Source organism: Tursiops truncatus, chromosome 19 (genome assembly GCF_011762595.2).
Source record: "Tursiops truncatus isolate mTurTru1 chromosome 19, mTurTru1.mat.Y, whole genome shotgun sequence".
Taxonomy (NCBI): Eukaryota; Metazoa; Chordata; class Mammalia; order Artiodactyla; family Delphinidae; genus Tursiops; species Tursiops truncatus.
Window position 1 is genome coordinate 39,792,393 of NC_047052.1, and position 144,179 is coordinate 39,936,571.

The following is a 144,179-nucleotide window of genomic DNA, read 5'->3' on the forward strand; positions in this document are numbered from 1 at the left end:
ACCCCTAACTCTTCCCATGAGAGGCTCTTCAGGTGCCTGGAGTAGATCTGCTCATATTCTGGATAACTGGATCAATGGAGACGCCAAATGAGGTAGCCAGACCAGACAGTAGATTGGAAGGAGCCAAAGTCAAGCCAATAACGCCTGAATCCTCCCTTGCCTGGGTCTGTGTGGAGGTCACCTTGACTTCCAAGTACTCAGACCCCAGTAACCCGCACCCTAGGCCCTCTCTTTTGGGACCAATGCCAATAGGAACATTTAGAGAAATGGAGGCACAGACCACATGCCTCCTGTAAGATCCCCGAGCAGGATGCTTGCAGAGCACCCACCGCCCTTTGTCTACCACGGTGATGAATGGTTGTTGACACGACTAAACAAAGGTATTATTAGTAGATTACATCTGAGAAGTTGGACCCGTGCAGAAAGAGGCCAACAAGAGCCCTGGGCCTCACTCGACTCCCAATCACTCCACAAAAGCCTAAACCACCAGGTCAGGGATAAAAGTGAATAAATGTTTCTAAATTCTTATCTTAAACACACTTAAGCTTAAAGCTATTTAACTGGGGCTTTAAAAGCATGTGAGCCTTGTGGAGCCCAGCTACCTGCCTCATTCTCTCGCTCTTATTTTTGCTTTTATCCTTTTAGTCTTGAAGAAGCCTAATTAGAAGCTTGAACAGGGCTCTCTCTCCCTGCCCTTAAATCAGTAATTGGCTTCAGTGCAGAGACTGTCAGGAAATTAACACATCACAACATGACAGCTGTTAATTTTTTCTCCTTATTTGTCATATGAATCACCGCTGATTTGCCGGAGTGCATAACAAATTAGTGGGCTGTAATCAGCGGTCTCTCTTCTGTGAGCTGCACCTTCTCTTTTTTTTTTTTCTTTTTTTCCCCCTCTCTCTCTTCTTCTCTCTCTCCCTAAAGTCCATTACTTCACTGCCTCAGCAGAGACGACGGTTCCTAAGTGTGTCATTGTCAATAAATCAGAATAAGCAAATGCTAAAAGCGCAAGAAGCTCTTTAAACTTTGATGAAGGCTTTTAGTTACATTTTTAAACTTACACTCATAGCTGGAATCTTTTTTTTTTTTTTTTTCATATTGTCACTCCCTGGTAGTGATAGACTGTCAGGTTTCCAGTCATTCCCTCATCCAGTGTGCCAGGGAAGGTGGAACTCCAAGTGTCATCAGCGCAAGTTCTGGCTGATGGAAGCGGGTGGAGGAGGTGTTAGGGAAGGTGGGGGCTGTGGGGGGGGGGAGTATTAGAGATTCCAACAGGGTCAGACCAGAAGTGCTTTCTCTCTGAGTGAGGGGTTAGGGGGAGAGAGGAAACGGGAGGAAGGGGAGGTGAGCAGACAGAGCAGGAGGAAGAGAAATCGGTTCTGGGACCTCACTATCCCCCACTATTCTAACTTGACTCATGGTCCACTGTGGATCAGACACCTGAGAAAGGGTGTGAGTCTTTGTGAAATGCCTTTGTAGTGTCAGCCGGGACCACCGAGAAGAGTCATGGGATCTGGGACTTTATTCTTCGTTCAGCACATTTGGTGGGTCTTACACCTAATATTTATGGCCTCCAGGAAAAAGGGGAGATAGGAAGGGTGATAGCTATGAGGTGGCTACAATGTGGGATTCTGCTGCAGGCTCTGATATTTGGCAAACAGATCTGTGTTCTTTGCATCTACACTGTGGATGTGGAAGGGAGAAGAGCTTCTTCCTTCTTGGTCTGGACCTTTCTGGACGGAAGAGTGCTGGTCTTTCCAACCTGAGTCCATCAGGGAGTTAGTGGGAGCTTCACAGGGTTGGGGGGTTTGGGGGGGCTCAGCCTCTCGGGGCTCTACCAGCATGTTCTCTTGGATATTGTAGACTGATGTCGAGCCTGAGATCAGAGGATTTTAGGGATGAATTTCTCCTTTTCTTTCTTCTTTCATCCACACATCCATCCATCTATCCATCCATCCATCCAGTGTCCTTTGCATGGGACATCAGGATATGAGCCCAGCATGTGAACAAGTGGAACAGAGGGAGGGAGTAGAAGATGGGTCTATCTCAAGATAGAACACAGGGAGGAAAATCACTGCCTTAGATAAATAAAATCATTAGACTCAGACCCCCTTCTGCTATCCCAGGATGCCTTCTTGGGTGGGATGTGGCAGAAGAGTGGAAGGGCCTTTCTCCCTCAGCCGTCACCATCAGCAGATGGGTTATTCTGTCTACCATATTGGTCTTACTTACCCTTTTCCCAGAAATTAGTCTAATGACTTTCTTGTGGTGAATTCAAATTTGACCACTTGAAAATTGGCTTTAGTTCAGTTTATCAAACACTTTTCCAGGACTATCAGGCACCAGACTCTAGTTTAAGAACAAGGAATTCAACAAATTAGGGTCTATGACCTTAGAAAATCTGCACTTTTTTGCAAAACAGTAGTAATTTTAAAAACTTCTTTTTTTAAAGAATCTCAACACTTGGGGCTTGGAATACATGTCCCACCCATTGTTCTTTCCCTCTCCTGAGAGCTGAGGTGCCCTATCATAGGAGGCACAAAACTGCAGCACAAGCATCAACCATCAGAGCTGATGAGGTCATGAGGTCTGGCTGTGTGAAAGTCATTGAAATCTTTCAGAAATAAAACAATTGTCCTTTTTTCCCCCTTTTTACTGGTGATAATTTATATTCATTCAACATGTTTAAATACAGTTTAATATGCTACATCTTATAAAAATCTCTACTGAGAAAGTTTCACTCTAAGGTCATTTTATAAGCTCAAAGAAAATACCGATTTTACAATTACTCTGTCAAATCCTAATTTAAGAAAAAAAAATCATTTCTCCATTATCTGATGTGGAACGAGTTTCCTGGTAGAGACCTGGATTAACAGTAGGGAAGCAGCAGCTTCCCTGAAGCAGCAGTTGTGGGAGTTTGGTGATACCGTGACAAACCAGGCCCACCATGGGGGTGGAGCTCCTGGCTGGTCTAAGGAAGGCCCACAAGAGTAGGACCCATGGGCACTGTGCTCCACAGGTTGGATGCCTCCGGAAATGATGGAGTCTGATCCAGTAAGTTCTTCCAACACTTAGTGAGGATCCAATGAAGCAAAGAATCCCACTGCTGCTGACTGGCTCTCAAGCACTCCCTTCCCCAGCTCATGGGTACTTTGGGCACAAGCTGATGTCACTACCCCTCCATCCCTACTACCCCGACCTGCAGTCATCTAGCCTTCAGGTTCTCCCATTCCCATGTCTTGTCCCATGTCTTGTGTTCCTCTCCTTCCCAAATTGCTAGATGGAAGTCCTGTTCCTTGATAAAGAAAACTCCTTAAATCTCCCTACTATCTTCAATGTCCTCATTCTGCTATAATTGATGTTGTGGTCTTAGTGATGTACTCTAGGGACAAGCTTCCCCTGCAGTCCTCTATGGTGGCAGCTGTTCCTTCTCCCAGGCTCCGTGTACATCAGGATCAGTTGGGAACCTTCCTTCAGTTGGGATAGAAGGAAGAATTTTTCCTTCTATCCCTGAAGATAAACATCGTCTGCCTGTGCTACCCTTCACCTCTTGTAATCCCCGGCATTTACCAATCTCCCAGCTACTCTTCTCACTCATTCTCATTCATCAGACACCATGAGAACTGGGTCAGCAACTTCCCCTACCCCCAACCCACTGTCATCAGTAAAGGTGACCTTAGCCTTAACATGTATGACTCATCACCCATCACTGATGCCTCACAGATGCCTGATTCACCTGCTAATTTCCAAGCATCTGCATCCACTCTACATTAGCCATCTAGGTGACTGGTCACCCCCAGGTGGTCTATATCTTCCTCTAGAAACTATGACTCTCAAGTCAAACACTAGAAGCATCACATTCTCATTCCCAAGGTCCTGTCTTAGCTCTCTTGAATATTTCCTCATTTTACACATTTTCTTCTACTTTACTGGGATTTCTGGGCCCTGGATGTCAATACTATCTTCCTTCCTAGTAATGCCATCTGCCTTTGATTCTTCATGTGGTCTCTATGTGCGTTTGTTTCAAACATTGTGATGTGAAATTCTTCCATATCACTATTCTTTTCATTGTCCATGCTCCATCCTGGCAAAATCCCAGTCCTGAATCAATCCATTTTCCTCCCTTCTTTATACCCACTCTGAATTAACAAGCAGCGCTGGAGAAAAACCATACTCTTCTGTAAATTGGAAGCCCTACAAGCACAAAATCTCTGGGCTCAGCTGAGCCTTCTGTACTCTGTACCACTCCTCTGAGTTTTCCCACCCTGCTTTCTCTCCAGAATAAGAAATCATCCCAAGTGATTATTTCAAAACTTCTCTATGGGGTTTTCCATCTATTACCCTCCATCTTTCTCTCCCACCACAGTGGAAAATACTTCACTCCTTGTATGGGAGGTTGACCATCCCGCTTTGCCTCTGCTCCACATTTCTTCCACGTCTGCTCTCCAAGTGCTGTGGCTTGATGGATTCACTGCTTTCTCTCCTATATTTTCAACACCTTCCACTGTCTTTTCTTTCTGTTCCTTCCATGTAACAATGAAACATACTTAAATCTCTCCCAACTTAATAATTTTTTTTCTTACAGCCCTAAACAGCTTCTTACCCTCACAACAAGCCAAGTTTCTGAAAGAGTGGTCTACACTCGCTGTCTCCACTCCCCCAGCAATTGTTAGCAAACCAAACTTGGGTCCACTTGCCTGTGCTCATTTAAGACAATCTATTGACACCAGATTGTGGTGAAGGAAAGTACAGTGTTTGTTGCAGGGTGCCAAGCCAGGAGAACAGGCAGCTTATGCTCAGAAGACCCGAACTCCCCAGTGGCTTTCAGGGAAGGGCTTTTAAAGGCAGTGTGTGGGAGGGGACTGTAGGGTGTGTGATCAGCTCGTGCACAATTGGCTGGCATCAAGGTAAAGTTTCAAGCATCATCAACCTTTTGGTTTCAACCAGTCTAGGGTCTAGTGCTTGCAGTCAGCAGGTTTCACCTGGTGGGGGTCGGCTTCCTATAAAAACAACTCAGGCCTTTATCTATATGGTTCAGGGAACTGGGAGTTTTGTGACTCGGGTACGTGGCAGACTTATAGGGTAAATTGTTACCAGTTTCCCAGCCCAACAGCTCTTTTTCGCTTCTACATCTTCACGTTTCCTAGTCATTAACACTTGAGTCAACCTTTTGAGACTCAGGGGATGCCTGGGAGACTAAAGCAAAAGCCTTTTAGTTCAAGGGATGGGGACTCAGGGGCTTGTATACAGTTTCACGATTAACTCATCCCACAGTTTGGAGGTTGCTCCTTCCATCTCATGGAAACTTGTCTCACCAAGAATGCCAGTGTGCTTGGAGACAAGGATGATTTTCAGTTCTTGGTTAACCTGATTCTTCTGCAAGCATGAGGGCATAACTACTTCATAAAATTTGACTTCCCAACTTGGATCTTTGCTACATTTCTGGCCATCCCTTTCTGGGATCCTCAGTAGATTTACTTCTCATGATCTTTGTATTCTATGTAATTTCCTTTTTCTCTCTTTTCATTTTACACACTCTGTGGGCAAACTCTATGTCTCTTCTGGCTTCAGATATGACTTCCAATCTAAATTTTCTCAACATCTAATCTTGGATATCTCACAAGTACCTTCAAGGTTAATCTGCTACCTCTTTTTCCCCATCCTCATCTGCCTTGGATTCTTTGTCTAGAGATCAACGACCAGAGACCATCCTAGATTCTTTCCCCCACAGTACAGCCATTGTCTACTCAATCACTGAATTGTGTCCATTCCCATGACTGTCCTTTCTCGCCATTACCACTGCCATGACCCAGGTCCCCACCACCATTTTCTTTCACTTGATAAATTCAACAGTTTCCATATTGCCAGCCTCTAAAACATCCAGTGTATCTTCTAGCCTGCAGCCAGGGTCATCTTTCTCAGTGCAAATTTGACCTCGCAGCTTGCATGTTTAGTCCTCACTACAGAGTCTCTTTATCTTTAACATGTTTTCAAAGACCTTCATGATGGGACTCACTTGCCTCCCTAGGGGGTGTCATCATTTGCCACCCAGACAATGTATTATAGTCCAGAAACACTGAACTCACTCAGTTTCCTGAAAGTACTAAATTTTATTTTTTTCCCCAATCTCATACCCTAGAGACTGGGACCTGCGTTCCTTTCTCATGCTAGAACAGCGAGACATAGCAGCTCATGTCACATGGCCTTGTTGGGGTGTCTGTTGCCACACCAGACCCTGCTTCCAGGTAGACAGTACACTGTGTCAGGGCAGAAACCATGTGCTTATTGCTGAAGCCAATCTCAAGCACAGTGCCTCACACGGGGAGGGTCTCTGCACATGTTCCTCAAATGCCTTAGTGTTCAATGTCTACAGTGACATTGGTCCTGGGTGGACCTCTCCATTTCATGAAAGCCAGTCTATATCTTGGACTCCATAGTTTGGAGTTAAATTTATTCCCTGAGCATCTTTCAATTTTGATCAAATTTTCCAAGACAGCTGGTTCAGTGGAAGGATCTCTATATTCCCAACTAACAAATTCTAAGTACCTAGGGTTATTTCTCTCTGCATGAAGCTAACCAGCTGGTGATTCCCATCTCTGAGCAGATGTCTGGCCCCATGTAGACCCCACGGGGCCGTGCCCAGGGCTACACACCTCACACAGTTCTGAACCCACTCTGTCGTTCTGGGGAAGCCCTCTCAGTAAGGATTCTTTTCAGTTCAGCTATTCCAGAAATCTTAGAGTTCACAGACGGAAAGACTGAGAAATGATTTGCAGACTGGAGCAAAGTGAGCCGAGGCTGAGAGGAAGGAGAAAGAAGGTCAGTTTGGGGGCAGTATCAAAAGTCAGTCTGCACTGTTAGGGCAAAAAGAAAGAGAGGCACACAAACCCAAACAAGACAAAAATGCTTATCAGCTGGGCCAAGCCGGCCCAGACCACCCACTTTGCCGAATTCACCGGATCACTGGAGATTCACCCCACTGGGGTCCTATACTTCCTTGTGCTCCCCAGGGGCAGGCAGGGCAACTTGGTGGAAGAGGAGAGACCAGCCCAGATCAGAAGGACCCTTCCAGAACCACTCAGCCAGGGGTTTCGAAGCAAACCCAGCTAGAGGTCGGGAGTGGGTGAGCTCCCTGCCTGCTGCCTCTGGTTCCCCTTTGAGAGAGCAGCACAGTTTGGTCCTTTTACCCTAATGAGTCTCAAATGGAAATTGGGGTAGATCAGTAACTAGGGGGAAGGGCCGCATTCTTTGAAAAGGCGTATTCAGAGTATATTATGCTGTGATAATGAAAAACAAACTATTGCTTTCCTATTAAACTTTAGAAAAAGTTAAGTCCAATTAAAACATCTGACCTCCTCGGGAGGCACGGAGATGGAGTCCTCATTAGCCCCTGAAGCGACTCTGAGGGCAGGCGAAGGAGGGACAGGGAAATTTCACTTTGTTTACTGACTTTTCTGTCTCTCTCTGCAGAACGGAAGGGTAGAGACCTGCACATTTTGTTCATCACTGTGTCCCCAACACCTGGACCTGGGCCTGACTCACAGAAGATATTTGTTGAATGAACTGATGAATGAGAGAAAGAAAGAAAGAAAGAAAGAAAGAAAGAAAGAAAGAAAGAAAGAAAGAAAGAAAGAAAGAAAGAAGGAAGGAAGGAAGGAAGGAAGGAAGGAAGGAAGGAAGGAAGGAAGAAAGAAAGAAAATCAACCCTCCAGGGACAGGAACGGTGATTGGAGTGGCTTGTCTGACACAGGGTAGATGGACACTGAATATTTGTTGTGTATTGTTTATCAAAACAGAGCTTAAGTGAAAAGAAAAACAAGACCTTTTAAAGGAAGTTTTTCTAGAGGAGACAAGAGGCATGGCTAACAAGCAATGCACCTGGCAGGACAGAAGAAAACTTCCATGGGAATATATTCACACCCCAGGGTTAAGTCCAAGCAATTCAGTGTGGGCCTGAAGGGAGGCTGTGGATGAAGTTTGGGAATGGGCTTTGGGGCCCAACAGTAGTATAAGGGTCTCAAGAAAGATGTATAGGACAGAGGTATCATCCAGGGCAGGTGGTCCAGGCACCTCAGCCCCTCACCTCTCAGTCAAACTTGGGTTGGGCAGGGAAGTCACACTGAGGAAGCACAGAATTTGGTCAGATGGTCACTGGGGAGAGCCCCTGGGGAAAGGGGAAAGGGCATTCTCTTTGGAGTCCAATCAGTGAGTGGTCCAACTGGAGGGCAGAGATTCCTTGATACTCCCCTGACACCCAGAGACCTGCAAGGGCCCTCAGAGGAGGAGGGTGTGATCCATGAGGAAGCCACTCACCCCAGGCAGGCCAAGGCTTCAGAAAGAGACACCAGCGAAACAGAGGGAGGCCCTAGCTGGGGGACATCCACACCATAAACATCACAGTGGCTGCAGTCCTGGGACTCCTGGAGGAATGGAAGCCACAAGAGATTAGAGTTCATGACAGAAAAGGAAAATGTGGGGACTCTCCAGGGATGTCTGGTCTTTACCATTGTCAGGGTCACCCAATCCAGGCAGGCACCTTCTCCAGGCTGCTGTGGAGGTGGGCAGCACATGGGTGCTCACAAGCGGGGAGCAGGCCAGAAGCAGCCCAGGGTCATGTCCAAGTCTGGACCTTGCACTAAGTGAGATTCCCCCTTAGTTGCTTTCTCAGAGCTCTATCCCAACTTCTGGGGAAAATTTAGAGCAACAACTGTAGCCTCTACTACCACATTAGTGATTAAACTCAATAGCTGGCTTAGTCTTGTTTAGGGGGAAAATGATTCTAACTGGATGAACATTGGACCATGGAGTCCACGATTAGGACACCAGGGACTATTGCTGGGTCCCTGGGCTCTCCCTCCACAAGCAGATGCCCTGAGTGGTAGTCATTAGGGCTAGTGATGCACCTTTCTGAGGACAGGCAAGAATGTGTGACCTAGTTTGTCAACAGAAAGTGATGGAAGTTGCCTGTGTCACTCCCAGAACTGACGCCTTTAAGACAGTGGGTAATTTGCCACCTGCCCTTCTCAATGACATGGGAACCAGCAGCGCTCCAGATGGTGGATCGTCTGTCAACCTGAGACTGCTAACGTGCATGATGAGAAGCAAATCCCTTCCATTGACTTAAGATGCACATATGGCCAGAGGGAGAAATTATTTTAAGATTGTGAATTTTCAGAGCTGTCAGTTGCTGCAGCACAACCTCTCCTATCCAGACTGATAGCACCGTATAGCTTAAAGCTCTTCAATGTGTTCCTTCACAGCTCTAATACAATCCCAAAGCCTCACCATGACCCGTAAGGTTCTACACTACCTGGTTTCTGCCTCCCTCCCAACCTCATCTTCCACTGGTCCCACCTTGCTCACCTGTTCCAGCTATAATGGCCTTCTGTCTGTTCCCCAAACAAGCCAAGCTCATTCCTCCCAGAAAGACTTGGCACTTACTGTTATCTGCCCCTAGAATAACCTTCTCCCAGACCCTCAACCCTGAGTGGATTCAGATCCACTCAGATACCACCTTCTTAGAGGGCTCTTTTCTGACTACTGTCTTAAAGAAGCCCAGTCACTCTCTATCCTATTACTCTCCTCGCATTTTCTTCTGAGTATTTATTACTTTCTGAAATTCTTGGTCTCCGTTTATGTTTGTCTTCTCCCCTAAAATGTGAGACAGGAATGTTAACCGATTATGGTACCTAGTACAGAGTTTGGTACACAGTAAGAGTTCAGTAAACATTTAATGAGTGGATGAATATGCAAACCAGTGAAATTCATTGCCTCATGGATCAGATCCAAGAGAGGGGTTAAATGAATAGCATTCATTTTTACAAACAGATAACAACTCAGCCCAGAAATCCAGCAGAGCTAGCCCTACTCGGTTCCTGGCAGGGAGACTCCTATCCGATTTGGAGCAATGACCATTTCCTCCCAGATTTAGGCGCTGGATTCACCATGATAAATGGCCTGAGCTCCTCGTTGCATTTAATGGCAAACCCTGATCCAAGTGGAAATGCAGCCAGGTGGCTCGTGGGAGCCCTGGAATACGACTTCCAGATAGACCACAAAACCTGGAGAAGCCAACACCATTCCAGATACATTAACTCATAATCCCCAGGAAGTACACACTTCTGGTGAGGGAAGGGGAGACTCCCCCTCCACAAGCACTAATAGCCATGGTTAATCCTCATCCCAGTGAAAGATTCTTGCCCAGGCGTCCAGGGAAGCTTCATCAACGTCAGCACGAGGGCCCAATGCAGAGGGAGACCATTGCCCTGAGAGCAGCCATCTGAGTTTATGGATTGCGTGTGATTGTCCTCCAGCATCTGGGAGCCACCCAGCTTAACCCACCTGCCTGTTCTCAGTATCCAGAGGAAGGTAACTGTCTCTGCATCTCGAGCTCCAGCCTTTATTCTCTGTAGGGATACAGCAGGCTGTGTCTCTACCCCTAAAAATGAATAGGATGGGATCCAGACAATCCAAGATGCCCATTGAGCCAATGGACTGCTTTTATCCTGCCAAGCACATCATCCCTTGAGCACTGGTGCCCCCTCCCCACTGAGCCCACTGCTCCTTTTATCTCCTGCTCTCTTTCTTCCCCACGCCTTTGACGGAGAACACCCTCCAGGTCCTGGAATAGAGCCTCTGCTTTCTGTTCCTCTCTGTCTTAGCAGTGCTGGGGATTCCTCAGGCTCACAAATTCACCATCTCCCCTCTTGTGACCGCTTCTAAACTCCAGCCCAAGTCTTTTCTTCTCAGTTACTTCTGGAGGGTCAGAGTAGTGGTTCTCATACAGCAATCCATGGACTAATGTCCATTCTTGGTAAGATAAATAAATACATACCAGCTAAGGAATAACTATTTTTATTAAGCTAAATTTTATTCACTTCAAAGGACTATCATGAGATAGGTTCTTATTAGAGAAGATTTTCGGGTTTTTCTTCAGCAAAATTGAGATGGTTTCTATTTATTTACTTTCAGGTAGCTACCTGGCCAAATTAAAAAGTTGGTGACCTCAAATTGGTCTTACAGTTTTTATAATGTCTACCTGCCTGGGAAGCACAGAAGCCCGAAAACATGCAGGCCCCAGGGCATCCCTCCCTACCCGTCCTCTTTCTACCTGGAGTACCTGATGCAGAAATGCTCACGGTCACCTTTCCCATGTCCCAAATCCCATAAATGAGTTCTCTCAGCGATTCTGTCCTCATCAAAGGTACCTTTACCCTCCTGACCCCTGGACTTTCCAGTTAGAACCTTCTTAGGTTCTCCCTTCGTTTAACGGACCCCATTCTTTTTCCTCCACCTCTTTGGGCTCCATTTCTTTCTCTCCATGTCACTGCCAAACCCATGATTCAGGGACCCAGCATCTCACACTAAAATTGGAGCAGAGCCTCCAGCTCTTCTGGGCCAGTGTGTTTCTCAATCCACCCTAAAGCAACATGCACAAGCTAGCACGCTAGTCTTGGGCAAACAGTGCCTTAGTCTAAAAGTCACAGACTGGAGGCCATGGGGCTGTGCCCAGCAGGACACATATTAGATATAAAAGAGAGGGTGTTTTTCTTTTTTGGGGGGGGGTCAACATTTGCATATGTACATATCAGAAGACCTGACGATGCTGGGTTTGCCATCTTGCACGCCAACACTTTTCTGGGGCCAAGGAAGGCACCCCCTTCTGGGTGGCTGGCCCACCCCGGTTTGTCCAGGCCCTGCCATTCCCCACTGGGTATACCCGGCCCACCCCGCTCATGAATGTTACTTGCCATTTGTCTGAAGGTACTCGTGTTGCAGCCCCTACACGAGTCCCGTCACCCTGCTTTTCAAGGAATTTAAGCTCATACATTCTGCACAGAACTGAAAGACAGCTATTAAGTGAGGCGATGGCAGTTAAGCTCCCTCTGTGCTTTAGGGAGCCACAGAGAGCCCTCCGCCTTGGTTTCCCTGTCTGTGGAATAGGGGCTATGACCTTTGCATCTGGAGTCCGATGAGACACAATGAAGACGTACATTTTGGTTTTAATGCTGTGAGCTCCTTGGAGAGCAGGTAACATCAAAATTCAAGGTGTTATTATTAGAGGGTAAGAAGTTTTGTTCTATGCTAATTGAACTCACACCTTACCACTTTGTACACAGGGAAGAGGCAGCATGACAGTGTGGCATGCTTCCAAGCAAGAAGAGTTGTGCCTGTGAGCGCAAGACAGGCTGACTCGGCCGCCTCGCCTGCCGTGACGTGCCTGTAGCCCTGCCTCCCACTCTCCACCTCGCATCCAGCCCAGACTCCTGCCACTTTCGGGATGCAGCGCTCGGCTTCGCACCGAGCATTGACCGATCTCTGCACCTGTGAAGAAGTTGTCGAGCTGAGGTCAAGCAGGTGAAGATTCAGGAAGGCAGCCCACAAAGTTTCCCTGCCACTGGGCTGCCACCACTTATAGAAACACCGGCAGGACGCAAGTGAGAAAACAGATCTTTCTTTCGTGATGGCTTTAGCCCTCCTCTGGGGGCGCAGACGTGGTCTTCCTCCACTACCAGGTGGCTGTGACAGGGCTGCATCTGAGGAGGCGGAGGGCCCGCCGAGGGAAAGTGGGTGCCGGCACTACTGATCTGGTGGCCCTGGCGTAAGGGCCAATTGCGGGAGAAATAACATTTTTTCCTACTTTTTTTCAGGGCCAAAGAAGAGACTATCCATGGAAGGTAATGGAGCTGTCACCGAGGAGAGAGAAGTGGAAATTCATGGTTCTCTTGTGAGGCAAAGACATCTGTGTTATTGCACCCTAAGCCAATAGTTTTTAAAACAGTCATAAAACAAGCTACTGTATATAAAAGGGGTGAAAGCTACACAGGGCTCCCCGCACACTGTGTGGGCTTCCAAAAAGACACAAACCTTAAAAAAAAAAAAAAAAAGGCCAGGATGACGATGAGTGACGACAGGACACAGCCCTGGGGTAGAGGCTGGAGCTGAGAAGCTGGGCCCTCCAGGGTTGCTGCTTCCCTCCAGAAGGAAGGAGCCTGTTTGCACTTCAGGGCAGAGAGACACAGCTGTGCCTGAGAGAAGGTACGAGGTGGCAGGGACAATGAAAGAGAGGAAAGGTGCACAGCCCTGTGCCACCATTGTCACAAGCCCTGGAGATGTCACTCTTAGACAAGAACGTCCCTGGACATGTGAGCACCGTGTGCACCTGTGCTGAGCACCAGCGCCTTCCCGGGCTTTCACAAACATCCACCTGGTCAATTTCCAAACCAGTGCCCTCATTTTCAGATGAAGAAATGTCAGCTTGGAGGGGTCGCTTGGTTGGCCAATGTCACGGTGCAGGGCTACTGACCTCAAATTCAGTGTTTTTTTTTTTTCTTTTTTTTTTTTTTGTGGCACGCGGGCCTCTCACTGTTGTGCCCTCTCCTGCTGCGGAGCGCAGGCTCTGGACGCACAGGTTCAGCGGCCATGGCTCACGGGCGCAGCTGCTCCGCGGCATGTGGGATCCTCCTGGACCGGGACACGAACCCGTGTCCCCTGCATCGGCAGGTGGACCCCCAACCACTGCACCACCAGGGAAGCCCTTTTTTTTTCTTTTTAATAACTCCTTCTTTTTCCATCTTCTTTGTCAAGATAGGTCTGACTGTTTCTAAAGCCCATCCCCCTCCAATGCGCGGGATGTACCGATCCAGTAGAAAACCACGAGAGGCACTGATGTACATTGTATGTTAGCAGGGCCTGCTGAGATCTTGTCTACAGCCTGCTGGCTTGACTAGGAAGACATCAGCAAATGGACCAGCTACCCAGATGGTGAGCTGGCCTCATGGTTTGTTTCTAAGGGGTAGAGTATGGGCCTTAGAATCACAGAATTCAGAGCTGGAGGAGGCTTAATATAGCCTCCCCTGAACATGAGGCTCTGCCCCTGATGCTCTGAGAGGTGATGATCCAGGTTCTGTGTACTAGAGAGTGCACAGAGCCTGCCCTCACAGACCCTGTGAAAGGTACCGGCCGCCCTTTTGTACCAGGTAATTCCACCCAGTGACCTGGGTCTGGATGAACACCAGAAATGGAACAATCCATATATATGTGTCAGCAAAAGGTGTTTGTCTTTCTCTTTCTGACTTACTTCACTCTGTATGACAGTCTCTAGGTCCATCCACCTCACTACAAATAACTCAATTTCATTTCTTTTTATGGCCGAGTAATATTCCATTGTATATACATGTCACATCTTCTTTATCTATTCATCTGTCGATGGACACTTAGGTTGCTTCCATGTCCAGGCTATTGTAGATAGAGCTGCAGTGAACATTGTGGTACATGACTCTTTTTGAATTATGGTTTTCTCAGGGTATATGCCCAGTAGTGGGATTGCTGGGTCATATGGTAGTTCTGTTTTTAGGTTTTTAAGGAACCTCCATACTGCTCTCCATAGTGGCTGCATCAATTTATGGAATCTAAAAAAAAAAAAAAATTGGTCATGAAGAACTTAGGGGCAGGACAGGAATAAAGACGCAGACCTACTAGAGAATGGACTTGAGGATATGGGGAGGGGGAAGGGTAAGTTGGGACAAAGTGAGAGTGTGGCATGGACATATATACACTACCAAACATAAAATAGATAGCTAGTGGGAAGCAGCTGCATAGCACAGGGAGATCAGCTCGGTGCTTTTTGACCACCTAGAGGGGTGGGATAGGGAGGGTGGGAGGGAGGGAGACACAAGGGGGAAAAGATATGAGGATATATGTATATGTATAACTGATTCACTTTGTTATAAAGCAGAAACTAACACACCATTGTAAAGCAATTATACTCCAATAAAGATGTTTTTAAAATAATTAATTAATTAATTAATTTAAAAAAAAAAAAGAAATGCAACAATCTATAGACTGGCCAGTGACATCTGACCCAGCATAAAAAGATGAGGTGAGCTAACATCCTTTGAGGAATGGGAGTAGGAAAAATGTTGGAGGGCGGGGGCAGGGACTGCCCATCAACAGGCTGATTTTAGGGAGTTAGGTCTGGTTAAAGCCAGAGCCATAGTGACAAGCCAAAAACTACTGTAACTGAAGTTCTGAGGAGCAGAAACTTTGAGAAGGAAAAGAAGCTAGTGGGATGCAGAGTAGCATGCAGGAGACCAGTGAAGTACAGCTGACTCAGTCTAGAGGGGATGCCCCAGGGTCACTAGGGTTGTCTGACCCCAGCTAAGGTCAGTATGAGCGGGACCTGGGTGGCTTCATACAGTTGCACAGGTTGTGCACTTCACAGAATATGACTTGGGCTCCTCCTCTGGTGGTGGCACCAAGGGATCTCTGCCTGATTTCCAGGACCCAGGGCTACACACTGGAGAACTGTGTTTGAGCCCCTAACTCTGCCTCTAACTGGGTGACTTTTGGTGAAGTCTGGCCACTCTTAGGGCTCAGTGTTCTCCATCTATGAAATGGAATAGCAATGCCAATCCCACCTACTTCAATGTGGTCGGGAAGAAAAGAGGAGATGCAGATGAGAAAGGGCTTGCAAAGAGATTTTTTTAAAACATGCAACTATAAGAACGTCCTTTCTCTTAAAAAAACTCATTTGTGATGATAGTTCAGACAGGAAATGAGTGGAATGAGTCTCCTGGTAAGAGGGTGGACACAGCTCATAGGAGACAAGCTTCTTCCCTGGCATCAGGACAAGTGGTACAGTAGACACTGTGGTGCCCCACCCACTCCCCAGGGTACTGGCTTTCAGTGCCCCTTCTCTGGAGAACTGCCCTTTACCATGGGAGCTAACCCCCAGAAAGCTGTGTGCCCTGTCTCCCATTACCATGGCAGCCACAACCACTGCCTGATTAATATAAAAGGCCAGGCAGGGCTTCCCTGGTGGCGCAGTGGTAGAGAGTCTGCCTGCTGATGCAGGGGACACGGATTCGTGCCCCTGTCCGGGAAGATCCCACATGCCGCGGAGTGGCTGGGCCCGTGAGCCATGGCCGCTGAGCCTGCGCATCTGGGGCCTGTGCTCCGCAGCGGGAGAGGCAACAACAGTGAGAGACCCGCGTACCGCAAAAAAAAAAAAAAAAAAAGGCCAGGCATTGGCCTCCAGTTGTGGTTTACACTCCAGAACGCTCTCCCCATTGATCCAAGACTAGCCCATCCCTGAGACCCTATCTTGCTGGGATCTTCCTCTTGCTCTATCCTGCGCCCTCTGTCTCCTACAGGCTTCGGCTCAGAATGCTCCCTCAGGAGCCATTTTCACAGGAACGCCTGGCCCAGGCTCCGCGTTTGGAGAGCCCAGCTCAGAGCAGCAGTGGGCTGGGAAATGAGCACGTGAATCAAATCCTCATGCAGTGAGAATCCTGCTTGCGGCTCAGGCACCGTACAGGGCTACGGGGTAGGGGATCAGGAAACAAACTCTGGAGCGTAGATTTTCAGGCAGGAGGCTTATTCAGGGGTATCACTGGAGTCAACCAGTACTGCAGGGAGGAGAGCAGGACTGAGCAGAAGGAGAGGTTGAACCAGGATACAGTCATGCCCAAGCCTTGGCCAGAGCCACAGGGAACTCTGGAGCTGGGATGCACCTTTGAAATTGCCTACCTTTGTACACCCACCTGACCCATCACTGGAGTGGGCTTCCCTCTGGACTGTCGTATGACCTCGGGAAGGCAACTGTCCTCAACAGAGGGCAATTCTTGGAGAGGAATTCAGCTGAGAGCTGTCTACTGCCAACATTCCCAGCAGCTGGGGGAATGGGTCCCTTGGTCCTGAAGGGCCTGTGTGGGTATCTGCCATGTCCTCCCATCCTGGGGTGAGCACAGCGTTCCCCCAGAGTCAGATGCTGCTGAGTGTAAAGGATTCAGAAGTTTTGCAGCAGTAGTTCCAGGGCATAGCTCAGTATCTGCTGCCATGCACTGCATGTGAATCAGGTGTGGAGTCTGTACTTGGAAAGGCTGCCACGTGGGATGAGGCTGGCAGAATGGGGCCAATACCTTGGCCACACTGGCTGTACGTCTGCAGAGTGTCGAGGCCCTTCTGTGAACCCACCTGCCTGTATACATACTGAAGGGAGGCCAAGAAGTGAGTGAGCCATCTTCCTCTGCTCCACTGCAGTAAACATTTTTTTTCCAGTGTTTTCCCAATATCCACGTGCAGGATCTTTTCCTGTACACCCTCATGAAGGGTATTCTGAAGGAGTGTGAGGAAAAAACAGAAGAATCTTTGTAATGTATCTTAGTAACATTTAATTAGCCTTGGATTACTTATTAAGTGACGGTTATTCCTATTACGTCTGTCACAGATGAACGACTACAGACTGTCCATGGTTTATGGACCTAAAGTTCTCCACCAAGTGTGACAAATTCCCATTACGTCCCCAGCGTTGGGCTTTGCATTTGTAGTTTGGGCAGAGGCAAATGGTCCCCTCCACACAGCCAGACGTTTCCCCGTCGACCTGGCAATGAAGTAGGATTGGATCAACCTTACTTCTGGTAAAAACAGAGAACTCATTAGTGAAGAATTAGTGACACATTCTTTTTTTTTTAACTTTGGTTTTAATTAATTAATTTTATTTGGCCATGCCACATGGCTTGCGGGATCTTAGTTCCCCAACCAGGGATTGAACATGCGCCCTCAGCAGTGAAAGTGTGGAGTCCTAACCACTGGACCACCAGGGAATTCCCAGCAACACATTCTTTTTTTTTTTTTTTCAGTACGTGGGCCTCTCACTGCTGTGGCCTCTCCCGCTGCAGAGCACAGTCTCCGGACGCGCAGGCTTCAGCGGCCATGGCTCACGGGCCCAGCCGCTCCGCAGCATGTGGGATCTTCCCGGCCCGGGGCACGAACCCATGTGAACCCATTTCCCCTGCCTCGGCAGGCGGACTCCCAACCACTGCGCCACCAGGGAAGCCCTCAGCAACACATTCTTGATGGGATGCCGCTAGGGGTGGGAGGGATTCAAGCCACTGAAACTGACAGAATGCCTCCAGGGCAACATCCTCGGAAGTGAATGCCAGCCATCTGAGTCTTGTGGATGTCCCACTAGAAGTCCCTTGGAGAGCACAGTCTTCAAATTTTTCTTTTACTGCTTGGAAAACAGACTTCAGAGAGGAACTGGATGTGGCCACAGACCAGGGCTACAGCCCTGAAACTTCTCGGTATTCAGGAAGCAGGCCCTAGGTATAGAAGCCAGGAAATATCCCCCCAGGCGTCTTTCTGTTTTCACACCCCTCCCCAGTGATGCCCTTGACATATAAGCTGAAGAACTCAGAAATATCTTGCCAGCCCACTGTGCCAGGTTAAGACGTCCCCACTTACCACCACCCCAAAGGTCAAGGTAATACATGGATAGGCAGGTGCCCTATTCCTCAAGTCTTATGGTACCTAACATCTCATCTTTTGACTTTTTTCTACTGAATTCATCATGCCCTTTTTCATTTATTATTTTTGTGTGTGTGTGTGGTACGCGGGCCTTTCACTGTTGTGGCCTCTCCCATTGCAGAGCACGGTCTCCGGACGCGCAGGCTCAGCGGCCATGGCTCACGGGCCCAGCCGCTCCGCAGCATGTGGGATCTTCCCGGACCGGGGCACGAACCCACGTCCCCTGCCTCGGCAGGCGGACTCTCAACCACTGCGCCATCAGGGAAGCCCCAACCATCATGCCCTTTTTCAAATGCATACCACACTGACATAAGCCACTAACTCTTTAGCATAAGTGAGCTTTCCAATTCTTTTCATATAATGTGTTTAAAAACAGTAAGCTAAGGTCTCCTAAAGGTCAGACATGGGTCGGGAAGTGGGATCCCGAGACTGTCCTGGAGGAGCAGCTGGTCCCGAGAGAGGACTTGCAGGCCACCGAGAAGGGAAGACGGCAGGCAAAGGGAGGATGGGGAATGAGCGTCTCCAGAGAATGCGGCCAACGACAAGGAGGAAGGCAACTGGAGGCTGCAGAAGCATCCTGGGCTCTTTCTACCCATCTCACCATCTTGTACACCTGAAACTCAGAGCTTTGGTACAGCTGAAAACGAAGCAAATTTGCAAATGAAATGTAACCGAAACCACAACCAGAAAACTCATTAAATTTAAATTGAAAATATTAAAAACCAACAGTTAAATCTACAGTATGAATCTAGCATGACTGATTCGTCCTCCTCCAAAGCATAAGGCTCTTCACGGTGTCCAGGTAGCAGCAGTTACCACTGAGCATGTTGTATTGTGTCTGAGGGTTCTCCTTGCTGTGAGTCCTTGGAAGGTTCCCCCCAACGAACACAGTGAAACACGTCCAGTGCCCTGTGGGTCATGTGGCCTATCTTTGGAAAAGATATATCCTTGTCTATGTCAAGTTCTCTCTGCTCTTCTTATTAGTCTGCCACAACTGGGATTGTAGGCCTTTGGCAAATTGATCAAACTGTGAAACCTGACACCACACGATGGCAGGCCAAATGGGCTTACATAATTTGCGTGAACATAACTTACTACACAGTTCACAAATAATAGATGTTTATGATCCAGCAGTTAAAAGCTAAGAGCAGTGGCCGCTCAGGCCACCAAGTGCCCATTACTTCACAAAATGGCCCTGGTGCCACAGGCACTGAACTTTCCCAGACTGGAGTTCATTTCAAATGCACTAAAGGCACAGAACGATTCGGAGGAGACTTAGCCCCTCACTGTGTGTGTGTGTGTGTGTGTGTGTGTGTGTGTGCGCGCGTGTGCGCACGCACATGCTTGCACAGAATCACACTAGAATTGCTCTACCTCCTGCATCAGGGCACATGGACTGTGTATGTAGGAGCAGAGCCACCTACCGTGGCGACGGCTCATTTTTTGATATAAAAATGCCCCCGGTTATTGCCAAAGAGCCACCATCTCTGCCATTTCACACCTCTTGTCCTCAGCTCCTTACCTTACCTGATGACGTGACACATTCACAGACAACATGTTTGGGGAGACGGCAGAGACTAAAGAGATCTCGGATGGAGCCCCCGGCCAGCAGGTCAGGGCTGCTTCAGAGAAGCTGGAGCAGGAAGGATGGCGGCCAGCATTTAGCTCTGCACTTAGCTGCTTCTCATTAACGAGCTCTCTAGTGGAAGTCTTCACAGCAACCTTCTGACTCGCAGTCTTTGTCATCCCACCCACAGCAACCTCTGTTAGTCAATAATAACAGCTTATTTAAAAATAGCAGCATCAACTTGTTTGCAATGTTATCATCGGTGTCTGGCTTCTATTCCCGGAAGACTTGGGAAAGGTGTGTGACCTACTTCCTCCAGAGTTTCCCTTCGCTGAACCTGCTTCCAGATCTGGGGAAAAGACAGGCACGTCTTTAGCAAACACTCACAGTGTAATTGCCAGGCAGTTATGGTCGACAACAGTAAAATACAGCAGTTGGCGGCACGGTGGGTTCATTAGTCAATAAAGCATTGCCACGCGTTTTATTGAATTGTAACCCTATTTTGCCCTGATGCGGACCTTCTGGAGCCCACCTCCATATAAATCTGAGTGATTCATTTAGCATTCAAAGTCGGGTAAAAGGAGGATTTGGTCCAATTCCAATGCAACCCTGCTCCATTAGCTATCTCTATTATTATCTGCCTTTGCTCCTACTCTTGTCAGTGGGGACATTTTGATAAAAGCTCACATTGGAAATAAATCAGGGAGTGAATGGCGGGATGTGCACGAACCAGCTTTCCTATTGGCCACCCACTTACGTATAGGCTGATTCCACTCCCCAGATGCCCCCGGAGCATCACCTAGCCTGGTGGAGAAGCCAAATGGGCAATCTCCCAGCTGCCCTGTGTCCAACTGGCAAATTTATAGAAGCGACTCATTTTTCTAATATCTGATTCGAAATAAATTTGACACGATCTAATTCATGTTAGAACACTGTGAAAAGCATTTCATTGTTGAGGTTGTTTATTTAGGGACTGAAAATTAGCCCTATCACTAACATTTCCACCCCAAAAGTCAGCTGGATACTAAAAGTAAAATTAACAATAGGATGTAAGTCAATTTTATTCATTCCATATCTGTTTAACATATCACAAATAATTTGCTAATTTAAAGACTCATATCCTGGTTGTAAGCAACATTCTCATATGGGTTGGGTCTGAGATAATCTAAGCAAGAAGGTGGATTTAAAAGTTGTAAGGAACAATAAATAGAAAAATACTGATTAAATATTATGAAAATAGGGATACTGATGAAAACCATTCCATTTGCTTTTAGGAAATGTTATTTTTAAAGTGGAGGAAATGTGAAACTTATTACTGAGATCTGGGGTCCATTATCTACTAATTATTTTTAAAAACTGTTGGAAAATACTAAAAATTAAGGCACACCCAAAGAAGAGTATGACAGGAAGATTGAGGAATTTCAAAAAACCAGCATCAAGTATATGCTTTGACCTGCCTGGCCAAGTCGGATGACACTGAGCCTTTCTTTTTACCCATTCCTGGTCAGAGAGCCCCAGAGGGTCTGGTTATTTCCAAGACTTTGACACAGAGCCCCACAGCTGCCTTTTGGGGTGCCATTTGGCTTTCTGACTCCATTAATCACGTGTTTACTTCCTCAGACTGGCCTTTCAGGCCTGTGCTCCCGTTCAGAAGCAGCCACAGCAGCGTCCCTGGGAAAGCATCCGCTAAGGACACTGTTTGTTTCAGACGGTTCTCCTATTCTCCAGGCAGCTGACAGTTCGACAAAGTGCATAAGGAACACACATGGGCAAAGAACAGAAGAGATTTTTGTCTAGCCAGTGAGTGCCATAAGAAAGTCCGTTCCGTAGCAGCAGACCCGCGTCCTCACCTCCCAGAGCTGGTCCTCAAGGAGAAGCCTGCCAGGCAGGGCGAGACTGTGGGTTTTAGCGGTCCGAACAAAGCTGGTATGGCCGTGCAGACCAGAGGCACCCGGATACAAGGAAGGGCTAACTTTACTGCAGTTCGGGGTGTCAATTTCCAGAAGGTGGTGTCTGTTGCCCTGCCAGCCAGACCACAAGAAGCAAAGCCCCTGTGTGCAGGCAGCGGGGCAAGAGCAGTTGTCTTCCTCTGCCTCTTTATTCCCGCTTCTGCCACATGCAGCGCTGATGCCTATAACTAAAAAACACAAGTTCATAATTTAATCTGAGGGGATCAGTTGGCAAATGCTCATTAAACAATTGGGTCTTTGCAAACGCTATCTTTAGATTTCTTTTAATTGACCTATTATTTTGCTTGCTCTGGCCGCTATAGAACCCCCACTGCACACAAGGAGATACTCGCTACCTGGACTTTCTTTGATGAATAGTTTTAATTAAAAAATTCTGTACCATAAGTATGTTAATGTTACAAACATACCAAAGGTATGCAGTCATAAATTTAAAAACACATTTAAATTAATCTATAAATATGCCACAAAATTGACAGGTTATATTTAAGCAGGGGGATGTGGCATAGATAGCTAATGATGACAATTAAGAATCGTGTAAAATAAATGAAAATCAATACTCAGAACAGTTTGGAGAAAAGGGAAAAAGAGAGAAACTAAAACAACATGTAGTTTGTCTTTTAGAGGAAAAATCAGTAGCTGCTTGTATCCTGAAATGTCTGCTGTAGTGAAGAAAGGGAAGCTGGTAGCATTCTTTTCTCATTGTCAAGGATCATAAAAATTCCCGGGGCCCTGCTGGGGTGACAAAAGGGACCTGCTTGGATCCGTTGGTCTGGGAGAAGGATGACTCTGTTTTAATTCCCTAAACAAAACCCGCACCTTGCCAGTTATACACCTGAAAGGAAACCATCAAAGGTTCCTAGGTGCTGACGTGTGGACATAATTTTTTGCACTTTTAATGATTTGTTTTCTGCATTTTAAGCTCCATGACAAGTCATGGGGGTGCTCATGTACTAGGAGGCAGGAGGCTTCTGGGGTCAAGACGAACAGCTAGCTGCCTGCGCTGTGGGCACTTCATACCCTCCACTCGATGGGGGGCCACCGGCCCGGGGCCCCTGTGAGCATCCCTGTACAAAGCGCCATCTGCAAAGAGATGTGTGTGCCGCTCCCACTAATTCACAGAGCGCTCTGCTCAGCCGAACCAGGAGCTATACGCACTAACCTTCATTACTACATTCATATTAAAAGACAGCTCCACGTCTTTCAATCATGCATTTCCCTCTAATTAAGGCATATTCACTTTTTTCCCCTAATTAGGTATTCTTTGTTGCATAATGTTTGCACTAATCTTTTGGAATCTTTCTCAATATCCAGTCATTACAGGCTCCCCTCGAATTCAACCAAAGCATGTTATTTTTTCTGCTAATTATATCCTCATTTACAGATTGGCGCCTCTTCTGATTGGCTCTGTGCACCAGTTGCTATGACTTCATTAGTTGCGTCTCCTGACCCTGTTATTTCTTGTGACAGGACTTGCTCCTTGTGCCCTGTGGCTCCAGATCCCAGGGTCACTTCTCACCAGGGTTGAAATAGTGTCAAACACACGGGGGTTTGGGGGGTGGGCATTACTGCTGCAGTCGCTAATTACTACACATAGCCACTGTGTACATACTACACATCAGCACTGCAGCTGGGGCCTTCCTTTCCGCCTCTTTTTTTTTATTTAAATGAATGTTTTAAAGGTGTCATTAACAGGTTAGTTTCATTTAAAAAAAAAACGTGCCTGATTAAAAAAAAAAGAAAAAAAGAAAGCTAAGTGTGTCTCCCTGCTAGGGCTCCCAAAGAAACCATCCTTCAAGTACCAACCTCACAACATTTAGTTTTGTGTGGGGCAGCCTCTGTGTGAGCAGGGGACTCAGGCTTCAACTGAATTATTGCCAATCTCAAAAAAAGTTGAATTTTAAAATCTTGAAAGTGATGCTAGTGGAATATTCTCATTCCAGGGAGACACAAATAAAATAAATAAAAATCAAGCAAATTAAAAAATAATAATAATTATATAAAACCACAACAAACTAACACAAATTGTCGTTGTCAAGAAATAGCAAGATGAAGCTCTCTGGACAAACAAATTAAAAAAAAAGTTTACCTGATTAGACAAGATATGTATATTAAGAGATCATTAAAACAAATGAACTACATTTGCGCACCAGTGCTATCTTTTTAATAAAAAGAGTAGAATAATGGGACGTGAAAACTGGGGGGTTCCCATAGCAGACAGTGTGTTGTGATCCCCACTTTTAAATTCTAGGCCATCGGAATAACCTAGTTTCCTGGAATCAGAGACCAAGGAAGAATCAAGCCTGCAGAGTTTAAATGCAAGTTAGTTAATATGAAAAATGCTGTATCTAGTTGTTTGCAAAATTACTTTTGTTGATTAAAAGGCTCTTCAGAACTTCCGGCTGGTGAAAGGGTTTTAAATTGTCTAATGCTGATTGTGATTGCTATGCAGAAAAAAGGCAGTGCAAAGCAAACCATTATATCACTGAATCTTTGTTAAGCAGGCCTTGAAAGTGTCTGACAGCATAATTAATCTTGTGATATGAACAAAGAAACCAACTCAATAGTATTGAAGATGCTTATTAAAAATACTAAATACCTTTTTCCACTTAAAAACCTTTTGAAACAGTGTGGGAAGTGGCATTACCTTTTTGTTTTTGCAGCATTTTCAAGTAAAATTGATACTAGGGTCTACAGTGCAGCAGCAAAATTGTGAAGTGGACAACAATAAGAATTAGTTTAAAAAAAAAACAAAACAAGATCCCCGACCAAGGATGCTGGCTGGGCTCACCAACCTGGCAGTTGCAGGTTCTGATGACACCCCCTGGCAACAATGCCACTTGCCAAAGTTGAAGGAGAATAAATGGTTGACAAATCCTACTTTGATATCAAAAATGTACACAGTCTGGGGCCTTTCCCCAAACTGCTCTTTTTGTTCTTGGGGGTCTCAAGTGAGGGCTGTTCATACAACCATTTATGATTCCAAAGAGTTGTGGAGGCACAGGACATATTTGGATTATTTGGGGTTCCTTTTTATTAGGGAGGAGTTTGGGGTCCAGTTATCAGGGTTTCCTGGGGCCCCTGGGGAACTCAGCCATGCCTACATCCTGGGGAAGTGACCCAAGGAGGCCCCAAGGAGCCACCAGCAGTATTTCTAACCTGCGTTTGTGAGACAATGCTGCCTTCACTGCATGCGGGCAGCGTAACTGTGGGGGCGGGCCAGGGGCTTTGGTGAGCAGGGGTTTGGGCTTCCTCTTATTGGCTGGAATTTTTACCTGGGATGGTGACTAGAGAGAGCACTGATATGTGACACTTTGCAGTCGGCAACTGCAGTGTGACTAAAAACCACATAATTTCAGTGCATATAGCAATAAGCCTTTATTGAGCTCACACATCTGTGGGGTTGACTGATCTTGACTGGTCAGCTTCACTGACCTAGGCTGAACTGGCTCCACTCCTGCATCTACAAGTCAGCTGGACTCAACTGACCTGGGCTGGACCTAACTGGGGCAACTGGGCTCCACAAGTCTCTCATCCTCATTGGTCCAGCTGTGTTCTTCTTATGGTGATGGCAGAAACGCATGAGAGGAATGGAAGCACGGGAGGGCTCCTAAGCCCTAGGCTTGTAACTGGGAGCTAATGCCATGGAGTGCCCGGAAATAGTCACTGGAACAGAAAGTTTTGCCAAGGGGGTCAGGGGAAGGACTGAAAGAGACACCTCAATGCATCCTGCACTTTTTGGTTAAAGCAAGTATTAACATGTAGTTATAGCTCAAACTCTTTTGCGAACTAAGAATGAAAGGCAACTTCTTTTCCTTAGTGTTGAGGAAAATAAATTGGAATAAGCTATTCGTTTTCCATGATGCTGATAATTGGAAGAGAGATCAGTGAGAAGACTATAGATTGGAAGGTGATGGTTTAAACCATCATCATTTGCAGTTGATATGCTCGTCTACCAAACAAACACATTAAAAAAAACATCCATAATCAACAGAATTAATAGGAAAGTTCAGCGAGATAGCTGGATAGACCACCAAACTACAAAAATCAATAGTATTTCATTATATCAACTGTAACCAACCAGGAAATATAATTAAATAAATAAAATATCACTCACAATGGCCACAACACATCAAGTTTACAGAAATAATACTTCAAAAACTCTGACGATAATGTTATAATATGATAAACATGGTCACATTCAAGCATGCCAATTCTCCTGTACCTAAATTTCATTCAATTCAAACATAAATTGCAGTTGGATTTTTGAGAAAATTGACAAATTTGCTCTAAAATTTAAATTTACTTTAAAATTAGTCTAAAATTCAGTGAAATAAAGATATAAAATAGCTAATTCAGTAACAAAAAGGAGATTAAAGACTTAAGAATTGTTGTACCAAATGTAAAGTCATATTGAAAAGTCATAGCAGTATAAACAGTGTGGTATTGGCAAAGAGTAAATAGACCAGTGGGCAGATAGTATCACAGATCTAAAGAGAGAGGCTACATTTGTTAGTAGGTATTTTGTTTGTTTGTTTGTTTGTTTTTGTTTGTTTTTTGCGGTGCGCAGGCCTCTCACTGTTGTGGCCTCTCCCGTTGCAGAGTACAGGCTCCGGACGCGCAGGCTCAGCGGCCATGGCTCACGGGCCCAGCCGCTCCACGGCATGTGGGATCTTCCCAGACCAGGGCACGAACCCATGTCCCCTGCATTGGCAGGCGGACTCTCAACCACTGCGCCACCAGGGAAGCCCTAGTAGGTGTTTCTGAGAAAACTAGATCACTCCACAGAGAAATATAAAATAAGATATCTACTTAATATCACACTTAAATGGACTCCACATGGGTTAAAATGTGAAAAGGTGAGGTGTGAATATGAATGGTAAAAATAAATAATTATTAGAAGAAAATATAATATTGCTGTGACATAGGGAGAGAGTATTTTCTAAACAAAATTTGAAAAACTCAAAAGATAGGCAACAATGTCGGACAGATTTGCTCACTTCAAAATTGAAGGCCTCTGGGGGACTTCCCTGGTGGCACAGTAGGTAAGACTCCATGCTCCCAATGCAGGGGGAACGGGTTCAATCCCTGGTCAGGGAACTAGGTCCCACATGCATGCTGCAACTAAGAGTGTGCATGCCACAACTGAGGAGCCCTGGAGCCACAACTAAGGAGCCCACCTGCGGCAACTAAGACCAGGTGCAACCAAATAAATACATAAATATTAAAAAAATTTTTTTTTAATTGAAGGCTTCTGGTTCACTGGAGGACACCTCAGATAAGTTAATGAACCAAGGACAGAATGGGAGAAAATTTTGTAATATTTTAAACTGAGAAGGGTTGAATACCTAGACAGTAACCCCAAGAGAAAATGGTCAAATTCTATGCTCAGGCAGTTTACAGAAGCTGAAAAGTATAAAAGGAGAGGCTGAAAATCTTTAGTTATCAGAGATATGCAAATTCAAACAAAGAAGATACCTTTTTATACCTAATGCATTGACAGAAATTGGACTGCTAGAAAATCCCCAGTGTTTGCAGGGATGATGGAATACAAGACACTTATGCTGTGCTGGTGCGTCCATGACTACTTAGTCCTATTAAATGTACATACCGCCCACAACTCAGTTCAGTTCCCTGGCAAATAGATGCTGAGAGTGCTCAGTGCATGCTGGGAATTTCCTGAAGAGCATGCTCAGAATCAATGTCCCGGGGAGTGAAATTGATAAGAGAGGTTGAACTGGAATGCAGTTACTACAAAGATCTCACCTGTCACATTATTCTACAGGGAGCTCCAGACCTGGGATGGCCCCGGACCTTGAGTGAGGCAGCTCTCTTAGTCCCCTGGGGAGGGACTCAGTGGAGAGGGCAGCCAACCCTCCTAGCAGCTGGGATTCCATTGGTCCTGAATAGGCTATCTGGGTGGCCTACTCTAGCAACCACTGTACCCTACAATCCAGGAATCCTAGCAATGGACCCACCTTCCAAAGGACACAAGGGTATTGGTCACAGCATTAGTTGCGGGGGCAGGAGTTGGGAGCCTGTATGTCTAGTCTTGGGAAGATGGATAAAATATAGAGACGTGAAGTAATTCAAAGCAATGGATTATATGTACACATAGCAATATGGATCTTAACATTTATATAAATTAAAATACACTGACAACAATATGCACTTGTCTAGAATGGAGACTAAAGAACAAATAGCATTAAACGTACTGCAGTGGTTGTCTATGGGGTAAGGGAATGGGGTTAAAGAGAATAAATAAATAGACAAATCAAAAGGTAGGTTTTGCATAGATGAATGGTAAAAATATGCTGTAAATTGAGGATTACAATGATCTCAACCCTCTGCTCTGGGGTCCCGGAAGATAAAAAGAAGGCAGTGTAGGGTCAGAAATTTCTAATCATTATTTAGATCAACCTCCAGATCATTCCACATGCCTTTTTTTTTTTTCTCACATCTAATCCACATAAGTCTCTCATGGAGTTGTGGTCCAGCTGGTATATCTATTTTCCAGGGAAGCAGCACTAGGGATTATTTTCCAGATGTTTTGGATTTAGGTTTTCATACTTGAATCTAATTGAGGGTTTGTAAAGAGCATGAAGAAAGAAGTTTAAGTTCTTCACACTTTTGGAGTTCATTTGAAGAGAATAAATTCAAGCATGGGCTCAGAAAAGATGCTGCCAATGGAAAGTAGGCATGGAGAAAATCAGGAGTTCGGAGAGGCGGCGGCTCCAGCAGGGAGGGAAGGCATTCCTGGAGCGAACACAAGTGAAAAGTACAGTCTTACAATGAGGTGGAGAAACAACGTTCAAGAGATGCTCAAGTATTTTTAAATTGTGAAACTGCCAAAGAGAATTTGAGGCAGAATGTATACAGTCCACATGGAGAAAGGTTTTTTTATAGAAAAATCCAGTTTCTAGGATATTCTTATCACAGTGTTGGGAAGCAGGAAATAAGTTCAGAACAATGGCTTTGTGCAACTCTTAATGCCAAGAGTCCAGCCTCCAGTCTCAAAGTCTGGGCTCTTGAAAGTGAGAAAGTATATACAAGAAAATGTGTGAGTAGGCAGTCCAGGTTCTAGTACTGATGGCCACAGCCATGTTCTGTTATCTCAGATGAGTCCTGTCCCTCTTTGGATGTCAGCTTGCTCATCTGTAAAAGAAAAAGGTCAACTTTTTTTTTCCCCCTGAGTTTGATGTAAGAGAGTGAGGTAAGAAAGTGTTGATCAAATTTCTGCTCCTGCTGTCAGGGAGATGCAGCAAAACATCCAGGCCCCATCATATAAGCAACTGATGGGATTCTTTGCTGAAGAGAAGGAGGAGGAGGAAAGGAATAGGACTGGGAGACGGTTGGTGCAGGAGGATAAAAAGAAGGAAAAAGAGGGGGCTTCCCTGGTGGCGCAGTGGTTGAGAGTCTGCCTGCCGATGCAGGGCACACGGGTTCGTGCCCCAGTCCAGGAAGGTCTCACATGCCGTGGAGCGGCTGGGCCTGTGAGCCATGGCCGCTGAGCCTGCGCGTCCGGAGCCTGCGCTCCGCAACGGGAGAGGCCCCACAGTGAGAGGCCCGCGTACCGCAAAAAAAAAAAAAAAAAGAAGAAGAAGGAAAAAGAAAAGTAATAATTTAAATAGAGAGTCTGGGAGTGTTTGCCATCCCTTCAGTTTGTTGTAGTGTGAGCATTCACTACTGTAGTATATGTCTAGGGTTTTAAAATAAATAAATATATATTTAAAAACTTAGATGACCTCAATGCAATCCAGTTACATCATCTGCTGCTTAACTAACATAGCAACAACTTATTCCAACACTGGTGGAAAAAAATGCCCCTCCTGGACTTACTGAAAACGCATATTTGTACACGGACGTACAACCGAATGATTTAAGGGACTTTTAAAGGAAATTTGAATTAGACGTTTTTCGTTTTGCTTATATGCCTTATTGAGCATGTGGTGTTACAATTTCCCCAGCATCTGATGTCCCTTTCTACATTTGAGCTCTTCCTCACGTTTATGAGACAGAGCCTGCCTGCCTCCATAGAGATTGAAATGACAAGCTATTTTCCTAACTTCTTTTGCAAATAGGGCACAGGGACATGAGTCTGTGGATTAAACCTTAATGAAACCATGAAGTGGGGACTGTGTGTAATCATTCTAGATTGATTGATTGGTGGTAGCAACAAGTGTCCACACCTTATTTCCTGAAGCACCAGTAGTGTAGTGACAACATGAGAGATGGATGTGTAGGGTCTGTGGTGTTGGCAGTATTAGCGGTAAGGTCTGGGCTCAGCAGTTGTGACCACAGTGCGTCTGTGGAGTGATTGGGGCTACCTTTCCAGTCGCACAATCCTTAAAACCAGCTCTACAGTGCTGCTGGATATAAAGGTTTCTCAAAATCCTTTTAGTAATTTTTTTTTTGGTTTTGTATTATTCTGATTTTACTTTTAACTCTTGAAGATAAGAATCCTGATGGGGGATATTAGAACTTAGCTCCCATGTAAGATGTGGTGCTATGTCTTTAAATGCCTGATTTACTTTACCAGTGAGACCATCTGGACTTGTTTTCATTGTGAGAAGTTATTTAATTCCATTTTTTGTTGTTGTTGTTGTGTTTCATATATAGAGAGCTTTTTAAATCCTCTATTTCTTCTTTTTATTAAATTAATTTTTATTGGAGCATAATTGCTTTACAATGTTGTGTTAGTTTCTACTGTACAGCAAGATGAATCAGCTGTACATATACATATATCCCCTCTTTTTTAGGATTTCCTTCCCATTTAAGTCATTAAGTAGAGTTCCCTGTGCTATACAGTATGTTCTCATTAATTACTTATTTTATACATAGTATCAGTAGTGTATATATGTCAACCCCAATCTCCCAATTCCTCCCACCCTCTATTTCTTCTTGTGTCTATTTTGGTGATTTAGATCTTTTAATGTCTTTCATTTCTTCTAAATTGCTGAAATTATTTACATTAAATTGATATAATATTTCCTTTATTATTTTTTAAATGTCTATGGGATCTCTGTGATGCCCCTGCTTTCATTCCTATTATTTAATTCTTATTACTGTCCATCTGTGTCTTCTTTTTTAGCTTTATTGTTCTATCTAGAAGATTGATGATTTTATTCATCTAGTCAAAGAACATCTTTTGGTTTTATTGATTTTTTTCTAAAGTTTGTAAATTTCTTTTTTTTATTGATTTCTGTTCTTTATTATTTCATGTTTACTACCTATTTGGGTTTAATCTGCTTTTTTCCTAGCTCCTTCTCTTATTTTAGATCCTTTTTCTCCATAAAATAAGAATTAATGGCTATACATTTTCCTGTAAATAATTGCTTTAGCTACAACTGATAAATGCAGTATGTTGTGTTTTCATATCCATTCAGTTCTAACTATTTTTGATTTTTCTCTTTTGATTTCTTTGTTTCTTTTTTTTTTTTTTTTTTTTTTGCGGTACGCGGGCCTCTCTCTGCTGTGGCCTCTCCCGCCACAGAGCACAGGCTCCAGACGCGCAGGCCCAGTGGCCATGGCCCATAGGCCCAAGCCGCTCCGCGGCATGTGGGACCCTCCCGAACCGGGGCACGAACCCGCATCCCCCACATCGGCAGGCGGATCCTCAACCACTGCGCCACCAGGGAAGCCTTGATTTCTTTTTTGATCCACAAGTTTCTCAGAGACATTTTTTCCAAATGTTTGGAAATTTTTCAGATATCTTATTATTGATTCCTATTATATTAGGAATATATCCTGTCTGATTCCAGTCCTTTCAAATGTATTCGCATTTTAAAAATCACTCAGCATGTTATCTATCTTGGTGAATGTTCTATGTGCAATTGAAAAAAAATTGTATTTTGCTATCACTGGGTGAAATATTCAATAAATACGGATTAACTCCTATTGATTGACAGAGTTAATAAAGATTTCTGTATCCTTATAGATTTTAAACTTGTTCTGTCAGTTACTGAGAGAGGAGTGTTGAAATCTTCAATTATATTTTGTATTTGTCTTTTTTCCTTTTAATTCAACAATTATTTGCTTTATGTACTTTGAAGATATATTTTTAGGTACATACATGTTTGTTGTGTTTTTTGAAGGTTTGAGCATTGTATCCTTAAAAAATGTCTCTATCTCTGGTAATATTCTTGCACAGAAGTCTACTTTGTCTTTTAATTTAGTCCTATGTAAGTCTCCTTATAATTAGTTTCTGCATAACATACCTTTTTCTAGCTCTTTCTTTTAAGCTATTTGTGTCTTTATTTTTAAAGTAGGTTTCTTATAGGTAGATATTAATCTTTGATACTCAGGAATAAAAAATAGAATTCCAAGGAATTCTTGGATATTTCTTAAATCAGCTATCCAATATTTTTCATTACACTGTTTTTTTTTTGCTTGTTTGTTTCTTTTTTTTTTGGTGAAGTACACATTTATACATATATTTTTCAATAACATGTAGAAATAATCTCCATTTGAAAAGGAAACATTAACACAAAATAAATGTCATATAAAATTTATAAATTTGGGGCTTCCCTGGTGGCACAGTGGTTGAGAGTCTGCCTGCCGATGCGAGGGGACACGGGTTCATGCCCCGGTCCGGGAAGATCCCACATGCTGCAGAGCAGCTGGGCCCATGAGCCATGGCCGCTAAGCCTGCATGTCCGGAGCCTGTGCTCCGCAACGGGAGAGGCCACAACAGTGAGAGGCCCGCGTACCGCAAAAAAAAAATATATATATATATATATATATATATAAATTTGAAAAAGAAAACAAAATAATACCATAAAATTTAAAAGTTATCATTGTTTAAAAATTGTCATTCAAATATATTTAAAGAATTAATAGAATACTATTTAAGTTTATACTTAACCAATTGATGTACATGGGGAAAATGTTAAAAGATTCATAAATCCAGTTCTTACTATTGCAACTATTGAAATATCATTATTTGTCATTTTTCAATGCCTTCGTTTGCATTTCTGCTTCCATCAAAAAGATGATTAAACCAGTAATAATAAAGTTAATAGCTGTGTTCAATAAAAAAAGTATCATTCTTAAAAAAAATGGTAAGAACACAAAGCCCCTGTGCACTAGTATTTACCTTTTTTTCATGACAAATATTACAAATGTAGAAAATTTTCTTTCATTTTTTTCATTAATGTTGGTTGAATTGTTAAAAGTGCATCTGAAAGCATCTGCAAAGTGGGCTTTAGGGAACGTATTCCTTCATACAAAATTATTTCCTTTTTAACAATAAAAATATTTTGTCAGCTTGCCTTGATTTTTGTTTTGTCATTGAAATTGGTAATATTCAGATTTTATATCAGTTTCCAATTTTATTTTAGAGTATTATACAATATTCACATATTCTGTTATTTGTATTTATCCTATTAAAAGTACTTACAAAGAACTATAGCCTATAGTGATTATTAAGCCGTTGGAATATGCTAGTGAACATTATGGGATAGTATTCATATAATGTTAATTTGAATCACCTATCAAGCAATGTATATAGCACTGCACTGGCTCATGTGCTAAAAATACCAATTTAAGGACTTATTTTGAATTCAAAACTTGTATTTCTTGAAATACCACTCATAGGATTTACATAAAGTATGCTTTATAAACTTATTAATAGTTATTATATTTGCAAGAATGATTCACTATTAAAAGACAGGGCCATAATCACAAATTTACAACATGACAACAGCCTGCTTCTCTCTCTCTTACCTGCTCCTTCCCTGGTTCTTGTAAATGTTCATCTTAGCTTTAGACTCTACATGTCAGTGTTTCCTACTCTTGCTTTTGGGATGACATCAGTAGATTCCTTAGAACCAGTAACGTCTCTATATTTATTGTGAAGCTTTAATTTGCACTCAAGATTTATAACTTTCCTGTTTTCCAAATTTCTTGACTGATATTTATCAGACTCATAATTTGGAGAAATATATACATTTCCCTAAAATGCAAGGAAGCAATTCCATATGGAAATATTTATCATATATTTGAGTCTTGTTTTTTCATCATCTAATAATCTCTGGGTTTTAACTGGTATGTTAGGGCATTTACATTTAATGTAATTATTAATATGGTAGAATTTATATCTACCATTTTGCTATTTGTTTTATATTTTCTCCCATCTTTGCTTTTTTTTTCTCTTTTCCTATCTTCTTTCCAATCTATTAAGCATTTTTTAATATTCCATTTTATTTCTACTTTTGGCATATTAGGTATACCTTTTTGTCCCATTTGTTTTAATTACTCATGGTTTTCCAAGTGTATTTTTACCTTTTTATAGGCTACTTTCAAATTATATTATGCCACTTTATGTATAATTTAAGAACTTAGAATACTATATGTCCACTTTTCCCTTCCCATCTTCCCATCCTTTGTGCTACTGTGACCTTGAATTTTAATTCTGCAGATATTATTAACTACACTGTTATCTATATCTATATTTATGTTTGTGTCTGTATCTATATCTGTATCTGTATATTTATCTCCATCCTTAAAACGTTATCTTTTTAAAAAAACTATTGTATAATTGCTCATCTATTTACCATTTCTGGTGCTTCCTCATCACTTTTTTATAAATTGGAGTTTCTGTTTGGTGTTATTTTCTTTCTACCCAAAAAAGCTTTCTTTAATATTTCTTGTAGCATTTCCATATGTTTTTGCTCCCACTTGAAATGTTCTTCCCCCAATTACCTGTGTGGCCAATTCCTTCACTCCTTTTTCTTTTGCTCAAAGGCCACAGTCTATGCGAAGTCTCTTTAACCGTCTATTTAATATCATAGTATCCTGCCCCCACATCCCGGCACTCTCTATAATCTCTCCTTGCTTTATTTTTCTTATAACCTTTAACATCAGATGACCTGCCTGATAATTTCTTTTTGGCCTACCTCCCTGCAGTTAGAATATGAGCTTCCTGAGAACAGGGAATTTTATCTATTTTGTTCACTGATGTACCTATATATTAGTGCCTAGTGACACTAGTATTAGTGATAAATCTATCACCAGTGCCTATAACAGGGCCTAGCCCATATAGATGATCAATAATTGTTTGCTGAATGCATACATGAGGCTCCTCTCATGCCCTTACATGGAGCAGAGTTGCCTTCTCAACTCTTAGTCTGAATCTGCTCTCACTGTATATAAGACTCTAGGACTAGTCAACTTGTTCTAACCAGGCGGTTAACTTATTTAGTAGTTGATCCAATCCAATGATTGACCCAATGACACAATGACCTGTAATGAATGGGTTATTTCAGCTCATTCTCACATTTTCTGAAAACTGTCTCAGAGCCAGTGCCTGTACCAGACAGTGAGAATACAGAAGGAGGCTGATGCTATCTCAGGTTGCTCGAAGGCCTCTAGTCGAGAGTATGATGAATTCACCCAGAATCACAAGGTTGAGTGATGCCACAGAGGCATGAACAAGGGATGGAACTGGACGTGGAGGAGACCAGTAGGATTATTGGGGGAGACTTTCCAGATGAGGCGACAAGTAAACTGGGTTTTGACAAAAATAAAATGGGAATTTGTGTGTAAGTACATATCTAAAGTGGAATAGTTTGACAGTTTGAAAAAAATAAAAAAACTGTGGTCCCAGTTTCATGTTCACTGGCCAGAAGACTGGTTCAGGCCTTCCATGACTGTGAAGCTCTCTCACCACACAAGACACCATCTCATGCTCTGCTTAAACACAGGTGCTTGAACCAGAGGAGTTTCTGCAGCTTCAGGACCTGTCCTCTCTCTACAGGTGGCACAAAAAACCCGAGAGGAAAACTCTTCCCCGCTAGTGGAAGGAGCTTGCCTGGCTCCTGCTGAGGGTGAACAGTTCAGAGCCAGCATAACAAACTCCCTTAGACAACATCTGATTTCCAACAGCTGGGCAACTTCTGAGATTCTGTGCTCTCAGCACAGCCACAGCCAACATGACACACTCAGGGTTTTCGTGTTGGGTACCAGAGATCCTCCTGCCACAAGCTCTTGATGTAATCAGGACAATGCTGTCAAGGACTTGCACGACTCTAGGATCTGAGAAAAGAAACCTTACCCAGCTCCACTTGGGGGCTGTCCCTCTTCTCAGTGAAGTCGTCCTCCGTTTTACTTTGAAGCCAGATTCTTGGGTCAGCTCCCACCTTTGTGTGTCCCAAAAAACTCCTCCAAACTTTTCTCTCCTCAACCCATTTCTACAGACATGTACCCTAATGCCCTCAACCTGCCCCTAATCCAGTAAACAAAGCCTCAGTAACATATAAACATGATTTAAGAAAACAAATCTTCCCCCAAATATGTCACATAGCTGTAAGCAAAACTAAAAGGCCATGATTAAGAGGACTGACATCTGTAAAAAGGGAGGATGCAGCTTGGTTCTCTGCCAGAACAGTATGTGCACTAGATTGATAATGAAAATAATAGCCAATCTGTACTGCATGCTTCCCATGTGCCATGCACTGTGCTAAGTGCTTCCCATTGACTAGATCTCACTGATTTTCACAACCACCCAAAAGGAATGGGGTCTCTTTTCATCTGCATGTTGCAGATGAGGTTTAGAGAGAGCAAGTAGCTTACAGGAGGGTCACAGAGCTACGGCATGGAAGAACTAGGACAAGGTGAGCAGTAGTAGAGAGAAAAACATTTACTAGCAGAGCTGTGTAGTCAAGCCTATTCTAGATCAGCCAGACCCCAGCTAACCCACATACACGGTTGGTAATAATAATTAAGTCCCTGAATTTTGGAGTTCTCTGTTACACAGCAATAGCTAACTGATATACTTACCTTCTCAGTTCATTCTCAATTCCTACAGCCTGGCAAAGCCCCCAGAATTGTGTAAATGCTCAATAACTGCTTGTTGTTTGAATTAATTTTTTTAAAAAGTCACCTTTTTAAAAAACCAGTTCATCGTAATGTCTCACTAATAACTGTCATACATACGCTGTGATATTCTTCCATGTGGTTTTGGAGGAATGAAAACAAACAAGTGAAGACAATGCTCTCTCTTGATATGGGTCACTAAGGATCCGGGTTCCTAGGAGTCGGGGCCTAGGACCACACAGTTACCTTTGGCATCGCCTGGAGGCAGCTGATACATCCCACCCCAGCTCTGATAAAGCCAGCCTCCTTCATCTCCCACTGGACTCCAGTGGTGTGAAACGAACCAACATGGCGAGGCATTTATTGGGATTCCGTGCTGATTCTGAAGGCATGGCCACCTCTACCCCAGGGCACGTGAGTCTAGCCAGAGGTTGCCAGTGTGAAGTCAGATCCACTTTTCCTCTGATTTTTACAAAGGCGATTTTCCAACACATCTGCAGGGATACATCCTTCTCAGGCTGGCTGAATGCTGTTTCCCAGGGGCAGTGTTATGGAAGGTGGACTATCAGGTAGAAGAAGTATTCTTCAGAGAGCTGCATTCCCATGGGAGCGGTGACAGCTTGAGCCTGCCGGGGAGCCGTGTTGCATCCCGAGGTGTGAAGGGAAGGCATGAACTGTGCATATGCTGCACCATACAGTTTTGCCTACTGCTGCTGGTAGCTACATTGTAGCTGTGAACGCTCTGCTCCTCTCCCCTTCACCCTTGAAGATTTGCGAACATGCAGGATTGGGCTGTATGAGGCAGAGCCTTCCCCGAATGGTAGGCAGTAGAGGATGTGGTTCTGATCGTTTTACCCACTGGGGCTGATGGCGTGTGTTAGGGAACCTTAAAGCTTGTGGCTAAACAGCCTGCCCTTCCTCAGGCAGCCTTCCCACCACTGCAGGGTTGAGAATTTTGGTTTCGTTGGAGGTTTTTCTTGATACAGATTTAAAAAGCAAAATTCCTTCTAAAAGAAACAGACAGGAAAGATATCTAATCAGAGGCTGCACGAAAGGAGAGACCATCTATTGCGCTAAAGGAAACACAGATGAGTGGCCCATTGTACAACCGACGTGGTTTTGAGACTGCCCCTCGGTAGGCTTAAAGTCTACAGTCTAAAAACCATGAATGTGCTTCTATTTTTGCCAGATGGAACAAGGGAGCCTTAGAGACTCTCTTCTGACTGTGAGAGAAGGAGAGAAAAACAGGAGGAGGGAGGGGGAGGAGAAGAGAAGAAAAGAAGGAGGGGAGAGGAAAGAGAAGGAGAAGTTCTTGTCAAAACCTTTTTAGCGCACTAAACTAATTCTGTTCAACTTGGATTTGGTGAGCTGGATAATATTCTGTGCATGGCTCCTAAATGAATTATTAAGTGTCAACTCAAGATGGCTTAACTACAATATCCAATTTAATAACCAAAAGTATCTAAGGTAACAATAACAATTTTATAGGTGAATGTAGAGTTGTCAAGTCAAACCATTATAGACAAGCTTTGGGGGTTTCCACGTAATCTTCCTCCACATCTCATCTTCTGTCACTAAATACCCACTTCGGAGAGTGTGTTCCATTTCAATAAAGATCATCACTCCGGTGCAGGCTTTGCTATTCAGATTAGGCCAGCAAACCTTTTTTTTTCCTTTCTAAAATATAAAGCTAAACAAGATCTCAGTCACAACCACCAAATCTTTATTAATGCATTCCTTGTGCTACTTCTGAATATTAATAAAAATTAATAATTAATTTTGCCTTTGGCATTGCAAGATATACTAGTTTTAATTAGTGTACTGTACTCCTATACAATTAAAAAATAATTGATGTCCACGCTTATTGGCGGTATCTGTGATCTTCTTTTCTGTTGTTGTCAACAAATGCCTTAAAAAACAAGTTCAAGAATGTTGTGCTGTCCGCTTGATTTACACAACCAAAGAAACAGGCAAATCTTTTATGATGAAACAGAACAGTTTTCTGTTTAAATTATACACAAGTATATTAACTAGAAAGAGAAAATTAAAAGCTGATGGCTACAAGGAATAATGGAAAGTCTATAAAAATGTTTTATCTATCAACAAATTTGCCTGGAAAATATCAATGGCTGGCACATCTCTCAGCTGAAACATGGAGAGGCCATCTTGAGTCTGTTATGTCAATTCCATCAAGCATTTAATTCTGATGTCCTCCTTATTCAGCTTTAGTTATTTAAATTCAGCATATCATGTTACTGTTCTACTACATCATTTTAATTGTGCCATGAACTACTTTATTATGGAATGCTGAAGTATCTCCTTGTGTCTCTCTCTTCCTCTTTCTTTCTTAACAATGCAGACTGTAAAACTCAAGACAGAACTCCTGTGGATAAAGAGAAAACAGCTTCCTTTGAAAACACTTGTATCAGGAATCTTGAACAGAGAGAGTGGTTGCTGTTCTAGAAGGATGTAATTCAAATCCCACTGTACATGTGTCTCTTGGCTTTATTTCTAAGAATCAGGAGTCTTTTTTTTAGGAATTCTCTACTGAACAACTACAAATATACCTGGGATACCAAGAAGTGATACACTAAGAGGAAACAGACTTAGTAAAGCAAAGGGCAAAGATGAAAAGGGCAGCACGAGGTCTGGATTTCACCCTTTACCCCAACCCAGTGAGTGTTTTTTAAAGTAGAAAATCAGAAATTGATGGAAATGTTTCTTTTATCAGGATGATGACCTTAATAGCAATTTTAAGCAAATATTAATAATAATAATAACTATGCCAAAGTATCTGCCCTAAAAATGTAATCTTTGGTTTATTTTTCATAACAGTATTGTCTTCATGGAACTTACCTTGGTCATGTATCTAATTACTTGCTCACAGTCTGTGTCTCCACCTAGAATCTCACTGTCATGAGGGCAGGCAATGCTATCATTCTATCCACAGCTGCATTCACCATGCCCAAGCACAATGCCTGGCAGAGATCGGACACTGAGCAAACACCTGTAGTTGAATTTATTAATTCTGACTTAAAATAGATTTTTTTCTCCCTTGAATGCTTTGAATTTTCTTTTCCATGCTTATCAAAAGATGAACAGATAAACAAGCTGTGGTAGAACCATATAATGGTCTATTACTAAGCAATAAAAAAAATAAACTACTAATACTCACAATACCACGAAGGAATCTCAAACAATAGGCTGAGGAATGCATGCCAGTTACAAAAGAATAGACACTGCATGGTTTAGTGCGTTTGGAGGTCTGGAGCAGGGAAAGCTATGCTGTGGAGAAAGAAATCAAGACAGAACTTTGGTTGCCTCTGGAGGGAAGTCATTGGAAAGGGGCATCAGAGAACGTTCTGGGGTCATGGAAACGTATATCTTGATTGGGCTGGTGGTTACACGGATGTGTGCATTTGCCCAAACTCATCAAACTGTACACTTAAGGTCTGTGCATTTATGCTATGTAAATTTGGCCCTGAGTTTTTAAAATCTTAGGAATACACAATTTTTTCTATTGGTAAATGAAGGAGGCAACTCAGAAAATGTATATAGTTGGGGGGCGGATTCTGGAATTCCTCTCTCCACATCACCACCTCCCTCCATAGGTCCCTGGACAGGACAACCAGACAGTGGAGGTGACAGACGTTACATCTCCTCCTTCATGCTGGTGCACTTTCGCAGCTGGAGTCCCCCTGACCTGGGCGCTGTGCCCTGTCTCCCTGACCTGATGCACAGGTAGGAAAGGCAGGGGTTTCTCCATCACAAGCACGCAGTTTTGGATGCAGAGACGTGCCTGGCTCCTCCACCAGAAGCTGTGAATAACACTCTTAACAGCCCATGCAAATGCTGTGGTCTATGTCTGCATGCCCAGCTGGTCTGCTGATCAATTTTTACTTCTCAAATTGGGTCAGTGAAAAAGGCTGGAGCTTTCCGTTCCTGTGATCTAAATTCTCCCTGCAATCTAAATTCTATTAACACTAAGAAGCCTGGAAACACCAAGGCAGGCCTTTGACTTCGCTGGGACCACCTTTGAAAGGCCCATTGACCTATTTTCTTTTTAGACTTTCTTTTCATTAAAAGGCCCAAATTTCCTGGGTGTTAATGGAGGGATTAGCTTAGGAATTAAGAGGCCATGCATCGTGCAGAGAACAAGCAAGTGATAAGGTGAGCCATGTCTCTCTTCTAATTGGTGCTTAACCACATCTACACGGTCTTCTTGTCCAAGAAATCACTATGTGACCTCATGTCTGGAAGAAGCACCAAACAGGTGAGAGGGCTTCCAGATACTGCCCCCTGGTGGGGGCATGGGCTGTGGACTTGGGGATGCACTTTGGGGATACTCTGTTGGCTTCTAAGAATTGCATCTTTCCCTCTTCTTCTACCTGAGAGGCTCTCACGTTCCCATCCTGACCTTGCTTTCCTATTTTCCTTGAGTCATGGGTGACGAGTGTATATTCAGGGCTGGGAGTCAGAGCCCACCTTGTGTTTCCTACTCCACTCTTGGTTGGTTGACTTTCTGGGGGTTGCCCAGGGACCTCTGGGTGTCTGACCTGCACCCAATGACCTCAGCTCCCTACAGTGAGTTCTGAACCTGACCAGAAACTCCGGCTTGTCCAGAACTGTCTTTTGGATAAGTCTCTGCTTGGTGCCCTCCATGTTCCCAACCTAAGCCTTGTCCAAATGATGTCAAAGCACAGCAGCACCTCTCAGGTGGCTCAGGCACCTGAGAGCAACTTGTACGCATGCGGTGGGTGGGAAGTGTCTGAGGAGAAAACAAGATACTGTGTTGGGCCAGAGCAAGAAGGTGGTCCAGAGAGCTGGGACCATCAGAGAGCATCTTGGAGGAGGGAAACTCAGGCTGCATCTTCAGGGAGGAACAAGTTCAGCTGAAGGGGAATACTCCAGGCTCAACAAGCAAAGACATGTTGTCTGGGGAGAGAATGAACTCTATTTTTGCCAAAAGCAGGTTTCCTCCCCTTTAATTCATATATTCCCATCCTAGTTTCACAAGTGTTGTCGTGTCACATAGCACCTGGCTGTATACGGCCACCCAAGACGGACAAAGGGACAAAGCGAGAGCTGTGGGTGGCGATAACTGCCTCACAGATCGGGGAAAGGCATCAGGCAGCTGTGGTTTGAATCCTGGGTCTATCAAAAGCTTCTCCTCTCTGCACCCCTCCTGTAAAATGGGATCTGTGACATCAGAACCGTCAAGAATATTAATGAGGCACTTTGCATGTAGTCCTTCAATGCAGGATAGCTATTATTAATGTTTTCCTAGGGTGGGATCCAAAGCATATTTACCCTAAATAAGGGGCCATTAAAAGGTGGTTCTTAAAGTATAAAAACAACAAAAAGGGGCTTCCCTGGTGGCGCAGTGGTTGAGAATCCACCTGCCGATGCAGGGGACACGGGTTCGTGCCCTGGTCTGGGAGGATCCCACATGCCGCGGAGCGGCTGGGCCCGTGAGCCATGGCCGCTGAGCCTGCACGTCCGGAGCCTGTGTTCCGCAATGGGAGAGGCCACAACAGTGAGAGGCCCGCGTACTGCAAAAAAAAAAAAAAAAGTCACAGAATAATGCAATGTGGCCACTCCAGTCCTCACTCACCTACCTCTTCGTGGTCCAGGCCTGGCTCCCAGGTGAGCACTTATCCTGAGCCCTGAGCTCCACCTGCCATTCCTCAGTGTTCAGTGGCATCTTCCAAGCCCATTTTGGCAATGTCTACCTTTAAAGAAACGTATGTTTCCAAATGGACTCCGAGAACAGAAGCCGCAGCTGCGACAGCACTGAGCTTAGCGCTGCTTCGGGACCCACAAGGCCGAGGAGGATGGAGGAGTGGCATTTTCAGCTTCATGCCCAGGATTTCTTGGTTGCTCGGAGGTCCTAGCCTTTCTCTGCTTCTCGTGTTCCAGTGTCATCAGGGGCGTGGTGGGCTGGCTGGTGTCTGCAGATGTGCCTGTGAGAGAGGCTGGGCCAGGGGTTTAGGGGGAATCCTAAGGAGCTCAGACTGTAGTGACCACTGTGCTAAAGGCTTTAACATGCTTCTCACATGGAGCCCTCATCACTGCCCTTCGAGGCGGAGATGCTTAACAGATATTTGTGTAACAGTTTGCTTAACCCCTACCCCTCATTAGACTATAAGTTTGGGGACATCAAGGGCTGGGTGAGCCTCGAGCCTTGCTGTGCCTCTGGCCCTGGCACAGTGTCTGGCATACCCCTAGTGCTCAATAAGTACTAATCAGAAAACCAAATAGTCTCATTCCATCAGTATGCATGTCAAGTCCTCTCTTGAGTCCAAAACTAAGTATAACCTTCATGTCCCAGGGCATTGAAGCCCTCTCATCTCCTGTCCCCAACCCCACCCACCAATCACCTGGCAAAGCTGAGATTTCTCTCTCCTTCTGGATCCTTACATCCTCTCGTGCAAAGCTCAGCTGCCACACTTTCCACGTGGACTGTGGTGTTCACATAGGATCTGTCCCCCCAACTGGGTCAGGGACTGTGGGAGGACAGGGGGCACTAGCAGCTTTCAGGCTTGTCATTTTCCAACTCCACCTCCTGACAGAGTTGACTACAAGTGGGTTTGAATCCTGATTTGCCACCACGATCATGAAGGACCTGAACTGTGTCTGCCAAGGTGATCCCTAATGGTGTTCTTTGAAAAAGCAGGCAGGCGCCCATCACCCTGAAGAACTTCCATCTGTCAACCTTGCAGAGAACACCCTCCGGTGTGGGGAACTGAGGTCTCTCAGGCTGCTCTTCTCTCTGATGAGAGCTCACGTCCAGCCCAGCACATGCCTTGCCTGTCTGTGGCCAACAGAGTCGGCCAGATGAGGGCTGGCAGCCTGGCCAGCAAAGGCTTGAATATCGCGTGTGCTTGACTTTTTATGTAACTGGCCAACGTGACATGTCTAACTATACAAATGGAAGTTTTACGATGATAAGATCAGTTGTTACTGAGATATTTATGTGACAAGCTGACAGATATAAAACTACAAAGCTTGCTTTTATGCCTCCCATCCTTTCAGAGGAAAAAAAATAAATACTGAGATGATGGGTCACTTTGAAGAGAATTTATGATCGAAATTACCTAATACCTGGTAAACTTCTAATATGCAAGATGAAGTCTCTCTATGCTATTAAAAAGATAAACTTCATTTCCCAAGACTGCAGCACATGGATTCTTCCTGGAGAGAAATTTGAGGCTTTTGCCTTCCCCTGCCCCAGATAAAGAGCCCAACTCTGCCGGGAGGAAGAGGTTTCACCAGGCTGCACTGCACGAGCATCTCCCCAGCCTGTCACAAAACATCTGTCCATCCTGTAGAGAAAAACCTAAATTCTGAAATGAGTGTTTGTTGAAAGCTTCAGTGATAAAGCGTGGCCTTCCCTTGCCACTGCAGACTATGTGGCATCAAACTGGTAAAGAACAGAGAGAAGCTTCAGGACAGTCCTGGGTAATGGGACAGTGGCCACTGCCGGCATCTTTCCTTCAGTGCAGGTGATGACTGAGAACACAGCATCTCACATGGTAGCAGCTGGGACCACTTTTCCTGCTCAGATGGGTGTGGAAGTTGGTGCCAGGCTGATACTGGGATGTCTGCAATTAGATATTAGCAGCCTGACAACTTGAACTTGCCTGTTGGCTCAGGTGCCCCTCCGTACCTGCTTCCGGGGAGCACAGCCAAGCCCCAGGGACATGTCTTTTGTGCCAAGCTGTGGGCAGGGCATTCCACGGACCCCACCTAATTTCACAATCACATCTGCTCTTCAGGTAGAATCATTGCTGTCCTCACCTGTGGAGGATAAACCAGAGGCCCAGGAGGGAGGTAGCAAGCCCACCCCCTGTCCCATCCTGGTTGGGAAGACTCAACAGAGCCATGGGTGGGGAGTCTTTACCAGAAAGCTCCAGATAGATATCTCCTTCCCACCAACCTTGCTCAAGGTGGCACAGTCATGGTGGGGCTGGTGTTAAAAACATCACCTCCCTGTGTCCAAAAGGTCCTCAGATCCTGGTTGTCTGGAGAATAGGAATTAGGGATGGACAAGGCGGCAAAAGGCTAATTCTCCTTTTGTGGTGTTTCCTTTACAATGATGTTCCTTCTGGGGAAGCATGCAGGGTCAGAGTTGAGTGGACTCATTTCTAGATAGAGAGATGGAATGCCAGAGAGAAGAGGTGCTTCTCCATGGCCACACAGCCAGCCAGTCACAGAGGGGACAGCAGCTCAGGGTCCTTCTAGCCCCAGGCCAACCCCTTACCTGTGCGTTCTGCCTTCTCATCTCTTCTCAAGCATCCTGCCCCCTTCAGCACATCCTCAGAGTCTGATTATCTTACGGGTGTTTGAAGGCTGCTGACCTTTCTGCACAACGTGCTTGTCTCTCAGGAACGCATGGAGGTGGGTGTCAATGTGTGTGTGTGTGTGTGTGTGTGTGTGTGTGTGTGTGTGTATGCACACGTGCTGGGTATCAAATCCAGATTAAACTCTTTTACTGTATTTTATTAGATCGATCTTCTGTGTACTCCTCAGCATTGTCTCATTTAAATAAAACTTCCATTTGTAGCAATCTTATAAATAGAAAGCTGTATTGATCAGGGCCCCACCGGCAGCTGCACTTTGATTATCACTGAAGCCTGACCGGTTAATGTGAGGGCTACGATTTATTATGCAGCAAGGTACAATGCAAGGCCATGCCGTTCAGGGCTCTAAACACAAGTGTGCTTCGCTCAGGCACGCAAGTTCAGCGGGGCTGCCCTTGGGATCACAGTTTGCTCCTGATTTGCCATTTCACGACCCCAGATGCTCAGTGAGCAAGGCTTTAATGGACACCCCCTGGCCCCAGCTCTGTCGGATAAGTTAGTCTCCCCAGGGCAGTGAAGATGCAGTCTGAGGACCACACAAAAGCTGAACTGCTTTATACGTGGAGGAAACGCTGCAGAGAGGTGAGCGGGCCGACTGTGGTGTTCTGTCTGCCGGGGATGTTGAACTGACCACGTCGAAGCCTCAGAATTCCCAGCATCCACTAGACGCCTCCTGGGAGCAAGCCATGGTTGTCTGGGAGTGGAATTTATTTCATCAGGAGCTGGAGACTTAGAACATGGAACCATTGCTTTGTTGATTAAGCCACTAACCATCATTTTTATCTGTCTGCTGGGCATGACTGGTAGCTGCTTATTATCAAATGGTTTTTCCCAAAGTCACAGAAACTAGGTGTCAGTGGGGTGCTTGTCTGCGAATAGAGAGATCACGTATGTATTGATGTACAGAGAAATTTGGCTCAGAGACCCTCTCTGCCTCACTGGCAAAACCCTGCTCACTTTCAGGGTCTCCGCCCACCCAACTGTACTGAAACTCCCTGCCAGGGCTTGCCCAGAAGTGAGAATTCATCCTGGGTTCTTGGACGGGTGTACCCCTAGACCCTGGACACCTTAACCAGGAACGTACAGCCGGATGTGTGGGAAATTAGTTGCCACTGCAGTGTCACAGGGACTCATCCACCCAGGAGTTGGAAAAGCTGGCCTCTCATTTCTGAGCCCAGTGCTTCCAGGACTGCTGACCTCGCCTCTGCGGCCTTTCTGCCAGCCCTGGACGTGGAACCACCCTTCGAGTTCAGGTGGCACAGCAGCGTCCAGGTTGTGACTTTCCTTGGCTTTTGTCCTTGTCCCTGGCTCTCTATTTCCAGCAGAAGGTGAGGGGATGAGTGTCAGGGGTCACTCCAGGCCTCCTCTGCCACTGGGCACTCATATTTCCCGCTAGGCCCCTTCCCTGAAGAGAAAGACACGTGGATATATCTGAACATATCAGATCCAGCTTGTCTGCCCACTGGGTCACCTTGGGGCCTGGGAACCCTGAATGCCACAGTGAGAGAGGAAGACGCCGGCTCCCTGGTATCACACAGCAGCCCAGGTTCTGCCCAGGGAGTTTAAGTAGAGTTCTCAGATCATTCACGTGGGATCAGCATCCAGAGGGGAGGGGTGGGGGAAGGGGCATGGGGAGGGGGAGGGCTCCGTCCCAGCTGGCTCTGGGCTTCTACACAGAGCTGCTCGCAGCCCCTCAGAGCCCTCAGGGTGCACATCTCAAGCTGCAGCTTCTTCGGTTCCCTTTCACTGTCCACTGCTCCTTCCATCTCCAGCTCCTACTAGCCTGCAGGCACCCTCACCTTCCTGGGCTTCTCCTGCCTCTGTGCTCCTCTGCTTAACTCCTCCCTTACAGTGAGTTCATGCACTCCACAGGAGCTTGAGAGACAGCCGAGGTCAAGGTCAGCTCTCTGCCCTCTTGCATCAGAAGCTCTAGGATACAACTTTGGAACGGCCCAGGCCTTACTGCATGCGAAAAGGAAATCAAAAGGTGATCACACTCAAGAGTGTGTCACACCTGTGCCGTCTCTCAGGTGGTGTTTGCACAGCCCAACCATCCTGACAGCATTCCTCCAGGGTCCAGGGTGCTGGACCCCCAGGCAATGACACAAGTGAATAAGTCCTCCTCAGAGTCTAGGTCCATGTGCACAAGGGCAAGCAGAAAGTTCTCCCTGACCTCTCTGCCAAGTCCCCATTTCCTGTCCCCAGGGGAATGGCCTCGCCCCACCCTGCCCCCCGACACCCACCAAAACCACTTCAGAACATGATAGTATATTTCCCAAAGGCAGGATTAGTCTTTTCCAAATCACACAGTATATAGGACACCAACTATGTAATGTAGTTGAACTTCACTAAGCTTCACTCATTTCTCTATAAGTGTAGGGCCTCCACCCTGGCACACACTGCATGCTTCCACGTCTTTCCCACAGACCTGGTTCCTGACCACTTGTGAGCTCACACACACACAAACACACACATGTACACAGACATACATGCACGCACAAATGACCACAGCAAGAGCATCATTTTACATGCACCAGGCTGTCTAACACCATATCAGAAAAAAGAAGCACCACCATGCTTCTCTCCAAAGCACCCATGAGGCCTGTGGAAACCGGTCTGAACACCCCTCCTGAAGCATCTGTGTTGCCGGCTTTCTCCAGGAAAAGAGGGTGCAACTTGAGTGGGTACATGTTCTACACCCAAGTAACTCACAGCTTCATACTGGTAGGTGGTTGTCCCAGGAAAAATAAACTACATGCCAAAGGAGTAATCACATCTCCTTTGGAACTATTTGCAGACCGAAATCATGATTTTCCAGTTCCCACCAGTTCCATGGAAGTTGTAAACCTCACCAGGTGAAAGTTGGGGCTGGGGTAGTGGGTGCTGAAGGAGCTGTGTCCACGTGGCCTTCAGGCTGTCATTGACACACACGGTGTTCGCTCTCCAGTTAAGAGCAGTGCTGAACTTGCTTATCTTTTGCACTGCAATACAGGTCTTCATAAAGTTTTTTTTACTGTTAAATTTTAATAACTTTGGTTATGGGTAGGATAGAAACAATATCTAAGTGTCATTTAAAAGCAAATCTATTCAATTTTAGGGTACCTGTGTTACATGGTTAGAAACATTATCATTTAGATCCTGCAGGGGGAAATGGGCACTGTATGAGAGAAGGAAAATTCTGTACTTTGGAAAACACAATCCAAGTCCAATATCGTCTGCAAGAAGAAGAGTCTCTGCTCATTACCAGGAAGATTGTTTTTATCCTACCCATAACAAAAGTTATTAAAGTTTGAGAACTGTAAAATGCTTAATGAGAAACTGTAGCATAAATGATAACATCTAGGGTCTGGACTGGTATTTGTTGATGATAAACGTTAAATCTCAATGGTGAGATAGAGCCACCATAGCAGCCACCAGCTGCTACCTCCAACCAGCTGCCATTCCATCTCTACAGCTGCAACATCTCCCTGGGCTTAACCAAGTGACACACTGAGCCACCTGCCCTTGCCCCCTCACCTGCTGAGAGTGGCTCAGGAGCATCCTCCAAGGCAGGAGTGGGTCTCAGCCCTGACTGTACATTAGACTTACCTGGAAGCCTGAAAGATCCCAGTGGCCAGGCCACACCCCAGAACAATCAGATCAGAATTCCTCGCGGTGGGACAGGGCATCCGTAGGTTCAAAGCAGCCCAGCGTGCGGTCAAGATTGAAAAGCACTGCTCCAAGTTCACGAATCTCCACCCAGGCTCCTCAGCATAGCCTCGGGAGTCTTTAAAACACACAAATGCTCAGGTCTCATTCCGAACTAATAAAAGGACACTCTCCAATGGCTCTTGGCCATTAGTATTTTTTTTTTTTTTTTTTTTTGCGGTATGTGGACCTCTCACTGTTGTGGCCTCTCCCGTTGAGGATCACAGGCTCCGGACGCACAGGCTCACCGGCCATGGCTCACGGGCCCAGCCGCTCTGCAGTGTGTGGGATCTCCCTGGACTGGGGCACAAACCCGCGTCCCCTGCCTCAGCAGGTGGACTCTCAACCACTGCGCCACCAGGGAAACCCGGCCATTAGTATTTTTAACGAGCTCCCAACTGAGTCTACCCACTGATCTACAGCAGTGTCCAGGAGGTCCTTTAAAGCAGGACTCCAAGAGGGCAATGGACGTCTTAGTAGAAAGTGACCCAACCGTGGAATGGCATGATGACCACTCATTTCAGAGTCCCACCAAGCTGCAGCCTGAAGACACATCCCTGGCCCAGGGCAGAGGGCTCAGGTAACCACTCCATCACCCCTCCACTAAAGAAGCAGGGAGACAATTCATCCTTGTCTGATGGTGTTGGCATGTTGGTCTCAGTAGATGCCCAGAGTTCCAACTAAACCATTATCAGCTGTGTGGCAACATGCCTGCTCTCCTTCGCTTGCGTCTCTCCTGTCTTCTCTCCTGTGCAAGGCACCGCCACTCTCTCTGTCCAGTGTGTCCTGGTCCCCACTGCATGGAGGACATGGACAGTGGATGGTATTGAGGCAAGTGGGGGAAGGTGGGCCGAACTGCTTGGGCTTTTAGCTGGAATGTCAACTCTTCCCTTGAATCCAACTAGAAATTCCTCCCTCTGTTGGACAGCATCATAGTTACCCACTTACTATTTCACTATTTAGTCATTTCACACTCACAGGGGGGTACCCGTGAAGGACTCTCAGCCACTGTGCCACCAGGGAAACCCCCTTCTTCACTTTAATAGGAGGCATCATCCTCCTGCTCTTCAATCACTCCCATCTTGTTCTCGCCCCTCCTTGTAACATAGGGGAATACCTGCATAAGGCAATGGTGCATGGATGAGGCATGAGCCTGGAGGGGCTCAGGATCTCATGGATTGTCAACACCCTCCATGTGCCAATGACTGCGGATGGTCTTCACACCAGCCAGGTCAGGACCAGCCAGCTGAGACCTCCCTGTATCCTCCATCAAGTAGAAAGTACAGGCTCTCATCACCCACCACCAAAAACCCCTCCATGGTCCCCTTTTTGCTCTGTTATAAGCACACAATTACCTACAGCTCCAAGCCTGAGAGGGACTGGGGACAAGAAATAGCTCTATTAATAAAGTTCTGAAGATTGACTTGCATCACTTTCCTTAAACTATGAAAGAATGTTGCACAAATCATTAGGTAAAATTTTGATATAACTCTTCTTTCAATTAAACACAATGATGGCAGCAAAGTCTGTATTAGTGTTCAAATTTCCCAGAGAACATCCTCTCTGCAGAGTGGAATGTCTATTAGCTTTCTGCCAAAATAAAGGTCACCAGACAGAAGCCTTCCCCATGCAACTCTTACTTCCTTGAACAGGCAGTGTAATCAGGCAAGATGTGTCACACTCGGGAAACCAATGGTGCAATTATATTTAATATGCCCAGTGCATTGCAACCTGGTCCCTTATTCTCCTAAGGTCCTCAGAATGTCATGGGGCCTGGGACCTGGCTCGGGGGGGGGAGGCAAAGATAGAGGTCTGCTCACAGAGTTTATCCTTCCTATTGTCCTGATTTAGGGAAGAAGCAAATAATCCCTGTACATCATCTGAGCCACCCCGAGTATCAGAAGTTTCCTAAGGATGGTGTAATCTGCTAAGAACAGTAGAGAATATGAATCTTGATCCACTAACTCATGTGTGCAAGAATGAAAATTTCTTCATTTTTCTACAACTTAATGACTCATGTGAGTCTTCATTCTCTGGTGTGGCAAACTAATCTCAGGTAAATCTAGATTCCTGCCTAGAATTGGTTGAAATTCCAGGAAATTATGCAGGGCTAAGTGCCTGGGGAAAGAAAGAAAGATTTTGTCCTTGGTCCTCAGTCCATGGTGCCACCCACCACAAAAAAAAAGAAAAAAAGAAAAGGCATGGTCCTGACTGATCCTTGGTTATCCAACCAGGCTGGTCACAGCTAATAGAATCTAGCTCATCTGAACAAGAAATAGGATCTTGGACATGCTGAGAGATGAGTGCCTCTAAATGTAAGATTATGAGCACCAAGCATTTTCTAACTTAGCCAGCCCAACATCCATCGTCTCTACTTCTAGTAACACCATATTGATTTTCTTTTTGGGAATCACTCCTTCTCATGTCTCAGTCTGAAACCAAGCAGGACCCTGTGGAGTTTTCCCAGTGACAGACCCGTCTGTGTCCCCAAGTTCCAAAGAGCAGACTCAATCAGTTAATGATTAGAACAATAGAGTCACAAGACTCCTATTTCCTCTTGAAGGGATACAGAGAACAATTTGACATATACCTTTGAGTTGTTCTACAGAAACTAAGATCCCTACCCACTGAAGGATGGTGACCACATGTTGAGCAGAAACACATAGAACCCAGACTGGTTGGACCCAGAAGGTTAAGTTTCCTGAAATATCACCCTAATCATTGGTTATTTCACCATCAACCAATCAGACAAATGTCTATGAGCTGATAACGCTTCCTGCTACCCTCACCTCTAATGTTGCCTTTTAAAACCTCTTGCCTGAAAGCAATCAGGGAATTTGGGTCTTCTGAGCATGAGCTGCCCATTCTCTTTGCTTGAAGCCCTGCAATAAACACTGTACTTTCCTTCACTACAACCCAATGTCAATAGACTGACTTTGCTCTGCACCTAGGAGGAGACCTGAGTTTGGTTTGGTAACAGGCTCAGATGATTTGAATGGAGCTGAATTCATATCCCAGTTCTAGAAAGGAAACATGACTTAACCAAGCAGTCCATTTCATCACCCTGGCCAAACTGGTTGGTTCAGCCATGAGCCCTACAGGATTATCCACTGAGGATCTTACCCTTGGAACCTGGCTGGAATTACAGGGGAAGAAGCACTATGTTCTGGGGATATTACTTGTTCATCTCCCAGGAAGGCTGAACCTGGGACTTTCTGGGGACTTTCTGGCACTATCTGGAGAGAACTTTCCTGAGAAAGAAGGCAATATGCAAGACTGAAGAGCTGAAGGATGGAAAGAGATAGGGCTCTGATCGCATTGTTGAGATCTTGGTCCAGCTACACCTGAGGTTTCTTATACTTTTCAATTACATGAATTGGTATCCAGAGAAAACAGTAATTCAAAAAAATACATGTACCCCAATGTTCACTGCAACACTATTTACAATAGCCAGGACATGGAAGCAACCTGAATGTCCATCGACAGAGGAATAGATAAAGAAGAGGTAGTACATATATAAAATGGACTATTACTCAGCCATAAAAAGAATGAAATAATGCCATTTGCAGCAACATGGATGAACCTAGAGATTATCATACTAAGTGAAGTAAGTCAGAGAAAGACAAATATCATATGATATCACTTATATGTGGAATCTAAAAAAGTGATGTAGGTGAACTTGTTTACAGAACAGAAACAGACTTAGAGGAGGGCTTGTTGTTGCCAAGGGGGAAAGGTAGAGGGATGGATGGATTGGGAGGTTGGGATTGGCATATGCACACTACTATATGTAAAATAGATAATCAATAAAGACCTATTATATAACACAGGGAACTCTACTCAATACTCTGTAATAACCTATATGGGAAAAGAATCTGGAAAAGAATAGATATATGAATATGTATAACTAGATCTTTTTGCTGTATACCTGAAACTAACACAACATTGTGAACCAACTATACTCCAATATAAAATTAAAAAATTTTATAAATTAACCAAAAAATTACATGAATTCATAATTGCAGTTCAAGCTTATTTGAGTGAATCCCGAAAAATCTGAGTAGAACACTAAGAATCTAAAAGTGAAAATCATCTGGGCTCAAGAGACCTATGGGCAGGACAGATCCAGGTGTAGTGGGGTCCCAAGCTTGTGAAATTTTAGCAGCCCTCTTTAAGAAAAAGAATATCATATTATTAACACAAAAATAAGCACAGGGCCTTGGAGGAGACTCATAAAAATAGGGGACTTGAAACTTAAGCTTCTTTAGTTCCAGTGTAATTGGGAGGCCCAGGGACCGGTCTCCATTCCCCCAAAAAGCCTTTGGTAAAATCACTTACTCTCTTTAGGTCTCAGTTTCATCATCACAAGCAAGATGGATGACCAAAGGCAAATCTTAAGCAGTTTAAAAACACCATGTCTTTACAATCTTTGTGGAAGAAATGACATCATTTAAAATTCGTTTTTTCATTATTTGCTTGGATGAAAATCTTTGTCTGTCCAGGACTTGCCTGGGTATTCTGATGGGTCTGGACACCTACATAACTCTTTCCTACCTCTCTTCTGCAGGCCACTCCATTAATACTGGACCAAAAGATGGGCCAGAAGATTCAGGACAGTCATTCATTTCTGCCATCTTGGTAGGCATAGGGCCCACCAGGGAAGGGAGGGGACTGATCTTGGGAGAATAATGCCAAGCTATTGTACTCTCTTAGGAAGTGTTTCTTCCTAAGCTGTCTCACAGAGAAGCTTTCTTAAAGAATGTTTTCATACAAAATTTCTAAAATGCTGAAAATACAATAAGATTAACGGCCCCTGGAGGCTATAGCTTAAATATTTTATCTTCTTAGATATCAGTTACACTGCACTTTCCTCCAAGGATCTAAAGTCTTTTAAATATAGCATCTAATTAATCCTCCTGTCATCTGTGGATGGAGCAGCATCATTACCCTGATTTCACAGGTGAGGATGCAGAAACTATGTGAAGCAGGCTGATTCCAATCAGTGGAGACACTGGCCACACCCGTGGTGGCCAACTCAATGGGGGCATCATCTGTAAAATCCATTTGAGAGGTGCCACTCCCAGCCTATACAGTACAGGGTATTTAGACTACAGCTAACATCACCAAAAAGATACCCAGGAGGGTTGAGGACATCTCTACCCCAGATACACAGACGTGGAGCAGGTGAATCATCTCCCCAAGAGGTGACCGATTCAGGATCCAGATGGCCGCATCTCTAACTGATTTTTGCATCTTCACAAACGGACAGGTTATTTTGAAAACAACCCCTTTATTAATACAGTCGTTAGACTAAAACAGTGTTTTCCACCCAATATCTAGATAACGATGAAGATGATCATTCACTTCCATTTACTGTGTACCTCCCGTGTGCCAGGCAACATGCCAGACAACAGCCACACAGGGTCTCTGACCCCCACCCTGAAATGTAGCCAATCACTAGTCTCACTTCACAGAGGCAGAGATGGAGCCTCAATGAGGTTCCAAGTAGAGCTGGTAGATGGCAGGCCAGGGTTCTTCCCAGGACAGCTTCCCTGCTGCTCCTTGGTTTTTCAAATCATTTGATTGTTTAGATCCAGCAGTAAGCAATATGGCCCATCACTTCTGGCGACTTCTGCTGGATAAACACATTAGATAGAAGCTCAGGAAAGAGACGCTTCCACTGATGATAAGGACTTCGCTGTAGCCGTCACTGTTGCCACTGCAGGTGGGAGGGCTGGAGCCTGGGGGTTTGATGAAGTAGCAGTTTAAACACGAAAATCACCCAAAGTCTGTCTCAAAGAAAGACGGTGCTTTCATTGTCAAAACTCAAAATGGCTCAGCCTTAAGACCCCTGTTCTTGCCTCCTACCCCAATCCAGCACCAACCCCACAGTAAAAGCTCGAAGGATGACCAAAGACATCAAATCCCAAAGAGTCTCATTTTGGGTGTATAGAGCAGTGCCTCCAGGGAGAGAGATACAATGGAGATGAAGGGGAAGAAAGGGATGAAAAGAGGGAAAGAGAGAGACGTGAGGGAGAGGATATATATATGGAGGGAGAAAGAGAGAGAGAGAGGGTGGATGAGCATATCTCACAGAGAGAACAGAAGCAACAAATAGAAATAAAAGGCCATCCAGCAATGGGAGAAGAAACAGAAAGAAAGGTAGAAAGGGGTGAAGAGGAAAAGAAAAAAGAAAAAGAGGAGACGGGAAGAGGAAACCCAGCAGCGTGATGGAAGCCTCTGACCCGAACTGTAAAATGACAAGGATTGAGTGAGCAGTGTTTAATACAGATAATATTGTCCGTGTAGTCTATAAATATAAAATTAAATGCTGACCTCTCTGGTCCATGTCAAAAGTCCAAGCCAGTGTCAGCACATATTGTTTTTATTTGTTTCACGAGAAAATAGATCAACAACATTAACCTCCCAATGAACAGAGAATTGAATGAATTAAAAAGCGGAGCCATAAATCGTGCCGGTTTTATTGGCACCGTGATAAACATGCCCGGGGCTTCACGGGGAGTGGGGTCTGGGATAGTCTCAGTACCCCGAAGCCTCTTGTCACCAAGACAGGAAAACAGGTATTAAGACGGGGCGTCGTTCGCCCACTCACATTACCTCTATCCATCACCATATGACAAAGGCTGCTGCACACGTTTCGAGAAGTATCAAGAAGGACGAGAACCCAGGAAAAAGGCAATTTGGAGAAGCCCTCAGGGACACAGGGGTGCCCCGGTAGCCCACTCGCCAGCTGCATTGGACAAGAGGAGCTGTAAGGGGCGAGCGGGAAGCTGGGCCTGGAATTTCCAGGACACAACTGTAACACCCTGTGGCCGGATCATCGTGGGGGCTCCCGGCCAGCCCCCGTCTCCCTCTCCTGGCTCCAGCTCTCGTCCGGCCAGTTGGTTATTCACGAGAGGAGTTACTTGCCAACAGAGGAAATGCATTTTATTCCCAGCTCAGGAATTCACACCATCACTTGGGCAGTTGCTAAATAAAGCTTCATGCCTCTCACAAAGCCAGTTTCACGTGGACCTTACGGCACTGCCTTCATGATGAATCTGAATAATTCTTAATTACAGAGATGGCACTGAGGACCGGCATTTACAAATAGGAGACAAAGCATTCACAAGATTCATGCTCTTAGCCTGGCCATTTTGGCCCCCAGAAACCACGCAGAGGAGAACTTGCAGAGACTCTGAGCTTTCCTTCCATCCACACCCCAATTCCTTTCTTAACATTCTCTCAAGGGGCTGTAATTCTGGAAGTGGAGAGGCAGGCAGAGTGGAGATGGAATAAACTCTTTAAACTCTCCACTAGACTCTTCCATAAACCCTCAGCTGTCACCACCTGTTAAAAAGAGGGGGACCCAGTGATTTGGGGAGAAGACTCGTAGGTGAAAGAAGTACATACAAGGCAACATAAATCAGACTGAAAATAACTTCCATTTATAAACAAAAGAAATGTTATATATTTAGAAACCAAATGGTAAACACATTGACTGAATCATTAAAACTCCGAAGTAATTACTCTTTGGAACGAATTTACAAAGCAATAAAGATTCTTTAGCTAGCCAAATATTTTCAGGTAAGTAATTATTTTTACAAAGCTATTATTTGCTATACAGTTTCTACTGATTTGTTACAGATATTTTCAGTCTACCGCCGATGGTAACAAAACTCAGTCAGGAAAACCACAGAGTTAGCTGGGCTCCTAGATAAAATTTTTAACCAGTTAAGTTTACATTAACTGAATCAGATGAGAGGTGTTCTCTCTGATCTGTGTGAGAATGCGTGGGCGTGTGCTTTGGCACATTCCTCTGGCCCTTTCCAACGAGGATTTTTTCTTTATAACAAAAAGAACAATAGTGGCCAGCACACATAGGGCGCACAACGAGTTTACCCATATAAATGTCCCCTGCCAGACAAAGCAAGACGTCCAGGAAACTAAAGCACAGAGAGGGTAGATAGTTTGCCCAGAGTCACCCAGTAAATGACAGAGGTAGGATTCCAGCCCAGGCAGTGTAGCTACAGAGTCTCTGCACTTTGCCACTATGCAATACTCATTGCTTTCCTAGACCCTGCCTGGTGGCCAAGGAAGTCTTCACATCATGTCATTTAAAGGCCACCTTTGATCTCAAAGTGATACCTGCACCCCCGTGTTCACTCCAGCACTATTTACCATATTCAAGATATGGAAACAATCTAAGTGTCTGTCCACAGATGCATGGATAAAGAAAATGTGGCACATATACACAATGGAATATTATTCAGCCATAAAAAGGAAATTCTGCCATTTGCAACAACGTGGATGAATCTGGGGAGTACTGGGCTAAATGAAATAAGTCAGAGAAAGACAAATACTGCATGGTATCACTTATGTGTGGAAACTGAAAAAAAAAGGTTGAATTCCTTGAAACAGAGAGTAGAATGGTGGCTGCCAGGGGCTGGAGGTGGGAGAAGTAGGGAGATGGTCAAAGAGGACAAGATTTCGGTCATCAGATGTTATAAGAACTTTTAAGTTCTGAGACTTTAATGTACAGCATGGTGACTATAGTTAATAACACCGTACTTTATAATTGAAACTTACTAAGAGAGTACATCTTAAGTGTTCTCAACACACGCACACGCACACAAAAGGTGAGATGAGGGAGATGTTAATTAACTTGATAGTGGTGATCATTTCACAATGTATACATGCATCAAATCATCACACTGTACACTGTAAATCCGTAAATTTTACTTGTCATTTATACTGCGATGAAGCTGGAAAACAAAAGACGGCTTCTGTCCTTTACAGCTCATGTGCTGTGGAGATTCCCCGGCCCAAAACAAGGCGAAGAGGTGGGTCACGAGATGAATGAGCAGAGCTTTGCGGACACTGGTCACCCAGCACTCCATTCCCCAGAGATCCCTTCTTGCATCTCCGGGTGTCCTCCGGTGGGGTCTCATGGGAGCTCACAAACACCCCAGATCATAAAGGCCAGCCCTGTGCAGCCCTGTCCACACCTCCACAGTGCCCGCAGGGTGAGAGCGCGGCCAGGGTCTGGGTGCACTGGGGAGAAGGTCCCTCCCTCCAGCTCAGTGTGTACTTGCTCAGCAGGACCCTGGCGGGAGTGGGCAGTGCACTCCTGAAACATCTCCTTGGGCTTCTCCCTGCAGCCTCGCCACCTCAGGGCAGGGGGTGGGACAAGGAGCACCCCTCCGTCCTCAGGAGCCTCTTCTTTGGGTCCCAGCATCCAGCCCAGACAGAAGATCCTTAAGTATAAACTGGGTCAAGCACATTCCTATGGGTTCTGCCCATCCTGCCCAAGCAAGGGCAATACCCACTGTTGAAACATAAAGCAGGCTTACACCAGTAAACACAATTTTCATTTTAATATCACCGCAAACGGTAACAACTGCACATCTATAGTCTTGATGCTCTGATTTTTCTCTTTCCACTAGTCCAGTTAACCAAGACATGCTGGATAGCCTGGCTTTGGTCAACTGGCCAGGATCTATCACCCACCATGGCCTGGGGCTTCTAAGCTAGCTGTCAGTCCCTCTTCCACACCCATCTGTGGCTGTGAGACCTGGAGGGCATGACTCAGCTTCTCTGAGCCTGTTTCCTCTTCTGTAAAATAGGAATTCACAAAGCACCACCTTCATAGTGTTTGTAAATGCCTATGTAAAGCACATAGCAGATGCTCAAAAAAAGTTACCTCTTGAATGAGTCTGGTCTTCCAAGTAACAAGAAAGGAGACATGATCTGAGGCTACAGCTCAGTGAGCCCTGGAACCCCTTGCCAGGGGGCAGGATGAACAAACCCACTGATGACTACCACCCTTTGGTGCTGGGTGGTCCACACTTCAAGAAGCATCTCTGAGAGCCTGCTCTGGCCCAGATGCTGTGAAATGGGGTGCCTCTGGGGGCTTCCCTTCTTGAGAATCACCTGGGGAATTCAGTTCTGGTTCTACCAGGTCCCGTAGCTACGTCATCTTCTGAGGACACGGTTAGCTCGGGACTGAGCTCTACAGTGTACCATACCGCTTCCAAGCCTGAGCACAGGTGGACAGCTCCAAGCTGTGGAAATTCACCCCTGTGTCACCTTGTGCTCAACTCCATCTCCTCACCTTGAAGGAGACCTTTCACTGAGGGCTTCGAAATGTCCCAAATGAAGAAAGAGGATGATGACCTGGCAATTAGAATGAGAATACGTACCATGCCAGACCCCAAGGAGTATTCATTCGATGCCAGCTAACAGATCCAGAAATAATTCCCATTAATTTCTCTACCTCTTAGAAAGAGACATTACCAATTCAGATAAGGTATTGCCGAGTTAAATCCCAAGACAATAGACTCAGACCTTCAAGATCCAGATTTGTTTGTCAGGGAAATGCGAGTCATTTTCTTTGTGGGTCAATGTTGAAAAGAATTTCATGATAGTGGCTATATACCTACTCAACTTCCGAGGCAGTGAATGCCTCTGCATTGCTGTGTATGGTGGATTTTCTATTTAGGAAGCAGAGGTCTTGTCTATGACGATTTGGATGGATTGGTGAGTTGACAATGACGAGGTTAATTAATTCAGGTGGTGTAGACATTCCAACTGGGTAATTCAAGATGAAAAGATGGAGTTCAGCACGTGTGAGAAATAAAAGTATTAATCTCCTTTATCACTCTGTTTAATATAGAACTTTTATTAACATGTGCTGGAGAAGGAGGGACAGAGGATAAAGCAGCCACATGTCAGCCGTTTTCTAAGGGAGACTGGCAGGGAGCTGGCCCATATATCTTCAGAGAATGATGCTGAGTTATAACCCACCATTAGAAGGGAACGTTCATTTCTCGCTTGTCTGGGATAGAAAAGCTCCTTCCATAATATTGAGAGCTAATAGCTCCACGAAGAGTAGAGTTTTGGTTCCTAAATTACCTGGATTGGCTCTGTACCAAGTCTAAACTCACCCAGCTCTCCATTTACCACTTCCCACTTGGGCACAAGTGATACCAAACCTGGATCAGAGGTCCTTGGGGAGCAGGGAGAAAGCCGCAAACATCCATGCAGCTGATGAATATCAGGTAGCCCTCAAATGTATCCATTTTGCTGAATTCCAAGGTTTTAGCTGGAGAATTGCCATCATGAAAATTGAGCCTAATATTTTATTTTTTCATTTGTTTCAAAAATGTTTCTAGTCCATTTCCAACCTAACAAAAGCCTTCATGCCCTTAAAATGAAAGGGCTCATTTGGAAACTGATGACTTATCTCCCGCTGTAAAGGGGGCTGAGGTAGGTGCATTTCTTTCTGCCCTGCAGGCATCTGTCTTCTTCCGGGCCTTGCGGGCAGCTAACCCCCGCTCCCACCCGTGGAGACAAAGCCCCCAAAGGCAGACAGGAGGTGACTGGTTCAGGTATTGATCAACTCTTACTCACATAAAACCTTTCACCTCCCTCAGAGGACGATGGCCGAGCCAACGTCTGATATTCACATGTGGAAATAAACTGGAATATAAAAAATCTGCATCCATGACAACACGGGCTATGATCTCATCTGATGCTCCACACCAAGCAGGGGGCAGCGCTGGGCAAGCTGGAGAAATTGCGCACCTGGCATGCTGGAGCAGCACAGCCTCCTGGACAGCCCAGGGCACAGGAGGCTCTGTCACCAATGCCCAAACCCACCGACCACCTTCACTACCTGGGGCTGGCGGAGAACCTAGGCGCAGAGAAAGTTGTCAGGAAGGAAGCCTGGCCTTAACAGTCATCACTACTTGCTACACATGTGCAAGCCGTGTGCTGTGGGTTGTGCTCCTGTCTTCCCACTCAGACCTCCTGGTTATGCAGGTGACCTGGGGCCAGGGGTATAGAACCACTGGCTCAGGAGGAGCTCGCTGCGGGAGCCAGAGCTCCGTGCTGGAGCAAAGCACATGATCCCCTCAAAGCATCTTTCCACTCCGTGCTACAATTCCTCCAACAAGCAGCCCTGAGAAGCTGGCAGGGGAGGATCAACCCCGTTTCTGATGACACAGTAGAGGCCCAGAAGTTATGTCACCCATTTAAGCCCTAAGCAAGTCACCCACAGTGTTTTAGACTTTGCATATAGCCAAAAAGTAAAGAAATGGCAGGATACGACTTATAAATGATGGTATATTTAAAATATTTACTTTTTAGAGGTTAACATATTTAACACCAAAAAATCAATGTAATATTATCATATAATTACAGGATTTATTATACCATTATTTCAGAATACATTATAGATAGTGTGGGTTGGTGATGGGCCACTCGTTTAAAATCAGTGTAAGGATCCCTTCAGCATCCTGCCAGGCGGAACTATACGTGGGCTCAACTCGAAGTCGAGACAGAGCTCTTAGTGTCAGGCTCAGGTTCAAAGTAGCCCCGGGTCTGGCTCCCCTGACTCTCAGGTCTGTGAATTTTCTGCCATTCCAGGGCCATTAAGTGAGCAAATGTCCAAGTGGGCAGTTGTATGCCTGGGCAGTATCCATGGGGCGGGGGCGTTTTCCCAGCCACAGATCATCCTGTCCAGCAAGACCATCCCTCATAATTAAACAGCTGCTACTTTCCCCAAAGATATAGGGGTAGCTTGTTGGTTATATGACTAACAGTTTATGACATCCTGGATGTATCAAGACCAAAGGCACCTATAAACACAAGTTAATCCCATCAACTTCCACTACTCCATGTGCGGGAGGAAGGACACATTCCAGACCAGGTCATTCCTTGCTCTTCACACTCTAAAGGGTGACCCACAAGACAGCTGTACACAGAACATTCACTATGGTCTCAGCAGGAGACCCTCAAGAAGCCCCAGAGAACAAGAACAAGAGGCAGTCCAAGGACCCCTGCTTGGGCAGCTTTTCAGAGGACCGCTTTAAAACTTACTGTGTGAGGGGGAGGGGGATAGTGGGACAACATGTGTTGTGTGGTCTGTCCTGCACTCATTTCTACCTTTCTTGGTCCCACAGCACATAGGTAGTCCTTGGGAAAACACCTCTCTCTTTCTCTTCTCCTGTGGTTTGAATGGGCTGCTCCACTCAAGGCTTGAGGGGTGCCATTCAGAGCATTAAGATGCACCCACAAGTCATGGATGCAGGGAGCATTTCCATCTCTAAGAGCTTTGCTTTAGTGCCCTGTTCTCAATCAACAGTCCCAGAAAAACGAGACATGCTAATTTATACTATGGTGTTAATGACTGATGACCAAAGACCGAGTTACATCCCTCAGAGAGCATTTGATAGCCATGGAGTATTGGAGATTCACGAACATTTTTGTGAGATCCTATCCCAACTTCCCCTCTTAGAGGCTGTGTGACCTTGAAGAGAACAAATCCTTTAACCTCTTTTGGCTCTAGTCTACGCCTTTGCAAAATGAGGTTGGTAACGTCTACCCCTGCTGTCTTTCTGTGATTTAGATGATATTTGTAAAAGCTCAGTGCAGGCATCCAGAAAACGGCCAATGTATCATCAGGTTGGGGTGGGTGGGGACGAGGCCTTCATACATTCGGGATCCCTCCAGACCCTGCACCCACTAGGTTCAGCCAGGACCCTCACCGGGGTCAGAGCCCCAAGCTCCTTCTCTGCGTGATAATTAGATGTGTCTCTCTCCTCTGAAAGTCTCTTGAACTTTCTGATCCGTGGTTAGGACTAGCCCTGAGCCGGCACCTGGGGACCATGGGAGGCCCTGAAGGCAAGGTGGCGATGAAGACAGCCAGTGCCGTGGAAAGAGGACTAGAGTGGGTGTCTTGAGCCCTGGTCAGCCACCTGCCTCTGGCTCTGGTACCCTGGATGACCCTGATCATGGGGTTCCTCTTTCTGGCTCATCTTCCCCTCATGTGGCTATAATGAGGATCCTGGGGTTGTTCTACTAAGTTCTTGCCACAGTTGGGTCAGTGTGGCTGCGGGCCACACATGGAGACCCACCATGGCCATCCTTGGCTTCCCAGGGTATTCCTGAGTGTTTCATTCCTGAGCACTTGGTGTTAATCCAGGAGTCTCCTGACATGTGGAGGTTGGGGAGAGAAGTGAGTCACTCAAGTACCCATGGTGAAATTCTCAGGGCAATGGAAAACTGTTTCTATCTGACCAGGATCCAGGTCAGAGGTCTGAGGCAGACTGGGGAAGAAGGAGGAGACCACCTTTGGGTTTCATACAGTCCAGTTATTGTACGTTATCCGGGCCACATATAAACATGTATATACTTACATGCACGTACATAAAGAAACATATATATTTTCACATGTGGACATCTATACACATGTGTGTACAAACACATGCTCTCCCAGGCTACTGCAAGGCCTGCTATGAGGATACAAGCACCTGAGTGTTCCCATTTATCCCTTGATTCTCTCTCCTACCCAGACTCTGGACATCACACGCTAAGCCTATCTTTCCCTTCCAACATCAGTCTGCAGCTCCAGGCTTCTCTGAAATAGTGATATGTATCAGTTAGCTCTTGCAGTATAACAAACTGCTCCAAAATACTGTGGTTTCAGTGACAACCCAGCTCACCATTCTGTGAGTCAGCAATTTGTGCTGGGCTCAGCTGGATGGTTCTTCTGGACTTGGCTCACTTGTGTGTCTAGAATCAGCTGCTAGGTCACCAGGAGGCTGACTGGTCTAAGATAACCTCAGTGGGATAGTGTGTCTTACTCTATGTGGTCTCATCCTCCAGCAGGCTGGCCTGGGCTGTTGACACGGGGTTCACAGGGTTCTAAAAGAAACAGCACAGAGGCATATAAGGCCTCTTGAGGCCTAAGCTCAGAAATGCACATTGTTTTTGGCTCTTGCTGCCTTCTATGGCCAAAGCAAGTTACATGACCAGCTCAGCTACATGAGGAGGAGAAAGAGACTTCATTTCCTGATGGAAAGTGGAATTGGCAAAGTTGTGTTGCAGAGACAGAGAGAAGGCAATAGCTATGGCCATTTTTACAAATAATTAATCAGAGGCTACATAGTTAAGAGCCCTAAAAAAGGCTGGGTCTGGAGAATTATCAAGATTCCCAATGGAGCAGGGCAGGCCTGGCTCTGCCAGGGCTCCACCCCACACCCTCCACCCCTTTGTTGCTGCAGTAACCCTGCTGTTTCCCTGAAACATGAGAAAACCATTTTGCTCTGTTAGGTTTTTCACTGGTGGTTGAGAATACTTTTTTACCCATTTATGGGTGCAAATTAATGAGATGACAACAGACTGAAACCAATGACAACTGCTAATCTGTAAGCAAAAACAAGGGACGAGGAGCCGAGAGCACTACAGCTGTTTTATTTTCATTGAGAAATGATTTTATGTTAGAAACACTCAATATTCACAGCAAATTAAAAATAATGAAGTGAATTGATACCAATGATAGTTTTTTTGCTTACTATCCCTTTGTAAATCTATTTCTTCACACAAATTGACAGGCCTAATTGATACATACACTATTATTCCTCATTAGTAAGCTGAATAAAATAATTCTTGATTAAATTTATTGCAATTTACCAATCTAGCATAATGTTTGCAAGCTATAAAAGTCGATCAGCAGGAAACCAGGGGGAAGCAATGACATTATTACATTTTATATAGGTCTCCCTGCCCTAGCAAAGAGAAGGCCATCAGAAGACCTCCCAAGTGGGCAATACACCATAAAGAGGGAGCCCCTACCCCAGGCCAGTTTTCAAAGGCATCAGGAAGAGCTCCAAGCCCCCCCTCTCACTGTGTAGCTGGCCTGGGCTCGAGCCATCCCTGCCCTCCTGGCTCTGCCCGTCCTCAGGCAGGCCTTCAGCTCTTCCATGACTATGAGTTGCAGGGACTTCCAGGGGCCTGAGATTGGCAATGGAACCTGCCACTCACACCCGTCCCATTCCAACAGGATATCAGAAGGGAGGCTGCTTAGAGATAGGATGAGAGAACAAAGCCACACCAAGCCACCCATCCCAGGGCACCCACATCAGGGGAGGTCCTGAGTCCAACTGTTCACCAATGAAGTAAGATCTCCATAGAGTGCCTGCTGCCCTAATGTCTCACATCCTGGCAGCATTAAATGTTATATCCGGCCCCACCGTAATGTTCTATTTGGCTCAATGGGATTAAAAATTAAAATTAATTGCCAATCTTTAAAAACTTGGAGATTGTGTATAAATGTGTCCAGGTTTCCCTCAAAGAATAGGAATAACTGGCCACACTGGACCCCTTTCTGTGTGGAACTGGGTCAAAACTGATCCCTTCGGGGGGGAAGAGTATTCTCTGCTCCTCATTATCTTGTGTTCTGTCCCCTCACTGCTGTCCGTTACCTGCCTGCCCCTGTGACATCTGTGACTTTTGCAGTGCATGATCTTTGAGTGCTCAAGGCTTCACTCCTTGTAGTTCTGGGTTGTCTCAAGGTGGCTGTGCACTCTGGGCTGGGCTGTGTTTGGGGACACTTGGCTCTTGACATGGCAAACCTGTAGCAACCCCCTAGATAGGGAGGCTTACCCAAATCACCTCCCCATTTGCTCTTCTCCATCCTGTTCCTGGTACAAACATCCTGAGCTGGACTCATCACCCCCTCTCCCCCGCTTCCATATCCACGCTGTTGAGCATTTCACCCTCCATAACCCCTTCCACCTCTGTAAACGCACCCTTACTATGTCCCGTTCCCCAGGGTCCTGCTCTCTGGGCCATGAGCTGTGCATATCCACTCTTTCTCAAGATCATGATGATGAAGAAGGGTCTTCTGGACTCCCGTATCCCCAAAGTATCCACCTAGACCAGAGCTCCGAGAGGGATAGGGACAAGAATAGTTATTTTGACCAGACAGACCTCTGTTGAAACTTTCATCAGACTCACAGCATCACAAAGATCTCCTGGAATGTAGTATGTGCTCAGTAAATGGTTTTGGATTTGATTCCTATGACTACCCTCCTGACCATCCCCATTAGTTCTTTATCCCTCTCAGTAGCAGGAAGGTGTCGTCCTGGAGGTAAGAGAGTGATTCAAACATGCCCTTCTCCTCTGGCCCTGGGATGTGAGGTTCTGCAAGGCATGGGAGGAGCAGAAAACATCTCATGGGGGAACCATGCATGGCAGGACCAGTAAGGAAGCATCCCTGGGGACAGAGAGGAGCTCCCAGACACAAGACACCACGTGTACAACCAAATGCAATTAAGACAGCAGGTCTCCTCAAATCAGGAGACCTGCTCCACTGGGGATACTAGGATGAGCTTCTCTGCAAGGACCTTGAATGTTGCTAGGTCTGTGCAAACATGTGCCCAGTAGCCCCAGTGCAAATCTCACTTTATGCTCCAATACTGGGAATCTGACCTCTGATGGACACTTTCACCTGCAAGTTCCCCAAGAACAGATACAAAGCACAGTTCATCACTTCCCACCCCCAGAGCTCTCCTCCCCCTCCTCCCCCTCCCCTCCCCCTCCTCCCCCTCCCCTCCCCCCCTCTCTTCCCCCCCCCTCCTCCTCTTCCTCCTCCTCGTTCCCAGTCCCAGGGCAGGGCTCAACCATATATACTCAAACTGCAAACCCCAGAGATACCTCTAACTTCCTCCAGTATGTTGCTATCGTCCCTGCCCTATTGACCATCCTTCATGTGCCCTTCATATTCACTGAGTTAGTCTTCTTTCATCTCCACACCATCAATGTGGTCCAAACCACCACTGTCTCTCATTCACATGCACCTTCCATACAGGCCACTACATCTGTCTTATTCACCACTGTTGCCTCAGCACCCAACAAAATGCCTGACACATAATAATAATAACAATAATAATAATAGTATGGTTTCTTATACTAGATACTTACGTGCTGACACTTGTCTAAGTGTTTTATGTGCATAATCTCACATCACAATTCTCTGGGGTGAATGTCATTATTATTGTTACTTACACATGAGGAGAAGGAGGCTCAGAGACGCTGTGCCCAAGGTCCCACAGGTAGTAAGTCCCAGAGCCGGGATCGCAGACTAGATCTGGTCCATCTGACCCCAGAGCCTGGTTTCTGCATCCGTATGCTGCATTGTCTCTGTGGGAGCTTGGTGATATCCATTGGTTAAATGGATGGATCACCGCACCCCTTAGTCAATCTCCACGGCCCCAGCTGTGCTCCTTCCAAATCATTCTCCATGTTGTAGCCACCACGGTGGCTATAACTTAAAATATTCAATGGTCCCCAACTCCTGAGCCTGGCTTGAAAGATCTAGCCCCTTCCTCCCACTCCATCCTCGCTTCTCTTCACTCTTCCATCAGGCATACCCATCTACTTTAATGTTCCCGGATTGATGTGCTACATTATTTCTTGCCTCAGGCCCTTGCACAGCCAGTCTCTCTGTCCACAATGCCTCCCCGCTCTGCTCCCCCAGACCTGAAACTCTCAACCTAGACCATGCTTCCTCTTGTCCTATCCCATCTGCCTAGCCAAGGCACCCATCCTCCGTGTCCCCACAGTACCCTGCACAACCCACAGGACAGTAATGACCAGGTACTGTTGCCTCTGCTCCATTAACCTGTCAGTTCCTTCAAGTCCAGCGAGCGTGTGTTCCCTCTGGCCTCCCCACCAGCGAGCACAGTGGCGGGCATGTAATTTTCCGTGCCTGACAGCGATGCCTCTTTGTTTGAATGGTTTGATTCAATAAAGTTATTAGTAAACAAAAACAGACAACATACAACTTAAGTGGGCTTCAAGAATCAACCATCAGAAAAAACTCATGACCCTTGGGCTTCCCTGGTGGCGCAGTGGTTGAGAGTCTGCCTGCCAACGCAGGGGACACGGGTTCGAGCCCTGGTCTGGGAAGATCCCACATGCCGCGGAGCGACTAAGCCCGTGCGCCACAACTACTGAGCCTGCGCGTCTGGAGCCTGTGCTCCACAATGGGAGAGGCCGCGACAGTGAGAGGCCCGCGCACCGTGATGAAGAGTGGCCCCCACTCGCTGCAACTGGAGAAAGCCCTCGCACAGAAACGAAGGCCCAAAATAGCCAAAAATAAATAAATAAATTAATTAATTAATTTAAAAAAAAAAACAACTCATGACCCTTGACAAGACAATGTGGTCGGTGATCTGGAGGCGTGATTTCCAGACTTGCCATGTGTCAGAATCACCTGGTTTGCTTTACTAAAAGCACAGGTGGCTGGGCCGCACCCCTACAGTCTCTGATTCAGTAGATCTGGGAAGAGGTGGGTGGACTGAAGATGTCTAGTAAGTTTCCAGGTGATGTTGATGTTGCTATGAGAGATACCCTTCTAGAAGATTCTGGAAGTACCCTTCAGAGAACAGTAGTACCTAGTAAAACTAGGAGGACAGGCCCAAAGAGAAATGAAACACAAGCTTCTTGTCTTGTCAGGTTTTGGTCTTAAGTTTGTAATGCACCAAACTCTAATGGAAAGTCTGCCCTCGGAACAAAAACAGTTTGGGGCAGCCACACCTAGCCCAGGGTCAACATTCATGTGGATTCCAACCTCTTGCTGCAGAAATCCTGGCTTCTCACCGACATTCTGGTATAGAACGGCCACATTTGGCACCCGGCTCTGGATGCCAGGCCCAGAGTATAGGCATTGCTGAGATGCCCCATACATCTTGCTGGCCGTCAAACAAGGCCTGACCCCCTCCTCCCTGATGGGAGCAGCTCCAGGCAAACCAATGGCATCCTGCAGACATCGTGAGCGGGGAGGAAACAAACAGATTAATCTCTGAAATTTGATACCCGTTCCAGACACAAGTAGCAACAAACTTAGCGACAAAGCTGTCAAAATATGTTCCACAGCCTCATTGGCAAGAGATCTGGACACATGAAAGAAAATTCAGCAAAACCAAGTCAGTTGCCAAACTGGGAGGTTTGACAGCATGCTCAGGAATACGTTAGATCAAAACAGGAACACGTCCAAAGGAGTGAGTGTCTCCATAAATTATTATGGAATGATTAGAAATAATTAGTCAGTGATTTCAAAATATTACATATATTTTTCAGTGGTATTGAGGGGACATGTTATATAACATGGGATTTTGTTTTTACGTTGGGTTTTTCTAATTTTTTTCTTCATGCTCTCCAGCAGTTTTCAAAAGATGGGGGCCACAGATGTAGTACTCCACCATGTAAATCTCGGTGGCTTAAAAGAATGTCTTTAGGCAACAGGATTCCTTTGCAAAGCTTCTAATGGAAGGGAAATGGCAGAGAGATTCTTGTTCCTTTCTGGGCCTCGTTGGTGGGGGTCGGTCTCTAGCTGCTTTTCCTGAGTTAGAGTTTGGTATCAAAGGAGTTATAGAATTTACGTTTCCAAAGGCCTCCAGGGGTGGTTGGACACAAGCAGACATGGGGTTCACCCAAGCAGACATGGAATTCCAACCAGAGCCAAGGCTGGGACCCAGGCCTCCTGACTTACTTTGGGTAGGAAAAACCTGGAACCAAGAGGCTCCTATAGCCTTTCTGAAGAAACTTCATTCTAAAGACAGATCTTTAGAACAAATCTGTTCCTAGTGTTCCTGCCATGTGGGAGAAGAATTCTTGTCCTGGTGACAGAGGGGCATCTCCTGGGCTCTGCTCCTTCAGCTGGCCCTGGAGTGGCCGACCAGACTTGAAACAGCTGCCCCAGATCTGGGCGTCCCCTGTGGGCAATGTTCCTTCCAGCCTTGCAATCTTGGGAAGGCAGACCATGAAAGACCTACCCTCCTTACGTGTCAGAGGGACGGTAAGACTCAGCTCAGCCTTCCTCAGAGAGCAGAGAGAACATTCCATCACCCAAGCATAAGGAGCCCCACAGGCCAATGGAACAGAGTAAAACACTGGCCACACATCCCTGCCCCCGCTGGCTTCTCTGGCCCCTAGCTTTTTCCACTTCCTCTTCAAGAGTTAAGACTTAACATCCTGCTAAGGGGTATTAACTTTTAAGTTGCCATAAAACGAAATAATTTTATTTATCAATTTGTTTTAATTTCAGAGAATGGCTAAGCATATGTATGAGTTAGCCGAAAGAGCCAGCATGCACACCTGCTGTGAGGAGAGCTTTCCAAAACGAGACATGAGGAAAATATTTGAATTCTATTTCCCTGTTCTAAAGTCCCATTTGGAAAAAAAAAAAAAAAAGAAGAAGAAGGAGGGAAGAAAAGACAAGACTTCCAACACAGAAGCAGGCCTTCACAGTTACAGCCTTTTACAAGATGATCCTGAGCTATGTTCCCTGTCTCTGAGGAAGGCACCAGCATATAAAATGGTAGTGAATTTGCATTACTTCCAATCCATCATTCTCTGGGTGTGCGGGAAAAACCAGGGGACCCGCTGCAACAAAGCTCAGCCTTCGTGTTGACAGATTCTTATTTAAGTGACTATGAATACAACAATTCCACAAATAATTTGTCAAGTGTGGGGCTGAACTGGCTCTGAACCCTGATAAATACCGACTCTCCTCCTGCTACAAAAGCAGCAGGCTTGGTGTGCGGACACCGCGGAGCAGGCACGAGCACGGAACAATCTATGCTGCTATATTTCTTTCTTCTTTGTGGTTTAACGAAACAAAACAAACAAACAAACCCCAAACAACTTTGAAGGTGGCCTTTTTCCTCAGTGTTGAATATCCAGGATGGAGATGCCTTTTGATTGCACACCAGGCACTGCAGGCTGAGCCATAAGGGTCCCTTTGCAGACCACACTGATGGCCCCCTGCCCACAGAAGCCTCCGGCTTCCTTCTTGAATGCTCCAGTCAAGTCGCCTTAAGCCTCGAGTTCCCCTGGCTGCTGTCCTAAACGGTGCACCTGGCAGCTGGAGCCCAGTGACTGTGACCACACAGGGTGACCGGCAGTGCACAGGCTGCACCAGCAGACTTGCAGTTCAAGATGCGCCTGGAGGATGGGGTGACAGGTCCCCTTGAACAAAATGTAAATCTAATCATCTTTGAAGACCGCGATATACACCTAAATGTCTCTTGCAGATGTAATTTGGTATGCATTATTAATTTATTTTTCATAAAGCTCCCCAGCTCCTGAGAGGGTGAGTGTGAGCACAGAGCCGCCCGATGATAAGGCTCGTTTGTCAGGGGAAGGCGGGCATGGGCGTACAATTTCCCTTCCTAAAAACCCCATCCAGGAGAATGCTCAGATGCTTCTTAGGGAAAGAAGACTCCTGCAAACTAGATGATTCCGGACATGCTAATAAAGTGCCGACCTCTAATGGGACATGAACACTCCTGCGCTGTTTGCAAAGTGAGTGGTAACTTAACAATGCTGGACTGCCAGGCATGAGAGGGGCTGTCTATGTGTCAATTACACTGAAACTTTGGACACTGAGACCATAATGCCTATAGAAATAATTAAGAAATAATTAACTCATTCTAACATAAAATGCTAAATATTTATTGTTTATGAAGCAATTTTAAATAATGCAGAAGCTCATGCAGTTGGGGCCATCATGATTTTCCAGTCATTAACTTAACCAGAATTTGCATTTTGGGACTCTAGCCAGTGACTTACATGCAGTCCTTAAGTCATTTTTCAAACACCCTGTCCTATCTTAATCTATTCATCATTAATCACATTTGGTCACTTTACATAGAGAACACTATTCAGATAAAAGATAAAAGAAATACATTAATAAAATGAAAGCAAGTTGGAATACTTCAAAACATGAGGTAGAGGATGAATATGGTTATCCCAGCAATTTATACCTTGTGCACTTAGTGTTAAGATAGGGCTGGTGGAGCTGTTGCTTATTATTTAAGCAGGATTATAAGGAGGAGCTGGCTTTTATCATATCAGCCACCCTTTCTCACTGTTCTGAAATGAGAGCATGCATCTAAGCTGGTCCCTGGAGCAGCTCTGCCTTCCAACAGCTGGGGCAGGTCAGTAGAACATGGGGAAATCCAGACCCTTCTCTAAGCCAGGTTACCTCCACCAGTCACTAGACTGGCCTAGTAAAGATACACTCTGGGGCCACTCCAAGGAACTGATTCATCCTCACCTGGTGCTGTCAGTCCAGTTTCCTTCGGGGTCACAGGGAGGTCATGCTGGGCCCCACTCAGTGGCACCAATACCTCCTGGCCCAGGAACTCCCAGGCTTTCGGCCACAGGGTCTGGTCCTCTATGGGCTCTTGGACATTCTACACAATGTCCGCTTCCTGGGGCATTGACAGAGCAGAACTGTGAGCTTGTTTCCCATATGAACAGAGGCAAAGTGAAAAGAGTGGGGAAAGAAAAGCAGGAGAAAAGGCAGGGAAGAGGTGAGGAGGGAAACTCTGTCTGCTGCCACCATTCCTCCCACCCAGAAGGACTACAGCCATCATGAACATATGATGTTCTGTGCCAGCTGGGCCAAGTCCCCTTCTCCAAGCCCACAGACTGCCTGTGCTCTCCTGGGCAGCTCCTTAATCAGGGTCACCTTGTGGCAGGTACTAGGCATGCACTAGGGCTGAACCACTGGGGTCCCATGAGAACTGGTCAGATAATGGTTGTATCATTCAAGGATTTCCACTGATTAGGTGGTAGTAGCGTGGGGGGATTGGATTGTGGCCAGGTCATGGGCTCTTTGGTGAACTGAGAGTCAAACTGACATCTTCAGAGGAGGACAGTTGAGTCCCCACCCAGCTGTATAAGCTGGCAGGTGGTGCTAATGCTGGGGTCAGCTACACTTCGGTAGGTATATGTGACGTTTAGTTTGGAGGCACCACAGGGCCCAAGGGAATTAACATAATCTGTATATTGGTGTCTTGGGTATATATTCAGCCATTTGGGCCATTATAGCAAACTACCACAGACTGGGAGGCTTATAAACAACAGAAATTTATCTCTCAAAATTCTGGAGACTGGGAAGTTCAAGATCAAGGCGCCGGCAGATTCAGTGCTTGGTGAGAGCCCACTTCCTGGTTTGTCGACGGCTGTCTTTTCTCTGTATCTTCACATGGCGGAAAGGGTGAGGGGCCCTCTGAGGTGTCTTTTATAAGGGCACTAATCCCATTTATGAGGGCTCCATCCCCATGACCTAAGCACATCCCAAAAGCCCCACCTCCTAATACCATCACATTGAAAACATCATCACATCACAAACATTTAGTCTATAGCAATTGGATACAGACTGATAAGGTAGACAGGAGTCAAGTACAGAGAACTCTGAAAATCTGATTAAAGTGCTTTATACTTACTCTGCAAGATGAGATGGGGAAAAAAAGTGATGTGCAAAGCCCAGACATTCCAAGGTTCTTGATAAGTGCACTAAACTGTGGTACCTGGGGGCTGTGATCCTCAGCAAACTCACCCCTGGCATAGAACGAGCCCTGTGAGGACTGGGGACCACATCTGTTTGAATCACCTCTGTATCATCAGCAGCTACAACAGTGCCGGGCACATGGTAGGTCTCCTTTCTGATGTTAAATAAAACTAAATATATTTGAGTGCTTTTAATGATGCTAAGCATATTCTTCTGACCCACACTGAAGGGCCTGAATCCAGTCATCTCCAACCAGCAGAAGAATCTGGAATAAATAGCTTGGATTGCGACCTAGTACCCGTCAGGCCATAAGCTTTATTATTTTATTTATGTTTTGTAGCTCTCCCATGTACCAAGTGCTCTATGAGATGAAACCGTTGCTCAGGCCCTGCTGGGGGGAGGGGCCGTCTGCCAATCATGATAGAGGCTGGCCAAGGGATGTCCCTTCAGGCAGCTCCAGACTGGCTGAGGTGGGTGTGGCTCAGATACAGAATGGGGTGAAGGAGGTCACTGGCAGAGCAGTCAGGGCACATGGGGGTGAGGGCCAGTGCCATGCTGTTGCAAGCAGTATGCCTGCCTGTGCTCCAGAATATCGAGCTATTGAGTGGGCCGGTGCTCTACAGCCAGACACTTATCATTGTTGTGAGATGGGAGAGGGAGAGGATGGAGCAGGGGGAAGAGGCGACAGGGTGGGGGAAAGACGAGGGATCTGGGAAAAGAGTCCAGCACTGGGTGGGGCCGCTGACTAGGCGGGACAGATAAGTCCTCTCTGGGGTCTGGCCTTTGGGACCAGTGTGTGCTGGTCAGGGCAGCTCCTCTGCCCATCACGGGACCCTGGAGACCAATGCCCCAGCAGGACTGGTCTGGAGGCGAGCTTGTAGCGAGAGCACCTAGGACACTAACTGAACAAAGATTCACTTCCAGGGCAGGCCCCTTGCCGTTCAATCTACCGTGCCACCAAAAGGGGATGTGAAAGCAATATTGTCCTGATCATTGTGGGAACTGTGGCATGTGTGATTCTGAGACACCATCACAACCGGAGGAGATGCTTTGCAGATTCACCCTCGTCATTTACTAGTTTGGACTCAGGTCAAGCAATTGAGTATTTTTATGGGTGTTTCTCGAGAATCTCCCCAAGTCTGTTTTTTTCTTGTAACAAAACTCTTGCCAAAAGAAACTGGTTTCTAAAGTCGCAGTCAAAAAGTAGTAATATTCTATCCACACATTAATGATTTCAAAATTCTCCATTACGAACAATATTTATCAAAAACAGCCCACTATCAGATGAAAGATGTGCCTTATCTTTTCTTGTCAACTAAAACATTATTCACAGAAAGTTTCTTTCATATCTGTTTCAGGGGTTTCAGTGTCATTTTAAATTGCAAATCAATCATCTATCTTGCAGCCCTCGTTCTGGAGGGGAGATTAACGCTCTGGCTAAAATTGTTTACAAAGCCATTTGTAAACCTTCTGCGGATGCAGATGAGGAAAGTTTACCAGTTTAACATTGTTGATCCCAGAGAAAGCCTTAAGCAATGACTTCAGAGGGCAAAAAAATTTGTTCATTTATCATTATTGTCATGGGCTTTCGCAAATGATGACTATTTGTCTTCATCCTATTTTTAGACAATGAGCCACAATAGAGTCCAGAAAGCCATTTTGCCAGATGGGAGAAGGTGCTTTCATTGCAAAATGTTGTCTTTTCTTTCCCTGCCCTATAAAATTGGCTTAAGTGAGAACCAAGGATATGTTTTAATGTCAGGGTTCCCAGAAGACATAATGACATACAATAAAGGCATTGCCAGCCCCAGGAAGGATGTGGTTCAAATGCATTGAATACTATTTTCAATCTAAAATCGTGACTTCTGGGATAGATAGAAACATGGTAAAAGCCGGGAAGATAGTTATGGATTTTAGCACACTTTCATTCCTTATTAATATTCCCTTTTTTAAAATGAAACACTGCAATAGGAAGGCCAATTACTTCTCATTAAGATGAATAAAAATGTTAGAATAAGCTGGACATAAAATAAACATTTATAGTGATATATGGTGAATTCCACCGAGCTCTGAACTACTAATCAGAAACTCTCCATGGAAGAGAAGATAAGAAAATCCAGTTTTCATAAGAAATGTTCCAGATTCTGAGGAATTTCATCAAGCTCCCTGCTTGTTCCCCTCAGCTTGCTTCTGGCAGTATCCTGGGGAGGAGGGTACTCTTGCTTCCATGTCTCTGATCGTCTAGGGGTCTAGGAGCCCCCTTTCTGCAAATAGCCCCAAACCAGTGCTCGCTTCTCTAGGCTGGTTCCCTGGTCCTCCACTGGCTTTATGAGCTTGCCATCGATAATCATTGTATGCCTAGTCTGTCTTTAACACAAAGGAATATTTCACCTGTGTTTTCCCTCTATCAAAGACAATAATGAGACAGGCCTTAGAGAGATTATGTAGTCAACGATCAGTACCGACGTCATAATACTAGGGGGTCCTTCTGGTTTGGGTCCAGGAGCAGGGGGCACCGGAAACTTCATCTTCTAGAAGCCTTTATCATTGAGCTGACATTTTAGCAAATAGTACTATTGACTCACTGGACACACGGTGGAAACATGAGAGCATTACTGAGCATTAATCAGCTTGAAAACATGTCACATGTTCTGAAATAGCCTGGACACACTCCTACACACACGCGCGCACGCACACACGCATACACATGCATGCACGCACACACACACACACATGCGTGCACACACACACGCATACACATGCACGCACGCACACACATGCATGCACGCACACACACATACACATGCGCGCACACACACCTTGGAGTCTCGTGGGAGAAAGGATCTTGGGGAGCCCAGAGAGGCGGATGCCGCAGATTGGGTTGGTCACCGTGCATGGCGGACTTTGGAGGAAGGCTGCTACTCGCCCCGCTCAGCACGGGACGGGCCGCGGCATGAAGAGCTGGCAACCCACCAAGACTGCTGCCTGGTTTACTTTAGCAAACGGGATACTGGCCCAGGTTCTGCTCCTCTCCATGGTATCTTTTTTTTTTTTTTTTTTTGCAGAATTGCAGACTTACCTGACAGAAAGCTGCTTCTCCATGGGCCATTTCCTTAAAAGCAAAGAGACACCTTTGCAGTGTGAGCTCCATGGTGCTTCTGTACTTTGACCCCTCATCACAATCCCGTTCCCCCAACCACAGCGCACCCCCTGACCCTCCTCCTCTCTCTGCCCTTCCTCACCTGCACCTCCTCCCTTCCAGCTCAGCCTTGTGCCTCCGCCACGGACTTTCCCAAACGGCCCAGCCCTATTGACCCCTTGTCCAAGTTTGCTCCCGGTGTGTTATCCCAATCTGAACAGGAGCAGTTTTATTTCCCAATCATGACCGTTTTGGGTTTTCTTTCTTTATTTTTTGGTCAGTAGGAGTGTATTTATTGGCAGAGGAATTTATTACTCAATAATTTTAAGACAGCCTAGAATAAGACACAATCGTCTAAGAAAATTCCTTTTTTTTTTTTTTTGCTTTTTTATTTAATTTTTAATTGTGGTAAAACATAACATAAAATTTACCATCTTAATCACTGTAAAGTGTACCATTCAAGCAATCTCCAGAACTCTTGCAAATTACAAAACTGAAGCTCTGTACCTATCAAACAACTTCCCATCCCACCTTCCCTCCAGCCCCTGGCAACCCAGTTGACCATTTTTGATGCTGTAACCAGTGTTTTTGTCCTCCTGTATTCTCTATTACCCCTTGACCATCCCTCCCATTCAAGTCACCAGAGACTCATTGCATGAGGGAAGAAATGGATAACAGAAAACAGACAAAAATGATTCTCTAATGAACTTAAGCCTCAAAAGTCTAAGCGTGGAGGAGAAGAGAACGAGAATGGCCCCAAGGCATGAGCAATAGGTGAGGAAGGACATGTGCTGACTTAGCAGAAAGTTTCCTACCCCCAGAGAATACATAAATGTTCCAGAAGAAAGAAGAGCAAAGGAGAGAGAGCACTTAGATGCTGGCAGGTCCCCATGAAGGGGCTGGTCCTTGGCCATCCTGAGGTTGAGCCCCACAGGGTGATGAGAGCATCCACAGGCACCCCGGACGAGACTGAGCAACCATGGCCCAGCACTGGATGGAAGGATGACCACTGGGGTACCACAGCCACCTCCACCCCAACATTGTCATTATATAGGAGTCTAGGGGACCCTGGAAAGGCCCCCAACTTGGGGAAGATTATTCTCATTGACTTGACAAAGTAAGAGCTTGCATTAAAAATTTAGTTGAGGGCTTCCCTGGTGGCGCAGTGGTTGAGAGTCCGCCTGCCAACGCAGGGGACACGGGGTCGTGCCCCGGTCCAGGAATATCCCACATGCCGCGGAGCGGCTGGACCCGTGAGCCATGGCCGCTGAGCCTGCGCGTCTGGAACCTGTGCTCCGCAATGGGAGAGGCCACAACAGTGAGAGGCCCGTGTACCGCAAAAAAAAAAAAAAAAATTAGTTGAATGATAGGAAAACAAATTTATTTTTCTTGAATTTCAAGGCTGCTCTAGTCCACACCTCTGCTCCCTCTGCCAGCAACTACACCTTATACTGCCTTACATTTCCCACTGCCCTGCTCAGACTTCATGCCATGTTGTGAGGAAGCTCTCCCACCAACAAGCAACAACCAATCTGTCTGCCATGTGAATGAGCCATCTTAGAAGCAAACCCTCCTGGTCCGGTCAAGCTTTCAGATGACTACAGAACCAATTGACATTTTCAGTGCAAACCCATGAGGGATTCTGAGCCAGACCTGCCCACCTAAACTGCTCCTAAATTCCTAGCCCACAGCAACTATGAGATAACATATAGGGTTTTTTGTTATAAGCCACAAAGTTTTTAGATAATTTGTTACATAGTGATAGATAACTACTACAGGAGCCTATATCAGACAAAATCATTAAGTTGCTGGATCAACCCTCACCTGAATCTAAGTACCTATAGACTTTTCAGTGAAGTGGATCAATAGAGTCTCTTTATTTTCTAAGCCAGTTTGAGTTGGATTTTCTATTATTTTCTATCAAAAGCATCTTGGCAGATACATTCCCAATCCTTCTCCCTCGCCTCAGACTTCTGACCTGGTGGAAACTAAAAATGTGGATTAACTGACCCTATTTAACTTCAGGTGAAGAATCTTCATTCCAGCTACTCCTGCTTGTAACTGTGGCATTAACATTATGGAAGCAGATGCTGCAGCAATCTCCATGCAGAGGATTCATTCCCTTGCTTAAGGATGTAATAAATGGAGATGGGAAGAGTTTACATCTAAATATATAAAGAGTCTATAGGTAATAACCCTTAAGGGCAAAATCACTGTAGATATCCATTGCTATTTGCTTATCCAAAGCCACCAAAGAGAAGGAGTGAGTTGTTAATTCCTACTTGACAGTGACAACTTAGCATTCTTCAAACCAAAATGAGAAAGAAGAAAACTGTGTAGTGGTTACAGCATTTTGGTGGCTAAAAGCACAGGTGTAACCTTTCTGTTTCTTTTGTAAGTTGCCTCTTGCAATTCACAAAAAAGAGAGCAGGTCTTTTTTTTTAGAGGAGTGAAAAACACAATTGGGGTGTCTGTGTGTGTGTGTGTGTGTGTGTGTGTGTGTGTAACAAAGTAGAAAGATCATAACAAGATAGCATGTATCTCAACTCTGGTTGACAATGCTCAGAATGATCTAGAAAGAATAAAGTAGACAGTGGGTTCCAAAAGGAAAGAAATCAAGGTTAAAAGGAGGTGCTGGATAAAATACATCTCCAAGAGCCCTTTGCATTCTCCTTTGTTTGAATAAAACTAAGACTGGTCAATAACAATCATTGCACATCATGTGTCAGCTGTGGATATGGAGTTAATGCATAGATAGACATGGTCATGTGAAATCTACAGATCTATGGTCTATGAATACCTGATAAGAATTATCAGTAAATTGTATCTTTATTAGTGCTCTTATGCTCATTTCCTGCTTTTTTTTTTTTTTTTTGAATGAGATTGTATGGATTATTGGCTCTTTATCCAGGAAAAAACTTGAAATTCACTTCTGTGATGAATCACAGAAATTCATCCCATTAAGCCTCACTGAATGTTACATAGAAATATTTTTGGGAGGGACAGAGTTAATGTTTGGCTTTGAAGTCATTTGATATGGATCTCATTTTCCTCCTAACTCCTGTGTAACCCTGAGCAAGTTACTGAGTCTGTCCAAATATCACCCTTTTCATCTGTAATATTATATTGTTTGTAATAATAAAAATAGTATGTACTCTTACAGGATTTACTATGTTTCAGACCCTGTAGTCAGTGTTTCCTGTTTCTTAACTCATTGAATCCCATCCCCTAATATGACTCTCTTATCCCAAAACTTGGCACATGTTAGACACTGCAATGGCAATATACACTTTCATTTGGAAATGAAATATTAAGAAGCATAAATAATAGAAGATAAAATGATCTATTTCTCATACATCTAGGTGACATGAATCTAAAAATATTTTTACATTTATACTCTGTGACCAAGTACACACACACATGCACTGTGAAAGAGCATGATTCTAAAAATCAATGTATCATTGCCTTTCCTATATCATCCATTTCTATCCAGTCCACCTGGTATCACTGGGGACATCAGAGGGACACTGTGCTTCAAAGACAAATGCCATCTTAATTAGACAGGTCTCTTTTTAACATTTACCATCTCCTGTTGGGTCTAGCTCAAAGCAGTCAATATTTTTTTATAAACAGGGGAAGGAAAAAAAATGTCATCCAAATCCACATCTTTAAGTTATTGGTGTGTGTTTGGTGCAACTGTGTTGATCCCAGCATCCATGTCAGCACAATGCCATACACATGTGTTAGCCGTTTTAGGTACAGGGCGGAGGGCTGTGACCACATCACACCACCTGAATCAGAATGCCTGACAACCCAGTGCAGGGCTATTCAGCCACAAACTCATGTAATCAACCACAGTGGGAGTGGGGGGTTGACCCAGGTTCTACCTGCTTCAGATGCCCACATTCTCAGTTGAGACAGTGAGAGGTGTCTTACTCCTGCTGACTCAGTTCACAGGAAAACACTGAAAAAATATGAAGGAATACGCTGCCTTATCTTCAAATTTACACCAGGCACCAAAGCAATGTGGTGAACCCGCTGTAGAGGCACCATGACTCCAGAGGAAGCATGTTTATGGATTTTGGTATCAGAGAGACCTGGGTTCAAATATCAGCTCTGCCACCTGCCAGCAGTATGACTTCACATCTGTGAGCTTCTTTTCTTGTAAGGGCTACATGAGATAGTATTTATATACTCCCTGAAACATAGCAAGCTCTCAGTAAATGGCAGAAGAAGCAATAAAGTAATAATGATTTTTGCCTCTCATTCCTTACCTCTTTCCCTGAGCTCCAAATTTTTACAGAAGACTAACTACTCGATACCTCCACCTGGGTGTCCCGCAGGACCTAGGAACCAGCATGATAAATCAAACTCACCATCTATTCCTTAAACCCACACAAACTAGAAACTTGGGTCATCATGACCTCTTCCCCTCCCTCTCCATTCACATGGATCTGATAACTCAGTCAAGGTGTTCACTGGACTTCAGGTTGGAACTTCATCTCACAAGTCGGAATTTTTTTCTTCCTTCTCCTGAAAGTATACAAAAGCAAGATGGAGAACAAAAAAATGCTTATAAGTTTTCAGGGAAATTCAAAGACAAATGTAATGCAAGACTGCAAAATGTGTGTAAGGCTGTCAAAAGCAGCTGTGATTGAGCAGAAGCCACAATAAGAGGAAGTGAAAAGAAACTCAGCAAATTACTGGAGGAGTTCAGTGATGGTGTATCTCAGCAAGACCAACTAGGAGACATTTATTAAAGGAGAAAGACTCAACCTGAAGTGCAAAACTATCCTTGTTTTCAACAATAGGTATTGAAAATAGAGAGAGCAGTGCTTCTGCGAGAAGCACACTTAGCCTGGTTGGGACAGAGGGGCAGAGTGAGCCATAGTTGCAGGAAGCCGTCTGTGTTTGAAGCAACAGAGAAGGGAAAACCTTTGGCCTGTGAAATCTGAAGGGTGACCCTACCTTCTCCTGCCCCTCTTCCTTGCCACTTGTCACCCCTACCGTCAAACTTATGCTAATATCTAATAGAGGGGAATCAAATATACCCAATTTTAAGTAATGCCAAAAAGCAGCCATGGCTTCTATACAAAAATACTAAAGGAAAAATTGGTAATAGATAGAAAAACTTAACAAAATAAAAAAGCTTCTTTAGTAGTCATGTTTTCATAAGGCAGGTAAAAATTATGACCAAACATTTTGTCACTACTTAAAAAGAAAAGAGAAGCAATTACATCTCTGAAGAAAACTCACAAAGAAGGAACAATTGTCTCACAAATGCTAGCTTGGTATTGAAGGATATCATTCAAAGATGAAAAGTCTAGTGATAAAATCATATGCATATGTTAAGCCCTGAGGTCTATACTAACATAATATTAGAAACTAAAATTGGGTGGTGGAAAAGAAAGAGAAGGGAAAAGGAAATCTGTTCATTGTATTATGAATCATGGTAGAGAATGAAGAAGATAGTGCCTAAATAAATAATAACTAAAGATGTCATAGAAAGTTATAATACAGGAGTTATGATTTGAGCAAAATATAAAGCCTCTTAAATATTGGAAGAGCCAAAATATATCAAAGTGTAGAGGTCTCTAAGAACCAAACAAAAATCTGTTATACAATGATGTGTAGGAACTAAGACCAAATATGTGTCATGTAACTGTAAATGAACTCAGTTGATCTATCAAGAATATTTTCAGGTTGGTCCACAAAGCAAAGCCAACCCTAAGCTGTATTCAAGAGTCAGGTAAGACCGAGTCATTAGGCAAAGTTGAAAACAAAGGGATATTCAAAAGCACACCAGACAGATATAAACAAAAGGAAGCAGAGGCCATGCTTTTCTTACCTGAGAAGGCAGGATTCGTAATCAAAGCATAAAATCAGATGTTTATAATGCTAAAGGGAGAAATTCACAGTGATAATATAACCGTTCAGATGACATAGCACCAACAATCACCTGGCAGAAATTACAGGAGGTGCAAGGAGGAACAAGCAGTAACACTAAGAACAGGAGACAATTTGGCACTCTCTCCATGACAGACCAGTGGACAAAAACTTAGACTCTAGCAGCCCCAGATAACATAATTAATAAGACAGACTGGACTGAGTTACACAGATTACATATCTTGACAACAGATCATTTATTTTCTTTCAAATGCCCATGAAATATTAACAAAAACATCGATCACACTGTAGGCCCCAAAGGAGCCCTGATAAATTCCCCCAAATCAGAAATAGTGGAGATGATATTCCCTGATCACAATGTAATAAAAATAGAAGTAAACAACAAAATCAGAAAATAAAAAGTCCTTGCCACCTGAAAAATACAAATAAGTTAAAATCACTCAGACATATTCTTAAAGAGGAAACACAACTCGAAAGTGAAGAATTTCTAAAACAAAAAATAGTGAAAATATTATATATCAGAACGTATGGACACAGCTAAAAGGACTCAGAAAAAAGTCATAAACTCAAAAACTTAGGTCAATAAAAAATAAAAGCAAATGAATTAGGCATCTGACTAAAAAGTTAGGAATAAAACAACGGTAAGAAATAAAGAGCTAATAAAGATAAAAGCAAAAATCAGTAAGTTAGAACAATAGAAACCCACAGAACTGTAGTATAAGCCCACAAGCTGTGTCTTCAGGAGAGGGAGAAAAACAATAAGATAGCCCACTAATCAACCTGCTCACAAAAAAGGAAGAAGAAAATACAAAGAGACGGAAAATGTAAATAGACCAATGTCCATTCAAAAATATAAAAAGCTGTCTATAAAAGCTTTTGATAAAAAAAGGAGTCAAAACAGGACTAGGCCTGGGGAAATTTTATCAAGTCTTTCAGAAAATCAGATGGTCCAATAATGCTTAAATATTTTAGGGCACGTAAAAGAAAATTACCAAGATCTTTTATTGAAGCAAATATAACATTATGCCTAAACCTGGTAGAGATTGGGCAAAAACAAACAAAAATCACAGTCTAAACTTATTTGGCATATTAGTGCAAAAACCAGGTATAAAATATTATCAAACAGAATCCATTAGATCATTAAGCTATACTATAAAAAGTGGGTTTTATTTCACAAACTTAAGAATGGTGAAATAGTAGACGAATCACAAATATGTCATTCCATTACTGGATGTAAGGAGAAAAAACATACGATCAATTCAGACACTAAGAAAAATTACATGCTAAATTCAACAATAATTTTTGATTAAAAAATTAACAAAAGCACAATACAACACGACTAACATATAAAGGTTTCCTTAAAATTTGTAAGGAAAAGACCAAGTTGAAAGTAAGGGCCAAAAAATTTCACAGAAAAGGAAATATAAATGATTAAACATAAGAAGAGCAACTCAACTTTAATGAAAGATCTCCAATTTAAAGCTATTTCAAGATGCCTTTTGCACCGACTGGATTGGCAAAAATCCAAAAGTTTGATAATACTCTGTTAGGGATGCTCTGGGGAAACAGGCATCACATATTGCTGGTGAGAATATGAATTGGTATAACCCCTGTGGAGGGCAAATCAGGACCATCTATCAAAATTATGTATGTATATACCCTTTGACCCGTCAATTATACATTTGGGAATTTATCCTCCAGTTACACTTGCATGCATTTGAAATGATGTCTGGACAGAGTTATTCATTAGCTTTGCTTGTAGGAGCAAAAATGCAAACAACCTAAATGTCCATCTATTGGGAACTAGTTAAATAAATTATGGTACATCCATACAATATAATAGCTATATGAAGCTATAAAAAAGCAGTGACACTTTCTACATATGGATATAGAAAGATTGCCAATATGTATCAAGTAAAACAAACAAACAAAAAAGCCCACGATGTGCCAAAGTGTGTATATTAAGCTACCTTTTGTGTTAAAAGAGAAAATATGTCTGTGTGTATGTGTGTGTGTGTGTGTGTGTGTGTGTGTGTGTGTGTGTGTTAGGTTGTACGCAACTCCCTATAGTCTTAGGAAATAGTGTTGCAAATATTGACCCCCATCTACTTTTCCAGGTTGATCAACCACTCCTATTCCCTCTAACACACAGCCCACTCTGATCACACAATCTATGCTTTAGTTGCACTGAGACACTTAACAATCTCTGGTTATCTTTGTGTATATATTGTTCCCTCTGCCTAAAGCACCAAGATACCCCCTCCTCTGCCAGATGGACCGCTCATCCTTCAGGAAGACCTAGTTCCAAAATTGCACCTACACTAGGGGGAGAAAGAGTAGCTCCCTTCCGTGGGCTCATATGCACACCCTCTTTGTCGAATTGTACTGAAATTCTTTGCTCAGATATATAAGTTCCCAAGAACACCATGAGAAATTCAGGGGCATCAGTCATGTGTTATATTTACTTTTGCATCCCCATGACCTATCTGGCAGAGATTATGCACACAATAAATATGCCTTAGAATGGGAGGTGTAAACAACCCACATGTCCATCAACAAAATGTGACATATACATACAATGGAATATTATTCAGCCTTAAAAAGGAAGGCAGTTCTGACACAGGCTATAACATGGATGAACCTTGAAAGTATTATATTTACTGAAATAAACCAGATTCAAAAGGACAAATATTGGAAACAAATATTCAAAACTTATATGAGTTTTCTAGTGTAGTCGAATTCATAAAGGCACAAAATAGAATGATGGTTGCCAGGGGCTCGGGGGAAGAGGGAATGGGGAGTAATGGTTGAATGGGTACCAAGTTTCAGTTTGGGAAGATGAAAAAGTTATGGAGTTGGATGGTGGTGATGGTTCCACATCAATCTGTACTTAATGCTGCTGAACTGAATACCTAAAAAAGGCTAAAATGGTAAATTTTATGTTATATATATTTTACCACAATAAAAAATATGCTTTAAGTAGGAGAATCCAAGGAATCCTTAAGATAGAAAGTCACTATCCACAAGAACACTTTTATATCCTATTCCCAAAGATGGTAATATTGTATGTTGTGTTCCTGTCCATTTGTCAAAATCAATTCTACCCTTAGAAAACTTTCTCTCGAGACTTAATTGAAAGCTGTCAATGAATGGTCTTAGTAAATATGCTACACCATTCACTTGTCAATAAATATTGTTGACCCGCTAGGTGGCAGACACACCAGTTGCTGGGAATACAGAGGTGAGAAAGACCTGTTTTCCTCACCTTGAGGAGCATCCACACAACACTGAATCTACAGACCCTGAAACACTTTGAAGAAGCTTTGCCTCTAGTTCCTTCCAGTCTCAGGGGTCACTCTCTCACTGGTTCCCTGTACTTCCCTCTACTCTGTAGTAGTTTTCACCTAAGGTATGGGGTATCTGTTAACGTTCCACAGTAGAGAACCAATTCCCTTCAATAAACAAAACACAAAAAGTTTATAAAATACATTGGGTAGAAATGCACTGCTCATTTTTATGTTTTATTTTTGAATTGGTTATTGCTGGGGTAGAGAAGTGCTATTGATTTTTGTATGTTGATCTTGAGTTTAGCAATCTCACTGAACTCTATTATTAATTCTAATAGTGTGTGTGTTGATTCCTTTGGTTATTCTGGAGAGATGATCATATCATTTGCAGTTAATGTCCGTTTTATCTCTTCCCTCCCAATCCTTACAACTATGATTTCTTTTTGTTCCCTCATAACATTGGCCGTGACCTTTAAAATAAAACTTCACCCCAAACCACCATAAGGCAGCAAAAAATGAATTAATTTTATGATATTGAAATAAAAGATTTTGTTCAAAGAAACCATGAACAAAGTTACTAAATGCTAGAACAGAAGATATGTGCAATGTCTAAAACAACAAGCGATTACTGTTTCTAGACTATGTAAGGAATTTTTACATGTCGACAAGGAGAAAATGTCAACCCAATGGAAAAATCGTCAAAGGATCTGAATAGTAATTTATAGATGAGAAAATTCTAAAGCTAGTAAGCTCATCGAAGAGATGCTTAAAGTCATTAATAATCAGAGAAGTGTAAATTAAAACAATAATGAGATATTACTTTACATATTTTAGACTGGTTGAGTGAGAAAGCTGGGTAGTGCCAAATGTTGGAGGGAACTTTGGGATATAAGATGTAAGGATGTAATCCAGTGCTTGAGGTAGCGTGACTGGTGCAGCAATTCTGAAGAACGATTAGTAGCTTTAAGTCAAATTTTAAAATGATCTGCTGCAGGGTATCCCCAGTTCCCACACATGCTCCTAAGTGGACATGTGCAGGGAAGTTCATGGTAGCCTTGTCTGCCATATTGAGGAGTTGGAGGCAGTTGGGTTGCCCCTCTTTGGGTGAGTGGCTAGATAAAAATATGGTGGATGCAAACCATGGAGTCCCATGCATCAACTGGGAAAAACAGTCTACATGTGTGGCTGCGTCTTAAAAACATGGTGCTGAGGGAGAGAAGTTCAGAAAAGACTATGATATCTCAACCAATACCATTTATATGAAATTCAATTGCATGCATACAAATCAAGAGTACATATTTTGCAAGAACACATATGAACAGAAAGAGCAAGTCCATGTTAAATGCATCAGAATAGTTGCCTGTAGGGGTGGGAAATGGGGAGAACGTAAATGAATAAATAGAACAGGAGCAGACCCTTGCACAGAGGGATGGTAGCAAAGCTCCATGATGGAAGTGTGGGATTTTTTTTAAAGAAAAATAAATTAAAGCAATGCTGAGAGACTGCAGAATCCCAGAGAGAGAGATGACAGGAGCTGAGCTCATGTCTCAGAAGCTAGAGGGTCTTCTAGCTTGGCCAAAACATCATCTCAAAGTTATCTCAAAGATGCCCACAAGAAGTGGCCCAACCATGCCTTTATGTCATGAGATAAGAGCTTGGGATTAGCAGATGCAAACTGGTATATATAGAATGGATAAACAACAAGGTTGCACTGTAGAGCATAAGGAACTATATTCAATATCCTGTGATAAACCATAATGGAGAAGAATATGAAAAAGAATGTGTGTATATATATATATATATATATATATATATATATATATATATACACACACATAACTGAGTCACTTTGCTGTACAGCAGTAATTAACACAACACTGTAATTCAACTATACTTCAATAAAAAATAAATTTAAGAAAATGAATAAAAAATAAAAAGAAATAAAACTGTTAAAAAAAAAAAGAGTGAACTTGGAGAAAAAACAAGATAAGGAAGGGAGAAGGGCTTTTTTGCTACTTCCCACCTTGTAAAGAAAGGGAGGGGGTGGCAACCAAGTGGGAAGGGAGGAGAGTGGGAGCCATCTCATCCTTCTAACCACCCACCAGCCTCAGCCTTCCCCGTGTCATCTTGTGCACAAAGAGTGGAGGACCCAGAGGAAGGGGGCCTTGTCTCCTGATCTGGCCAGACTCCAAGACCTCACGTGATAAGTCAGGGCACGGGAGGGGCAGACCAGGAGCCCAGAGCCCAGCCGTGTATTCTTTCCACGTGGAGGGGTACCTGGTCCTCAAAAGTCTGATTCAGAGAAAATAAATAATGGGCCTCAGAAGCTCATTGGTCAGGCAACGAACACACCCAGACATCCCTCTGTCACTTTTCTTGGCCACGTCATTTGACACTGAAGCAGGTTGGGGTTGCACCCCTCTTGCCAACCGAGACCCTCCAGAAAGCCAGGGCAGCAGGAGCCGGGTCGTGATGGAGACAGCGTGTTTATTAACGTCTGTCGAGAAACTGGTGACTGTCAGAGATTATGTATTGACCTGGCTTCCTGAATGTATTCTTGGCTGGTTAGGAATTGTTACATACAAGTTCTCTGGAAAGTTAGCCAGGCTGCTGCTCTCAAAATACTCTTAAGGTTGGGGGGCAGAGAGGTGACTCCTGTCTCCGGCAATTTGGAAAGCCGGAATTGGAAAGAAAAATAAATGCAGTGAAAACGTATCCACGGCAGGGAGTGGATCTGGGATCAGGGGCTGGTCACGAATCCAGAATAACACCTTCCTAAACACAATGGAAAGCATGGACGCATGCGTGTCCTAATTTAAGGCGGTTCGTTTGCTCAGTGATTTCCAGGCAAGTCCCAGGGAGATCAAAGTGAGTTCAAGGTGAATAGGTTTGCTGCCCACAGCTAAGTGACTAGATGTTATCCTAGGACAATGGCTCAGGCCCTGAAGGGCGGCACTGTCACCTCCCAACTGTGTGGCCATCAGCAAAGCGGCAGGCACAGGGATCAGGGGGGTGGAGGGCTCTGTAAAGAAGAGGCCTGCACACTTCTGCTGGCAGAGTGGGAGCTCTGACTACAGAATGGTACATGCCAGGAAACAAGTTGAGGAACAAATCACCAGTCTGGATAGGGGCTGGAATTGTTGGCTTACTCAAATATACACCTTAGTAAGAATTTAGAAGGAAATTCGTGCAAAAGCTTGGACAGCAACCTTAGTCTAAACCCACTCACAAGCAATGAGTGGAAGCAGCATCTATTTTAGATGTCATAGGTCTAGAACTGTCACCCTTGGGTAGCAGCTACCAAGCTTTCAAAGAGCATGAGTGGAATTAGGCATAGTTGTCCTGGGCCCCTGGGGTGGAGAGACTTGGTCTAGCAGTGCCTCCTGATTCCCATGGGTCTCCAGAGAAGGATGTCTCTTAGGTGGTCCCTGAAATGCTACTGGGAAACTACCACGGTTTCACACGGAAAGGAACAAAGAGCTAGGACATTCCATAGATGGATGAATGAAATTCAGGCCTGCAAATCTTCCCTAATGTACATTTGCAACAGCTGCCAGCAGTTGGGAAACTAGATCTCCTTTGTGGCCTCCTTGATCAAAGATGATCCCTCTGGGACGTGGCAGCTTCTCCTACAACCGTCCCACCCCTGCTGCAATCCCACGGTTCCTGTGGGTTGTATAGAACTCAGAGTCCCTGAATATCAAACACTCTAGGCACACATGCAGCAGTCAGTGAGACATGGCCTGAGTGGCCCGAAAGACACGGTGACGCCCCTGAAATGCCAAGCTTGCACCCAAGGCTTGGCTTTGACTCCCAAAGAATTAAAGTCAACATGTGTCTGGGCATCAAATCAGAGAGAACTGTCAACTCTTTCAACTTAGTTCTGCAGCACTAAAATTTCCTTCTTAAATAGTATCCAATTTCAAGTGTAAAGGAAGGAACGGATAATACAGATGTTTCATGGAGTTTGAAGTATCAAGAGTCTAAAACTATCACTTTTACTTTATCAGCCATCTCTGAAGAGTTCAAAGCATTTTTCGTGAACATTTTCATGCAAAATTTCACAACAGCAAACGGGTCAGGCGCGATCCTCATTTTACAGACAGAAATGAATGAGCGGCTAGAGGTCTTCAGACTCTTAGCCTCTTTCCTCTACATGTCATTCCCAAAGCCCAACAGTCAGGGCCACATTTTTAAAGCAGTGTCCCTAGATGCCCAGGCTGTTCTGGATCTTCCAGGACTGTAGTAGCAAACACAGAAGTCAGACAGTGAGGGGACAGGTGGCTTTGTGCCTGGTGGGGTCAGTGACAAGCCAAATGCTCTTGGTCTAGAAGCAGCTGAACCAGCTCTGGCCAATCCCTGCCATGAAGAATGTGGACCTGAGTGTAACCAGATAATCTGATTGTTAAAGAGAAGATGTAAATCTAATAGTTTTTGGATAAAATCCACTGATATTTAAATGTTAGCTAATTTTGAGGAAAAAAAATTCATTGCAAGCAAAACAAATCACATCTGTGAGACAGACACTGCCCAAAGTAGCCGGTTTGCAACCCCAGTCCTAAGATGTAACCACTGATGGCAATTTCTATGTTTAGCAGAGGAAAAAAAAAAAGAACTTCTATTTTAAACTACAAATGACCACAACCACATCTGCTTGCTAGGGGACCTACATCCTTTCTCCCCAATCTGAAATATTTTCTAAGAAAGATACTATGACGGGCTTGGGCTGTGAGCCCCTCATGTTGCCATCTCCAGATGTGGTCTGAAAGTGGCAAGTAGACTATTTTAAATTTATTTTTTATTGAAGTATAGTTGAATTACAATGTTGTGTTAATTACTGCTGTACATATATACAATGGAATACTACTCAGCCGTAAAAAAGAAGGAAATAATGCCATTTGCAGCAACATGGAAGCAACTAGAGATTACCATACTAAGTGAAGTAAGTCAGAAAGAGAAAGGTGAGTAGATTTTTATCTGCTTATAAAAGAGAGCAGAATGTAGGGTTTGGAGGTCTGAGCTCTGCTGCAAATAAAGCCCCTTTCCCTCTCCTTTCCAGTCTTCCATGAAAGTTTACTATCTTCTCCTGCCATTTGCTAGGATGAAGGAAGTGGGGGGGGGGTGACCCACGCCTGTGTCGACGTGGAGAGGAAACAGCCACAGGGCAAGGCTCCAAATGCCTCAATGAGAGAAGCAGGAGAAGCAAGGCACACAGGACTCCTCAGAGATACTGGGAAAGAGGTTCTTGGCTTTCTACAGTAGGTAGGACAGAATTGGAGGTTTTTTGTTTTTTTGTTTAAGGTCAGCATGACTCCTGCAGCTTGGAGGCTTGGGGACATGTTTAGTCAGGCAGCCAATAAATTTTGAGTCACCAAGATCAGGGCACAAGCTGCTCCATGGTGGACAAACAGGGGCTCATGTCTTGCCAAGAGTCCCAGAGTTATCAGGCCCCGGGGGTGTAGGTGTGGGATACACAGCCAGAGTTTGTGTTCCAGAAGGTGTGGCCTCTCTGTACTCAGCCGCCAACTGGCAGGGCTGGTGGGGCCCCCAGCCTGGAGGTGCCATGATGGGCATCACCTCATGACCACAGAACAAAGCCTGGGGCAGGTGTGGACAGGGCATTTTCTCCTTCCTTGGGCCTTGGAGGGAGTTTCCTGAAAACCCAATTTGGATGGCAGCAGAGGTGGCCTTGAGTAGATAGAACTGTCCTCGAGACCCTTCTTGGAGTGTCCCTACGGGCTAAGAAAGCTAACATGCTTGTCAAAAAGGAGAGCAGAGCGGGAAGATCCCTATGTCTACCCTTGGAAATAGCTCTTTCTGCTCAAGACAATTTCAGGCTTCCAACTACACACAGCCCACACCCCCTCCACCCCTCTGTCCCCTGGGGAAGTAGCCTTAACTTGCAGAGATCCAGCCTGAGGTCTTGTGGTTCAGGTCCAAGGGATGTGACATCTCCTAGCCTGCCCTGGGGACCCTGCAGGAGCATCCTTCCTTCTCATGACTTCCAGTGGATTTTTGAGCCACTGATCATGAGTCACAGTGGAGAGGTGAGCTGTCTTTACATCTGCTTGGCTATGATTAATGCATGAATTGTTGGCCTTGTGTTTTTTTTTCAGAAAAGAAATAAAACAGCTGTAAAGGGAGTGTACTGTGCCCACCTGCGGTCTGACTACTGTCATCTCACATAACCAGATCAGTTTATTTGGTTAAAGTGATGTGAACTGTAACCCTGAATAATTTATTGAACTATTGAACCACTTGGAAAATAATTGAAGCTTGAGCCTAGTTTTACATAACAGATTTAAACTGGAGAGAAATGTATTAGCAAGATCTCAACCTCTAGAAATAGAAAAGGCAGTGAGGGAGCTGACAGTCCTTATCATAACATACTCTTGTATAAAGCATTTCTAACTGGCCACTGTCTGTGGCAATGACTTGGTAGCATCTCCCATCCCATGCCAGCTGGGTCCGATCACAGAGGGAAGGGAGGCGAAATGGTGGAGGAAGAGGGGCACTGCCAAAATGAGAGATAATCCCAGAGTTTGAGGAGTTGGGGGGCACAGGAAAAGTCTCTCATCCACGGCATAGACCATCCTGACAGTGACCTATAATCTAAGGGTCTGCTGCAGAGCAGCTAGAGGAAGTTAGCTGTGCACAAATCAGATGCGCTCCACTTACAGGGAAAGGAGGCGTCAGCTCCACCTGGCTCTGTGCCTTGATGAGAAAACCTCTGGAGTACCATGTGCACATCCAGGTCCACATGATTAGAGAGGCATTGATAAACTAAGGAACCCAATAATTAGCATTCAAGGTGGAGAAGGAATTTCAACCACGTGCAATGGGAATCACTTGAGAAACACACTCTTTCCTCTTGTTTTAAAACTTTATTGTGCAAGTATATTGATACTTGATACTTGACCTATACTATAGTAACAACATGTAGAAAATACAGATAAGCAAAAGAGAAAGAGAAAAATCAGAAATCACAATCTCAAGAGCCAGAGGTGCCTATCCCTTCAAGTTTTTACATAGTGCATTATATGATAAGTTGTTTAGAAAATGGAAGTCATATGATTCCATAATCTGCTTTTTTTCAATTAGTGATACATATTGTTCTTATATATAACAATACATGTTTTGAATAGGCAAGTGTACCTTGTCTATAAAATGTATGTACAGAATTATTTTGAATAGTCACGTGGCATTACTAATGAGTATAGGTTGATTCTGATATTCATATTTATAAACAACGATGTGGGCACGCTGGTATGATAAAATGCAGAATGACTTTGTACTAAAGAAGCATTCTCTATGCTTTATCTTTTAATCCTCCAACCCTAGAGGGGAGACACTGCTCATTTCTCTACGTTATAGATGAGAAAAATGAACTTAGAGATTTTAAGTAAGTAACTGGCTATGACTTTGTGGGCAAGGATCAGAGCTGGATTTTAAACCCAGGTCTGTCTGATGCTTCAGCCAAGATTGTAATTACCACAGTCCACTGCTGTCTACACATATCTATCGAAATTTTTCTGACTACTTCTTTAGGTTAAAGGCCTGAGTGTGAGACAGGCTAGGGCCTTGGACCTGGGACACTTTGCTGCAATGCTGGCACCTGGACAAATGCCTCCTTGAGCAACAAAATACAAAGAAACTATAAGGGACTAAAACTAACTGCATGCATGCACAGTTGGGGCAAATTATGGACAACAAGATACAAAACAGACGAAAAAGCCCAACTGCTGCTTCTGAAGAGCCAGGAGCAAAAACAGGGTGTCAGGAGCAAAAGCAGGGTACTGTGCATGCCCCTTCACACAACACCACCAAAGGGGTGGGTAAATCACCGAAGCCTCCCCTCCAGCCCGACCCCTGGACCCGCCCCTACCCTCACCCTATATAAGGAACCAGCTCGCCCCACCTCAGGGAGCGAGCAAGGGAACCTGTTACTCGTTTTCTCTCCCCACTGCTGCAGCCAGGGCCCCAATAAAGCCTTGCCTGAATTTCTTGTCTGGCCTCTGATTGATTTCTATTGATTAAGTAGGCCAACAACCCTGGTCGGTAACAAATGTATACTTACTGGGACAAAGGAAATCAGGACTTTTACATCGAGGAAACAGAAAAAATGGTCACTGCGTTCAGAGATCGGCAGACTCATGGGGTTGTTGCATGGTCGATTCATTCTGGGCTCACCCACCTGCCCCAACGGGAACAGAGAGGCTAAGGGTGGCTCACAAGTCCTCTGAAATGGAAGGGTCTCCCTTGTGAGGCAAGGAGCATACAAAATCATCCCAGCAGAGTTTGCAGGGGTCCCTGGTAGAGATGCCATCCCTGGGCTAGAGACTGAAGAGAAAGACTCGGCAACCTCTCCAATCTTCTCGTTCTATGATACCACAGCCTATTGGCCGTCCTGGTACTACAATTACGATATAAAATTGGGGGAGTCTTTATTTATATGCCACAGTTACTAAAGCAGTGTTTCAAAACCATTTCTATAAAAGAAAAGTCATCGTTGATCTCTAAAAATATATGGAGGTAGGTGGTGGAGGAGGAAGGCATGAGCCCGTATATGGAAATGTGTTCGATTGGAGCAAAATGCAAAACCAGCTTCTGTTTCCAATTACGAGCTTTGGTTCCCTGGCAGTGGCCATCCTCCACCTTCCCTGCTGCCATGCCTTGCGTTACTTGCAGGAGCCACGAATTATTATAACTTAAAATGTGTATTCACCCGAAGAAAGCTGTGATGTGGGCACCAAAAGAGATGCAGACTGCTTAGCCTAAGTTGGCCTTTTCTCCCTTCTATTCTAATAGATCTTTTTTTTATTTTTGTCACTCAAAATGAGTGTCTGGTGTACTAGCATAAATTGTTAAAAGCAGTTTTAGGTAAGGGAAGAGAGAGTAAAGTGGAGTTTTTTTCACAAAAGCCAACCTCAATTTATGTCAAAGAGGGTTAAAAGACCTTGGGATTAAAGCAATAAACTTGCTGCTGTCAAAGCTAAAACCCGCTAACAATTTAGTGCCAAACGCATGTTGTTCAATATCATTTCATATTATATTATGTCACAAAGAGCTGACGGTCTGCATCACCCTGACAAGGCTGATTTACTCTGAAGAATTCATCGACATTTTGCACAGTCAAAGCTGACTTCATTTTGTTTGGATGGACGGTGGGAAATGTCTCTGTACTTGAGTTTGAATATTAGTCTGAAAATCATTCTCAGATTAAAGATTCAGGAGACCGTGGGTCCTCAGCTTGGCAAAGCCAAGTCTTTGAAAGGCAGAAATATACTTTTCATTGTTCTCATTGACAGAGTATTTAGACCAAAGACTTTAATAAAAATCAAGAGGTTAAATTAGATTTTTATGGCACCCCCTAAAGTCAATGAATCGTTAACCATTTCTCCTGAAAAATAAAATCATACAACAAGATCATCCCTGATCCAGACATAAATTTATAAATAAATTTATAAATTCCTTAAGAGATGTTAATCACCTTGCTTCCTTAGTTATGTGTATTCACAATTCCCTTTGCCCATTTTCTTTTACCAGTGAAAAAGGCATAGGTGCAGTGAGTGACATGTCAGGGTGTCTCCCAGTTCAGAGGTCATGGGACAATAGGCAAAGACAGTGAGACACAAAGATTTTTCTTGGGACAATCACAGAGGAAAAAAATGCATCTGAAATTATATGCCTTTGAAGAGTATCAATCAGGCTAGTTTTAAAATCAAGTAAATAAATATCCTATATAAAGTGACTTGTATAAATGTCTACCACATATGAAACATGCATCTCTATTTATATACTTAGGTCTAAAAAATTATGCAACGAAATATTGAGTGGTTATCTCTGGGTGATGACGTTAGGAGTAACAGGTGATTCTTTTCATCTTTATGGGTATTTCTGAATTTTCTTAAAATGTACATGGCTTACTTTTGTTTTAAAAGGAAACCAAAAAACCCGTAAAACTATACTGTAAAGGAATTTACTGTCCAAAGCTATCCCACAGTGAATGTCTCTGTAAAGTATGGTCTTATTCTTTAAATCAGAATAAGGCATCCCTAATTTAACAGACTCTAAAATTGAAGTTTTCAAACATTGCTTTCCCTTATGTCTGGCCTGTTCAGTGGTCAACTCGATAACCTATGGGAGGGAAATGATGAAAATGCTTCCCAGTTACATGTCTGGGATTCTGTGTTGGACGTCCCCAGGGCTGCTGTGTGTTCCAACTGACGCGTGACTGACACGCTATAAGAAGTCCCACCTCCACCACCAAAGGATGCTGAAAGGCCTTGACAGATGGTCAGAACAATTCCAGGTGACAGTCAGAACTGAAGGGTCCCAGAGAAGGGAGGTGTGTGTGTGTGTGTGTGTGTGTGTGTGTGTGTGTGTGTGTATGTGTGTGTATGTCTTGTCTCTTCTACATCTAGGAAAACAGACTCACCTCAGCCTTGCCCAGCTTCTCTCTCTCAGGCATCAGATGCACCATCTCATCCTGTGTCCTCTGGCGGGATCTCAGCATCACTCACCTCTCACCTGACCTTTACCACATCTTCCCCCATAGCCCGAGGGGGCACACTGCCAAGGTCACTTTCTTTCTTTCTTTTCTTTTCTTTTTTTTAAAGAGGGGAGGGTAAGCATTTTATTTTAATTAAGATTTTAAATGTATTTCAATTGAACAGTCATTAAATTTAAAAAATACAACATAGGGGACTTCCCTAGTGGTCCAGTGGTTAAAACTTCACCTTCCAATGCAGGGGGTACAGGTCTGATCCCTGGTCAGGGAACTAAGATTCCACATGTCTCGTGGCCAAAAAAAACCCAAAACATAAAACAGAAGCAATATTGTAATAAATTCAATAAAGACTTTAAAAATGGTCCACAACAACAAAAAAAAACTTTTAACACATTAAATAAATAAATAATCCAACATAGTTTATTTGTGTCCCATTTCCTGACCCACATTATAATTTTCTCCCATCTGTCTTTAATCCATCTTCTATCAGATATTTAGATACTCTTTTCTCTAAGCTTTAGCCTTTCTTTTCAGTCAAAGGCAAACCATATTCCACCCTGGCCCAAATGATCTACTTTCCTTCCTCCTTAATCCACCCTTGAATATTCCCCTGCCCAATGTCCTTGAGAAAGAGAGAGAGAAAATTTAATCAGTTAATAATTAAAGAAGTGACAAAATACAGAAATAAAAGAAAGCAGTCAAGCAAAACAATATAATAATAGCTTAACCATGAAACAAAGCCAGGGACCCTTAGTTCCTTCTCACATGCTATAGACAATATCCTGATGCATATCCTTGAGTTGTTTTGCAGAAACTGAGACCACTCCACCCCTGCCACCTGGTGGAGGAAGTTGACTGCATGCTGACCACCAGCACATAGACCCAGACCACTTGGTATCAGAAAACTGATGATTGAGTTTCCCAAAATATTACCATGTTACCTCACCACCAACCAATCAGAAGAATGACCACAAGCTGTTCACACACCCCATATCCTTCAACCCTAATGTTGCCTTGAAAAACCCTTCCCTGAAAGCCATCAGGAGTTTGGGTCTTTTGAGCTTTAGCTGCCTGTTCTCCTTGGTGCCCTGCAATAAGCGCTGCACTTTCCTTCATCACAACCCCGTGTCAGTAGATTGGCTTTGCTGTGCATCAGGCAAGCAGACCTAAGTTCACTTGGTAACACCTTATCAGATATGTGTTTTACAAACACTCTTCTCCATTCATATTTCATCTCAATGATTGATGCAGCCTCTTGCTGGTCTCCTTCCTTTTTCTCTTGCTCCCCTACAACCCAGGAGCCAGCGCAATCATTTAAAACGTAAATCGGGTTATATTTCTCCACGCAATATGATCTTTTAAAAATGCTACTCCCCTGCATAAAAAATATGTGTAAGAAAATAAATTCTTTCTCTGGCTTCCCATCACTATTGGGATAAACTGCAGGGTCCTTTCCCTGGCCTGTAAGGTCCTCAAGGATACTGCCTTTGCCTGTATCTCCACTTCCCTTCCCATCACTCTCTGCACCCTAGCCACACCCAGCCACGCTAACTTGGGTTCAGAATCCCCAAGCTCCTTCCCTCCCTATCCCCTTTGTATTCCAGAAGGCTTCCTCTGTCCTCTTCCCCTGGCCAACCCCTTTCCACCTGTATCAGGTTAAGTGCCACTTCCCTGGGGAGAACATCATGGATTTTCCAGTCTAAGTTATGTCCCTTTGACACAAGAAGGGCAGTGCCATCAAACTCATCACGCTTTGATTAGAGGAATTATTGATTGATGGCTGTAAGACTAAAAGCTGCAGAGGGACAGGGCTTGTCTGTGTTGTGTCCAGCACCCAACAGTGTCTGCAGAGGAAAGGGACAGGATTCAAGTCCCCTCCAGGCACCAGGAGCCTGAGGGAGAAGCTGAGGACATAAGGCCCCTCTCTCAGGGTGCCATCTCCCCAGATGAAGGCAAACCCGAGAATGCTTATTCTAAAAGAACGTTTATTATATTTCTGTTCTGTTCTATATGATCTGCACACCATTATTCTCAACAGATTTGGAAATCACAAATTTACAGTTTCACCCAAACTCCTTGCTGACTTTTGGTGTTGAAATTTGCCATCGCAATCACCTTACAATTCATTACTAATCCATCAGCCTTTTGTTTCTCTTAAAGAACAGAGGACCATGTTTCCTACAGTTTGGGAGAGATCCATTGTCTATGGTTTTTTGTGTGTGTGTGTGTTTTTTTTTTTAAGTTTTATTTTAAGAATGACTTTCTAAGAGCCTTTGAAGCTAAACCTAGTGTTATTTGTGAGCTTTCACCTGGGATCTGACAGGAGTCAGGGACAGAGCTGAAAGGGACTTCAATGGTCATCCTGGATAGGAAATAGGTCCAGAAGGTCACCAAGGCTCACACAGACATTTTGTGATGGAGCTGGGACCACAGCCAGTCCCTGGATGCTCATTCCATGCTCCTCCTCCTTTGTATCCATTCACCCTTCACTTGGAAATGGTACCCTCATTTTCTAATTTTGCTCTTAGAAACTCCCTTTTCCAGCACCCTTAGCCCTTTTCTTTAAGTTGTCCCATATCAAGCTCAGAGGTGGATCATGAGATCGTAATTCAGGCAACTAGCACTTTGCATTCATCTGTCCATAGTGATTTGTTTAGAGTTAGACATGTGACTAAATTACAGTCAACGAGATGTAAGCAGATTGTCTGTGGGAATGCTGGTCAGAGGCTCTCATTCTATCCCAGGCTAAACTTGAGGGTGGGTGCAGATGTCAGAGCTGTTGCAGCCATCGCTTTTTTTTTTTTAACATATTTATTGGAGTTTATTTATTTATAAATAAATTTATTTTTATATATTTTTTATTTATTTATTTATTTATTTTTATACACATTATTTAACACTTTTATTGGAGTAACATCTTTATTGTAATTGCTTTACAATGGTGTGTTAGTTTCTGCTTTATAACAAAGTGAATCAGCTATAAATATACATATATCCCCATATCTCTTTCCCCTTGTGTCCCCCTCCCACCCTCCCTATCCCACTCCTCTAGGTGGTCACAAAGCACCGAGCTGATCTCCCTGTGCTATGCAGCTGCTTCCCACTAGCTATCAGTTTTACATTTGGTAGTGTATATATGTACATGCCACTCTCTCACTTTGTCGCAGCTTATCCTTCCCCTTCCCCGTGTCCTCAAGTCCATTCTCCAGTAGGTCTGAGTCTTTATTCCCATCCTGCCCCTAGGTTCTTTATGACCTTTTTTTTTTTTTTTAGATTCCATATATATATGTGTTAGCATATGGTATTTGTTTTTCTCTTTCTGACTTATTTCACTCTGTATGACAGAATCTAGGTCCATCCACCTCGCTACAAATAACTCAATTTTGTTTCTTTTTATGGCTGAGTAATATTCCATTGTATATATGTGCCGCATCTTCTTTACCCATTCATCTGTCGATGGACACTTAAGTTGCTTCCATGTCTTGGCTATTGTAAATAGATCTGCAATGAACATTGTGGTACATGACTCTTTTTGAATTATGGTTTTCTCAGGGTATATGCCCAGTAGTGGGATTGCTGGGTCATATGGTAGTTCTATTTTTAGTTTTTTAAGGATCCTCCATACTATTCTCCATAGTGGCTGTATCAGTTTACATTCCCACCAACAGTGCAAGAGTGTTCCCTTTTCTCCACACCCTCTCCAGCATTTATTGTTTCTAGATTGTTTGTAGTCACCATTCTGACTGGTGTGAGGTGATATCTCATTGTAGTTTTGATTTGCATTTGTCTAATGATTAATAAAGCTGAGCATTTTTTCATGTGTTTGTTGGCAATCTGTATATCTTCTTTGGAGAAATGTCTATTTAGGTCTTCTGCCCATTTTTGGATTGGGTTGTTTGTTTTTCTGATATTGAGCTGCATGAGCTGCTTGTAAATTTTGGAGATTAATCCTTTATCAGTTGCTTCATTTGCAAATATTTTCTCCCATTCTGAGGGTTGTCTCTTCATCTTCTTTATGGTTTCCTTTGCTGTGCAAAAGCTTTGAAGTTTGATTAGGTCCCATTTGTTTATTTTTGTTTTTATTTCCATTTCTCTAGAAGTGGGTCAAAAAGGATCTTGCTGTGATCTATGTCATAGAGTGTTGTGCCTATGTTTTCCTCTAAGAGTTTTATAGTGTCTGGCCTTACATTTAGGTCTTTAATCCATTTTGAGTTTATTTCTGTGTATGGTGTTAGGGAGTGTTCTAATTTCATTCTTTTACATGTAGCTGTACAGTTTTCCCAGCACCACATATTGAAGAGGCTGTCTTTTCTCCATTATACATTCATGCCTTCTTTATCAAAAATAAGGTGACCATATGTGCATGGGTTTATCTCTGGGCTTTCTGTCCTGTTCCATTGATCTATATTTCTATTTTTGTGCCAGTACCATACTGTCTTGATTACTGTAGCTTTGTAGTATAGTCTGAAGTCAGGGAGCCTGGTTCCTCCAGATCTGTTTTCCTTTCTCAAGATTGTTTTGGCTCTTCAGGGTCTTTTGTGTTCCCATACAAATTGTGAAATTTTTTGTTCTAGTTCTGTGAAAAATGCCCTTAGTAGTTTGATAGGGATTGCATTGAATCTGTAGATTGCTTTGTGTAGTATAGTCATTTTCACAATGTTGATTCTTCCAGTCCAAGAACATAATATATCTCTCCATCTGTTTGTATCATCTTTAATTTCTTTCATCAGTGTCTTAGTTTTCTGCATAAATGTCTTTTGTCTCCTTAGGTAGGTTTATTCCTAGGTATTTTATTCTTTTTGTTGCAGTGGTAAATGGTAGTGTTTCCTTAATTTCACTTGCAGATTTTTCATCATTAGTGTATAGGAATGCAAGAGATTTCTGTGCATTAATTTGTATCCTGCTACTTTACCAAATTCAGTGATTAGCTCTAGTAGTTTTCTGGTAGCACCTTTAGGATTCTGTATGTATAGTATCATGTAATCTGCAAACAGTGACAGCTTTACTTCTTCTTTTCTGATTTGGATTCCTTTTATTTCTTTTTCTTCTATGATTGCTGCGGCTAAAACTTCCAAAACAATGTTGAGTAACAGTGGTGAGAGTGGGCGAACTTGTCTTGTTCCTGATCCTAGTGGAAATGGTTTCAGTTTTTCACCATTGAGGACGATGTTGGCTGTGGGTTTGTCATATATGGCCTTTATTACACTGAGGTAAGTTCCCTCTATGCCTACTTTCTGGAGGGTTTTTATCATAAGTCGGTGTTGAATTTTGCCAAAAACTTTTTCTGCATCTATTGAGATTATCATATGGTTTTTATTCTTCAATTTGTTAATATGGTGTATCACATTGATTGACTTGCATATATTGAAGAATCCTTGCATTCCTGGGATAAACCCCACTTGATCATGGTGTATGATCCTTTTAATGTGCTGTTGGATTCTGTTTGCTAGTATTTTGTTGAGGATTTTTGCATCTATGTTCATCCGTGATATTGGCCTGTAGTTTTCTTTTTTTGTGACATCTTTGTCTGGTTTTTTATCAGGGTGATGGTGGCCTTTCAGCCATCTTGTTACCAGAACTGAGAAATGGGTTCTCTTTCTGCAAACCCTGTCCCTGCCCTGAGGCAGCTGGGCCTGCAAGCAGCACTGCTGCTATTCTTTTAGTAATGAATGTTGGGGAATTCCCCTTATTTCAGGTTCCTGACACCTGCCCAGAAAGAGTCTTACTGAATGTAGTCTACCCATTCCCATCCCTTATTTCCATGTCTCCCTCCAGGACTGGGGCTCAGCTGCAGGTCATGCAGCCACATGCTCATAGAGGGCTCTGCACCAAAATGGCTTGAGCATCTGCAGCCTGCTGTGGGCTCACTGCCCCACCTCACTCATGACAACCTTCAGCTTCTTTGGCCACCTGTCTCTCAGCTGGGGTGCTCTTGCATTTGGGGGATGGGTTCTTCCTCCTATGTGTGGTCCCACATGCAACAATCTGTTTAGCAGTCTGCCTCCCCTGCTTCATGACTACAACAATCTTCAATCCCCACACCAAGCACATCCCCTGGGATCACTGGAACTTGGGACATGCACCCTCCCTCTCACCCTCACCCTCCAGCCCTGCCCTCATTCACAGGGAACAGGAGAGCTGCTGGCCCCAGGCTCGCTCCATCCCATGACTGCTCCTCCTGAGGTCTCACCTCCCCTGATCTCCATAGGTCAAAGGAGGACACAGACACTCATCTCTGTGTTGTCAGAGTCCCCTGCCCAAGGCTGTGAAACGAGGCTTTTGTTCTCCTGACAACATCCACTGACAGCACTGCGCAAGTGGCTGGTCCCCATCTCCTGCTGGAGGCTCTTCAACCACTTAACATGGTTTTTCAATTTCCACTGCTCATGCCCATACATCTCCATCCTGGCGAATGGAATGCCACGGGAACTTTCCTCTTCAAAATTCTGATGAATGGCATTTTTACCCTGGAATGATCCCTAAGTTAAAGTGAGATTCACCAATATTCATTCTGTGATAATGGCATAGAGCACCGATCCAAAATTCTTGACAAGCACACTCTGCAACATTCTCCTCCTTGAATGCAGGCAGAGAAAATGTCTGACTCTATGTATCTACATGTATGCACACCCGTCCTGGCATATCTGCATGTATGCAGTGCACATGTGCACGCACACTCCCCCCACATGCAGCCCATGGCACACACCACCTCTCAGACTCAGTCCAGTGGCATTGCAGGAACCAACCATCCCAGGGACAGGCTGAGTGACAGGGTCTCATCAAAAGGAAGGCAGATGGGCAGATGTGAATTTGGAGGAAGAGAAGAGACAGTAATGGGTGTTTGGTGTCTCCCATCTACCGCCAGCTAGGAAAGAATTCATCAATTCCACCACTCATCCAAACACAGCATGATGCTTGTGGGGGGCAAACACAGCCTGGGATGCCTGCTCTCTCCCATGCAGGGAAGCGGAGAGGATGGAGCATGGGCTGGGCTTGGATACTGGGTCTGTATCAGTGGGAGCTCAAGGCTCACAGCTGGTCCCAGGTGAAAGAGAGTGCTGAGCTCCAAAGAACTCTCCCAGGGTCTTCGGTGAGTGTCTTTAAGTCAAGAGCATTTGTTGGAATAAAGAAGACTCTTCACAAGTCACAAAAAAGATCCTTGCTCCTCACTCCCATGGGTAGCAAGAGACAACCCTCTCCATCTCACAAACCCCAAAGCCCCCCTCTGTCCATCGACGAACATTTCTTCTCCATGTCCTGCCCCACGTGACTGCCCACACCAACCCCGCCCCAGGAACATTCCTGTTTATTTCCTCCTTTCCTAGGCTTATGCCTCTATTTTGTGTGTATTTCTCACTACTGTGCCTAGGAACACCGATGCAATGTGAATAAGGAGTTAGGGACTGCATGCCACCTTTCTGACCATCTTCCAGCCATTATAATTCATCATCACCTATTGGCAAGCAGCCACCATGCTCCATGGCAAGAAGGTACACAGTGGCAGTGGCGTGAAAACATTTTGTTTGCATTTTTTACTAGATATATAATTTTCTTTTCTTTTCTTCCTCCTTTTGACCCACAGGAAAGAGAACCCTAAATCCCCAGACCTTGCCACTTCATAAATCTTCTGTCCCTAATTGTGCCTCTGGGGATGCTCTTGGACAGTCTTTCGGAGGAAATGCTACCTGGTCTTCCAAGGTTTGGTTTATCACCTCGGCTGTTTTCTGCCAAGTTTGCTCTGTCATGAGAGCTGTTTCTTTAAATATTTGAGTTATTTACTATGAGGAGATAGGGTGGTGATAATCAGAGCTGGGGCTTTTTGCTTATATACATATATATGTATATATACAAGACACATAACTGTCCTCTTCCACTTCCTAAAATATTACTCAACTAAGATTTTCATCAACCTCACTGGTGGCCCAGTGCTGCTTGGGTGGGTTTCTGAGGACTGTTGACACAGAGTGGGGCACAGAGGAATGTTCATGAATGGTGAGTTACCACTAGCACCCCCTCTTCCTAGAAGAGACCCCTGCCCTGAAGCCACACTCATTCTCTTCTCTGTGCCCCAGTGTGCAAGTTCTAATGCATTAAAGGAAAAAACTGGGGAGGCAACGCTTTGCTATTTCCACTTCCAAAAATGTTGAGGATGAAGTTGATACATTCTTAAGGAGGAAGAAAAAGAAGAAGAAAGTAGAGAACTGTCATGGCCAAAGCAGAGAGAATAGATGAGGCATTGTGGGATAAGAGTACTGCCACAGGAGCAGAAACCCTTATAGTGAGAGTCTCTGTGTGGGGGAGAGGAGCTGTGGGCAGAGCAGTTATTAGAATCTTAGCCAGAGGTCAAATTACAGGGAGGGAGAAATTAGGAGTATAGGATTACCAATTTTGTTTACCTTTTCAAAGAACCAGCTTTTAGTTTTATTGATCTTTGCTATCGTTTCCTTCATTTCTTTCTCATTTATTTCTGATCTCATCTTTATGATTTCATTCCATCTGCTAACTTTGAGTGTTTTTGTTGTTGTTGTTCTTCTTCTTCTCTAATTGCTTTAGGTGTAAGGTTAGGTTGTTTATTTGAGATTTTTCTTGTTTCTTGAGGTAGGATTGTATTGCTATAAATGTCCCTCTTAGAACTGCTTTTGCTGCATCCCATAGGTTCTGGGTTGTTGTGGTTTCATTGTCATTTGTTTCTAGGTACTTTTTTAATTTTCTTTTTGATTTCTTCAGTGATATCTTGGTTATTTAGTAGTGTATTGTTTAGCCTCTATGTGTTTGTAGATTTTACATATTTTTCCTGTAATTAATATCTAGTCTCACAGTGTTGTGGTCAGAAAAGATACTTGATATGATTTCAATTTTCTTAAATTCACCAAGGCTTGATTTATGATCAAAGATATGGTCTCTCCTGGAGACTGTTCCATGAGCACTTGAGAGGAAAGTGTTTTCTGTTGTTTGTGGATGGAATGTCCTATAAATATCAATTAAGTCCATCTTGTTTAATGTGTCATTTAAAGCCTATTTATTTAATTGTGTTTAAATGTGCTTCCTTATTTATTTTCACTTTGGATGATCTGTCCATTGGTGAAAGTGGGGTGTTAAAATTCCCTACTATGATTGTGTTACTGTTGATTTCCCCTTTTATGACTGCTAGCATTTGCTTTATGTATTGAGGTGCTCCTATGTTGGGTGCATAAATATTTGTAATTGTTATATCTTCTTCTTGGATTGATCCCTTGATCATTATGTAGTGTCCTTCTTTGTCTCTTGTAACAGTCTTTATTTTAAAGTCTATTTGGTCTGATATGAGTATTGCTACTCCAGCTTTCTTTTGATTTCCAGTTGCATGGAATATCTCTTTCCATACCCTCACTTTCAGTCTGTATGTATCCTTAGGTCTGAAGTGAGTTTCTTGTAGACAGCATATATGTGGCTTTCTTTTTGTATCCATTCAGGCAGTCTGTGTCTTTTGGTTCGAGCATGTAAGTAGAAGACTCAAATCAACAGAATTAGAAATAAAAAAGAAGTAACAACTGACACTGCAGAAATACAAAGGATCATAAGAGATTACTACAAGCAACTCTATGCCAATAAAATGGACAATCTGGAAGAAATGGACAAATTCTTAGAAAAGTACAACCTCCCAAGACTGAACCAGGAAGAAACAGAAAATATAAACAGACCAATCACAAGCACTGAAATTGAAACTGTGATTAAAAATCTTCCAACAAACAAAAGCCCAGGACCAATGGCTTCACAGGCGAATTCTATCAAACATTTAGAGAAGAGTTAATGCCTATCATTCTCAAACTCTTCCAAAATATCGCAGCGGGAGGAACACTCCCAAACTCATTCTACAAGACCACCATCACCCTGATACCAAAACCAGACAAAAATGTCACAAAGAAAGAAAACTACAAGCCAATATCACTGATGAACATAGATGCAAAAATCCTCAACAAAATACTAGCAAACAGAATCCAACAGCACAGTAAAAGGATCATACACCATGACCAAGTGGGGCTTGTCCCAGGAATACAAGGATTCTTCAATATATGCAAGTCAATCAATGTGATACACCATATTAACAAACTGAAGAATAAAAACCATATGATAATCTCAATAGATACAGAAAAAGCTTTCAACAAAATTCAACACCGATTTATGATAAAAATTCTCCAGAAAGTGGGAATAGAGGGAACCTACCTCAGCATAATAAAGGCCATATATGACAAACCCACAGCTAACAATGTTCTCAATGGTAAAAACCTGAAACCATTCCCTCTAAGATCAGGAACAAGACAAGGCTGCCCACTCTCACCACTATTATTCAACATAGTTTTGGAAGTTTTAGCCACAGCAATCAGAGAAGAAAAAGAAATAAAATGAATCCAAATCAGAACAGAAGTAAAACTGTCCTTGTTTGCAGGTGACAGAATACTATACATGGAGAATTCTAAAGATGTTACCAGAAGCCTACTAGAGCTAATCAATGAATTTGGTAAAATAGCAGGATACAAAATTAAAGCACAGAAATCTCTTGCATTCCTATACACTAACAATGAAAAATCTAAAAGAGAAATTAAGGAAACACTCCCATTTACCATTGCAACAAAAAGAATAAAATACCTAAGAATAAACCTCCCTAAGGAGACAAAAGTCCCATATGCAGAAAACTATAAGACAGTGATGAAAGAAATCAAAGATGATACAAACAGATGGAGAGATATACTATGTTCTTGGATTGGAAGAATCAGCATTGTGAAAATGACTAAACTACACAAAGCAATCTACAGATTCAGTGCAATCCCTATCAAACTACCAATGGCATTTTTCACAGAACTAGAACAGAAAATTGCACAATTTGTGTGGAAACACAAAAGACCCCGAACAGCCAAAGCAATCTTGAGAAAGACAAACAGAGCTGGAGGAATCAGGCTCCCCGACTTCAGACTATACTACAAAGCTACAGTAATCAAGACAGTATGGTACTGGCACAGAAACAGAAATATAGATCATTGGAACAAGATAGAAAGCCCAGAGATAAACCCACACAGCTATGATCAACTAATCTATGACAAAGGAGGCAAGGATATACAATGGAGAAAAGACAGCTTCTTCAATAAGTGGTGCTGGGAAAACTGGACAGTTACATGTAAAAGAATGAAATTAGAACACTTCCTAACACCATACACAAAAATAAACTCAAAATGGATTAGAGACCTAAATGTAAGACCAGACACTATAAAACTCTTAGAGTTTTATAGGCGGAACACTCTATGACATAAATCACATTAAGATCCTTTTTGACTCACCCCCTAGAGTAATGGAAATAAAAACAAAAATAAACAAATGAGACCTAATGAAACTTAAAAGCTTTTGCACAGCAAAGGAAACCATAAACAAGACGAAAAGACAGCCCTCAGAATGGAGAAAATATTTGCAAATGAAGCAACTAACAAAGGATTAATCTCCAAAGTATACAAGCAGCCCATGTAGCTCAATATCAAAAAACCAAACAACCTAATCCAAAAATGGGCTGTAGAACTAAATAGACCTTTCTCCAAAGAAGAGATATAGATTGCCAACAAACACATGAAAGGATGCTCAACATTACTAATCATTAGACAAATGCAAATCAGAACCACAACGAGGTATCACCTCACAGTGGTCAGAATGGGCATCATCAGAAAATCTATAAACAATAAATGCTGAAGAGAGTGTGGAGGAAAGGGAACACTCTTACACTGTTGGTGGGAATGTAAACTGATACAGCCACTATGGAGAACAGTATGGAGGTTCCTTAAAAAACTAAAAATAGAACTACCATATAATCCTGCAGTCCCACTACTAGACATATACCCTGAGAAATCATAATTCAAAAAGTGTCATGTACCACAATGTTCATTGCAGCTCTATTTACAATAGACAGGACATGGCTGTAACCTAAGTATCTATTGACAGATGAATGGTTAAAGAAGACGTGGCATATATATACAATGGAATATTACTCAGCCATAAAAAGGAACAAAATTGAGTTATTTTTAGTGAGGTGGATGGACCTAGAATCTGTCATACAGAGTGAAGTAAGTCAGAAAGAGAAAAACAAATACCATATGCTAATGCACGTATATGGAATCTAAAAAGAAATGGTTATGATGAACCTAGAAGTGGGACAGGAATAAAGATGCAGACGTAGAGAATGGACTTGAGGACATGGCAGTAGGGAGGGTAAGCTGGGATGAAGTGAGAGAGTAGCATTGACATATATACACTACCAAATGTAAAATAGATAGCTAGTGGGAAGCAGCTGTATGGCACAGGGAGATCATCTCAGTGCTTTGCGACCACCTAGAGGGGTGGGATAGGGAGGGTGGAAGGGAGACGCAAGAGGGAGGGGATATGGGTATATATGTATACATATAGCTGATTCACTTTGTTATACAGCAGCAACTAACACAACAATGAAAAGCAGTTATACTCCAATAAAGATGTAAAAAAAAGGAGTATAGGATTAACAATAGAAACTACTATACATACATAAAGTAGATAAGCAACAGGGATTTACTGTATAGCACAGGGTATATTCAACATCTTGTAATAACATATAAATATTATAAATATAATAAATTTATATAAAAAAATAACTGAATCACTTTGCTGTACCCCTGAAACTAACACCATATTGTAAATCAACTATACTTCAATAAATGAATAAAATAAAGTAAAATAAAATAATATAAAATAAAATAAAATGGCCCTGTCTCACTCCCCAGCTCAGAGATTTTGAAACACAGGTACAGGGAAACGCAATTTCTGGTGGGTTCCACCTCCTCCCCCTGTGTCCAGCTGAGCATCCTCGAGGGCATGAAAGTGTACTGCAGGTGCACAGAGAGAGAAAACAAAGTTGAAACCCCCAAAGTCAGACTCAGGGTGAATTTGTGAGATCTTGGAAATAACCCCCAATCAGAGTATCCATGTTCTCACCTTTAAAACAGAGGGGGTTGGACTAGGGTTGCCACGTAAAATATAGGACACTCAGCTAAATTTGAATTTCAGATTTCAGACAAGCAATGAATCTGAGATAAGCAATTTGAATTTGAGATAAGCAATGAATAAAATTCTTTAGTATAAGTATGTCCCAAATATTTCATGGGACATGAATATACTAAGAATTTACTCATTGTTCATCTGCAATTCAATTTTAATATTTATTTATTTGTTTTCTTAATTTTTTTGGCTGCATCGGGTCAGCTGTGGCACGTGGGGCCTTCATTGTGGCATGTGGGATCTTTAGTTGCAGCACATACTCTTCGTTGTGGCACACGGGCTTCTCTCTAGTTGTGGCATGCCGGTTTTCTCTCTCTAATTGTGGCGCGCATGGGCTCCGTAGTCTGTGGCACGCGGGCTCTCTCATTGAGACGTGTGAGCTCAGTAGTTGTGGCGTGCAGGCTTAGTTGCCCCACGGCATGTGGGAATCTTAGTTCCCCAACCAGGAATCAAACACACATCCCCTGCATTGGGAGGCAGATTCTTTAGCACTGGACCACAAGGAAGTCCTTGAAATTCAATTTTAACTGGACATTCTGTTTGTTTGTTTGTCTTTTCAAGGTCCAGCAAAATTTCCAAGGCTACTTTGAATTCTGCCATTCTCTGCTTTCTGTCTCCACCCTGAAAAGGAGTGGCAGGAGAGAGCCACAGTTCCATGGGTGACGGGTATATACACACAAGATGAGAAATGTTCTTGGATCAGTGCTGTCCACTGCGAGGAAGGCAAACACAGAGACAAAAGAGGGATGGATTGGGGGTTTGGGATTAGCAGATGCAAACTCTTCTATATAGAATGGATAAACAACAAGGTCCACTATATAGCACAAGGAACTATATTCAATATCCTATGATATACCATAATGGAAAAGAAATTGAAAAAGAATATATGTATTTGTGTGTATATGCATATATGTATAACTAAATCCTTTGCTGTACAGTAGAAATTAACACATTATTGTAAATCAACTATACTTCAGTAAAATAAATTTAAAAAATAAAACCAAATGAATCAAAATTTGTTAAAAACACCCAGGTCATCAACAGTGACTCTGACCCACGGGTTCTGGACACCCAAACCTGCAGAGTCTGGACCACCCTATGTCAGGGAGCAACTGGGAGACAGTAATTCATAATTTAAAGGATAAATTCTGTGTAATCTGTCTTAATAACCCCAGAAACTGACACTTACACCAGAAAGAAAAAAAAAAAGACTAATACTCTGTGTGACAAATTGTATTCATTTTTTTTTTTTGTCTAAACCACTAATTATTTTACCTGTATGAAATTCCTCTATTATTTTCACTGCTGGAAAATCACAGGGTGGTAAGTGCTGCTAGTACCTGTCACAGACAAGGCATAAACAATGCAAGACAATAAAACCTCATAGAGCACGGCGCGCACAGTAGTGGCTTGTCGGGCTTGCCAATAAAACAAAACATCAAAGCAAAAATCATTAACCAAAAGTTGCCTGCAAAAAGGTACATGGCAAGTGACTTTGAAGACTGAATTCCTAACATCCCTGGACAGCAGACTTCACAGATAAGGGAGATTGGGGGGAAAGGTCCTGGAGAAGGAGGCTGACAAGGAGCTGTCAAGATAGAAACGATCTGCTCACAGGATAGGAACTACCATCCTGCACATCTGGTTAGCACTTTACAGTTTACAAATTGTTCATGGATCTTCCCCCCAACTGCATGCAATAAGACAAAACCCTGCTATTCTCCAGGAACTGACTCTTGGAGAGGTGTGTGATTTGACCAAGAGTACTAAGATTTAGGGAAGAGATGGTGAATATATATAAAACAGAGACCAAAAAACTTTAAAAATAGCTCATGGAGTACAGGGTCTAGTTGGAGGAATACCCATGTATCAAATCACCACACTGATGAATGTCTAATTGCAAATGGAGTTAAAGATTAGGATTCAGCTCCATGAAAGCATGTGGAGGGGGTGGAGAATCTGACTTAGCCACAGGGCATGAGGAAAGCCTCCTCTTTGGGGGTGACATGGAGCTGAATTACAGATAAATAGGGTGGGGTCCTGGGCAGTCAAAGTCTGGTGGCTCATGTAGAGTGAATCAAGGAGGCAAAATGAAGAGGAAAAGATTGTGAAAAGATAGGGGAGGTCAGCAGGGGCCAGATTGCTCAGGGCTCCAAAGGCCATGCTAAGAGTTGGAGGATTCATGGAATGATGTTAAGCAAAAGAGTGACAGCTCCTTTTGTCAGGGTTTTCACAATGCTGTCTTCTCCACCTTGCCACCATGATCCAGGCTGCAGAGCCCCACCTTCATTCACTCTAAGAGTTTAAGAGTTTTGTGGCTCTTCAAAGGAGGGTTTGCTATCAAGAGGTGAGTCAGATGAGGTGCAACTTGACAAAGCCTCAGTTGGAGGTGTATCTCTCCTGTTGGTGGTCAACAGGCAATGCTGACCACAGTGGAACAGAAGATTTAGCAGATGCTGACTACTGGCATCTATTGGGAAGATATCTCTCTACCTCCTTTTTCAGGGTGGTGCAGCTTTGGTCCTGGCTCAGGTGGAGACTGGAGGGCCTCTTTGTCATCAGCCATGATTGTGGATTGTGTAAGGGAAGCTTGGGTTGCCTCTGTTCCATATTCCTGGGCCCCGAAGGTCTGGTCCCTTTGTCTCAAGCCCCAACAATCTCTCTTTCTCTTGTTACAGGCCCTTCATCTCCACCCATATCCTCCATCTTGAGAATTCTTTTCAGCACAGGATATGGGAAATTTTTCTTTTATTTATAGGAACTCTTCCAAATCTATTGTCTACATACATAACTCCTTTCCATCCCTCTGAGGCTTAACTTTGGATCTCAACAACTAGAATTTTTTTCTCTGTATTCTGCTGTGTGTGATTTTTTTTTTTTCCTGAGCATTGAACATGAAATTCCTGGTTGAAGGTGTTAAAGTCAGGGGAGAGAAGGAAATAACATTATTCTAAAACAGTAAGTTTTCCATTTACAAAGATCACTCTGGACACATCATAGAAAACAGTGGAGTAAGTGTAGGTTAGTTGATAATTACTGCTAGATGGAGATGGTAACATGAACTTGGCTGATTGCACGGACCATGAAGAGTCCATATTCCATATAGATTAGGAGATAAGCCATTGAGACTTGGCAATATTTGGAATATGGAGACCAGGGAGAGAGAGTTTTCGAGGAAAACCTAAATTCTCTTTCATAACTGGATGAGGTAGGGGTGACATCCATGGAAATGGGAAACTAGAGATGAGGGTCAGGTTTGGGAAGAAAAATCATAATTTTTTCTTTTGAACATGCTGAGTTTAGAATGCATTTGAACTATTTAAGTAAAGATGGAAACTAGCTAGAAATATGAATCCAGTGCTCAGCAGAGAGGTTTTCATTGCAGACAAGATTATGTAAGCTTAAGTAAGTATGTACACATGGTAAGAGAAACAGTAAAGAAGATTTCCCAAGGAAAAATGAGGAGTAGGAAACATCTTGGACAACTCTGGTATCTCACAGTTGAAGAGAAGAGAATGAGCCTGAAAAGAGACTGAAAAGCAGATTATAGAGTGATAGAAAGAGAACCAAGAGGGTATGGAAGAGATGGTTTCAATGATGTGGCTGTGGCCGCCAGTGCCCAAAGCTGCTAAGGGTCAAGGGAGTAAAGAATTCAAAGCAGCCATTGGATTTAGGGACATGGAGGTCATTGATGAACAAATACCACTGTTGGTAGAGTGATGAGGGTAGAAGCCAATGACATGAACTTCATTGGGAGTGGCGGGAGGGGGGGTAAGGAAAGGGGAACAAAATAGTACAGATGGTACAGACCATTCTTTGCAAAAGTAGAGGCCATTGTTTTCTCCAGTTTGTCTGTGGCTGGGACAATAGCAATAGGGTAGCAGTTGATGGAAGACAGCTTGCAGGATACTAGTCCCCCAACGAGGGATCAAACTTGGGCTCTTATCAGTGAAAGCATGGAGTCCTAACTACTGGACAACCAGGGAAGTCCCAAGAATGGAATGGTTGAATTGGCCTCCATCTGTTCACCCAAAGCACAGAGGCATGTCCAGTCCTGATTCATGTAAACCTTATTAGTCTAAATAAGATGAACATGTTGTAAATATATTCCATCTCCCCAGCTAATACAGGTGCTCTTTGAGACTATAACTTCCCTGTCATTTGTCCTGTCTTCTTTCTCCTCTCTTCCTACAGTTTCAGGCAAAGAGCATGTCAATGGTGTTCAAAGGAAAATATGAGGTAAAACTTGTGAAAGCATTGTGAAAAGTTGGCTTTGTGCAAGGCAAAGCTGAGTATTGATGTTATTACTGTATCAGTAGTGACAAGCCTTACATGGATGGTGTTAACAATGTGCATTTTGAGTGTTTTGATATTTTTTCAAAGTGCACAGCATTTTATTTGCTCATAAAATCACTAATGAGGTAGGAATTATTATTTTCAGTCCAGGAAAAAGGGGTGGCCAGTTAAAGGTCAGGAGCAAGGGTGTATCAGACTGAAGGTAGAATCCAGGACTTGGGACCCCAAGGAGGGAACTTGTTCCATTAATGCCCAAGGATGCCCAATGTGGCATGCTTGAGAATACCCAGTGTGAATTAATCAACCTCAGAGTTCAGGCTGAGGATGAATACCCAGGCTCATGTTTTGTTTTGTTTTTGTTTTTTTGGATGCAGAACTTAGTTTTCAGACTTCGAGGCACACACCTGCAAGACACATCTGCAAGGTACAGAGGTCTGGCCACAGACTACAGAGAACTACCTTCCACAGCTTCCCTACCTCCTGCAAGGAGAAAACTGCTGTGGATCATATTTGCCTAAAGTTTTTTCTTCATCCAGTGCTTTTGGGACAACTGCAATGGAACAAAAGCCCTGCCTGGGGGAAAGGACATTTTCCTGCATGTGCAGAGGCCAGAACCACATGGGCAATGCCTGGCCATAGTCTATGAATCTAAAACTAATCTCAGAGAGCCTGAGGCTGGTCAAAGGAACCAGTAAATGCATTCTTTTTCCATGAGCTTCGAACGAAGCACATCGTCCACACAAGCCTCCCCCCACACCTCCCATGTGCATTCATGTCTTGCCAACATTACCAAAGAAAGAAATATCCAAATAACTTTTAAGACAGAAAAAGGTCTCTGGCAGTTCCACGGATAAAAAATAGTAAAACCACTATCGGACAACCTGGAACAAAATTCCAAGGACTTGACAGGTCTATTTTTCAGTTAGGAGGAGGGTATGTACTTGGAAATTGGGACATTGATGCTGAATAGGGAACGCAGGTCTTGTTCGCCTTCCAAAGGGCTCTTCTTTCTTTTGTCAACCTGAATCTGGGAATCTGTATTGTGCTTTGGAAGATATTCTTGGGTTTCAGGGGGAAATCAGTAGCGTGCATTCTAAGCTAGGATACGGCTGAGTCTATTCCATTTCTTAAATGTCTAAGAAATATCAAGAGGATATATTAAGCTAAAGGACCCATGTTCATGTAACATTAGAGAACTTGATAAGAGCTCAGCCCTCAGGAAAGTCATTTTCAGCTTCACACATGCTACATCGCACATGTAATATGTTGTGTTTGATGCTATTTGTCATTTATTAAATGTATCTGCTAATATGAAGTGTCCCATTTCCTGAGTATATGGTGCTGAAAAAGTTCAATCTCAGTTTACACTCACACCAAGAAAACCTGATTTCCCGAGCCCTTCCTTGAGTCAAGGCTGAGGGTCAGAGGATACTTGAAATTCTATTTATTGAGTGCCTAAGGCTATGGAATATGTCAGGGAGATCATAACTGAATCAGACACAGTCTCTGCCCTCCAGAGGCTTATAGTTCGATGGGGAGAAGGAGACATGCAGAACTAATTAAATACATGGTACAAAATGCAATAAAATGGCCATATCACATGCATCAAGGAATACAAGAGAAAAGACAAGATTCATCCTGATGGGGGGTTGGAAGAGACTTGTAGGGTAGGCAGCATGAAAGCTGGGCATATGGAGTAGTGATTCTGGTTTAAACAGAAGAAAAAATGAGGGACAATCCTCAACTTTTTAAAAAAGAAATAGATTGTCAAAGTGAGGTTCGTATGGGTTTGATGTTACTTGAGATGCCAACTTGACACATATCAGAAGACCCAGCTAAGTGGGAGACTAATCAGTCCCCCTGCACAAAGAACATGCAAAGGGCATAAAGGAAAATGTGTTTCTCAACTCTTGATTTCGTCATTTGGAGAGTAATACGAAAGAGTCTTGACAGAAGAGAGTGAAAAGATTTATAGAGACTTTCTTCTCCAGTAGTTGTTATCCTAGAGTGAGTCCCATTCCATTGTCCCCCTGACCCCCCTTCACCCGAGAGGACACAGACAGCCTGGGGCCTGCTGTCACTTTTTCATCCGGGGTAGAGAAAAAAATTGCCCCCGTTGAATAAAGTTTAAAGAGATAGTAATTAACAAAAAATAAAGTTGTCTTTTGATTATGTCACAAAGCATGCTACATAGGACAATATAAACTTGTACTGACATTTAAAGATGTGCAGTAACATTCTAGGCGATTGTTTACTTAACAATTTTCCCAAGGTGTTCATTATTCATCTAAATTCTTGTTTTTCCTATTTACAAACAATGTCTCAGTAAACATGGTTGGTTATATCTCCTTGTGCTGATTTCTAATGCCTCCCTATGATAAATTTTAGAAGTCCAATAAAAGGAGCAAAGTTTTCTCTTTGCCCTCCAAATTGGTTGACTCTCTTTCAACTATTTAAATATCTTGTATTGTTTTTTTTCTATTAGATTGCTTGAATTTTCTTATTGATTTATAAACATTCTCATGTATTTTGGAGAGTTATTCTCATCATATTTGATGCAAATATTTTCTCCTGGTGTCACCTTTCACTTGAGATGTTTCCTGACTCTATATATTTTTAAAACTTTGGTAATTTCAAATTTACCCACCTTTTCTATATTTTTAAAATTATTGAACTAAATTCTATAATTCTTTTTGACATGCTTACAATTTTATTTCTGTGTGTGCATGTGTGTTTAGGTTTTTAATAGATCTTAAATTCATTTTGTGAGTTTTGTAAGTTAGATATCTAATATATAGGACCAGTTCTCCCAATTTCTTCAACACCCCTTTCTATCTCCACTACTTTCAAACATTAGTGCATCTCATAACTCCAAGATATACAAGGATCTGTTTCTGGAATTTTTAGTCTCTTCCACCTATATGTATATTCTTAAGGAAAACCTCACTTCTTTAATGATTAGAGCTTCATAAATTTGACATCAGATGGTTAAAGTTCATTCTTTTGATCATCTTTTTCAAAATCACATGGCTGTCCACAACCATTTATCTTCTATTTGAATTTTAGAATCTGCTTGCCGATTTCCATAATAATCTCATCGCAAATTTGATTACATTAAATTTTTAGATAATTTTGGAGAGAAGGAACATTTTTAAAATAGATCTTTCCAGCCATGAACATTAAGTCATCCTCCACTTATATTGAAATCTTAATTTATTAAATGTTAGATTTTCCAAGAAAATTTGTCATAATTATTGTTAGATTTATTTACTTCCAGCTACAATATTGTATAGATTTTTGTTGTTGTTGCTATTTTAAGCAAGGTACAGTGTACTTGGTTACTGCTGGTGTAGAGAAAAGCTTTGACTTTTGCATATTAATCTTGTATCCGGCCACTCTGTTGAAATCTTATATCAATATTAATGTATTGTTAATTGATTATTTAATTGTTAATAGAGCTTCTTGAATTATTTAAAGTAGTTAATCATATCATCTTCAAGTAAAGACAGTTTTGTTTTTCCCAACTTTATTTCCTCCCTTTTCTCTCTTGTTAGTTGGCTAAAACATCTAGTAAAATGTTGAATAATAGTAAACATTTTTATGTTTCCTAACTTTAATGGGAATGCTTGTGTTTAACCAATACTCTGTATATTTGCTGCGCTTTTTTTCATATTTACTTCTATCCCTGGCTTATTATTTTCGTCATGATATGATGATAGATTTTTTAATGCTTTTGGATGGCTATTAAGAGAAATAAATGGTTTTACTGCTTTACTCCATTAATGTACCAAATTACAATAATAGATTTTATTATGTAGAAACTCCAAAATTTACATGTCCATTCCTGAACTTTTCCTTGGCTTCTTAACTTGATATAACCAACTGCTTCTTGACAACTCCACTAGGATGAACAATAGACTTCACAAACTTCATACAGCTAAAACCAAACTTTGGACTTCAGCAAATGGCAATTCCATCCACCCAGGTCCTCAGAATAAGATACTGGAGTCATCCTCGGTCTCTTGCTTTCTCTAATATATCATATTCAATCCATTAGTAAATCTCAAGATTCTGCTTTCAAAATACATCTGGAATTACAACCATCTCCACTTTTATCCCTCTAAACCACCAACACTTCTCACCTGGGTGATTTCAATAACTTCCAGCTGGTTTCCATGTTTCCATGTTTGTTCCCTTCATTCTATTCCCAACCAACAACCACAGGGATCCTCATGGTGTCTACTGCTCAAAATGTTCACTTCCGGTCATGCTTCAAATAAAATCCAAAATTGTTACCATAGCCTGCAAAGCACAACACAATCTGATGCATGACACTTCCCAGGGTCTTCTACCACCTTCTTCTTGCTCACTGGGCTTCAACAACGTTAGTCACCTTGCTGTTCCTTCCCCCCCACCCCGATGGTCCATGCTACAACACTCCCAATTCAGGGATTTTACAGTTGCTGTTCCTCTGCATGGAAAGTTATTTCCACAGATACTCATATGGTTCCCTCCTCATTTTATTCAGGTCTCTCCTGAAATATCATTCTGTGAGAGGATCCTTCTTTTACTACCCAGTCTCAACTGGCCCATATTCATCATTTTCTACTTCTTTATCCTGCTTTGATTTTCATCACCACCTGACATTACATTATATATTTTAATCTTCTTCATTGCCTATGTCTCCAATTATAATGAGAATTCCATAAGAAAATTTTCTGTCTATTTTACTCCCTGATATATTCCCACAGACTAGAAAAATTAAAATGTATCCAGACCCTGCCACATGTCCCCTCTGGAGGTGGGAAAATCACCCCCATTTAAGAACCACTGCATTAAAGGCTTATACGAGAAAAGAATAAAGGTCTCAAATCAGTCATCTAAGCTTCCACCTGAAAAAATGAGTGACAAATAATGAAACACACACAGAGAAAAATACAGTAGAATTAGTCAACAAAACCAAAAGCTGATTATTTGGAAAATGAAAATAATAAAATTGATAAACCTCTAGTTAGACTAACCAAGAAATAAAAAGAGGGAGAAGATATAAATGACCAACATTAGGACTAAAAGAAGGAATATAACTACAGACCCATAAATAAAGCTGAATGGCTGTATTATTATTATTAGACAAAATAGACTTCAGGAAATGGAACATGTTTACCAAAGATAAAGAAGAACAAGACAGAACAATCCTAGATATATATGTACACAGTAACAGGTTTTCAAAATACACAAAGTAACACTGACAGAACTGAACAGAGACACAGATCCAAAATTAGAGTTGGGGGTTGCAACATCCCTAGTCAGTACTTGGTAGAACAAGTAGACAGAAAAATCGGGACGTAGAAGCTATGAACATCGACCAACTTGACTTTGTTGACAAAGTAGGAGAATGCACATACTTTTCAAACACTCAGAGAATAATCACCAAAACAGATTACATGCTGGGCCATAAAATTGCTAATAAATTTAAAAGGACAGAAGTCAGACAGAATTAAATTAGCAATAAAAAAACAGATATTTGGAAAATCATCAAATACTTGGAAAATTGGACAAGATTCCTATGTAACCTAAGTGTCAAAGCAGAAGTCACAAGAAAAATTAGAAAATATTTTTAACCTAAATGAAAATAAAATTACAGTATATTAAAATGTGTGGAATACAGCTAAAATAGTTCTTAAAAGGAAATTTATTTTTTTAAGGAAATTTATAGTTTTACATTGTATTCGAAAAGAAGAAAGTTCCAAAATCAATCATCTAAGCTTTCACCTGGGACGAAGTGAAAGAGTAGTATCGACATATATACACTACCAAATGTAAAATGGATGGCTAGTGGGAAGCTGCTGCATAGCACAAGGAGATCAGCTGGGTGCTTTGTGACCACCTAGAGGGGTGGGATAGGAAGGATGGGAGGGAGGCTCAAGAGGGAGGGGATATGGGCATATATGTATATTTATAGCTGATTTACATTTTTGTACAACAGAAACTAACAAAATGTTGTAAAGCAATTATACTTCAATAAAGATATTTAAAAATTTAGAAAAAGAAAAGCAAATTAAAGTCAAAGTAAGTAAAAATGGGAATTTAAAAAGAGCTGTCAAAACTCAACAGTAAATAAACAATAAGAATAAAATAATAAAACTAAAAGCTTTCTTTAAACAAGATCAGTAAATCTGATAAAGCTCTAGCTTTGCTGATCAAGAAAACAGAAGAGAAGCAGAGTTTAAAAATAATATGAATGAAAGTGGAGGCACCATATTGTATCCTACAGGCTTTAAAAGGACAATAAAGGAATATTACCCACAAATTTATGCAAGATAAATTACTAAAACTGACTAAGGTACAAATGGAAAATCTGAGTAGCTCTATGTCCCTATGAAAGAAATTGAAATCATCAATTAAAACACTTCTCAGAAGGAAAACTCCAAGCCCAGATGGCTTCTCTGGTAAATTCTATGAAACATTTAAGAAGAATAATACCAATACCACACAAACTATTACAAAAATTTGAAGAGGAGGAAATGCTAACCAATTCATTTTATGAGGCTTCATTACCCTTATAACAAAACCAAATGAAAATATTACAATAAAAAAAAACTAGACACCAACATCCCTTGTGAACACAGGTTTAAAAATCCTTAGCAAAATGTTAGCACATTTAATTCAGTAATAGGTTAAAATTATAATACTTGATGACCAGTTGGGTTTTATCCTGCTGGGAGGAGAATTTGCAGAGAAGCCCTACTCTCCCCTGTCTCTGGACCCCACACCTCCCCCAACCAGGCTGCTTTCCTGCCCTCCTGTGTGTGGATAGGGATCTGCAGCAGCAAAGCCCCACCTAGGGCATCCTCAGATCCCACACCCAGACTTTCACTCCGTCTTTATGCATCAGTAAACTTTGATCAATGCTTTCTAATCTGTAGACAAATGGTTCTTAGAGGTTCAAGAGCAACAGCTTTCGGCCCATGATGTATTGAACCAAGATGTCCTGCACCAACACACTTTACCCCACCCCTCTTTTTCACCTTCATTGACATACAATTGACATGTAACATTGTAAGATTTTTAAAGAGTGCAGCCTGATGACTTAATATACATATACATTGTGAAAGGCTTCTCCCCCATTGAGATAATTACAGGTCCATTACCTCACATATTTACCTTTTCTTGTGTTCATGAGAACATTTAAGTACTACTCTCTTAGCAAGTTTCAATTATACAATCCATTGTTATCAACTTTAGTCACCATGTCACCCATTAGATCCTCAGACCTTATTCATCTTATAACTGAAAATTTGTACCTTCTGTTTCAGCCTCTCTCTATTCCCCCCGCCCCCCCCCCACCGCCTCCTGGCAACCACCTTTTAATTCTGTTTCTAATCAGTTTGAGGTTTTTTGTTGTTGTTTGTTTTTTTAGATTCCGCATATAAGTATACAGTATTTGCCTTTCTCTGTCTGGCTTATTGCACTTAAAATAATGCTCTTCAGTTTCATCCACATTTGTCTCAAATGACAGGATTTCCTTTCTTTTAAGGCTGAATTATATCCCATTATATCTATATAATAATATACTATATATGTAATATAAACTATATGATATAATATATAAAATATATATCTGCACATTTTTTGTTCCATTCATCTGTGGGCAGAACATAGGTTATTGCCATACCTTGGCTATTGCAAATAATGCTGCAATGAACATGTACCTCTATCTATTTTTACCTTTATTTCTCCTACTAAAAACATGCTAAACGCAGGGAATTCAGAAATTTTGGAAAAGTGAAAAGCACAAAGTCAAAGAACCACCATGGTCCTATCAATCAGAGGTAATCCCTGGTCATATTTTGTACACAATACTATTAATATACAAAGCCTTAAGCAAATTCATGTTATTTTCTGACTAGTATTATGCTTGGAATGAACTTAATAACCCTCAAAAGATAAATAACTAATTTGTTTTCCCTAATATTTAAGCAATTTCCCAAGAACCATTTAATTATTTCATACATAACATTACTTGTCATATAATAAATAATTATATATATTAAATTTTATTATAATCTTACTATTCTCTTCCATAGACTTATTTTTCTATTACCTAATTTTGAACAATGTGACTTCATAATATGTTCTAATATCTGGTGGTGCAAGATTTACCTAAATATTTTTCTTTTTCAACTTACTTTTATTCATTTCACATGGTTATTCTTCTAGATGAAATATATAAAATATTTTTTTTCAATTTGCAAAACTTCATTCAGAAGACTGATTGGGATTGCATTACATTTATAGATTGACTCAGGGAATAAATAAAAATTTCCCAATCCGTATTCCCATTCCCAAGTTAGATGATCTGTTTTTTTTTCTCCCACTCTCTCTCTCTTTTGTGGTATATAGTATAGTTTTAATATCAATATTTTCCTAGCTTTCTTAAATAAATTATAAGGCACTTAACATGGGGCTATTTTCCTTAATAAAATTTTGAAATACTGCTCATGTTTGAAACCTTGAAAATATTTTAGAGAAAAATATTCTATGAGTTTTAATGTTTATTCTTCATTTATTTATTTATTTAACAATGAGTCACATTCACAGAAAGAGAGAGAAGATGAAAAGGCAAGGGCTATGTACCAGATGAAGGAACAATATAATATCCCAGAAAAACAACTAGATGAAGTGAAGATAGGCGACCTTCCAGAAAAAGAATTCAAAATAATGAAAGTGAAGATGATCCAGGACCTCAGAAAAAGAATGGAGGCAAAGATGGAGAAGATGTAAGAAATGTTTAACAAGGACCTAGAAGAATTAAGGAACAAACAAACAGAGATGAACAATACAATAACTGAAATGAAAACTACACTAGAAGGAATCAATAGCAGAATAACTGAGGCAGAAGAATGGATAAGTGACCTGGAAGAGAGAATGGTGGAATTCACTGCTGCAGAACAGAATAAAGAAAAAAGAATGAAAAGAAATGAATACAGCCTAAGAGATCTCTGGTACAACATTAAACACAACAACATTCACATTATAGGGGGTCCCAGAAGGAGAAGAGAGAGAGAAAGGACCAGAGAAAATATTTGAAGAGATTATAGTCGAAAACTTCCCTAAGATGGGAAAGGAAATAGCCACCCAAGTCCAGGAAGCACAGAGAGTCCTACACAGGATAAACCCAAGGAGAAACATGCCGAGACACATAGTAATCAAACTGGCAACAATTAAAGACAAAGAAAAATTATTGAAAGCAGCAAGGGAAGAGTGACAAATAATGTACAAGGGAACTCCCATAAGGTTAAGTGCTGATTTCTCAGCAGAAACTCTACAAGCCAGAAGGGAGTGGCATGATATACTTAAAGTGATGAAAGGGAAAAACCTACAACCAAGATTACTCTACCCAGCAAAGATCTCATTCAGATTCTTTATAGACAAGCAAAAACTAAGAGAATTCAGCACCACCAAACCAGCTCTACAACAAATGCTAAAGGAACTTCCCAAAGTGGGAAACACAAGACAAGAAAAGGACCTACAAAAATAAACCCAAAACAATTAAGAAAATGGTCATAGGAACATACATATCGATAATTACCTTAAATGTGAATGGATTAAATGCTCCAACCAAAAGACATAGGCTTGCTTGCTGAATGGATACAAAAACAAGACCATCTACATGCTGTCTACAAGAGGCCCACTTCAGACCTAGGGACACATACAGACTGAAAGTGAGGGAATGGAAAAAGATATTCCATGCAACTGGAAATCAAAAGAAAGCTGGAGTAGCAATACTCATATCAGATAAAATGGACTTTAAAATAAAGAATGTTACAAGAGACAAGGAAGGATACTACATAATGATCAAGGGATCAATCCAAAAAGAAGATATAACAATTATAAATATATATGCACCCAACATAGGAGCACCTCAATACATAAGGCAACTGCTAACAGCTATAAAAGAGGAAATCAACTGTAACACAATAATAGTGGGGGACTTTAACACCTCACTTATACCAATGCACAGATCATCCAAAATGAAAATAAATAAGGAAACAGAAGCTTTAAAGGACACGATAGACCAGATAGATTTAATTGAAATTTATAGGACATTCCATCCAGAAACAGATTACAATTTTTTCTCAAGTGCACACGGAACATTCTCCAGGATAAATCACATCTTGGGTCACAAATCAAGCCACAGTAAATTTAAGAAAATTGAAATCATATCAAGCAGCTTTTCTGACCACAACGCTATGAGATTAGAAATGAACTACAGAGAAAAAAACGTAAAAAACACAAACACATGGAGGCTAAACAATACGTTACTAAATAACAAAGAGATCACTGAAGAAATCAAAGAGGAAATCGAAAAACACCTAGAGAAAAATGACAATACAAACACGACAATCCAAAACCTATGGGATGCAACAAAAGCATTTCTAAGAGGGAAGTTTATAGCTATACAAGCCTACCTCAAGAAACAAGAACAATCTCAGATAAACTATCTAACCTTACACCTAAAGGAACTAGAGAAAGAAGAACAAACAAAACCCAAAGTTAGCAGAAGGAAAGAAATCATAAAGATCAGAGCAGAAATAAATGAAATAGAAACAAAGAAAACAATAGCAAGGACCAATAAAACTAAAAGCTGGTTCTTTGAGAAGATAAACAAAATCGATAAATCATTAGCCAGACTCATCATGAAAAAGAGGGAGAGGACTCAAATCAGTAAAAGTAGAAATGAAAAAGGAAGTTACAACAGACACCACAGAAATACAAAGCATCCTAAGAGACTACTACAAGCAACTCTATGCCAATAAAATGGACAACCTGGAAGAAATGGACAAATTCTTAGAAAGGTATAACCTTCCAAGACTGAACCAGGAAGAAATAGAAAATACGAACAGACCAATCACAAGTAATGAAATTGAAACTATGATTAAAAATCTTCCAACAAAGAAAAGTCCAGGACCAGATGGCTTCACAAGTGAATTCTATCAAACATTTAGAGAAGAGCTAACACCCATCCTTCTCAAACTCTTCCAAAAAATTGGGGAGGAAGGAACACTCCCAAACTCATTCTATAAGGCCACCATCACCCTGACACAAAAACCAAATAAAGATACTACAAAAAAAGAAAATTACAGACCAATATCACTGATGAATATAGAGGCAAAACTCCTCAACAAAATACTAGCAAACAGAATCCAACAACACATTAAAAGGACCATACACCATGATCAAGTGGGATTTATCCCAGGGATGTAAGGATTCTTCAATATACATAAATCAATCAACATGATAAACCATATTAACACACTGAAGAATAAAACCATATGATCATCTCAATAGATACAGAAAAAGCTTTTGACAAAATTCAACACCGATTTACGATAAAAACTCTCCGGAAAGTGGGCATAGAGGGAACTTACTCCAACATAAGAAAGGCCATATATGACAAAACCCACAGCAAACATCATTCTCAATGGTGAAAAACTGAAAGTATGTCCTCTAAGATCAGGAACAAGACAAGGATGTCCACTCTCACCACTATTATTCAACATAGTTTTGGAAGTCTTAGCCATGGCAATCAGAGAAGAAAAAGAAATAAAAGGAATACAAATTGGAAAAGAAGAAGTAAAACTGTCACTGTTTGCAGATGACATGATACTATACATAGAGAATCCTAAAGATGCTACCAGAAAATTACTAGAGCTAATCAATGAATTTGGTAAAGGTGCAGGATACAAAATTAATGCACAGAAATCACTTGCATTCCTATACACTAATGATGAAAAATCTGCAAGTGAAATTAAGGAAATACTCCCATTTACCATTGCAACAAAAAGAATAAAATACCTAGGAATAAACCTAGATAGGGAGACAAAAGACATGTATGCAGAAAACTATAAGACACGGATGAAAGAAATTAAAGATGATACAAACAGATATACCATGTTCTTGGATTGGAAGAATCAATATTGTGAAAATGACTATACTACCCAAAGCAATCTACAGATTCAACGCAATCCCTATCAAACTACCACTGGCATTTTCCACAGAACTAGAACAGAAAATTGCACAATTTGTATGGAAACACAAAAGACCCCGAACAGCCAAAGCAATCTTGAGAAAGAAAAACAGAGCTGAAGGAATCAGACTCCCTGACTTCAGACTATACTACAAAGCTGCAGTAATCAAGGCAATATGGTACTGGCACAAAAACAGAAACATAGATCAATGGAACAAGATAGAAAGCCCAGAGATAAACCCACTCACCTATGGTCAACTAATCTACGACAAAGGAGGCAAGGATATGCAATGGAGAAAAAACAGTCTCTTCAATAAGTGATGCTGGGAAAACTGGACAGCTACATGTAAATGAATGAAATTAGAACACTCCCTAACACCATACACAAAAATAAACTCAGAATGGATTAGAGACCTAAATGTAAGACTGGACACTCTAAAACTCTTAGAGAAAAACATAGGAAGAACACTCTTTGACATAAATCACAGCAAGATCTTTTTTGATCCACCTCCTAGAGTAATGGAAATAAAAACAAAAATAAACAAATGGGAAACTTCAAAGCTTTTGCACAACAAAGGAAACCATAAACAAGACGAAAAGACAATCCTCAGAATGGGAGAAAATATTTGCAAACGAATCAACGGATAAAGGATTAATCTCCAAAATATGTAAACAGCTCATGCAGCTCAATATTAAAAAAACAAATAACCCAATCCAAAAATGGGCAGTAGACATTTCTCCAAAGAAGAGGTACAGATGGTCAAGAAACACATGAAAAGCTGCTCAACATCACTAATTACTAAAGAAATGCAAATCAAAACTACAATGAGGTATCACCTCACACCAGTTAGAATGGGCATCATCAGAAAATCTACAAACAAAAAATGCTGGAGAGGGCGTGGAGAATAGGGAACCCTCTTGCACTGTTGGTGGGAATGTAAATTTATACAGCCACTATGGAGAACAGTATGAAGGTTCCTTAAAAAACTAAAAATAGAATTACCACATGATCCAGCAATCCCACTACTGGGCATATACCCAGAGAAAACCATAATTCAAAAAGACACATGCACCCCAATGTTCACTGCAGCACTATTTACAATAGACCGGTCATGGAAGCAACCTACATGTCCATTGACAGACGAATAGATAAAGAAGATGTGGTACACATATACAATGGAATATTACTCAGACATAAAAAGGAACGAAATTGGGTCATTTGTAGAGACATGGATGGATCTAGAGACTGTTGTACAGAGTGAAGTAAGTCAGAAAGAGAAAAACAAATATTGTATGTTAGCACATATATGTGGAACCTAGAAAAATGATACAGATGAACCAGTTTGCAAGGAAGAAATTGAGACACAGATGTAGAGAACAGACGTATGGACACCAAGGGGGGAAAGCGGCGGAGGTGGTGGTGGTGTGATGAATTGAGCGATTGGGATTGACATGTATACACTGATGTGTATAAAATTGATGACTAATAAGGACCTGCTGTATAAAAAAATAAATAAAATAAAATTCAAAAATTAAAAATAACAAAACACACAATGAGTGCATTTAGGGTTGTGAATTCTTTCTAAGACTTACTTTGGTTGCATCTCATGAGTTTGAATTTGTAGTGATCTCATTATCTTTATTTTCTAAATTTCCAATATTTGGCTTATTGGATTTTTTTGCATTTGCTATTTCTACTCCAAATTAGAGGGTATAGATGGAGTTTTACAAGAATACACACTATTTAATTTCCACATTAACTCATTAATTTTTAGCAAGAGGTGTCTCCCACCAGACAAACTATTCCTAACAGAAATTCCCCAAAGTCTGTGACATGCACCTTTAAAGTCTGATAGTTTTCTGATCATTTTATTTAGTACTGGGAGAGAGGGTCTGAAGCCTATAAGCAAATCACCATGGTTTCCAAGACTGCTCCTTAGAGGCAACTTTGAACTGTGCCCAATTTGTTTTGACATTGCAACTAGACGCTCATTCTTCAGGTTTCAATCCAACCCTCCCTTCCTTGGGGAGACCTTTCGCATTACTCCCTATGAGGCTCAGTTTCTCCCAACAGTCCCTTCCTTGCACCCTGAATATCTTTTAAAATAATCTTCTTTCCCCTCTAGAGTGTAAGATCCATGAGATCTAGTACTGCATCTGCCTAGTTTGCTACCACATCTCCAGGGCATAGCCTGACACATTGTTGTTAGTGGGCTCTTAGTAAGTATTTGTTATCTGAATCCTGGAGGGCAGGGATCTTGCCATCTCTTGTCTCATTTCCCTCCGTGCAGTTCTAGATGCAGAGCAGATGCCCAATAAATACCACATTTCAGAAAAGTACATGGAATTGATTAGTTTTCCATTTTCCAGTTACTCTAATCTGTTCCAGGGATCCTCAGAAACTGAATTTTTATTTTATTATCTTTAGACTCTATAACTCAACAGCTGGAAAAAAAAAACAAAAAACTAAAGGTTATTTGACCTCAAACTCTGACAGTAACATGTTGATGCTAATTCAGGCATATAAATAAAAATTTTTAATTCCAAGAAAATTGATCTTCCTTGTTTCCTTGAGTTTGCCTTAATTGTCATAAATATCTTTTTTTTAAGAGTTCTTCTTTATATCTAAACTTACTCCTGTTTGTCTCAATGTCACGAATTTGGTCCTTGATTTCCCCCTAGGTATTTTTAGCTATTTCTGGTATAATTACTTCCTGGCCAAGGTTGTGTCTGTCTGACAGACAGAGAGACAGAGAGACAGAAAGACAGACAGTATGCCCACCTTTAAACTCAAGGAACTCCCTCTTTTTCCCTTGGAAAGCTAGAGGCAGATCTTGCAAACAGAATTCTTTGCAAAGGCCATGGGATCAAAGACAGAAACTGCACTACAAAATTGTCTCTTGAAGCCATATCATCTTTCCCCTGGAACTTGCAAAGGCCAAGTAGACAATTGCCTTCATGGCAGGAAAAATTTCTGACTGACTTCCTTACCTCCAATTCTCTTTTTCCCACAGGTCAAATTCAAGCTCACCATTTTATCTAAGGCACTGATTTACAGCTCTGAAGACTCCTGTCGTATCAGACATGATAACTGTCATGGCACAGTGAGCCACAGTCAGCCTCCAACACCTGAGCTTGGATTAGTGATGTTTTGAGTACATGATACTTAGGACTGATAAGTTTTTGGGTTTTTTTTTTTTTGTGGTACACAGGCCTCTCACTGTTGTGGCCTCTCCCATTGCGGAGCACAGGCTCCGGACGTGCAGGCCCAGCGGGTCCAGCCACTCCGTGGCATGTGGGATCCAGCCACTCCGTGGCATGTGGGATCCTCCCAGACCGGGGCACGAACCCGCGTCCCCCGCATCGGCAGGTGAACTCTCAACCACTGCGCCACCAGGGAAGCCCCAGGACTGATAAGTTTTGAATGGGAAGAAACATCAGAAAATACCTGGAGCTTAGGATACTCCACTTTAAGGTAGGGCAGGGGGAGACCGACTTAGGTCATCATAAATTATAAGGAAATCAAGTTTTTTGGAACTAAAATGGGGTTCCAAGCAGAGTAAGAGCAGTCAAAGTTGAGACAGAAGGGCCTGGATAAGTCAGCATCTATGAGTGGAAGTTACAAGGAATGACTTCCCACACTCCTAAGGACAAATGCCTTACACAGGGGTAGCTTTCCAAAAGTATATTAAGACATTTCATAAGGTGATGCCTTCCTAGTCCTTGGAGGCCTAGTGACCTAGTGATGGTTCTGTCCTGGAGAGGCCGGCATTAGCTTTGAAAGAGGATGATGCTCTGTGAGGTTCCTCTGACCCAGTATTGTAGAATGACCGTTCACGGTGGCCCAGACTACAGGGTAAGAATACATCCATTTCTCTATCACTCACCTAAACAGAAGGCTTTCAACGGAATCTTTTAAAGTATGTAGTGGTTGAGGATATGGGGATGGGGAAGGGTAAACTGTGACAAAGCGAGAGAGAGGCATGGACATAAAAAAATAAATAAATAAAAATAAATAAATAAAGTATGTAGTGGCCATCCATCAGTCTCTCTCCTAGTACCCATGTCCCCTGTGTCCTTTCCCAGCAGCCCATAATTTCCATTGTTTTCCTTAAATTATTACATAATTTTCCTTATGGTTCTGATGAAGTCAAATCCATCCCCAGCTCCAGGGATGGAACATGTGACTCTGCTTGAGATTATCAGGATATTCCATTGCCCAAACCAGCACAATGGTTTTAATGATTCAAACTGACTTTGGTTCCTCCAATCAAGTGAGAGAAGAAGCACGCTGCCCTGGGAACTGTTGGCAGTCAAGTCATCTTGTGATCGTGAGATGAAGCCAAACCTACAGAAGGCAAGGGCTAGAGCTTGGTGATGTCGTTGAGCTGCCAGATCAATCAAGACTGTGTTGAGTCTGTCCAATCTCTGAACATTTGTGAACCAATCAATCAGTTAACCAGCAAATTCCTTTCCTTGGATAAGCCAAGTTGAGTTGGGTTTCTCTCCCTTGCAACTGCACATACTCTATCTGATGAGCATTTCTCTGGTTCCAGGCTCCCATACTAAATCAGTAAATGATTCCTTGACATTTATTCCAGGGTTTGACCAGGATCCTCCCCTCTCCTGAGACCTGGGGTATGAGCTCTCCCTGGTGGTGGCAGGGACCATTCTTTGCACCAAAAAATCCTCCTCTGGGTGGGAGGGAGCCTGGAAATGCAGGCCCAGCATCCGGGAACCAACCTTGTGCTCCTCCCACCGACTCATCTGGCCACCAGCAACCCTGTCATTTCCCTGCCACTGGGCTGGCTCAGACAAAGCTCTAGTTGAAGAGATTACAGACAGATGCTCTGGCACAAATCAGAGACCCCGTGGAAGGAAAGCAGTCAGGTTTTCTCTTAAGCGACAGCCATCATTTTCAGCAGGCAGGGTAATTACAGGTTTGCCCTTCCCAATGCAAGCTATCTGAAGGTAAAACAATGGTGAGCAGCGTGTGCCTGCTTCAAACAACGGAGGGGAGAGGCGGGAACAGAAGGATTCCATCTCTTTTAATTTATTTTAATAAAGCAGGGGTTTTCCAAAAGGCCAAAGGGTCTCATTTGCCACAATGTGGTTGAGATCTGCCAACAGCTTCCCTATACCTCCTCTTTCCCCATAATTCAATCGGAGCCACAGATGGAAGCACTCAGCCAGCATCTTCCTTTTCTTGGCCCTTTCTGAATCCTTCCTCTCTCACTGCCTCAGCTGGAGAGGAAAGCTCTCACCCTTTAAAAGCAAGCCTTCTCATTCTTGCTTTGCTCCACACCCCTGAGCTCCCGTGAGGCTCACCTCCCTCCAGGTCCTTCCCTGGCCAACACCTGCCCTACAGCCCCTTCTGGATATTCAGAAACAGTGGGACCTCTATATTTGCCTTTATTTTTACTGCACTCATCTGGCCCTCCAGCTGAGCAGACAGTCCCATGAGGGCCATGCCCTGGTCTTCTCTTCTCCGGAGACCCAGGGGCCATCCCAGCAGCTGGTGGATATGTAAGAGGGAGTGAGCAGCCTCTGAGTTATATCTGAGGAAGATATGTTCTTAGAATGACCAGAAAAAGAAGACAGAACAATCCTGAACAGACTAAGAGACTACCATTGCCATGCTTTCCAGCCAGTAATAAAACTCCCCCTTCTGAGCTCTGAAACACGCTCACCACCCCAGGTGCTGACCCCCAGACCAGCCCCACCCTCCCCCTTGGTCCCAGCCAATGCTCCAGACATCTGGAACTTTCTTCAAGAGATTTCTTCTCCTATTCTTTCACCACAAGTTGCCTCCAAATTTCAAAGCCCAGAAACACAAATACCACCTTATCAGCTTTTCCTGAAGAGCAGAAATAGCAAGAATTTAGTAAAAGCAGTATGCCTCTGGGAGGGGATTTGGGACCATTTCTAGCAAATGGATGGTTCATTTTTCTACCTGGGGCTGTGGAAAATGAGTTCCCAAGTAAGCCAATCTCTGTTGTCACTTGGAGGCAGGGTCCTTCACCTTGCTCCCCTCATCACCAGAGAAGCGGGCAGCCCTGCCCCTCCTTTCTTCTGTCGGCGCTCTCCCTAAGATTTCTTACTCCCTCCAGACAACTGCAGGGAGAGGTGCAGCCCACAGAGGCTGTGCAGCTCCCTCCCCTCTTTGGACTGTGAGTGCATGTCCTGGGGATGGCCTCTCTGCAGGCTGTGCCTCCTGACTCCAGGCCAGCGACCTTCTCCATACCCAGCAGCCCTCTTGCCCGCTCCCTCATATGCGCCTGCTGCTTGTTTGGGGCTGAGAATGTTGACAACTGATCTCCTTCATGAAGACCTCTCTTCCTTCCAGTGCCTTCCTCCATAAAATGCTGGGCCATGTTCTAGAACCTGGCAGTGTGTGCAGGCTTGATTGGATTTGAGGAAAGGAGCTTCCCTTCTCCAGGGCTGCATCCAGAGCCACCCTCTCTAGCCGCCACCCATCTCTCGTCTCAGTCCTCCTTCCTCATCCTCTCTCCCCTGAACTGATGTGAAGGACCTTCTCTAGAAGGGCCTTGAGCTGGAGGTACCCCCCCAGCAGGCTGCCATGCCTGCCTCTCCCCATTCATGGATCCTGGACCATTGCCTTGGACTTTGGCTGAAATGTCTATCTCTGAAGATCTCAGACACCCAGCTTGTTTCCCACCATCTTCCATATGGGCAGGAAATACCACCATGAGCCATCCAAACTGGACCCATTTTGAAGAATCAAAAGGAAGGTCCAAGTAAGTGTCACTGCACAACCTAGTTTTGAGAAGCATCCTGCTATGAAGGGGTCAAGTCCTGGCATAATGCTGCATAGGCCTTTCTGAGGCAACCAAAGACCTAGAGCAGATACTACGTAAAAACAATGGGCCATCACAGAGAGGGAGTCTGGGTGCTAGAGATTTCAGACACTTGAAATTCATCTATCCTAGGCATTTCTTCCTCTGTGCTTAAACACACTCGTGCTAGAGAGGAAATTGAGTCCATATGCATGGATTCTTTTAAACCTCAAGCAGCCACATGTTTTCTGGATCCGTTTAATTGTCCATGAAACCCCAGAGTCGTCTGCAACATGGAGGGCACCCAGAGGAACCCCATCTCTATCATTGCCACAGACCACACCCTGCCAGAGGCAGCCACATCCCTGGGCACTGTGGGTGGCTGGGCAGAGGGGGCTGCGCCAGGACCTACTGTTAGCATTGTCAGTTCACATGTGTATCCTGCTGACAACTGGTCCAGAATGGGAAGGGCAATCACAGGCTGCCCTGACTTCTTCCAGACTTTGTTTCTGAAGGCAAGACTACTGTAAATGTCTGGACTAAGATTCTGAAGACCTGGTGTTGTTCCAGCTGTGAGAGGTCAGACAAGCCACTCAACCCCCCTAATCTCAGCTTCTTCCTCCCTCAAACAGGGCTAATGACACCCGCCTCATCCACTTCTGCAGCATGTTGAAATGAGGATTAGGAAAGGGAGAAGAGACACTTCTATCCACACTCAAGCCTTACTTTCCTTCGCCTTAAGTCCTGTAGTGGAGAGAGCAGGACTTGGTTTGGGGTACAGGAACCACCAGCAGTGTGCATTCATTGCCCTGCAGTTTACACACTGCTTTCATCTGGATTATCTGGATTACTTTTTACAACACTCAAGGGAAGACAGGTGTTATTATGACGCCCATCGAGGACACCCCCAAGTCCCATGGAGACGCGGCGATCTGTTCGGGACCCTACATCCCATGAAGTATCAAGGCTGCCCCCAAAGCCAGCCGTGTAGCCCTAGCCTTTCCACTTTACCACTGGGTTTCTCTGTCAGTCAGCACAACCCAAAGCCCTCCTCAGAGATAGTTGATGCTCGGGTGGTGCTGGTGATGGTACCTCTGCCACAGCAGCTCAGTCGCCCACCCCCTCTCACTGTTGCAGACCATGCTGTGGTCCAGAGCTGTGCTCCCATCACTTCTAGGAAGGCATGAGCAGTCCACCTGAGGTTTTGAGATCACCTCAGATCTTGGCTTTAATGGAAGCAGGTGTCTGGTCCAGTGATGGGGGTCCCTCAGGCCAGCCCATTACCAGCCTATGATCAGCAGGCTGATGTGAGCCAGGCCTTTACTGTAAGGGTCACATATGACAAATGCCATGCACTAACCACAGAAACACATATTTAAGCAAAAACTCATGGGCTTAACCAGACAAGTGGTAGGGACATCAGGTCTGACTTGATTCGGGACTGAAAAAAAGCCACTAGTTCTAACTCCCTTATCATGTCCCTCGTTATCACAAGATGCCTGTAGTTTCTTCCACTTCTGCATGCACTGATTCACATCTCAAAGAAAGAGCATCTGCTTTTCCCCTGGAAGCCCCGACACAGACCCTACTTGTCCACTTGAGTCAAGTGACTATCTTGAACCAATCCATGTGCTCTGGGGGGGAGTGTGCTGAGGTGATTGGCTTCAGCTTAAGTCACGTACTCCATCTGTGGGTGGGACCAGACTGAGGGAGGATCAAACCATTCAAGCATATGGGCTGAGAGTGACAGAGGGAGAGTTCTCCAAGGGAAATTAAGATGTGATAACTAACAGACAAGCAAATGAAGCCAGGCATCCGAAAACCCAAATATCCACCTGAGGCACAAGGGAAATCTCATTCTTTCTCTAATGCAGTAGTTGGTGAACTTGTCCTGCAAATGGCCAGAGAGAAAATATTTTAGTCTTTGCCGGCCATAAGGTCTCTGTCGAAACTACTCAACTCTGCCATGGTGCTGTGGAATCAGCTAGACAACACATAGATGGATGAGTGTGGCTGTGTTCCAACAGAACTTAATATTTAGGGACACTAAAATTTGAATGTTGTATAATTTTCACGTGTCACAAAATATTATTCTCCTTTTGAGTTTTTCAACCTTTTAAAAAATTTAAAAACTATTCTTCACGGGCTTCCCTGGTGGCGCAGTGGTTGAGTCCGCCTGCCGATGCAGGGGACACGGGTTCGTGCCCCGGTCCGGGAAGATCCCACATGCCGCAGAGCAGCTGGGTCCGTGAGCCATGGCCGCTGAGCCTGCGCGTCCGAAGCCTGTGCTCCGCAACGGGAGAGGCCACAACAGTGAGAGGCCCGCGTACCACCCAAAAAAAAAAAAAACAGTCATGAGGTCCAGGTAAAATCCTGCATCTAGGGAGCACGAATAAGACAGAACTTGAAGAAATCATTGGAACAAAGTGAAAGTTAGCAATTTACCTATATCCTCTCCCACACTAATTTACACAGAGAAGTCTATTAATCATTCTGTGTGCAGAAAGGAAATCGCATTCTCAGCATAAACATAAATTATCAGCCTAAAACTCAAATTCCTTCCAAGGGATGGGGCAGGCTAAAAGTTTTGAATAGCTCAAATAGAACAAATGGATGAGAGGAGATAATGCATCTTTTGAAATACAAACCTGAAAAGATGCTATGCTCAATTACACTGACAAAAGATTTGGGATCCAGCAATATCCTCCGTGGAATTCGGCAGCTAAACAGGAACGCTAAATCACAGACTCTAACTTAAGCAAGAGTAATCTCGCATAAGCCACATTATATGCGCCTCCACTGGGAGTTTGAATCTGCTCTGATGTTTACAAAATGCTTTTCTCCATCTCTGTTGGAAGGTGAGCTTGTCTGCTAAGACCCTTGCACCTCCAAGTTCCCAAAATGAGACTGGGGTGCTTTGGAAAGAAAACAGAGTCAAGGAGGGTCATGAGGAGGACGGAGGTGTTAAAGGGTGGAGTCAGGACTCTTCAGAGAGAGGAGTTTCAGTTCCAAGTAGCAGTGATGGAGAAAGAAGATGCCGGGAAGGAAAATGAGGGGATTTGGTGACCAGGAAGAGAAAGAACTGGCATGTGGCTGGAGGTCCACGGTGTCACCCTAGGCACAGGCGAGGAGAACCATGACGCTGCCACCCCCCACCTGACCCCTGCTCTCAGCTCCTGAAGTTAGAACAGGCCCTGTGAATCTCTAACTCGTCCTCCCCAGCCAGCCTCTGGGTCCCAGAAGGGGAAGGGATGACCTCACGTGCTTCCCCACCGTCTGCAGTGCAGCTGCTGCATGGTAGGTATTCGTTTAACACCCAAGCAGCAACATCCAGAGACGGGTGTGTGTTAGGTCACCAGAAGAATAGAAAAGAAAGGTTAGACCTTGGAAAACAAGAGCGGCCACATGTTTCCAGAAGGCAGGCTGAGAGTCTACGTGATTTATTGGTCGCTGCCATGACAAGTGTGAAAGGCCAACCCTCGGAATTTGTACCTCAGGTATCCTGAGAGGGAGACAGATGAGCTAAAGGAAAGAAAAAAAGGTGTGGGGCGGACTCTAGAGAAACAACCGTGATCTGTGCAGCGTCCAAGGGCAAAATCGGGACTTACAGATGAAAGGCACGGGGAGGCTGGTTTGAGCAGCAGGTGGGGTGTTCTGGAGTGTCAGGGGCGACATGTGGACGATGGAGCTTCCCGCCATGGAAGCTGGTTGTACAGCAGTAAGAGAATTGTCCCCAAAAATATTACCTGGGAAGCAGTTAAACTAAAGGTCTAAATTACTTTCACCTTTAGCCATTTTGCCATCTCCAGATTTGAAGGAAGTGAGAAACGGAGCCAGGAGGCAGAGAGAGATGCTTAGGCTTCATGGCTGCTTGAGCTGGATTGGAGAATAAGCCTTGACCTTCAGCTGAAGTTGGACTTCCTCATTCTCCCCCAGCTCCAGCCCGGACTTAGGGCCCAGGTGTGGGGCAGACAGATACGCAGCCAGCGGCAATGGTGGTAGTGACCTGCCCTACATGCCATGGGACACAGGGCCCAGGAACCTCAGGGACGAGCTTCTTCCTGCTTCCGGAAGGCAGGTAGGTCATGCCTGGGTGTACTCTCCACTGGGTCACACAAGGAGAAGTATCTGACTTTCAGAGACATCCCGTGGGAGGGCAGTCAGACAGCCCTGGAAAGGGCACTGGGAACTTGGGGGACCGGAGGGGTGCTGGCCTTCCATCCAACATGAACTTCGGGGGCACCGCAGGAAACCGGACCCGTGCTTTCGGGAGGCCTGGTCCTTGGGGTTTCCGGGGAAGGTGCTAGCCTCTAGGTCCTGGAACAGAGGACACATGACAAACAGCTCTTCAGCCATCTGCTGAGGAAATACCAGGGTAAATTAAAACGAGAGTGGATTTGTGACTTCTGTCTTTTCCAAAAAGATAGTGTTGGCAGGTTTATGAGAAAACCATTCCCAAACACCTTGAATTTATATGGCACGCTTATTTCAAAAGCTCTTCCACATCTGTTAGCTCTTTGAAGCCCCTGGAGGCAGGTAGGGCAGGGGGAGAGCTGGGTGGGGGAACGAGCCCCAGAGAGCTTGGACCTCGGGGACCCCTGGGGAGAGGCTGGAGTGGCCCGTGGTGCCCTGACCCTCCACACAGGCCCAAAGGGCTTCTCCTCCTCCCAGAGCTCTGGCTCAGGGCCACATGTCATAAGGCTGGAAGCAAAGTGACCACTTAAGAGCTGGGCGGCCAAGTGCACGTCAGCCCTGGGAGCGCCCCTTTCTCACACATGCCACCCTGCACCCCTGAAAATTAGCCAAGTCTTGGAGGTAAAGGAATAATGGCTCTTCAGACAAACAAACAGAGGCTGATTGACAAGGAGGCCCCTCATAATCAGTGCTGCAGTAAACTATACTAATTATGGTGTCAATTGGTAACATTATAAAGGTTGAAGCTACATAATGAAAAAACAGCATACACACAGGCAGAGCGAGTTCAGCAAATGTAATTACAGGGTGACATTATTGGCAAATAGTATTTTATGAGGGATTAAGAGGGATGTGACATAAACACATTCCTAAACTTACAAGCTGCTCAGGGGTGGGAGGACCTGAAACTGGCCAAAGGTTCACCCCCGGCCACTACAATTTAGTTAGCTGAGCGCTTCAGGGAGCCCCTGAGGTCTTCTGGGCATCCCCCAAAAGAGATGTTGTTAGGCAGGGATCACCGCTCTCATGCTCTAGTTCCTTGTAGGCTACACAATATCCTTGCTCCTGGCCTGTCCCAAGCTCTTTAGTCCTCAAATCCTAAGATCTACGACTGTCCAAGCCGGAAGGCACCATAGATGCTTTACAGCAAGTGTGCTGTGGGATGAGCGCCTGCCCATCCATTGTAACAATATTATCCATGTTCAACATTATCCATGGAGCTCAAGCCAAGGTCTCTGTTGTCCCTGTGTTCCCATTCTATGGAAAACCAAAGAAAACTAATAAAGCAAATCAATAAGGCTATTCCAGATTCAGAATGATACCAGGTGCTCTGATAAAAACTGAATGGAGTGATGTGATAACAGGTGGATGGGAGGGAGTGGAGAGACAGGCTTCCTCCTAGATGGAAGGTCTAGGAGGGCTTCTTGAGGACAGGACACATGACCTCAGTCCTAGGAGCTGAGACCCATAGAAGGAGAGGAAAACTGATCTTCCAAAGATGCCAGCTCCTTACTGGCAGAAAAAGGGAGGAACGCAGGTGCCCTCACTCGAAGCCCGGGGTCTTTCTGTTGCGTCAGGCACTCCCAGCCAGGATGTGGGCCAGAATGGGAAGGGACACCGTCAGCCCTAAGGATCTGTGGGGACGCTGTGTTCTGAAGATCTAAGGGGCATGAGGGATCACGTAATTCAAAGTCCCTAAAACACTGGAGAATCACATGTGCTGCGTGTGTGATAAAGGAGCTTCCCCCCAGCTCTGGTTGTCTATTGCTACACAGCAAACCACCCCAAACTGAACAGCAATATCTCATTATTTTTCCTATTTCTATGTGTTAACTAGACAGTTCCAGCTCCCAGTCTCTTCTGTGGTTACAGTCAGGGGATGGGGCTGGAGTCATCCAAAGGTCTCTTCACTCATGTGACTGGTGCCTGGGCCAGAATGACTGGAGAGTTGGGAGCTGGCTAGGCACCCCTCCCTGTGGCCCCCCCCCTACACAGCTAGGTTGGGCTTCCTCACGGCATGACAGTCTCAGGACATGAGGGCTTCTTCCATGGATCCTGGCTTCCTCCAGGGTAAGTGTTATAAATGGACTAGGCAGCAGCTACAAGTTTCTCAGGACCTAGCAATGAAGAGACAGAGCATCCTTTCTGCCACACTCTATTGATGAAGAAAGTCACTAAAGCCATCCCAGACTCAAGGAGAGGGAAATTAGACTCCAGCTTTCAATGAGAGGAATAGCAAAGAATTTGTAGCAGTCTTTAATCTACCATACACCCTCTGCATTAAAAATACACAGCCTCTATTAAAGTCCTGCTTAGCCTCTTGACAACTTAATAAACGTGTCATTCACACTCAGATTGCCTTCACTTTCCCCCAATTATTCAAAGAATTAGTCTATATTTATTGAGGGCCTTCCAAGTAAAAATGCATCATGCTTGGTACCATGTGCCATACACCATACACAATGTACAACGTACTGTGCTTTTTTTGCAGGAGCTTACACTCTAGATAAAGTGCCACATACTTCAATTTGTAATAGCTGAACTTATTTTTAAAGTGAAATTTGACATAGAGGTCCAGTATATCAAACAGATCAAGGTGGGACTATTTTGGGTGAGGTGAGAGCCACAGGGCACCTCTGATGAAGCCTGTGCTCAGAGAATCACAATGTGTGTGCCATTGCTAGAGATGGTGAAAGGGAATTAGGGAGTGAAACGTCTCTTCTCCATATAAGAAGCTTTCCTGATGAAAACATATGGACCCAGCCTTACGGGAGAGCTTGTGTGTGTGTGTGTGTGTGTGTGTGTGTGTGTGTGTGTGTATATATTCATTTTTTAATTTTTTAAAATTGTAAATCTATGCCAAACTGGCTTAAACAGAAAGAACACAAGAACAAGTAAGTCCTAGGGTGTCTTGTTTCAGGTAGGGCTGGATCCAGGGGCTCATGCAACATCATATACTACTTAACATGTAATATACTAACTAACACAGGACTGGGTCTCTCCAGTCATCATCTGTTCTAGCTTCACTCTCAGGGACACCTTCTCTATGTCTTTGGGAGGACAAGGTGGCCACCAACAGTTCCAGCCTTACTTCTACTGTTGGGCACTTTCCTCAGGCTATTTCCACTAATTCCAGCTCTGATTGGCCTCGCCTGGGTTCTGTGCTTAAACCCACACAATCTGAACGGTCAGTGGATGATGTCCTGCTCTGACTGTTGAAGTTTAAGGCGACATATGCATGCTTGAGCCACAAGTGAGCTGGGGAGGTCACTGGTACTGAGAGTGAAGGAATAAGAATTAGATTCTCTTGCCAGTAGAAGGCAGCCAGGTAGCTGGGCAGGCAAACACACCTGCACAGAAAGGGACAGCAAAGAACTAAGAGGCAGGAGGGCAAGAGGCCAGGTCTGGAAGAGCTGGGCATTCCCTGGTCCCTCCCCACAAGGTGAGAGGAGTGGTCAGCTCTCTTGACCCTATGTCTCTGGGAGGAGGTTTAAAATCAGTGATCAGGACCCCACTTTGGACCCTGGCTCTGGCTCTGCTCTCAGCTCTGTGCCGGGCACCAAGAAGTCCTCTGAGCTTGGGGAATACCCAGAAATGTTCCAGAAAGCCTTTCAGCAGGTGCTTTGGCCTGAAATGCAGCCAGGGACAGGGAAACACAAGTGCCATACAGTATCATGAAACATTGCCATTAAGTTTAATGCCTTTGTAACAAAGAATGCCACATTTATTATCACAAATAAATCTGTGGATTTAACACCCATCATGCTTTAGACTTTATTTTTCCATATAAAATAAATATGGCTAGAGTATAAGATTATGACTGCACCATTATTTTCTAAAACTATTTAATTTAAGCTCAGTCTAACTGCCTCATGCTCTGAACCTGGGCACCCTATCCTGGGGGAATGCTCGCCCCACTGAGTGCAGCAGACAACAAGGTTTCCTGAGTGCTGCACAGGAAACGTCTGGGTTTCATCACTGTTTAACGAATTGTTGCACTCTTTATAGGATAAACAATAAATTGCACATGATTTATCATATTACCCAATAAATCATGTGACAAATCATTAGGCAGAGTGATAAAATCAAGTGTCTTAGAAATATGTTAATCTATGATGCCAATGTGTAAACTAAACAGTTGCTTAAAAACCCTATTTACTAATCATTTTTACATAAAGGAAGATTAACGATTATGTAGATTAAATGTGTACTTATCCTATAAACAGCAGACAGCCATGTGCCCAATTGGCCTTCTCTTTTTAGCAAAGCCCCCCAAAAGCCTCCCTTTGTAGCACGGTTCCTTCTGCCTCCCTCCTCCCTGAATGCGCCTTGATGGGGAAAGGACGCTGAAGAAGCGAGGGCCAGAGAAAGAAGTGGTTAATGAAAAGCGTGTCACCGAGGGGCCTGGCGGAGGGGCTGTTCTCACCGTAAATTCTGTAATACGCTAATTAACACTTTCATTAGGGCTCAGAGACAGGTTCCAATGCTGCTTGCTTCTCCAGCCTGCCTTCGACCCGGCGCTTTTTCTCGTTGGTGACAACTATGTTTATAGCTTATCTGCCCATCGAGCTGGCTGGCACATCGAATTACCCTCAAGAGAACACGGGCATCATGTCACATTTACGTACCCGATATCATACGTGACGAGCTGTGCCACCGCCAAGGCCTTGAATGCACGTCCTGCAGACGGCCAGCCCACGGAATGCATAGGCAGATATTAAGCTAAATCTTTTTGGAGTCAAGCTTGTTTCACATCAGTTACACAAACATATTGGTTCCTTTAAAAGAACAAATGCTTTGTGAGTAAGGGAAGGACTCCAGGACTCAAACCTGAGAAATCATTCCACGCATCAACTCAGCCCTTCTTTCCTAAGGTTGTTTCTTAGGGGAAGAAGGGGAGAGGTCATTTGGCTTCTAGAATATGAGTTTTGAACCACATTCATTATAAACTATGGACTTTACCAGGCAGTGTAAAGGGAGAGAAAGGGAAGGCCCTGGAGAGGGTAACTAGGAAGACAATGCGAATATCAGAGAAGATATTCGTTTTCCTCTCTTGCATGAAAACGCTGCTAATCTTCTCAAGAGTCCCTCCGATTTTGGATTTCCTCAGTATTACAAATCAAACCCTGAAGCTGATCTTGCAGTGCAGAGAGAACTGAAGCCATCTCAGACGTATTCGAAGACGCCCCTTCTATTTTACATGAAGCCCATGTTAAATTGCTTGAGGAAGTGCTAATAGCCAAGGTTTGGGAACCATCATTCCTGGTACCTTGCGAAGTGGCTGTTGAGAGATTGGGAAAATGTTGGGAGATAAGCAGGGTGTCAAGGATTACACCGCATTATCATTCTCCAGAAAAGCTCTAAAGAATGAAACGGATACATTTTACTGACTTCAATTTCCGTGACCTACTGGGAAAATATTGCCTCCAAGGCAGAAATCCAAGAAATGAGTTTTCACTCCTGGTCTTTAGCCCTTCCCAAGAGACAGGACATTAGGAGTTCAGAGAGGAATGTCGTAGGAGTTCCAAGTCCCTGTATAACCCCAGGTGCCTGGCTTCTCCCCCATGCTGCCCCTGAGAAGCCTCTGTGGCAAAGTGGAGACAACTTTTAGAGGAACTGACCCCAACTGCCAAGATAAAACAAGAAAAGGTTCAAAGTAATTTATATTTCTAAATGCCCAGAAAAGAAATAGACTAAGTGACAACAAAATTCTCATCCTATTTTCCCTTCTTCTTGTCCAACCCACCTCAAAATCCACCCTGATTCACATTTCAAAATACTGCCTACATCAGTCAGCCTAAGTTGAGTTTTGCTTCAGTGACATAATAGCTCAAAATCTCAGAAGCTTAAAATGAAATTTTATTTCTTGCTCTTGCAATGCCACTGTAGGCCCAGGGAACTCTCTGAAATAGGTATCCTCCCTGTAATGGTGCAGCAAGAGAATCTGCTTTCGTCTCGTGTTACCTCCATAGAATTACATGCTTTCGTAATCACTGAGGAAGAAAGCATGTTCTAGCAAGGACTAATTCTTACATGCTTTCACCAGAATTGACACATCAATTTTTTTTTTTTTTGCCAGAATTAATCACATGGTCCTTCCTAACTTCAGGGATGAGGAATTATCATTCTCCACATGCCAGAGGTAGGAAAAAAGTAGATATTGGTGAACATTCGTAATGTTGATCTCACAACCCACTTCCCAAAGCACCCTTGTCTGCAGTCACACCTACAAAAGTCAAAAAGCAGAGAGCCCTATTAGTAGGGATCATTTCCCAGTATCTTGCTGCTACAGTCTGGATACTACAGCCTCAGAACTGTGGTAAATATACTCCATTAGGGATGGGAAGATGCACAATTTTGTGCATCTTTTTGTACTGCTCAACTCTGCAAAGAGGCAATGTACTCTAATGATCAAGATTCTGGGGTCAGACAGCTTGCACTTGAATCCCAGCTCTGATACTTATTACCACTATGACCTTGGAAAAGTTAATTTCTCCTTACCTCAGTTTTCTAATCTGCAATGTGGAGCTAGTAATAGTGCTTGACTCATGGGTTTGTGTGAAGATGAATTGCATTAATTCCTATGAAGCCCTGGTACTGAGTGAGTGCTATAGAAATGTTTTCTGTGACTGTGATGCTTTACAGTCTGCAAGGGGTACTCACGACCATTGGCCCACTTGGTCATTATAATTTATCTAAGGAACAAGCTCGCCCCATCTCCTGCATCTTCCTCCCAATCCCAGACAGAGCCCAGAGACAAGAGAAGGATGTTGATTTGTTTAAAGCCTGAAGAAGGACATTAGAAACTAAATTTGGGGAAAACAAATGGCTCTGCATATGAAAATGAGACGATTTTGAAGGAATGTGGCAGAAACAGTCATACCTGCCTAATTGTCCGTATGCCCCCTATGTTTCTCAACCCCCTTGTATATTGAGTGGCCTCATAGCTAACTAAAACCAATGAGTTGTGAGCAGAAGGAACATAGCAACCTCTGGGGCACAAGACTTGGTTGCTGCACTCTCCTCTCCCATCACAAAAACTGGGGAGATCCCATGTTAAGAAGGTGAAGCCTGGATTGCTGAGTTATACCTAGAAGAAGGCCATCCTGAAGACCTACAGTGGAATTGCATTTGTGAGCACTTTTGTTGAGTTAATCCATGATATTTTGGAGCTTTTTGTTACTATAGCATATCCTAGCCTAACCTAATACAAAGGGGGTTTGTTCCTGAAAGAAAACAGCAAAGAACAGAGATGTTCTTCTTCTGGCCAAGCCAACTGGGGTGGCTGGAAGTCTCTTAAGAAAAATAAATAATTTATAAAATGTTTAAGCTGTTTTGCATTGCTTTGATGTTAATGTCCTTTATCTCTCCTTTTCTGTTTATATTTCATTCTGTTTTGTGTTTTATTTTGTAAGTTTTTGCACAGGGACAACAATTAAAGAAACAGACAACTCTGCATTTAACACCAGAAGACAACAGCATGGAATCCTGAGGTAGAAAGTTGGTGCTACACATGCTTATGATAATGAAATAATACATTCTCTCCAGATAGCTTAGAGGTACACAAAGCTTTCCGTAGGTTTTTCAAATCAATAATAGTCACTCTGATTATATCTTACAAGGTAGACTGACCCTAGATCATAAACACCTGAGTAACAGATGAACAGTATTTAATATCATCTCACATTTACAGATGAAAGAAAAACAAACAAGATCCCAACAGACCAAGTAGTTTTCCCAAAGTCACACAGAAAAGAACGGGGTGAACTTGGGTCCAAAACTCAGATCTTTTGCACCTAATTCAATAAAATGCTCTAGTATACATATGTTGGCCATTCTCAGTAGACTCAAGGTCAACGATGATCACCATGTTGCTAAATCCAAAGGTAAATTCTCAGCCCTTATGGGTTTGACATATCTGCAGCCTTTGGTGCAATTGATTATTCCCTCTTCTTTAGAAAATTTTCTTCATTTGGCTTCCAGGACACAACGCTCTTTGTTTTCCTCCTACATTACTGGTTGCAATTTTTCAGTCTCCTTTGCTGAGTCCTCCTCCTTTTCTCAATCTCAGTGGGAAGGTGCTTCAAAGTTCAGTCCTTGGACCCTTTTTCTC